The 126,283-nt window shown below is 63.0% G+C and overlaps 4 protein-coding genes across 5 annotated transcripts; 1 reads left to right on the top strand and 3 right to left on the bottom strand.

Moving 5' to 3' along the window:
* Positions 1–26,302: 26,302 nt before the first annotated feature.
* MYO1A (myosin IA) lies at positions 26,303–43,292 on the bottom strand. The gene is made up of 28 exons (XM_065419346.1): positions 43,170–43,292; positions 42,912–43,027; positions 41,665–41,759; positions 41,304–41,408; positions 40,743–40,789; positions 40,094–40,157; positions 39,441–39,539; positions 38,924–39,027; positions 37,963–38,110; positions 37,645–37,763; positions 37,134–37,220; positions 36,694–36,759; positions 36,336–36,440; positions 35,304–35,366; positions 34,528–34,728; positions 33,898–34,124; positions 33,108–33,308; positions 32,600–32,693; positions 31,939–32,088; positions 31,313–31,381; positions 30,680–30,766; positions 30,109–30,183; positions 29,245–29,379; positions 28,486–28,592; positions 28,138–28,270; positions 27,416–27,568; positions 26,894–27,021; positions 26,303–26,426 (listed from the first exon to the last, which is right to left on the bottom strand). Exons 1-28 carry the CDS (start codon positions 43,290–43,292, stop codon positions 26,303–26,305), a joined length of 3,225 nt encoding a protein of 1,074 aa, XP_065275418.1.
* An 11,094-nt stretch (positions 43,293–54,386) lies between these two features.
* On the bottom strand, positions 54,387–68,284 carry NEMP1 (nuclear envelope integral membrane protein 1). The gene is made up of 9 exons (XM_065419316.1): positions 68,155–68,284; positions 62,853–62,974; positions 59,766–59,985; positions 58,914–58,986; positions 58,330–58,423; positions 57,492–57,606; positions 56,824–57,049; positions 55,163–55,336; positions 54,387–54,573 (listed from the first exon to the last, which is right to left on the bottom strand). The coding sequence occupies exons 1-9, from the start codon at positions 68,282–68,284 to the stop codon at positions 54,387–54,389; spliced, it is 1,341 nt and encodes a 446-aa protein (XP_065275388.1).
* A 13,849-nt stretch (positions 68,285–82,133) lies between these two features.
* On the top strand, positions 82,134–85,926 carry NAB2 (NGFI-A binding protein 2). Of its 2 annotated transcripts, XM_065419314.1 has the most exons (6): positions 82,134–82,925; positions 83,301–83,434; positions 84,165–84,216; positions 84,623–84,755; positions 85,007–85,207; positions 85,832–85,926. In XM_065419314.1, the coding sequence occupies exons 1-6, from the start codon at positions 82,134–82,136 to the stop codon at positions 85,924–85,926; spliced, it is 1,407 nt and encodes a 468-aa protein (XP_065275386.1). The 2 variants fall into 2 exon arrangements, with proteins under 2 accessions (XP_065275386.1, XP_065275387.1); XM_065419315.1 differs by lacking the exon at positions 85,007–85,207.
* Positions 85,927–88,429: 2,503 nt separating this feature from the next.
* STAT6 (signal transducer and activator of transcription 6) lies at positions 88,430–111,554 on the bottom strand. The gene is made up of 22 exons (XM_065419272.1): positions 111,488–111,554; positions 101,471–101,609; positions 101,025–101,163; positions 99,269–99,352; positions 98,556–98,694; positions 97,229–97,290; positions 96,405–96,553; positions 95,848–95,979; positions 95,183–95,371; positions 94,978–95,065; positions 93,874–93,996; positions 93,399–93,491; positions 92,767–92,973; positions 92,581–92,675; positions 91,983–92,119; positions 91,612–91,758; positions 91,145–91,214; positions 90,649–90,783; positions 90,121–90,213; positions 89,167–89,259; positions 88,658–88,831; positions 88,430–88,565 (listed from the first exon to the last, which is right to left on the bottom strand). Exons 2-22 carry the CDS (start codon positions 101,584–101,586, stop codon positions 88,430–88,432), a joined length of 2,601 nt encoding a protein of 866 aa, XP_065275344.1. The 5' UTR covers positions 101,587–101,609; positions 111,488–111,554.
* Between the last annotated feature and the right edge of the window lie 14,729 nt (positions 111,555–126,283).

Raw genomic sequence — 126,283 nt, 5'->3', positions numbered from 1 at the left:
CGGGGCAAGGGCTGGCTCTCCTCCCCGGAATTTCGGACAGATCCGGGTTGGATTTTAAGCCGTTTTTGCCTGACAAGCCTGAACAATAAAGTCCCAACTTTGGAAGGGAAAAAAGCAAATGTCATTAAAGCGAAGGAACAGAACGTGCTGGGAATTTGGAGGAAAAGCCGGAGACTATCAGAGTCACTCAGTGACGCAGACCTATTTCTTTTCTTATTTCTTTTGAAATTATCTTTTCAACCCGGCGGAATCTCCGCCCTGGCACCGAGGCGGGGGAAAAACAGTGGATGCCGGAGAAAATTACCGCCAGCAATTCAGAGTGGGAAAATGCCTCTCCCGCTGATGTGATTTGTACAAGATCGGATTTGGTTTTGCTGATGAGATGCCAGTCACCACTTGTCTGTTGGCATCACCCGGCTGGGACTGATCTCGATTCTCCGGGCTCATCAGCTCACTGGAGCTGAATTTCCCCCCTGCCCCCCACCCCCTGCCAGCTAATCAAGTCTGTTAGCTGAAGTGCACATTGCATGTCACCCAGCAAAAGCCACCACGGGAAGGGGGGGAAAACCTTCACCCTTGGAAATCTCTCGGCCCTAATGAGACGCACTTACACAAGAAACTCGGAGCCAGAGAGTCAGGAAGGCAGCCCCCAATTTACCTCCTGCCAGCCTCTCCAGGGCCCCGCTGCGTTTTGCAAAGTTTGCTGGAGGTTGGCAGAGAGGAAAGCAGCCAGGAAGGAGTGTGAGGAAAAGGGGGCAGTTTGCCTTTATTTGGGGAGAGGAGACACATCATTAAACAGCGCTGAGATGTCACACACATATGCCCAGGCACGATAATGCCCATCCATCCGCTCGCCCGCGTCGTGCTTCTCCCGCCCGCTCACAGTCACACACACTCACAAGCCCGGATCCACTGACGCACACGCATGCAAACACACTCGCTCACATTCACACGCACTCACAAACCCGGATCCACTGACGCACACACGTGCAAACACACTTGCTCACAGTCACACGCACTCACAAACCCGATCAAACTCCCGGATCCACTGACTCACACGTGTGCAAACACACTTGCTCACAGTCACACGCACTCACAAACCCGATCAAACTCCCGGATCCACTGACTCACACGTGTGCAAACACACTTGCTCACAGTCACACGCACTCACAAACCCGATCAAACTCCCGGATCCACTGACTCACACGTGTGCAAACACACTTGCTCACAGTCACACGCACTCACAAACCCGATCAAACTCCCGGATCCACTGACGCACACGCATGCAAACACATTCGCTCACATTCACACGCACTCACAAACCCGGATCCACTGACTCACATGCATGCAAACACACTCGCTCACAGTCACACGCACTCACAAACCCGATCAAACTCACAGCGCCACTGACGCACATGCGTGCAAACACCTCACTCACATTCACACACACACTCACAAACCCGATCAAACTCACGGCTCCACTGACACACACGCGTGCAAACACAAACACACACTCACGCACAACAGCCGCAAAGCCCCTTCTCTTTTCACAGCAACTGAACGGTGGTGCTGAGATCCCCCGAAGGAACCAAGAACGCCCCCCAAGCCGAGCGGATCTTTTAACCTTTGCCCCTATTTTGAACCCTTTTCTAATCCCCCTCCCCCCTTGTTTCTTTTGCTCCCCAGATCAGACCAGTCTCAGCAGCTTTGCCAACTTTCTCCGTCTCATTTTTTCCCAAGCTTGGATTTGGCTTAAAATTAAAAAAACAAAGCAAAAAGCCAGCCAATCCCACCCAAAAGCCACCGGAATGCCAGCCACCCCGCGGCCCGCGCCCCAGGGACGGCCACGTACCTGCCCAGGCTCCTAGCTGGTGCCGGGGGGGGTGTCCCTCCGTGCAGCGCTGAGCGGTGGCTGCGTTCCCGGGCTGCTCTCAGACGCTGAGCAGCCTCCAGTCACCGTAATGAACAGTCCTGCGCTGCCGGCTCAGCTGGGTTTAATAGGGGCTGGGGCTAGGCCGGGGAGGGAGACGGAGAGCCACCAATGGGGGGACCCAGCGGGGGAGGGGTCTAGGTCGGCCCCCCCACATTACACCCACCCCCGCGTTACACACCCTGTCATCCGCGCGCACATTACACACACGCCAGTCATCCCCCAATACAACTGGCACACGCGCCAGCGGCCCCCCCCACGTTACACCCCTCCAGCATCTCCCTTGCACACAGATCCCCATTGCACACATACATGCACGCACGCACACACACCTTTGATGTGGTGTCCATTACCTGACGGGTTTACACTTTGGTTCAATGGCTCTCAGCCCCCCCCCCCGCCCCCCCACTATACAAATGGTTCCAGCCCCCGGCCGGTCACTGGTGTAGCTGCGAGGGGAGCGGATGCTGCGGGGTTTGAGGCAGCAGCTGGGCCCTTCCCGGATGGGGCTGACCCCCCGGGAGGAGAGAGAAAGGGCGGCTGTCAACACTCCTTTTGTCCCCCACTGCTGGGGGGGGGGGGAGACTCGGTTCGTTCCACAGACACAGAGGTGGGGGGAGTCCTCATATCTGACCCCCACCGGGAACGGGCAACGCCGGCCATGGGGCTGTGGGCCATCCACCCCCTTTTGGGCTCTGGGCGCTGCTCGACGGGAAGCTGCCGGCGTCTCTGCTCCCACCCCCGGCGTGCCGCTCTGTGCTGATCCCCACAAGCCCTGCCAAGAGCAGAGGCAAAGAGGGGCGGGGGGCAGGGCCAAGGGCAGCCCCTGCCGCTGTGCACTGCGGGCCCAGGCCGCAACTCAGAGCAGCCCCCAGGTTCGCCCCCGTGGTCAAGGTGTCTTGACGCCAACTGGCCCCACCCCGTGGGCTGCTCACCCCAGTCTCTGCTCCCCGAGCCTCTGCCAGGCGGGTCCACGGAGCCTCCTGACGCTGCCGCAGCCCCGGGCGCTCGGTCTGTCGGGGGCTGCAGGCTGCTGGGGCCCCGGCAGCTTGTGAGCGGAGTCGGGTGGGGCTGGAGGCCCGAGAGAGAATGAACAGAGCATCCACCTGGGTGTAGAGGCACTTCTCAGGGAGCGCCAAGGGGAAGGTCTGTTCTGGGACAAGCCAAGCCAGGGCTTCTCTTATCTCAACCCCTTGAGCCCCAGCCCCAAGACGGCGCTGGATAAGCACATGGGAAAGCAGCAACCGGAGCTGTTCCAAGCGGGAGATCCTCCAGTTAGCACAGGAATTGGGTAGGAGAGAGTCTCCTGCTGCCTCCGCCTGCACCCTTGGGGACAGCTGCATTGTCCACATGCCAAGAACAATGTTTTGGCAAGCATGGGTCTATCCCGCAAGGCCGCCGCCCTGAACCCCAAGCTCGTTATTCTCAAGGCAGGCCGTGGATGAAACTTTACGGCTGCGTGCCAGCTCCGGGAAAGAACTGCACCGCAACTAACCGCGCAGCATTTCTCCAGGATCTAACTGCCTATGTCTTCTGTTGGCGGCTACAACCGCCAGCTGGTGCGTCACACCTGTCGCACCAGCGTATTTCACAAGAGCCCGGTGTGGGAAGCTGCTCACGCCAACCCAAGCACAGGCACACAACGAGAATGGGGTTTCCCCTCCCCATTTTCCGCACTCCCAAGAGCGCTCTTCTCCCGTTCCCTTCTCCATGCCCTTTGCTGTTACACCCCACCCTGCCTGCAAATCCATCCACTGATTTCCAGAGATGGACCCGGCCCCATCTCCCTAGTGAACGGGACAAAGCTAACCCAGACCTTGAATATTATGGGCTGCTCTCTGCCCCCCAGATCCCAGGAGCCGAATGCAGCGCCCTCACTTCCATCCGAACAGAACGGAACGAAAGCCGAGTCTCCACCGAATTGAGGGTTTTGTCTTTTATTCCTGTTTTCCTAGCGGAGACAATTAAAACTCCCAGCCCTTGTAACCCAGCAACCGTAAGTGCCTTGGCGATGAAGCTCATGGTAAGTTTCTCTTTAGCAGCTGGAAGTTCCAAACACCGACATGACTTTCTCAGAGGAAGAGCCAAGGTTGACTTCCCAGGCTCCGGGAAAGGTGGGAGCAGGCGGCGAAAGAGAGAAATCGGGGGGGGGGGGGCTCAGAAGCACCCGGGGTCCAGAGACACACCGCAAAAACGTGGGACGTTCTTAATGTTCTGACTCCGGGGGGTTGAGGCCACAGCCCTGATGCTCAAGACACCTCGGTAGCGGCCCGGGGCCAGGCCTTAGACCAGGCTTTACGGCTTGGCAAGATCCATGGAGGCTGATCTTGTTTTGAGAGGTCGCCAGAGGGTCAGGGCGCCCGGGGAGGGGAGCAGCGGGATTTTAAGCCGCATTTTCAATGCCTCCTGCCCCTCCCTCTCCCAATTGCTTTTCTCGCCCCCTCCCCGGGGTCACAAGCCCCTGGCCGAGAGAGAGACGCTGCTTTAGCTAGGGAGAGAGATTAAAAAACTCAAGCCCTTTGGCTTAATCATACTACCCCTTCGGGGGTCTTTACAATCTGTTCTCTGCCTTTCGAGCCTGGGGGAATCGCGTTGTGCAGCCAGCCCAGCTGGCACCGGGGTGTAGCCACACCAGGCTCTGCCTGAGGCAGCCACGGGCAAAGGAACTCAAACCGGGAGCGGGGGCAGAGACGGGCTAGCAGGACAATCGGCCGGGGAACGGCGAGCGGCTCCTACCCGGGACTCGAGAGGCAGCCAGGGGAGCTGGCAAACTCCGGGTGCCCCACTGCCCGGTGTCCCCCCTTCACCTCCCAGCCCGTTTGTTTATTCCCCCTCACGATCGCGCCGCTTTTCCCACGCCCAGGCGTTGCCTTGGGCACGCTCCGGCAGGCCCTTGACTCGGGGTTAGCCGCCGGAGACCACGCCGGCGGCCAGGGGAACAATGGGACTCACGCACCGCGCTGGCGCTCGGCACGCGGCCGGGGCAGCATCTGCAGCCGCAGGATGTTAATTAAAGACGAGCGCGGCCAGAGGAGGCCTAGTTAATTAATATCAGCGTTCCCCCCCAACACACACGCACCCCTCCCCTAATGATCGCTCCGGAGAGCACCGCGGCCTTTATGGCTCCCCACCCATTGTTGTTTATGGCTTTCATTTGCGGTGGCCTGGCACGGCAACGCCGGCTGGCTGGGGCGTGAATGGCGCCAAGGCTGCCGCTCGGGGAGCCCTTGGGCAGCCCTTGGGCACTGCTGAGAGGCATTGAGCCGGGGGCACAAGCCAGGGCCCCGGAGTTGCTCTGTCCGGGCAGGTCAAGCGGCTGCATTGAAGCGAGGCCTTTAACGGCAAGGAGACGGGGAAATACAGACAGTGGGGTGTAGCGGTTAGAGCAGGGAGGCCTGGGACTCAGCATTTATGGGTCCTTCTCTCTGGTCTACCACTGACTCCGTGGGGGGGGGGGGGATCTCAATCGCCTCCCCTCCCCCTCTCCGGGCCTCAGTTTCCTCAGGTGCTGTAGACAATACTAACCGCCGGGCTGGGCGAGCGGCTATTCCGGAGGCGTTCTCAGCCCCTGCAGGAGGACAAAGGGGGACGAGGAGGATGTAGATGGGAATAGAACCCAGGCGTCCTGCCTCCACCCGCCCCCAGTGCCAGCCCCTGGACCCGTTCCCGCTGGCGCTCGGCCGTTCTCCCATTACGCTGCCCAGCGAGGAGGTTAACCTGATGCTCCGTGGGGGTTATCAGGTAACTGCCCTGCCCTCCCCCATGCTGAGGAATTTCATCCCCCCTACTCCCCCCACTCACCTTCTGTTTGCCTTCCCCCTCTCCCTCTCCTCCCCCAGCCTCACTCCAAGGGCTCAGGGGGGTTAGATGCTGCAGAGGCAGGAACCGGCTGGTTCCTGGATGGCAGGCTGGGGAGAGGCCATGGGACCCAGATTTCCAGCTGCGCCCGCATGTCCAAGCCCCTTGGAACGGGCCCCAGGGCAGAACGGCTTTGCAGGCTCGAGGAAGGGACTGTCGCGCAGCAATAACCCGAGAGACCAGGGGGACAACGCCCGGCTCTGCTCCACACTCCCTCGGTGCCTCAGTTTCCCCCTCTGCAAGATGGGCACACTCCCGCTGCCCTGCCTCACGCGGAGGATAAACAGGTAGCTCAATTGAGCGGGGCCCCCAGGGAGTTCCTGCAATCCATCTAGTGCTCAGAGCCGGCCGCCCCCAGCCCTTTGCAGCATGTTATTGACCCTGGCGGTGTCTGGGCCAGGCTGCGTATTTCTGCCTGCGTTAACCCGCTACGCCCGTGGCCCCCGAGAGCCCTACCCTTCTCCATGTCTGTAATGAGATCCCTGCGTCGGGCTGGCTACGGGTACTACACCCAGCTCCCTCCGTCTCTGCTGCCTGAGCTAGAGGGCCAGGATGTTCGGCATAGGGAAACTGAGGCACAAGGAGAGGCACCGACTTGGGTCCAGGTCCTGCTGGAGCTGGGAGGAGAACCCAGGAGTTCTGCCTCTAAACACCAACCAGAAGAGGGAGCTCCTGACCGAAAGGTGCCCCCTCTGCCCCCCCCCCCCCGGTGTGTGATTTGTGGGGGTGGGGGAAGGGGAGCTGAGCCGGACACTCTCCTAGAGGATCACACACTCGGAAGCCCTTGGGAATCCGGCACACGAGTCCCGCTGAGCGGAACCCGCGCCGGCGAATTATTCAGCTCTCCGGTGGCAGGGCAGCCCCACGGGGCACCTTCTCCCTGCAGGGTGCAGGCTGTGCCTGGGAGGGGGGGGATGTGTGTGTGCGGGGGGGGTGTGTGAATGTCGTTACACTGCCGAGAGCTTTGTTAGAGAGGGAGGGCTCTGCCCCAGGGGAGTGGGGGCACCCTCTGTGCCCCGTTGAGCTCAGCTCCTGGCCGGATGCCGGCAGGGGCCTGGGCATGGCCGGCTGGCAGCCAAGGGAACCGCGGCCCTTGTCCGTGCAGGAAGGGGGCGAGGGGACAGTCTGCCATGAATTACGGCCCTTGGGGGAGCCCTTGGTCAGCTGGGTTATTAAGGAGCTGAAGAGGATGGAGGCCCTTTTGCAATGCAGCTGGGGCATTAGAGGGACAGAGGGCGCTGGGGCAGCGGGGGGAGACCAGAGACGGGCAGCCCCCTCCCCGGAGAAGGGGCAGCGGCTATGGGAGAGGAGGATGAGGAAGGCTGGAGAGGAAGGCTTGGGATTGGGTTTCATGGGAATTTTAAAGATGTGGCAGCCTTAACCATGGGAATAGGTGCCTCCACACAGTCCACATGTGGACACGTCACACACACACACACACACACACACACACACACACACACAAATACCTGTGTCAATGCCACACATGTTCTCTCTCTTACAAACAGCACCGAGGTAATTGCCTCTACCTTTGCAAGCCCACCTGGGAGTTCTCCCTCACGCTGCCAAGAGAAGTTGTCAGCACCCGACGTTCAGACAGTGACAGGTGGGGACAGAAAGTCTCTCGCTGACTTTGACGAGCGCAGCACAAAGAGGGGAAGGAGAAAACGAAGACGAGGAAGGGAAAACGGGACAGGAGAGCCGCAGGGAGGGTGGGCGCGGACTCCACCCACACAGCGTGGCCGGGGGGGGGAGGTCTCCGTCCTAGCAGAAGAGGGTGCTCGGCAGCGAGGAACCCTGCAAGCAAGCACGGTGAGGCCTTTCCATCCCCAATGCTCAGCCCCGCCCATAGTTCATTGTGGGGCCTGGTGTTAAGGTCGCAAGATCACTGCACTGCGGCGTCGCTCCGTGGTAGGAGGCGCTACCAGCACGGACACCTTGGATGCCCCTGGGTACACCCTTTGCTTGCAGTGTTCTCTGCCGCTGCAACAAAGCTAGAGATTTTACATCCTCTGCTCCATCCTGTGCTGGATCCCAGAGCGCCGGTGCCGTCAGCGCACGCCTGGACAGCGGGACCCAATACCTACCGCCACTGCAAGGCGCCTGCGGGCTGGAAGAGAGCATTCTGGGTAGCAATATGCAAATGAGCATCCACACCATTCCCCCTCTTCCTTTGGAGAGGCGGAGCCTAAGGAGCCCCTTGTAGCTTCCCCCTCTTCGTTAGGTTTCACACCCAAGGCCTGTGCGGCAGATGGGTGGAAATGTAACACAAACGAGTCTGAACAGGAAGCCTCAGGTCCCTTCCCAGAGCCTCCACCCGGCTCCCGGCTCCGCGAGTGTCAGAGCGGCCGCCACGGACAATTACTCCTAATAAGCAGCACGCCAGAAAGAACTAGGTCAATTAGCTCCCTGAGCCCCGCCGTGGGAGTCCTTCAAAATCGACAGCTTCACGCACGCACTCTGCTCAGCCCCAGCCCCCGGGGCAGAATCCTGGAAGCGCTGAAAATGCCCCAGCCGGGGACTGAACCAGAAGAGAGAGCTTCGAAACCCTCTGCGGCTGGATGATGTCAGGCCACAGCGGCAGATGCCGGCAACTCCCCTTTCCTGGTAGTATTAGGGTAGCACCTAGAAGGCGTGAATTGCAAGCCAGGCCCCGGCACGCCGGGGGCTGTACTAACGCAGTCTCCCTGCCCTCAAGGAAGGATCAGCAGCTCCACTTTCCCCGCGGGGAACTGAGAGCCAGAGAGATCAAGGGATTTGCCCAAGGAGTCGGAATCAAACTCAGGTCTCCCAAATCCCAGGGCATGGCTCAACCTCCGTCCCATCTCTCCTCTCTGCTGCGATCAGCCCAGCGACCCAGCCCCTTCTCTCTCACAACCACTCTGCTCCTTGCGTGGCTTCCTCTCACCTGCGCGACCGTCCGGCCTCGCTCCCGATTTAGAGCCATGTAAGTGAGCAAAGATCCAGGGCCCGCAGCCGCCCGCCCGCCCACCCAGGCTCTGTTCTCCGCGGCGCAGCGTCAGCGACGTTACAACGAGGTGCGGGAGCGGCTCTTTAATCGCCAGCAAGTGGAAAAGAGGCAGAAGGAAGCCAGATGGCCCGAGAGGTAGAGAAATGACTTGGCTTGTGAACAGGGCCGGGTCATGCCCGGGTCACCAGCAGCTGGAGGGCACAATCCGTCGGGACCAGGGGGTATCAGAGAAGGCAACCCTCAACTGCAATCAGGAAACCAAGCAGGTGGAATTGCATGGCATTCTGCCCCCCCTCCCCCCCCACATAGCCACCTGTGCTCCCCACCCCTGGGTAAATGCAGCTTTAATCAGGCAAACCACCCTGTAGCAGCCCCCCGATGCGCTCAGCAGTGGGGCGGGAAGCCAAGCCCTCCAGCTGCAAAGCACTGGCCAAGAACCACGCCCATGCGTGGGAAGCGGTAACAGGCGGCTGTGGGACAAGGCTGCCCTGGGCCAGCACCTGAGCCCTTCACACTCATCAGTGGATTTAGCCTCAACGCCCCTGGGAAGTAGGGGCCTCCTTTACAGATGGGGAAACTGAGGCACAGAGCAATGAGTGATATGCCCCAGGTCACACAGGGAGCTGAACCTGCGTCTCCCAGTGCCCTATTCACTAGCCCCTCCTTCCTCACCTCGCTGCACGCAGACGGATCCAGGTCCCCCCCAGCGCTGCGGGCTGGAGACTGGGGCCTGGATTGGGCCAAGCACAAAGGGCGAGGTAGGGGGCAGATCACTGGTGCCTCTGTCCCCCTTCCCCCCTGCCTGCCCGGGGAGGGCGAGGTTCACTGCTCAGCCTTGACAGCGCCCCAACCTCGCCCTCCTCTCCTCCGGCAGGGAAGGAAGACAGCGTGTGGGAGGTTAAGATGTGCAGGGAGCCGGGAACATAAAAGCTGAAGTGGATTGAGACGAGGTCTATTAGCAGCTGAAGAAGGTTGTAATTCAGCAGAGACAGACGGGCTGTGACAGGAGGCACCTAGCAAAGGCACCGGGCCCTCTGGGGGCACCTGGTCCAGGCTCTGGTGGGAGCAGGGGAGGCAGAAATCCTTCCCGGGAAGTCAGTAAGGTCCGTCCCGTCCTGGACTCTGGAGTACAACGTGAGAAGCAGCAGTGCGGTCTAGTGGGAAGGGCAGGGGGGCGAGAGACTCGGGCCTTGCAAGATCCCAACCACGCTGGGGCTCGTCAACCAAGCTCCCTCTACGCCAGGGGTTTTCTCCAATCCCTTCCCGGCGGCCCAGCCCCGAGCTAGTCCCGGGCAACCACGCTCGCACCAGTCGAGACGCGCGCCCCGTCGTGCTTTGATTCATCTCTGCAGCAGAGCCCACAGCCAGCCCCGGCCTCCCTCAATGCAGGTCAAAGCGGAGCTTGTTTCCGCCGTTCGGACTCCACACCCCCAGGGGAGTGAGCGAAGCCCTCGTGCCCTGGTCTGGACGTAACACCAAGAGGGCGCGGGGTGCCGGACAGACCAGGGCCTGACTCCTCCGCTGCTCTGAGCCTAGTAGCTCCGTGGCCTTTGACGTTCACCAGCGGCCGCGGTGACCTAGAGCGCCCGGCAGAGGCGAAAGGAGCCGAGAGGTGGCTTGGTGAGCAGAGAAGGTTTAAGTCTTTTATCAGCTGGCGTTTGATCCTCTGCAGAGCTGCCTCTGCAAGCCGAAGTTTGCAGCTACGTTCTCTGCAGAGCTCAGGGATAGAAGCCGCCTAGGACGGTCTCTACAAGATTACACCCCCTCGGCTCAGTTCTCCAGGGTTTGGTCCAGCAATGTCCCGCTTAGCCCGTCACTGCCTGAGATTCGCCCGGAGATTTCCCCCCACACCCCCACCACCCCCTGGCCGCTTTTGCTTTCTCACCTGTTCTCGCCCGCTCCGATCTGGGGCTCATGACTTCCCGGTGACATTTCAGTGTGATGACTTGGCTCATCTCTCCTGGGGTTACGGCTGAGCAATAGGAAGGAGTCATCTGGCCACCCCCGGCCGGGCCTCACCTGGGCCCCCGGGGGCTCGCGGGGGGAAGCTGCGTCACATCAGCAACCTGGCTCAGAACAGGAGGTGCGACCTCAGGGGTGAAAGTGTCCTCAGAAGCGCATGCGCCACCTCCCCCCCCGGTCAATGTGGTTGGGGATCCCTATGGGGCCGTGGTAAGGGGGGCGCACACGTCCCTAGGGGCAACTCTGGGCATCTCAGCAATGGGCACCAGGCAGAGACGGGAGAGCTCCTGACTGCTGCAGGGAGTGGTGGCGGTGGAGAGCGTCTTGTTCCCGGGGGGGGGCGCCACATGGCTGGAGGGGGCCCCCTTTCAGGCAGGATGTTCAGCCAAAGCTCTGGCTGCCGGCGACAGCTCTTTGGCTCCCCTCCCTGGAGGCGTCGTCGGCCGAGACGGCAGCTGCCTCACCCAGTCTATTCACTCGGGCCCGTTCCACGCAGCAAGGCAGCGGGCAGCGTGGCCTAGCATATAGAGCACTGGGCTAGGACCTCTAGCCTAGCAGTTCTAGCCGCGACTCTGCCACTGGCCTGCTGGGTGACCTTTGGCAAGTCAGGTCCCCCCTGTGCCTCAGTTTCCCTATCCATAAAATGGGGCTAACGCTCCTTCCTTTGTGGAGGCCGACGGATGGAGGTTATCGTATTCCACGAGGCAGCTGGTGCCCGGCTTTAATAGACAGATACGACCCACCCAGTGCCCCCCCTGGACTCCGGCTGACATGAGCACTGCGGTAAAGAGGGTGCTGTGGAACGCCCTGCGCTACCCTAAGCCCTCGGCTTGCAGAGCCAGCAGCGTGTCCGCCCGGAAAGCCCGGGGCTCCTCTCAGAACCAGCCCGTCCCCTTGCCAGCAGCCGCCTGGGGGCCAGCGAGGCCGGGATCCTGGCTCTGCGAGGCAGCCAGGCAGGAGCGGCCTGGAAACGCGGCTGGGGGAAGCGTAATTTCCCCTCTCCCGCTTCCCCGGTGCCTGGGTGGCTGGGAGCAGACGTCCGCCCTGCTCCGGCACGAAGGGCGGATCGGCTCCCTCCAGATCTAGGCGGCTAGTGGGACGCCGGTTTCCCCAGCAAGGGTCCGCGGTGCTACCTCTCCCAGCAGGAGGCCGGCCTTGTTGCAGTGCTGGGCCGGGCAGATCTCACCTTGAGCCCCGTCCCGGCTAGCGACTCCCCGGGGGGACCTGCAGCAAGGCCCTTCGTGTCTCCAGGCCTCAGTTTCCTCCATCTGTAAAATAGGAACCGTACTGAGACCGGAAGCGTCTCTGGCGGGGTCTGTGCAGCGCCCGGCACAACGGAGCTCAGATCTCAGCTGTGACTTCGAGGGAATATCAAAGAAAGAGCAACAAACCCCGGCCTACGTTCTCTCCTGCCAGCTCCGCGGAGGAGCTCCCCAGCTCTGCCTCCTCTGGTTCTGATCATACCCCCTGTAACGATGCTGGTTCTGGTGGGACCCAACGGAGAGTGCCAATTCAGGACAAATCGCTCAGAGCAGGGCAGTTACAGCCCAAGGCTGGGGTTTTTCCACCTCTAAGGCACCAGACCAGCCAGACGGAGAGGACTTCGGTCTCACCCCACTGGCTAACCACAAGTCACCCAAGCAATTCCCTTAGACACTCCAGTTTCCCAGCATCACCACCAGCGCCACTCGTTATGGGGACAAATGGTTATGAAAACCAAGACCCCAGTAAAAGAAAAAGGTTCTCCTGATCCCAAAGGACCAAGCCCCAGACCAGGTCAATATACAGATCAGATCTTACCCACAAATCACGCTGTTGCCAATCCTTCAGAATCTAAAATCTAAAGGTTTATTCATAAAAGGAAAAAGATACAGGTGAGAGCAAGGATTGGTTAAATGGAATCAATTCCATACAGTAATGGCACAGTTCTTGGTTCAGGCTTGTAGCAGCGATAGAATAAACTGCAGGTTCAAATCAAGTCTCTGGAACATCCCCAGCTGGGATGGGTCCTCAGTCCTTTGTCCAGAGCTTCAGTGTAGCAAAGTCCCTCCAGGGGTCAGAAGCCGGAGAAGCTGCAGCAGCTTTTTATAGTCTCCTGCCATGTGGTCTCTGCTTTCTTTGTCCCAAAGACGAACTGTCCATCACAGGGCAAGTGTTCGGTCCACGGGCAGGTCCCTGCCCACCGTGCTGAGGCACAAGGCGTCTGTCCTCTCTCAGTGGGTCAGGTCAATAGCCCATGGGCCTTAATGGGCCATCACGCAGGCTAGGCAGAGCTGACACCAACTTGTCTGGGGTGTCTCCCAGAAGCAGAGCGTAAGTGTGAAATACAGACAGTACAGAGCCAATACTCATAACTTCAACTACAAAACTGATACACATGTACAGACAGCATAACCATAACCAGCAAACCCGAACCTCTCCAGAGACCCCTCACAAGCCAACCTTTCGACAAGATTTGCTGCAAATATATCACAGTGGTCGCAACAGTGATCTGTACAGTTACAGATTATGTCAAGACCGTCACACCCCCCGCTTGCGTCCCAGCAGCACGACTCACAGGGCGCCAACCCCAGGAGGTGCTACAGAGAAGACGGGGGGTCCCAGATCCGGCCAGCCGGCTATCGGGAGAATGAGCCAGGGCATGGTGGGACAAGCCCAGGCTCAGTCCGCGCTGCTCTTAGTTACGCTGCCGGGCCCGCTGTCCATTCGCACCCCCGGCTGGCTGGGGCCTGGCCGCCGGCCCCTTGGCATCGAACTCTGGCCAGATCGGAGCCGCTCCGGGGAGCTGGCGCAGCTGGCCGAGCGGGGAGAACCGATTAGCGAGCGAGCCAGTCCTGGCGGGGCCCTGCTGGTTGCCCCCGCCCGGGCAGGGAGCTACGGGCCCCTTTTAGCAGGAGGGACGTGTAGGGAGAGCTGAAAAGAGACATGTCAGCGGGGCGGCGAATGAATATTCCATGAGCAGCTGAGTTAAACTGCTAAAGAGAAATGAACTGGGGACAGGATGGGACGTGTATCTCGCCCCCCAATTTCTCTCTCCCGTGGGCTGTGTGCTTGCCCGGCGCATAATAAAATCCGGCCGTAAACCCAACGCAGACCTGAAGCCTGGCCCCCACCCCGGGGTTCATGTGTACCTGCACCCCGGCTCGCAAAGGACAAAGCGCTAATGCAAAGGGGGCGCACGCAGGGTCCGGCCCGGGGAAGGTCCTTCGAGGCCCACAGGGCACGGGCCGGTTTTGCAGAATTTCCTCCTTCGTTGCAAAAGAGAAAGTTCATTTCGGGCCCCTCCCAGGGCTGCTGAGTTTACAGCTGCCTCCAGGCATGTGAGCGACTGTGGTCAAAAAAGAACTAGATAACTTCATGGAGGATAGGTCCATCAGTGGCTAGTAGCCAGGCTGGGCAGGGATGGTGTCCCTAGCCTCTGTTTGCCAGATGCTGGGAATGGGCGACAGGGGATGGATCACTCGATAATTGCCCTGTCCTATTCACTCCCTCTGGGGCACGTGGCATTGGCCGCTGTCGGCAGACAGGACACTGGGCTGGGTGGACCAGTGGCCTGACCCAATATGGCCATTCTTAGGTGCCCAAAGCTTCCCGCTGAGTGATTAGGAACGGGTCTGAAAAGGGTCAGGATGAACCAGTTCAGTTACTACGTAAAGACCCTATTTAGCGCTTGCTCTTTGTGCAAACGGCCGGTTGAGCGCCGCAGGGGAGGGCGAAGGGAAACGGAGACCTACCGTTATCCCCCAGCCCAAGAACAAAAGTTGGATGCCAACATTTGATTCCCCGGAGCGCAGCAGAGCCTGGGGAGAGCTTCCCCGACTGAGAGCTGCAAACCCTTAATTACTGGGCCTCAAATTAATTGGGCTCGGTCCTCAACATCCCTCCCTCCAGCCCCCTGAGCTCCAAACCCGTCACGCAGCAGCAATTGCATCTGACAGTCTGAGCAGGTTTCAATTAGGTTGCGAGCAGCTCAGGGTGTCTGGCTGGCTGGGGAGGAGCCGTAATCAAAAGAGACGAAGGCGCGTTGCGAGCCGGGGAGATGGAAGAGCCATTTCCCGGCGCGGCGTTTATGGCTTTCGAGCCATTTCGCTCCTTTGTGAAAGAGTCACGCAGGGCGGGAGGCTTCGCGCTGTCTGCTCTTCACAAAGCTCTCGCCAGCCAGCAGTTAGCAAGCGGGAGTTGACTGGCGCAGCTGGCAGGGGAGGGAGCCGGGGGCCCCGGAGCTGGGTACGTGACTCACCAGAGCAGGCACTAAAATCCAAGCAGGGGAGATGGAGGGGCAGAGTCCCTGGGTGCTAGCGGGCGGGTGGGCGCCTGGCCGCCCAGCCACATGGCAAAGCTCAGCCCTGGGGACTGTCTGCAGCAGAGCACAGAGGTCACCGTCAGAGACGGGCCGCGGGTCTATAGCTGTCGGGAAACCGGGGCATGGGCCGTCAGGCCTAGTGGTTGGAGCGGGAGGCGGGTGACCAGACAGCAAGTGTGAAAAATCGGGATGGGGGTGGGAGGTAATAGGAGCCTATATAAGAAAAAGACCCCAAAATCGGGACTGTCCCTATAAAACCGGGACATCTGGTCACCCTAGCAGGAGTCAGAGGCCAGAGCCATGGGTCACAAGGGAGCAGGGCGGGGAACAAGGCTCTGAGCAGGTGTGCCGGAGAGCCGCTCTGCAGAGTCTTCCAGCCGGGCAGGCTGGGCGATCCGGCGGCTGTCGGGAGACAGGGGGGTTCGTTCCAGCCCTGCCCAAGGATCGAAGAAGCGGAAGGAAGCAGACTCCTGCAGAGAGGAGGCAGGGGGCCCCCCAGCCCGGGACACAGTCAATTAGCGCGTTAGCATCAACCAGAAGGAGCCAGAGTTAAATACCGAGAACTGGGTTCGCCTCCCCCTTTTTCTCCTTAATTAGTCCCATTACAGCTCCTGCCGGCAGCAAAGCCGCCGGGGCGTTGAAAGGGAGAAGAGATTTCTGCCTCCACATGGAAGGAACCGGAGCCCTCTTGCCGCTCACTGGGGCAGGGGCACAGCATGTTACACACACTAAACAACCCTCATTACTGGTACCCTGGAGAGGGGGCGGCTCCATTTCCATACAGGGAAACTGAGGCACTTTTTTTGTTTTTAATTATGCAGCTGGGTTGGAAGGGACCTCAGGAGGTATCTAGTCCAACCCCCTGCTCAAAGGAGGCCCAATCCTCAGATAGATTTTTGCCCCAGATCCCTAAATGGCCCCCTCAAGGATTGAACTCACAACTCTGGGTTTAGGAGGCCAATGCTCAAACCACGGAGCTATCCCTCCATTCAGCAATGCATTGCCGGCCACAACTCAGAGGAGAGCACCCCCTCTGTTCACCCAAGCAGCCCAGCACCCTCTAGCTCCACACTGGGGCAATGGGGTGCCCTCCTCTAGCACACCCCATCAGAGCACCTCACAGCGCTGGCTAATGGCGGATGTTGTGCCCCTTTTAGGAGATGGGCAAGTGGGGAGGCAGAGAAGCGACGGGGATCTGCCCAAGAATCAATGGGGGGCTGGGAATGGAACCCAGGAGTCCTGGCTTCTAATTGCCGGATCTAAACGGCTTCTTGAGACCGCCCCCAGGGTTCCAGCCCAGCACAGGGGAAGCTGCCCCCATAAACCTGGCCTGCAGCTTCATTTTTAAAAGGCCAATATTTGCAGAGGAGAAGATAAGGAGCTGGGGGAGGAGATGCAGGACAAGGAGAGGACCCGGACGCTGCCCAAGGCCAGCAGCTCTGCTGAATTCCTGGTGTTTGGGGGAATTCAGGCACCTGGACCTGGCAGGATGGCAGATTATCCCCATTTTACAGATGGGGAAACTGAGGCACAGAGGCACATTGACTTGACCAAGGACACGCAACGAATCTGTGGCAGAAGCAGAAAGGGAACCCACCTTCTGCAACACTCAGCTCTGTCTCCGTGGCCCGTTTGCTGCCTTCGCCGAGCCAGGGAGCCCAGTTAGCGCTGGACTGAGACCCAGCAAACTCATTCTGTGCAGGATACAACTAACAGCTTTGGAGCAGGACTCCAATTCAGCCCATGGCCCAAAGGCTCCGTTTCCCAGGGGACCCCCCCAGACCCCCATTCCTGCTTCTCCAAGTCCCACGCTGCAAGGCACGTGCTCCCAGCCAGCGTCTGGGCGTCACCTTGGCCCCGTTTTCAGCCACGTGCAGCGCCCTCCCACGGAGCTGCCTCTCTGGCACCGGGGGAAGGTGGATTTAATGTGTTACTAAAATAAGCACCAGGTTTGCAAAAATAGCTCCCTTTCCGGGAGTGTTTACAGACTGTCTGCTGCTGCAGCACCCCCCACCCCGCATGCTGTCTTGGAGATTAGTGCACTGGGGTGGAGGGGGAAGCAAGAGGAAGGGGGCAAGGAACCTCCAGCGTGGGCAGAAGGAAGCCAGCTACCCTGAGCTCTTGGGAGACGCTTTTCGCCATCACAATCCCTGGCGCGAGCTCATCCTACAGGGCTGTTCTATGACTCTACGCCCATCACCACAGCATCTGGGCACCTCCCCATCAGCCCTGTGCACGAACACAGAGCGGGGCAGAGCACGCCCCAGAGAGCTTCCAGTGAATCCATCCACCCCCGCATGAGGCAGGGAAGGATTGTGAGCACCGCTTTAGATGGGGAAACTGAGGCATGGAGCGATTCTGTGGGCAGATTCCCCCCCCAAGCATGCCGCTCCCATTTACGCACCAAGATTAAACAAAAGGGGGGAGGGATAGCTCAGTGGTTTGAGCATTGGCCTGCTAAACCCAGGGGTGTGAGTTCAATCCTTGAGGGGGCCACTTAGGGATCTGGGGCAAAATTAGTACTTGGTCCTGCTAGTGAAGGCAGGGGGCTGGACTCGATGACCTTTCAAGGTCCCTTCCAGTTCTAGGAGATAGGATATCTCCATTAATTTAAATATAATCCCACCTCTTGAGGCCTGGTGGATAAAGCATTGGATAAGGGAACTCACAAGACCTGGATTCAGTTCCTGGCTTCGTCACTGATCTGCTGGGCAAATCACCTCCCCACCTCCCCATGCCTCAGTTTCCCCATCTGTAGCCTGGGGAGAACGCTACCAACCTCCCTTGCCACGTGCTCTGAGAGCTGCTGACGACCGGCGCTAGACAAGAGCGAAGGCGATTAGCGTGCTGCCGACCCCAGGGGGTTCATGAGTCCAGCCTCCAAAAATGGAGGTTTTCTCTAAAAAGAAGTTTGAGGCTCTATTTAGGGGCCTTCTACCAACGGAGCATTCGGGGCTTGCGTTTGAGCTTTTCCCCGCAGCCACGGGAGCAGGAAATGGATAACGAAAGCGGAGTGTCTCGGGTAATAACAGGAGTCCAGGAGCTGGGTCTTTATCGTGAGAAAACCAGGAGAGAGGGTCTCACTGAAGAGGGGCTTTCAGCCCAGCTAGCTGGCAGGTGGCATGACACACAAGAGCTGGGGGGTCTTGACCAGACGGGGGGGGGGCGGGAAGCCTGGATGTGCCAACCGGGCACTAGTCCCCGGGAAACGAGAGGCACCGGAGTGGCAGGGGCGACACAGACGGGGTTGTTATAGCCATGGCGTTCGTAGGGGGATGGGAGGAATCGAGACAGCAGCCCCCACCGGCTGAGCGTCAGGCCTCCAGAATCAGCCCTGCTCTGGGGGATGCTGGTGTCCTGCACTGCGCCAATCCACAATGCCGCCCCGCTGGGATGCCCCGTGCTGTGGACAGCGCCTAGCGCAGCAGGGTCCTGGTCTGAGGTGACCCACCAGGCCCCTTGGTCGATGCTCTCAGCTAAAGTCAGGTTCCCCACCTCCCCGTGCCTCAGTTTCCCCATCTGTAGACTGGGGAGAATGCTACCGACCTCCCTTGCCAAGTGCTCTGAGATATTTTCGCCGCCCTCCGCCCTGGTGAGGCTGGGCAGGGCCCCCCCTTCACACCCTCCGTTCGCCCAGGATGCGTCTTTACCCCGTCGCTCACCTTCCAGCGGCCCGTAAAACCAATTGGGTGGGGCTCAGCCGAGCCGCCCCCTCTGCCGCTGTCGATGGCAGATCTCAGCTCCCCCCTCCCCCAGGGGCTTGGCTTGAAAGGGGAGACCCTCTCCCCAAGGGTGGGCCTTCTGGCTCCGGGGTAGAGGGACAATGCGGAGGGGGGAAAGCAAGGGTGCCCCCCCAAAATTCTGCACCTTTGCAAAGCCCCAGGGAGTTTCTTGCCTTCAGGGGCGCAGGGGAGTTGAAGAAGCCAGAGCTGGGAGGGAAGAGCTCAGTGACCGAGCCGCGCCGGCAGCCGGCTGCAATCTCCCAGAAATGGCTTTGGCACAAGAGCCGGCACTTCACTGGGGAAGCGCCAGCAATGCGGAGCCGAGATTGCTGCCGCGGGAAATGAGACAGAGAAGGGCCAGGAGGAGACGTCCTGGCCTCGTGTGACCCAGACCCCGGGGATGGCAGTGTGACGAAGTGGGACTGTTCTTAATGTTTCCTCTGAATACTGGGTGGATGCCTCAGTTTCCCCTGTGCATTTCTTAAGTCTCTAGGTGGTGGGGAAAGGCCAGTGTGCATAAATCACTGACACTCTGTCTCCCTGGCAACAAACGGCCAGGGCCCCTTCCCCCCCCCTGCAAGGAAATAGCTAAAGGTGAACAAAGGGATCAGGTGACCTCCTGGCCCGGGAAAGAGACAAAGCCCAGAGAAGGAGGGGCTGGAGGGGGTTTCAGAGTTGGAGCTAGCTGGGGACGAGGAGTGAGGGCAGACGTGGGTGTCTGGCTCTCTGAACCCCAGAATGGACCCGGCCGAGGGGTCCCGTTCGCCGCTGTACCTACAAGCTCTGTTTTAGACCGTGTTCCTGTCATCTAATAAACCTCTGTTTTACTGGCTGGCCGAGAGTCACGTCTGACTACGAAGTGGGGGTGCAGGACCCTCTGGTTTCCCCAGGACCCCGCCTGGGCGGACTCGCTGTGGGAAGCGCACGGAGGGGCATATGCTGAATGCTCCCAGGAGGTGAAGCCGTGTGAGCTTCTTGCCCTGAAGACCGTCTGCTCCGAGAGCGGAGGCTCCCCAGAGTCCTGACTGGCTTCGTGGGGAGCAGTTCCAGAGCATCGCCCGGGGACTCCGTGACAGGCAGCGACGCGGGGAGCCGGCTGCAGGACCCTGCCGGGCACAGTGGTGGGGAGCAGGGGTAAGGTGGGCAGTTCCAGTCCCTAACCAGCTGTCAATCATCTTCCACCAGCAACTGTTTGCAGGCATCAGGGCCCAGGCCAGCAGGTAGAGCGACGGGGTGGGGAGTGAGGCAGGCTGGTTAAGGCAGCGGATGCAGGACGGCTGGGTTCTAATCCTGACTCTGCCACGGGCACCCTGCACGACCCTGGCCAAATCACTTTCTGTCCTGCTGTGCTTTAGCCCTCAGGGATAGCCTGCGGAACTCATGGCCACAAGATAAATGAACCCAGAACCCCAAAGCTGGGATCCCCCAACCCCCGGCAAGACCTTTGCTATGGGGCAGCTAGAACAGTGTGTGTGTGGCGGGGGGGGATGCTTCCAGACTCAGACTGGGAGAACACATCTGGAGGGGGATTATGGGAACCTCAGAACCCCTTCCCCACTCCCAAGATTCCCGGGGGGCCATCCCATAATCCTTTGGGGTGGTTGACGGCAGAAGCCGTGTGCATGGGGACGGGAATGACCTTGGCGCATCCCTAGCCCGGGGCCTTTGCCACTAAGATGCACTGTGTTACTCGGAGGGGCCAGCAAAGAATTCATTAGCTCGCCTTAGCTGTTAGCAGCTCCTCATTAGCGGCTCCGGCCTTCGCGACACCTCCTGGGGGCGCTCTGGTGGTGCCGGAGCCGCTCAATCCGACCAGCCTGACACGTTTTCCTTTCACGGCTGCTGCCCGGCACCGGCTGGGAGCGGAAGACGCCCCCCCGTTCCCCCCGATCTTTTCACACCAGTGCGGGCAGCGGCTCTTGAGAATGCCAGAGGCGCTGGCACGTTCGCACCTTCCTGGCCTGCTGACATTTCGCCACACAGAGGCTGAGACAAATTATGATTTCCCCCGTCCCCCCCGCCCGCCACTGCTCACCCAGTAATTTGCTCTCCCGAGTAACGAGATTTCCCCCCCCGCCAGGTCACGGCAAGGGAATGACTCACCAGCCCTCTCCACTGGGGCTCTGGGTTCTGCCAGCGCTCGCTGGTGTCCATTGGAGCCTCACGGATCCCACGGCTGGCGCTCTTCTAACGGCGCATCCGAGCTCTTTCCAATGCGCGCAGGGACTCGCCCCAGTGGCCGGTTCTCTCTCAGCCGCTCCCCGGCTGGATCAAGAGGGATTCGAACCCACGCCCGCTCGCGGACAAACCACGGCTCCAGATTTTTCAGGAGCTGGCAGATTAATGTCCCGCTTTGGAGCAGGACCCGATGGCCCAGTCCCGGGGGATTTTGTGAGCGGTTTATTTACTGACAAGCTGTCCAGACGCCCCACTTCCTAGAACGGGGACGGCAACAGATTTGAGGCAGGCCCCTTCACACCGAGACTGGCCTGGGACCAGACACCCTGTCCCCAGAAGCGGCTGCCTGGCCTCAGTCTCTCTCCAGAGCCCGGCACACAGACTGACCACGTCCTGCTGGGACAATGGGCCGAGGGACCCCTTCCTGCAGAATTTCCCCGGCAGATCCGCGATTCACCCACCGGAGACCTCCTCATTGCAAGCCACTAGCTCCTCTGGGCATAACTCCCCACCACCACCACCATTGTATGGATGGGGAAACTGAGGCAGGGGGATTTGGGCGTGAGATTTCCCCTCCCCCCCGGTGCCCAGCTGAAGTTGAGGGGAACAGCGCAGTTAGAGAAGCCGCCCCCCTACAGGGGGACTTGTCCAAGGTCAGCGATGGAGCCAGGGCTAGAAACTCAGGTCTCCCGATGCCCTCTCTGGGCCCAGGGGTTTTTAGGGTACCCACAGTCCTGGCAGGGCCAGGCTGGCAGGGAACGGGGCCTGGTACACGAGCAGTAACAGCTTCCTGCCAGGCAGTGGGCCTAGAAGAGGAGGGAAAAGCCAAGCAGGACACGGGCAGCCCAGGAGGGGTTAACGTGGGTCTTTGCAGCCCCCCCAGCCCACGTGGGGCAGAGCTGGGTACCGCTGTCCTTTGAGCGATCATGCGACTGGCGCGTCCCAGCCGAGCGGTTCCCAACGTGCTATTAACCGAGACGCTGCGCACGCCCCCCTGCGCCAAACACAATAGACGTCCATCCCCCCCGCCCCCTGCCGAGGCCCAGCTGGGAGGCAGGGCCTGTCACTCAGGGTAAGGCTGCTCTGGGGTGGACGTGAACCCCCCCTCCACTGGTGCACCGGCCCCGCTCCCAGCATTGGGGGCCCAGGGGCCATAGGAAGCTGAGTGCAGACCCAGCCTACAGGGGAGGGGATAAACGGGGCTTCAAGCTGGCACAAGAGCAGGGACGGGAGAACGGAAGAATCACCCGAAAGAGCTTTTAACAGCCTGTTACAAAGCTCGCCGTCCCACAGCGCCCCCTGGCAGCGTGACCCAGTGTTGCAGTGCCCTGCCTCAGTTTCCCCACCACGTTCTTCAGCCTTCGCCCGTCATGGCGGTGAGCGGGGCCTCCCCCCCCACCCCCGCCATGTTCAAGCCTTCAGCCCCTTGATTTATCTCGTTAGACTGACCTCCCACTTGGTAAAGCAACCCCCCTCCTTTCATGTATATATACCTGCCCCTGGATTTTTCACTCCATGCATCCGATGAAGTGCGCTGTAGCCCACGAAAGCTTATGCCCAAATAAATGTGTTAGTCTCTAAGGTGCCACAAGGATCCTCGTTGTTTTCCCTAGGGAGGGGAGACCCTTCACCCCAGTCCCAAAACGTCCAAACATACGTGCCATAGACGTCACCCTTCCTTGGGGCCTGGCTCCCAGCCAAACCAGCGGGCCCGGCCACCGATCAGCCAGGCCAGGCTACCCACCTAGCTCTCCGGCTCCTTCATCAACACCTCCCCGTGCCTGTGTGCTTCGGCCTCCTGGCTTTAGCTAGCTCCGGGCCAGCCCCCAGGAACAGTCCCTCCACTCTCCTCTACAGCCAAGTCCCAGCTGCCCCCTCCCCCCTCCCTCCCCCCGCTTAAGTCCTGCACCTTGCACAGGTGTAGCAGGACGGGGCTAATTGGCCCTTAAAGGGCCAGGCTGTGGGGAAAATGCCACCGGCTCGCCGCCAAGCCCGGGTTCAGTGCCCAGGCTCTCGCTGGCGGAGGGAAGCCGGCGCCGCTCGAGGTCGTTTTCTTCGGGGGCCAGGCACATGGATTTCCAACGCGCCAGCTTGCCCGTGGGTGGCCGATCGCGCCAGGACGTCAGCGCAGCAAAATCCAGTGGCGCTGGAGGGTTTTTCCCCCGGTGTGTCCATCCCATGAGGAATTTCAACGTCGCCTTTCGACGGGGAACGAAACCATGTTGTGACGCAGGGGGCGGGGGGGGGGGGGGGGAGGGTTTGCAGAAGGGACGTTCTCTGCACTGACCTGCCCCTGGCACCCCACAAGTGTGTGGGGGGTCACGTTTCCCTCTTGAGTTGGGGTGGTACAGATTTGCCCTTGGCTCCCTGCTCCTCTCCCAAACGTGCCGGGGGAGAGGACGCGAAGGCAACAGAAGGGGCATGAGATCAGCCACCCCATCATCAGTTCTGCAGGGGACACCCCTCACGTATCCCGCTCCCCCCCAGCCTCAGCTGCCACACACACACATACAGCTCCGGCCTGATTGGGTGCCAGGGGCTGGCCAAGCCGGCTCCCCCGCCCTGTGGCGCAGGCGGAAGGGGGAAGCTGGCTCTAGGCAGGGCCCAACTGGGGGCAGTTCATGGTGGGAGCTGGGACCCTCGCTGGCACGTGAAGCTGGCCCCGGCAAATAGCTGCGCCCCACTGCCCAGCTCCCCCATTGGTTGGCCGCGCCGCAGTGGGCAGGTGCCTGCGCCAGGGCTCCAGCTGCTGGCCTGTAATTACAGAGCCTAATTGCACTGGCATTTGCGTCTGCACGGGGCTTTGGCTCCGGGGGCGCCGGGAGGGGAGGGGGCGCAGCTGTGCCAGAGCCGCGGGCAGAACTCCAGGTCCTGGCTTGGAAGCCAGGCGCTGGTGCCGCCCGCGAGCGCCCTGGGCCCCAGCACCCAGGCTCAGGAGAGGAGGCTGCTGCAGCGTCCCCTGCTGGTCAGTGAGGGCGTGCACGGCGCTCTGGCAACAACCTCGCACTGCTGCTGGGACATGACAGGTGGGCACGGGAGAGACCAGGTGCCTTCGTTAGCCCAGGGCCGGAGACCCCGACCACCTAGGGCAACGGGGACTTTGAGATGCCTCTACCCCCCAGATCCCCCACCCGTGGGAGGCAGCACCCCCCAATGCCCCCTCCTCCTTCCCAGCGCCGGGCAATGCAGCCCTGCCCCAGGGCCCAGGCGGCGGGGGAGACTACACCCAGAGCCACCCCCGGCTGTGGTCTGGACACAGGGCTCTTCAGACCAAGGTCTCGGGGCTGGAAGCTCTGGCGTGTGCCACCGGCAATGCCCATTACGCGGCTGGCACCCAGCCTGCCCCTGCACCCAGCGCAGCAGCCACTCTCTGTCGGCGCCTGGGTGCTGTGGTGACGGAGGGACCCCCCCAAGGGAGGGGAGCCTGGTGCTGTGGCCCCTGCATTCCCATGGGCCGGGGGTGGTCTCTCCTGGCAGGGCTGATGCTGGCACAGGGGGGGCGGAGATGGGGCCGTTCACCTCCCGGGAGAGGCAGGCAGAGAACCGAGGGAAGAGGAAGGATTGAGGGAGAAGCTGCCGCCCCCCGAGTCCCACGGCGCTCGGCCCTGCACTGCCCATAGGCTGGCGCTCGACGCGCCGGTGACTCAGCCCTGCCACGCTGGAGCCAGGACCCTCCCCGCGCCCGCCCTGAGAAACCCGCCATCGAATTATCTCCGCTGGTGGCTGCAGCCCCCCTGGCCCTCACAACCCATCCACACGCTGTCACCTAACTCGGCTTGACAGCCCGGCTGTCACCCTCAATGTGCTGGGACCGGCCAGAGCGGCCCCCGGCACCCCCAGCCCGCAACCCACGCGACCGACCATGGGCCTGGTTCTCTGGGGCTCCGGGCCTGAGGCCGGGCAGGGATATGGGGCAGGGGGAGGATCTGGGGGGACACCAGACACCTGGCTTCAAGTCCCAGCTCCACCTCTGCCCTGTGGCGAGACCGTGGCCACTTCCTGCCCCACTCTGTGCCTCGGTTTCCCCTCCCACCCCTTCCCTATGTAGCTCTCATGTGCTTTGAGACTAGGGCCCTGTACAGCGCCTGGCGTGGCATGACCCGGGTCTTCTGCACACTGCCGTAATAATCAGAGCTAGCAAACCCCTCGGATGCAGCCTTCCCCAAGGAGACGCCCCGCGCTCGACCTCCCCAGCTGGAAGGGGCCAGCTGCAGCTGGGGAAACCAAGCCCCTAGATAGTTTTGACAGGGACACACTGGCCATCACCGGATGATCACTCACCCTTTGGGGTCTTCTCTGCTGGTTGCAACGCCCAGGGGTGCCTGTGCCCCCCAGGCCCCACCCTTCAAAATCTTCCAGCACCGTGCAAAATTTCATTCCCCTCCCCCACGTGGTAGGATTATCATCCCTGGTGTGCAGAGGGGGAAACTGAGGCAGAGAGCGGATGAGATTTGATCAAAGAGTCTCAGTTCCCAAGTCTTCCCCCTCGGAACCACTAGACCCCCCCCTCCCCTCACTCCTCTCCTAGAATAGAACCCAGGAGTCCTGGCACCCAGCCCCCCCCACGCTAACCCAATAGACCCCTGCGCCCAGAGCCAGGAATGGAACCCAAGCTCCCGGCCCGATGAGCCCCCGGCTCCTAAGTGGGGTGTCTACGCCCCACGGCACGGCTTGAGATGGGCCGTGCCAACTGCTCCACCTGCTGGCTTGGAAAAAGAAAGCCGGGACGGCAGAGAAGAGGCAGCAGCCGGGATGGCCCCTCTGCTATTCCTGGAGCTGGTCCGGCCCCATCGCCGGCGTCTCTGCTCCTCAGCCGAGGCCGGTGGCGTCTGTGCCCCGTTACCCTGGTGTCTGATTAATGGGATCCCAGGGTTCCATCCCCCGCTCCACCACGAGCGTCCCGAGTGACCCGTGGGCTGTAAAACAGGGATATTTTCGGGAGCCCCTTGGGGACAGGCTGGTCTCCCCGGGGGTCTGAGCAGCACCTGGCACAGCGGGGCCCCGAGCTCGGGGGCTGGCGCGACAGTAACACACATAACGGCGACAGGCGGCAGAACCGGTCCGACTTGCTCGGATATTTAATGTTATTTGCACCGATCCCCACCCGAGAGCAGGGAGCCGGCCTCGAACGAAGACCACCCCCCCCCCCCCCCGGCACGGAAAGGGAAGGGCTCTCACCAGCCGGGCACGACCCCGGCCTCGGGCTGCCTGGGTTTGCCGAGAGACTGGCAGGGATCAGAGCGGAAGGAGAAAGGTCCGTGCCCCCAGCCGGGCGGGATTGCGCCCTGCCATGGGGCCTCGAGCGCCAGGCTCTCAGCTGCTAGCACGGCGGCTTCCCAGCCATCCCCGCCCCGTGGCACGGCAGACGTCCTGGCGCCTCAGTGGACCAGGACCTCCATCTTGTGGCTGCCTTTCTTTTTGCAGACGGGCGCCGCCCCGTTCTTCTCGGCCGTCTCCACGATCCGGATGGCGACGCTGCTCTTGCCGAACTGTGTGGAGAACCTGCACGGACCCCCGGGCGCTCTGAGATCAGCCCCGGTCCCTGGCGCGGCCCCACTCCTCCCTTCCCCCCAGGGATGCCCAACACGCTGCCCCCTGCTGGGGAAAAAGCCGGAGGTGCAAGCGGTGCTGGGCTGCCACAGCTGCCACTCAGAGCCCGGCCTGCCCAGGCCATTGCTAAACGCTCGCACGGTGGCCGGGACCCTGCTTGGGCCGGCAGCGGGATTCGAACCCCCATCGCGCTAGAAGGACAAGCCTCCAACCCACTGGAGCTAGAGGATTGGGTCCCTCAGCCAGCAGTGGTAACAGACTCTTATCCTCTTCCAGGCAAAAGCCACCAGAGGGCGACAGAGACCATCACACGCCTAGGTGACAGTCATGCCCATCAGCCCAATCAGAAGCCTCCTCTTCTCCCTCACACCCAGCTCAGGCTCCGCCCACCCACCCTTCTGGCCAATCCCTGCCCTTACTCATCAGCCACTTGGAGGTTGAGGGTCTTGGCAGTGGTCTCCAGCAGCGTCTGGTGGAGCTTGGTGATGAGCTCGATCAGGTGGTCGCTGACGAGGAGGAAGTCCCCCTTGGCGCCCACTGTGGAGGTCTAAGGGGGGGGAGCACACACAGGGACGGCCCCCCCACACTTCAGCTCGCTGCGGGGGCAGGCGGGGGGGTCTCCGGCCACCTCCCCACACCGCTGGCAGCCCCGGGCCAACGGGACGTGCTGCTCCCGACGCGGCACTGCAGCGAGGCCGGGACGGTGGCACCGACTGACACCCCGGGACTGACGCAGTAGGGGACCCACGTGGCGCGGAAGGATGATGAGTGACGCCCCCTGTCCGCCCACGAGCTATGGGAAGAGGGGTCACGCACAGCCTCCCCCCGCTGGAAAATCCTTTCCCAAGAGCTCGTGGGGGTCCCGGGCAGCCGCGGGCGCTGGCCCTTCGCCCACAGCACCCCTTGTGCCCCGTCGCCCCCCCGCCCCCTCCGGGCCGTACCTCACTGAGGTGCAAGACGAATAAGCCGTCGGAGAAGCGGGTGACCGAGACACTCCGGATGTCGCTCAGGCTGACCACGGTTTTGGGCTGGGCGGCCTTGGGGTCGGCCAGGATGATGTGATTCTTGGTGAGCAGGAAGAGCCGGGGAACCGTCTGCAAAGGAGCCGGCGGGAGGGTGAGGGCGGGTGGGGGCTGCCAGACACGTGGGGGGTCAGGCCGATACTCCCCTAACCTGCACCTCAGGTGCACTGCACGGCCCGTCGGGGCCCGATCCTGAGCAGCGTGGCCGAGAGGGGAGCGCCCGGGATGGGCACACAGGAGGCCTGGGCTCGGTTCCCAGCTCTGGCCGGGGTAACCTCGGGCAAGTCACTGCCCCGCTTAGAGCCTCCGCTTCCCCCCTATAAAAGGGGGACGACGAGACTGACCTCCTTTGGGGCGCGCTTGGAGATCTCTGGGTGAAACGCGCTAGCGAAGGGCGAGGATTTATTATCCCCACGCCCGGAGAGGGGGACGGGGAGCAGCCGGGCCTGGGGACACCGGGGCGACCCACAGAGCGGGTTGGGGGGCAGCAGAGAAGTGTGCCGGGGAGACCTCACTGCAGCCGGCCGGCGGAGAAGACAGCAGGAAGCCGGGGCTTGGGGCAAGCTCCCAGAAGAGACCAGGGGGAGGCTGGTTTCCCCCGCGGAGGCCCTTCGGCCCGGGGAGGGGAGGGGCCGCCCCACCTTGCCGTTGGCCCGGTTGACTTTTCGCACGGTGTCGGCCAGGACCAGTTTGCCCTCGGCCGCGGTGTGGAGCGCCCGGTACTTGGGGTTCTTCTGGAGACCCAGGTACTCGCCCTGGAACGACTGCTGGAGGCTGGAAGAGACCACGCGGGACCCATGAGCCGCCCGCCTGCCCTGCCTACCCCTCGCTTTAAATCACGAGCCGGAGTCCTGCTGCCCTGCCCCCACTCTGGGATTGGGAGCCCCCACTGGAGGACCGAATCCCCCCCTGGAGGACCAAGCCCCCCCACTGGAGGACTGAGCCCCCCCTCCACTGGAGGACTGAGCCCCGCCCCGCCCCATGCTAACCTCTTGGCATACAGGGTCTTCTTGTCTTTGAAGAGCTCGCTGGCACACAGCTTGTCCTGCAGGAGAGCTTTCCTCTGCGGAGTCAGCCGGTCGCGATACTTCTTACACTGCCAAGGGGAGGAGAAAGCCGGGTCAGGGCCAGAACCCAGATCCCGCCTGCAGAGAGGGCAAAGGGGGGGACTGCCCACCGGGACCCTAGGGGAGGTGAATAAGGGAGACGGCCATGGGGAATCACAGCGGGACGATCCCCGGCCAGGAGCAGAGACGGGCCGATGGGGCCGTTGTCATTTATTACGCGCTGGGCAGGTGCGCCAAGAAAACCCAGAGGGAGGCGGGGAGGGGCGTGGAACTACAGAGGTCGCGTCGCCTGCCACTAAAATGCAGCCACCTCTGGAATTGGGACGTGGCAGCTGACGGACAGCCACGCAGCCAGCGCCGGAGCGGGAGGGGGAAGTTGCTGAACGGGGCCTGGTCACCCAGCCCTGCCATGCAGCCATCTCTAGGGTGGGACACTTTAGCTGTTGGTACCAGCTACAGAGCAACACTGCAGAGGATTCCCTTCCCCGGCACTGCAATGCAGCCGCCTCTGGGGCGGACATGGCAGCTGATGAACAGCTGCCGAATCGTTCAGAGGGGAAGGTAAGAAAGGTGCAAGGAGGGAGCGGAGGGAGGCAGGATGTCGGAAGTTGGGGTTCAGACCCTCCCCCCTCTCCCCGCGGTGACAGCCAGGCCCGGGGTTTGGCCTCTCCTCCGACAAACCTTCCAGGGATAGAATATTTCCTTCAGTTCCTCGTTGGTGTTTGCCAGGAACTTGTAGGGGGCGGCGGGCCAGCTGCGATCCGTCACTACCAGGGGGGGAAGGTTCCTCCGCAGCCCCAGGAAAAACTTTTGCAGCTTTGGGCGACGGGGAGCAGAAAACACAGGGGGTGAAAATGCAGAACGTTCTAGACTGCAAACGACGAGGTTCTAGAGCGGGAATGGGTTAGAGTCCAACGCGGGGGCGAGAGCGCCCCAGAGGGCGAGCGCCGGCTCGAGATGTTTGAAAATGGTTCTGGAGTCTTACAAAACCCAGCGTGGACGTTTTAAAAACCCAACTGGGAAAGGCCCTGGGTCCCACTCCCACCCCCCGAGCCAGCCAGTCCCCATCCTAGGGCCGGATTCAAGCCAGCGCCCCCTAGAGGGGACAGGCCCCGTGTCCCATTCCCTGCCCCCCTGAGCCAGCCAGTCCCTGCCCTGGGGCTGGATGGGAGCCGGCGCCCCCTAGGGGGACAGCCCCCTGCCCCATTCCCTGCCCCCCTGAGCCAGCCAGTCCCTGCCCTGGGGCCAGATCGGAGCCAGCGCCCCCTAGAGGGGACAGCCCCCTGCCCCATTCCCTGCCCCCCTGAGCCAGCCAGTCCCTGCCCTGGGGCCAGATCGGAGCCAGCGCCCCCTAGAGGGGACAAGCCCCTGCCCCATTCCCCACCCCCTGAGCCAGCCAGTCCCACGCCTTGGGGCCGGATGGGAGCCGGCGCCCCCCTAGAGGGGACAGGGCCAATGTCCCAGTCCCTTAAGCGGTTCAGCGCCCGCTTTTGAAGATTTCCAGCCCGTTGTCCCTTCCCTCAGCCCTGGGCGGCCCCGACTCACCAGTCTCCTGTAGATGAAATTGGCCAGGGTGGCGGACGCCCCAGAGCGGAAATATTTCTTGTATTCCTTCCGCGTCTGCAAAGGGAGACGTCCCCGTGAGCAGCCCCGTGGTGGGCCGGGGCGAGAGACGGGCCAGGCGACGGGGGGGAATCTGCCTCTCTCCTGGCTAACCTCTCCTGGGCTCCGCGCTCCCTCCCCGGCTGCCCCAGACCATCCCCGGAGAGCCCCCGTCCCAGCCGGGGCCGGGCTCTGGAGCGGGGCAGGGAGCAGAGAAGACAAGCGGCCCCCAACCCCACAGGGGGCCAGGGCGGAAAGACAGGACAGGCCCGGGACAGCGCGAGAGAGGCAGGCGCAGACCAGCTGGCAGGGAAAGTGCCTGGCATTGGGCCCGGTATCGAGTCAAGGGCCGAGCACGCGTTAAACTGGGCACTGGGTGCCCGACGGCTCCCCGGCCGCGCCCCGAGCGGGGAGGTGAGGCCCGGCCGCGGGGTGGACGTGGGCAGAGGCTGCCCGGAGGCCACGGCCCAGAGGCCCCAGCGGGGCGCCGGGCCGGCGCCTGGGCTGCTGTTACCTTGTACCCTTTCCAGTAGGCAGAAATAGTGGCCGCGGCCTGGCTGCAGCGTCGCTGGTGCTTCAGCTCCCGCAGGAGCCTGCGAGACTGCGGAGAGGGAAGGGCGAGAGGTCAGAGCCCCGCCGGAGCCCTGAGGAGGAGGAGGAGGAGGAGGAAGGACAGACAGACGCGGAGAGACAGAGCGAGAGACTCCAAGGAGCCCGGCCCCGGGAGGAGCGACTCGGGTGGGGCACTGGCCAGGTCCTGTAGGGGGCGGTGTGCTCCGGCGAGGCCGTACCCCCCGGAATCACAGCCCCCCTGGGGTCAGTCCAATGCAGCCTGCCTCTTACCGGGGCTCTGGTACCAATCTGCCCCCTGCCCACCCCTCTCTCGGGCCCCTGCCCCCCATCCCAGGCACCCCAAGAGCGCCGAGCACCCACGTCCCACTCGGCCCGCGAAGATCCCCGGCGAACGTTTCCACCACGCAGGGCCAAACCTCGGTGCCTCCCTCACGCCGGCCAAACGCCCGCTGCCCACCGGGCCCCGGCGCCTTCCCGACGGCTCGTCCCCCACGAGCGCCTGCAGGCCCCGTGGGCTGGCGGCCCGGAGAGACGCTGGCTGGGGGGGGCTCTCCGGGAGGCACTGGCCCCTCACCTTCCATCCCCGGACCCAGGCCTGGATCAGCAACGCCGACCTCTTCATCTGCTCGAACCGCTTCTTTTGCTGCAGAGGGGAAAGTCCGGGTGTCAATGGGCGACGGCAGGCGGGGCGGGGAACTCGTGTGGCGCTGACTAGGTTGAGATGCCAGTGAGGGCCGGGCACGGCTCCCCGTGGCCGGGCTCTGGGGGCCCTGAAGACCTTTCCCCCGGGGCCCGTCCTGGTGGGTTTGCACCCCCCGCCCCCGAAGCAGCCCTGCGTCTGAACGGAGGGTTCAAGGGGCAGGACGGTCTAAGGCAGGGATCCCGGACGCCTGGGTCCTATTCTCGGCTCGGCCGCAGACTTTGGGTAAGGGGACGATCCTCCGTCCCTCATCCGCGCCGTGGGGCAGGGCCTGGCTTGCGTCCCTCCCTCCATGTCTGGGCGCAATGGGGCCCTGATCCGGGCCGGGTAACCCACCTAAGAAATTCCCCTCGGGAAGTGGCGTTCGCCTGAGCAAACTCCCGCCCGGGTCAGGGAGGGGCCCCGATCCAGAGCAGGTGGGAGGAGGGGAGAGCAGCCAAGCTAAGGGCCGCCCCCCGGGGCTGAGGGGAAGCGGGAGGAGATGGGGGGGGGGGAGTTACCGCCTGTCCCCGGAACCAGGCCGAGATGACGATCTGGCTCTTGCGCATCTGCTGGTAGTGAGTGCGGCACCTCCAGCCGCGGTAGGTGGCCTGGATCAGCGAGGCCAGATCAGCCACGCGCAGCCGGCGCCTGTCCTCCAGGTCGAAGAGCTGGGGGGGGGGGGGGCACCAGGAGGGTCAAAGCCAGGCAGGGGAGCCAGGACGCCCCCCCCCCCGAGCATGTTAACCCTTCAGGTGCCGCCTGCGGCAGGAGCACGCGGACACCCCCGCCATGGAAGGGGTCGGCAGGGACCTTTCCCTGGCGTCTGGTCTGAGCTCGGGGTCCTCCCCTCTCTCCAGCCCTGGACACCCCACGGCCCAGCCCCCAGGCCAGTGGCCCTCTCTCTCGGGACGCCGGCTGGAAAGGCCAGGGGGCAGCACTTGGCATTGGCAGCTGGACACGCCCCAGACCGGTGGATGCCCCCAAAGCAGAGGGGGGATCTAGCTAGAGGGAGGCTTGGGGGCACAGCCCCTCCCCCCTAGCGTCCCCCAGCAGGGGGGAACGTCCCCAGCTCGGGTTGTTCCACTGCCCCCTCCCCAACCAGGGGTCTTCCCATGCAACCCCCCCCCGTCTCGGATTAGCCCATTCCCCTCCCCCCGCCCCAGCCCCCCAGGGACTCACGGTGCGTGGGGTGCGGATGAAGATCTTGGTGTGCCCGTACGCCAGCTCCACCGGGGGGATGCACAGGTCGGTCAGCAGGGCCTGGACGCCGTCCCTGCACCAAACACCGGGCTCAGGTTCCTGTCCCCCACCCTCCCCCGGCAGCCGGCAGGAAACTCCCAGGGGGAAGCGCTGGGCCCCAGGAAGCCACCCCACTGCAGGAGCACAGGCAGGGGCGGGGCCGGCAGGGGGGGGCCCGGGCCAGGGTGGTGACCCACGAGAGGGGGGCAGCGCCATGGGGCTGAGCCGGTCGCTGCTACGCCCTCCCCCCCCGGGCACTGCCAGCGCCTCTGCTACCTCCCGCCCCCCAACACTCCCTGCGTGGGGCTGACACCTCCCCCCCCCAGCGCTCCCCTTCTCAGCATCCCCCCACGGGGGGCACATCCAGCTCCCCTCCCAGGCTGCCCCCCACCCAGCAGGGTGCTCCCAGCCCCCACAATCCCCCCCCCGTGCTCCTCGCCCCCCCTACCTGGCACCCCCCTTCCACTTGGGCCAGGTCTGCTTGCAGAGCATCTTGTAGCGCTCCAGGCATGGCTCGTAGCCCTGCCGGTAGGCGTAGCCGGCCCGCCGCACCCGCACGTTCTCCAGGAGCCCCAGGTACCGGACCTGCATCTGCACCAGCCCATCCGTGAACACGCCAGGCTCTTTGTTGTCGTTGGGTTTGATGCACCTGAGCCGGAGAGGGGAGGAGGTTAAAGACGGCTCCGCTGTGTGTCAAAGCCCCTGCAATGCTCACAGCCCAGGGAGATTCTCCCCTCATGCCAGTGCATGTCAAAGCCCCTCCACTGCTAACAGCCCAGGGAATTTCTCCCCTTGCTCCACTGTGTGTCAAAGCCCCATCACTGCTGAGAGCCAGGGAATTTCTCCCCTCTCTCTGCTGTGTGTCAGAGCCCCTACACTGCTCATAGCTGGGGCGTTTCTCCCCTCACTCCGCTGTGTGTCAGAGCCCCTACACAGCTGGGAGAGAGTCTCCCCTCGCTCTGCTCTGTGTCAAACCCCCTACACTGCTCATTGCTGGGGAGTTTCTCCCCTCGCTCCGCTGTGTGTCAGAGCCCCTTCGCAGCTGGGAGAGAGTCTCCACTCGCTCTGCTATGTGTCAAAGCCCCTACACTGCTCATAGCTGGGGAGTTTCTCCCCTCACTCCACTGTGTGTCAGAGCCCCTACACTGCTCACAGCCAGGGAGATTCTCCCATAGTGCCTGGGTTTGAGAGCGGCAGACGCTGAGCTCTAGCCCTGCTCCCACCCCGTCCCTGGCCACCTGATGTAGTTGGGGTTCTTGGAGTACAGGTTCTTCATGAGCGTGGCGATGGAGGCCTTGAACTGGGAGCCGGCGGTGGGGGGGCGCCGGAGGGAGGCTTTCTGGGGGTCCCCCTCGGGGAAGAGGGAGCGCAGCAGTTCGTGCCGAGCTTTCCACATGGCCTGCGAGAGGTCGCGGAACAGCAGGTCGTTGTTCTTCTCCACGAACCCCGTCACATTGTAGGTCACCTGCGGGGGGAGGGACCCAAAGCGTCACTGGCAGGGGCTCCCCTAACTCCCCAGGGCCGGGGGGGTGGAAGGGACCCTGAGGCAGAGAGTCCTGGCTCCCAGCCCGCTCGCGGCTTTCCTGCTCTAACCCCTAGACCCCACTCCCCTCCCAGATCCGGGATAGAACCCAGGAGTCCTGGCTCCCAGCCCCCTGCTCTAACCCCTAGACCCCACTCCCCTTCCAGAGCCAGGGACAGAACCCAGGAGTCCTGGCTCCCACCCCACCCCCCGCTCTAACCCCTAGACCCCACTCCCCTCCCAGAGCCAGGTGCTCCCTTGTCTAACCACTGGAGCCTACAAAGGCCGCCCCACGCGGGGCAGTCTGGGGCCCCCCAAGCCCAAGCAGTGCATGCTGGGAGCTCACCTTGCCGGCGTAGTGGTGGACGCGGAAGCAGGGGCCGGCCAGGCTGGCGTCCGTGACGTGCCGGGCGTTCTGCGTGGCTCTGCTCTCGTAGTGCTTGTGGCTGGCACAAACCTGGTTCAGCTTGGCCAGGAAGGTCTCCTCGGTCACCACCCCGGGGCGCAGGCATTCCTCGTCCAGCATGGCCAGGATCCCGGCCTTGCTCTGCGCAGAGCCGGCGGGTCACGGACCTGAGGCCAGCCCAGTCCGCAGCGCCCCGCATTCCCGACCCGCAGCCCCTGCTACCCCAGCCCTGGGCTCCCCACCCCCAGCTCTGCCGGTGCCCCTCACTCCCGACCCGCAGCCGCCTGCTAGCCCAGCCCTGGGCTCCCCCCAACTCTGCCGGTGCCCCTCACTCCCGACCTGCAGCCGCCTGCTAGCCCAGCCCTGGGCTCCCCACCCCCAGCTCGGCCGGTGCCCCTCACTCCCGACCCGCAGCCCCTGCTACCCCAGCCCTGGGTCCCCCCCCGCAGCTCCATGGTGCCCCACACTCCTGACCCGCAGCCCTCTGCTATTTCTTTCCTGTACAGAAAAGGCCAATTGTGGCAAACCAGCAAGGGCTGAGGAGGCGAAATGCCCCCTTGGCAGGGACTGGGCCTGGCCCCTGTTTAGGGCCGGTAAGCGGTGCCCATGCTTTGTCCTGGCTGGTCTGCCCAGGGGTGGGGAGCCCTCGCCCGCAGGCCCCCTCCCGCCAAGAGCTGGTCCCATCACCACCGGCCGTCGCTCAACCAGCCACTCACGTCCTCAATCAAGCTGCAGATGATGCTGTTGTCAAAAAAGTCCACTGGTGTCCACTGGATGCCCTGGGGAGGAGAGCAGCCGTTGGAGCCTGACCTGGCTGGCGGCGGCACCAGCTGGGAAGACCAGCAAAGGCCTGTCCAGCTGATGGGGACGGCCCGGGGCGCCGGTGGGATTTCAGTGGCATTCGGGGCCTGAACCCCGCTCACTTCCAGCCCAGCTCGATTTGGGAGGGGGGCTGGGCTGCACGGGCGGGGGCCTGGGATCCTCACACCAGAGGCGGGGGGGGGGGGGGGGGGAGCTGGAATCCGAGCCCCCGTCCCAGTCTGGAGAAAGTCGCTGGGTTCACTGGCCGGCGGCTGTGCTAAGCGTCTCCACAAACCCGCTGTCCGGAGAGCTGGCAAGGGGCAGAGCCGAGAGACGCCCGCGCGGGATTTTTAAGCACCCAGCAGGTGGATTTGACGCCGGGAACAGGAAGCAGGACAGGGCCGGTTCGAAGGGATCCCACGGGGTGGCCCTGGGCCAGGAACCGAACCGAACAAAGCAGCCGCCGCCGCGTCTGTCTGACCCATTGCTCTGGCCCCGTGACCGTGCTGAGCCACGCGGTCCCCACACACCCCACCGGCCGCGGTTCTCACTGGGGGATTCCAACCCCGCCCCCGGCTTCAGGGGGAACAGGACGTCCGGAGCCCCGGGGCTCGGCGCGTCTTTATTCCCAACCTTCCTGTTACGGTGCCGCCAAATCCGCCCGCGCGTGCCGGTGGCCGGGCTGCCGGCAGCTGCTGGGCGGGGTCGCTGGAGCAGCTTGTGGACTCCCGAACGGGGGGGGGGGGGGGACGTCATTCTCAACCCCCCCTTCCCGACAGCCCTGGCTAAAGGCCTGTCACTTCAGTGCCAAAGGTCGCCCGTCGGCCGCCCTCGCTGTGCCGTTCGCTGGGCTGCCATCGGAGCGCTACGCCAGGCAGGGGGGTGCCCGTATCGGCAGGGGAACGACAGGGCTTCCCGGAGCCCCCCCGGCCCAGGGCTCCCATTACCTCCCGCACGTATTCCTCCTGCTCCTCCTTCAGCGTCATCAGGATGAAGACCTGCTGCAGCTTCTCGTTGCAGTAGTTGATGACGAACTGTTCGAAGCTGTTGTTCTGGGCGGGAAGGAGAAGGCAGAAGGGCCCGTGGGACGAGGATTCGGGGCCACGTTCCCCCCCCCCCCCAACCTGGGGCTGCTGCTCTGGGCAGGAGGGTGCCGCACCCAGGAAGCCAGGAGCATGGCAAGGTTCCCACCCCTCCCCACAGCTCTGCCGGTGCCCCTCATTCCCGACCCGCAGCCCCTGCTATCCCCACTCTAGGCTCCCCAGGTGCCCGCTGCCCCGCGTGGGTGCCACACCCAGCACCAACCTGGAAAATCTCAAAGCCGTAAATGTCCAGAACTCCCATCACCTTCCTCCGCTCGCTTGAGTCCACCTGGGCAAACACGGGGGGCTTGTTACCCACGAACTCGCCACGTCCCGAAGGCCCAGCCTGGGCTCCACAGAGGGGGCAGGGGTCGCGGGGGGCGGGGGGGGCGCTGCCGTTGGATGGTTCGGCACAAGAGCTCCAGCAAAGCCCGGGGAGGGGGGCAGGGCGAAGGGCGAAGGGGTGAAGTTGGCGGATGGGGGGACGGGGAGGTGGAAGGGGGGGCACCGGGAGACAGCGGGGATGAGACCAGGGAGTCCGACAGCCACTGTCCACCTCCCCGCTAGCCGGGCTACACACAGCAGCTCCTGCGCCTTGGCCGGGGGGCTCCCGCGCCGAGGGGTTCGGGCCCCACCCGGGGCCGGTGTCTCCAGCACACCCACCTTGATGCTGGCATTGATGCGGTTCACCAGCCAGTTGAAGAGCCGGTTGTAGATGTTCTTCGCCAGGGCGTCCCGCCCGGAGCAGCCCTAGGACGGAGGCAAAGGGGCTGGAGGCTGGCGGCTGCACGGGGGTGGCTCAGAGGGACCCCGGGGCCGGGAACCACGCGTGTTGGGGGGAACCTGCTCCTGAGCTGGTGATTTCAGCCGCAAGCCGGGGTGGCTCACACAAGAGACCTCCCCCAGCCTCACGTCTCAGCGCCAGGCCCTGCCGGGCACCAGGGAGCTCCCGTGGCCGTGGGACTGACTCAGAAAAGCCCGAGCCTGGCACAGCCCTGGGAAGAGGGGGCCGGAGGCTGGGGGGCGAACGCGGCTCAGCCCCGCCCGGGGGGCGCTGGGAGGAGACCCGGGGGTACAGGGTTTGTGGGGGGGCTGACGGAGACGTCGGCACACGCTGGGGGCGGCCAAGGGAACGGGTCTGGCTCTGGGCCTCCCGCCCCGTCCCCCCGCTCACCTGGGCCACGCTCAGACCCGTCACCACCTTCTCCTTCTTGGCCTCCACGGTGCGGGAGCACAGGGCCTTCTCCAGGACGCTCTCCGGCAGGCCGATCAGCTCGCAGATCTCCCGCACGGCTGCACGGGGAGAGGCTGGTTAGCTCCCTGGGGAACAACGCCTGGGGGGGGCTGGGCTGCCGGGGCAGGAGGCGAGACCGTCACGGGACCAGGGAGGGGGTGGGTCACACCCAGGAGAGGGGGCCTCGGGAAGGGAAATGGGGGAGCCGCGCCTGGGCCGAGGGCAGGGGTCCCATCCCACTGCGGGTCCCCGCCTGACCTTGGGTGTCCTGGATGCTGCAGGACTCGATCCCGCTGGCCTGGAACTGGCTGCCCAGCTGTACGTTCCCCAGCTTGAGCACCACGGCGGCCACCTCCAGCAGCGCCTGCACCTCGGCCGGCGAGAAGCCGATGACCGTCATGGCGTCCTGCCAGGGAGACAGACCAGTGCAGAGTTTGGGGGATGTGACAAAGTGGGAATGTTCTTAATGTTGTCTCTGAAAACGGTGTGTGCCTCAGTTTCCCCTCTGTGCTACTCAAGTATCTCGGTGGTGTAGGATAAGGTGCGTCATCGCAGCGACCCCTAGAGAGCAGGTGTGACGGCCGACAGGCTGCCGAGAACGGTCGACACTCTGAAGGGTGGCAACTGATGGGCCCCCTCCTCTGCAAGGATCAGCCGGAGGTGCTGGTGCAGACCAGGTGACCTGCTGGCCCGGGAAAGAGACAAAGCGGGGGGGGAGGAGCGGAGGGGGGACAGCGGGGGGGACACTGTGGCTGGGCAGCTGGAAGGGGTCAGTCTCCTGGGTTGGGACTCAGGGGGAGGGCCGTGGGCTCTGGCTCCCCCCCCAGATGCACTTTGCTGAGCGTCCCTGGTGGGTGCTAACCAGCTCTGTCCTACGCTGGGTTCCCGGCGACGAACAACCCGCCTCTCACCCGCTGGCTGGGAGTCACTGCCGGCCGCGGGTGGGGGGCAGGGCCCTTGGGGGGGTGTCAGGCTCCCCCAGGGGAGCTCACGGGGTGACCGAGGGCAGACCCACGAGGCGCTGAAGCCGAGCCGGCTCCTTGTCCGGGGGCAGTGAGCCCCAAGGGGAGACCCTGCCCCAGAGTCCCGGCCGGCGGCATCCGGAGCGGGTGCCGAGCACCGGGCCTGTGACCGTGTGACCGGGGGGCAGTGTGGGGATTTCGGGGGCAGGGAGACAGACCGATTCACCCGCCCCCCACCCCCCACCTCGAGGCTGGACCTGAACAGCTCGGAAGTTGGCCGCGTCGTCCATGCCCGGCAGGCTGGGGTTCTCCCGGCCGAGGTATCCGTAGCGTCCGCAGTCCCGCTCCAGCTTCAGCTCCCCTGCGAGAGGGGACAGGCCGCGGCTGAGCCCGGAGCAGGCTCCCGCCTGGGTCCCCCCACCCGGCCCTGCCCGGGCTGCGGCTGCTGTGATGGGCCCCAAACCCCGTCCCCAGATTCCCAGCCAACGCAGCCCAAAAACCTCATCTCCCAGCCCAGCCTGGCCAACGCAGCCCAAACCCTGTGCCCGGCCCCCAGCCCAGTGGGGGCATTGCCCAAACCCCGTCCCCAGCCCAGCCCGGCCGACGCAGCCCAAAAACCTCATCCCCGGCCCCCAGCCCGGCCTGGTCGACGGAGGCCAAACCCCTTCCCCGTCCCCCAGCCCAGTGGGGGCACTGCCCAAACCCCGTCCCCCAGCCCGGCCCGGCCGATGCAGCCCAAACCCCATCCCCCAGCCCAGGGGGTCCCAGCCGTACTCAGGAGCTGGTCAGATCCCCCGGCCAGGAGCTGGTAGAAGATGTGGAAATTCCTCTCCCCTTTGACGTGTCTCACGACGCGGGATTTCTCCAGCAGGTCTGCAGAGGGGAGACACGGGGGATCCCCGGCTCAGCCTTAGGGTCACACACATCACCGCCGAGGGGAGCAGTGCCCGGGAGGCTGCTGGGGGGGGGAACTGGTGCCCCAGGGGTCGCCAGGGGGCAGTCTCTGTGCCCAGCGGGGGGCACTGGGCGTGGGTATGTCAGGGCCCCGGTTGGTGCTGGAGGGGGCGGGGAGCCGGATGCTCGGGGAGGGATGCTGGGCGGGGGTCCAGCCCCTATTGTTCCATTGTGTCGGGCTGGGAACGGATCTGTGGCCCTGCTCCCCGCGGGAAGCCGAAGCTCCAGCTAAGGGGTGGAAGCAGCTGGGAGCCTCGGCCATGTGCCGCCCCCGCCCCCCTCCGGAAAGGCCCCCCGGTCCCGCTCCGGTCTTAACCCAGTCCCTGCCAGGTCCTGGCACACGGCGCTGCCCCTGGCACACGCTGGAGGGCACGGTGCCCACACGCTCCTCTCTGGCTGGCCCCACACGGAGCCGCTGGCCCCGGGCCCAGCCCAGCCCCTGCCCGCGGGGAAGGGGGGCTCGGGGCACTTACAGTTGCTGATGACACCGCCCAGGGGCTGGCCCTTGAAGTCAAACTCCACGTCCATGTACTTGCCCTGGGAGAGACAGAGATGGACGAGTCAGGGGGCAGGGCAGGACGGGGGTCACGAGGGTGGGGGAGGGGGATGTTGGGGGGATGGGAATTGTGAGGGCGGGGGAGAGGGATGGGAATTGGGAGGGTGGGGGAGGGTGGCATTGGGGGGACATGAGTTACAGGGGAGGGGGACGTTTGGGGAGATGGGAGTCTTGGGGGAGGGGGAGGCTGGGGGGACATGAATCATGGGGGAGGGGGATAGGAGTCAGGAGGGCGGGGGAGGGGGACCCTGGGGGGACATGAGTCGAGGGGGGGACGAGAGTCGTGATGGTGGGGGAGGGGGACTCTGGGAGGCCAAGAGTCGCGGGGGAGGGGGACGGGAGTCGTGAGGGTGGGGGAGGGGGACTCTGGGGGGATGGGGATGGGAGTCGGGAGGGGGGGGGGGAGGATGCTGGGGGGGGGAGAGTCGTGAGGGTGGGGGAGGGAGATGCTGGGGGGACAGGAGTCGCGGGGGAGGGGGACGGGAGTCGGGAGGGCGGGGGAGGGAGATGCTGGGTGGACAAGAGTCCCGGGGGTATGCGGGGGGGCTGGAGGCAGAACCACTCACGAATCTGGAGGAGTTGTCGTTGCGGATGGTCTTGGCGTTACCGAAGGCTGCGACGAGAACGGGGCGGGGGGGAGAGAATCGTTATTTGTACCTTTCCTGGGATTCCCCCCCCACCCCGCCTGCTGTAGGGCAGCCCCTCTGGGGTGGAGCAGGTGTGGGGGACGTGGCCACGGGCAGAGCGCGGGGGGCTCCCTGCTGTGGGGTGTGGCCGGGGTTCGAGGCTGGTGTGGGGGGAGGGTCAGACGAGCTTGGGGGAGAGCCAGCCTGGGTCAGGTTCCCGGCGGGGGGGAACAGCTGGGAGCCCCGTGGCCTCTGACACCCCCCAGGCCAGGCTCCGGGGCACGAACCGGCCAGGCCCCGGCGGGGGGAACAGCTGGGAGCCCCGTGGCCTCTGACACCCCCAGGCCGGGCTCCGGGGCACGAACCGGCCAGGCCCTGGCGGGGGGGAACAGCTGGGAGCCCCGTGGCCTCTGACACCCCCCAGGCCGGGCTCTGGGGCACGAACCGGCCAGGCCCCGGCGGGGGAACTAGAGGTTCTTCTCAGGGCCGGGGGGTACCCACCTTCCAGCACCGGGTTGGACTGCAGCAGCTGCTCCTTCACCTGGTTCACCTCCTCACCCTTGCCACACACGGCCGCCACGTAAGACATCACCTGCTTGCTGGCCTCTGCGGGGACAAGCAACGGCCCGGCCGTTGGGGCCCGTCAGCCTCCTGGCTGCAGAGAACAGGGGGTGACTCCAGCAGGGACCCCCCCACGACCTCCCCTCATGCCCACCACCCCCCTGCAAGCGCCACCTCCGGCTGCCCGAAACCTGGGCCCTGCTCCCTGTGGGAATGACTCAGCTGACGACCCCGCAGGGTTCGCATGCCATCCCTAGCCCCCGCCCCCAGGCTCTGCCAGGGGCGGGCGTCCTCTCCTCACCCGTCTTGCCCGCGCCGCTCTCGCCCGTGATCAGGATGCACTGGTCCTTGTCACGGTCCCGCAGGGAGCGATAGGCATCGTCAGCGATCGCGTAGCTATAAGGGGGTGGTCGGGTGGGTGAAGGGAGAGGGGTTAGAAAGGGACAGATCCCGCTCCCCGGCCCCGGCCAGGGCTCCCCACTCCCCAGCCCAAGAGCCTGGCTGGAGGCCCGGCCTCAGGGGTCTCGGCTGGGCTAGCAGGGGGCTGCGAATCAGGAGTGAGGGGCACCATATCACACAATGTTTTTCCTATCCCCCCCCCCCCCCCCCAAGCAAACGCTCCTGCGAGCGGCGCTGAACCTGTCAGTGACTCTGAGCATGCACAGGTTTGACTCAATTATACATAAGCCCGTTGTGGACTCGTCGTCCACCCTGGGACAGGACAGGCCGGGAACCCTCCCTTGCCGCCAGCTCTGGGACCCGGCTTGAGACTCTGATACACTCCACGCCGGCCCCCACGGCTTGTAGGGCTTTCAGTCCCGGTCAACCTGCGGCCAGATCAGAGCCGGCGCCTCCTAGAGGGGACAGGCCCTGAGCCCCATTCCCCGCCCAACTGAGCCAGCCAGTCCCTGTCCTGCGGCCAGATCAGAGCCGGCGCCCCCTAGAGGGGACAGGCCCTGAGCCCCATTCCCCGCCCAACTGAGCCAGCCAGTCCCTGTCCTGCGGCCAGATCAGAGCCGGCGCCCCCTAGAGGGGACAGGCCCTGAGCCCCATTCCCCGCCCAACTGAGCCAGCCAGTCCCTGTCCTGCGGCCAGATCAGAGCCGGCGCCCCCTAGAGGGAAAGGCCCCGAGCCCCATTCCCCACCCCCTGAGCCAGCCAGTCCCTGTCCTGGGGCCAGATCAGAGCCGGCGCCCTCTAGAGGGAAAGGCCCCGAGCCCCATTCCCCACCCCCTGAGCCAGCCAGTCCCTGCCCTGGGGATGGATCAGAGCCGGCGCCCCCTAGAGGAGACAGGCCCCGAGCCCCATTCCCCGCCCCCCTGAGCCAGCCAGTCCCTGCCCTGGGGATGGATCAGAGCCGGCGCCCCCTAGAGGAGACAGGCCCCGAGCCCCATTCCCCGCCCCCCTGAGCCAGCCAGTCCCTGCCCTGGGGCCAGAGGGGAGCTGGCGCCCCCTAGAGGGAAAGGCCCCGAGCCCCATTCCCTGACTCCCGAGTTTGTCCCCACCCAGGGGGGCTCGCTCAGCGATGGCCCCCGCCCGGCCCACTCACATGTGCGGCTTGAGGGCGAAGAAGTTGCAGTTGCGGTAATTCTCCACCGTCTGCGGGGAGTAGATGGGCAGGGGCCGGTAGGGGTTCACGGAGATCACCACGTTCCCGATGTATGTCTGGGGAGGGAACGCGGAGGCCATGAGCGCGCGGGGGGGGAGAGCGAAGCGTGGGGGGGGGTCACAAGAGCTCCCTCTCCTAGGGCGGGGGGAGCCCCTGATCCGCCCCATTGCTCCCCCCTGTGCAGCCCCCGACACCTACGTAAATCTCCTGGTGCCGGAACCGCTCCTTGAGGTTCTGCAGCAGCGACTCCTCCGACAGGGGGTCCAGCAGCACCAGGTCCCCCACCCCGACGGTGTCCAGCAGGGACGGATTGGCTTCCATGGCCCCCGCGGGCAGTGGGGAGGCGGCAGCTGGAGGGGGAGACGAGCGGAGGGGAGAGCAGTGAGCGGAGGGGTCTTAGCCCTGCAAAGGGGGGGCGCAGTGCACCCCACGGATTGAGCAGGGGGACACGCCCCCACCCCCCACTTAAGGAACAGCCCCGGCTCACATCGTAGCTAGCGAGTGGCAGCCTCTGCCCCTGTCTGAATCCATCTGGGAGAGCCCAGGTCCCTGGGTCTGGTGGGTTAGAGCACTGGGGGGCTAGGAGCCAGGACTCCTGGGTTCTGTCCCTGGCTCTGGGAGCAGACAGGGATCTTGTGGTTAGAGTGGAGGACTGGGAGCCAGGACTCCTGGGTTCTATCCCTGGCTCCGGGAAGGGAGTGGGGTCTAGTGGTTAGAGCAGGGGGGGCTGGGAGCCAGGACTCCTGGGTTCTATCCCTGGCTCCGGGAAGGGAGTGGGGTCTAGTGGTTAGAGCACAGGGGGCAGCGACGACTGGTACTTGCTGATAGTTGGTGGGGGGGCACAATTTAAAGGTTTGTCCCCCTCCCCCCGGGAACAGCTTGAGTCACGCTCCTCCCAGGCACATCCCTCAGCAGCCCCTCCATGCAGCTCCCCAGCTCTGGGAGCTGCTGCCCAGGGAGGGGGCCCAGCTGGCAAACCCTGGTAGAAATCTGGGGAGGGGCATGTGACACCCCCCCCGTCCACACACAGACACACACACGTTGCCTCTGACGGGGGGCCTGGGAGCCAGGACTCCTGGGTTCTGTCCCTGGCTCTGGGAGGGGAGTGGGGTCTAGTGGTCAGAACAGTGGGGGGCTGGGAGCCAGGACTCCTGGGTTCTTCCCCTGGCTCTGGGAAGGGACAGGGACCTGGTGGGTTAGAGTAGGGTACGGAGGCCTGGGAGCCAGGACTCCTGGGTTCTTCCCCTGGCTCTGGGAAGGGACGGGGGCCTGGTGGGTTAGAGTAGGGGACGGAGGCCTGGGAGCCAGGACTCCTGGGTTCTTCCCCTGGCTCTGGGAAGGGACGGGGGCCTGGTGGGTTAGAGTAGGGGACGGAGGCCTGGGAGCCAGGACTCCTGGGTTCTTCCCCTGGCTCTGGGAAGGGACGGGGGCCTGGTGGGTTAGAGTAGGGGACGGAGGCCTGGGAGCCAGGACTCCTGGGTTCTTCCCCTGGCTCTGGGAAGGGACGGGGGCCTGGTGGGTTAGAGTAGGGGACGGAGGCCTGGGAGCCAGGACTCCTGGGTTCTTCCCCTGGCTCTGGGAAGGGACGGGGGCCTGGTGGGTTAGAGTAGGGTACGGAGGCCTGGGAGCCAGGACTCCTGGGTTCTTCCCCTGGCTCTGGGAAGGGACGGGGGCCTGGTGGGTTAGAGTAGGGTACGGAGGCCTGGGAGCCAGGACTCCTGGGTTCTTCCCCTGGCTCTGGGAAGGGACGGGGGCCTGGTGGGTTAGAGTAGGGTACGGAGGCCTGGGAGCCAGGACTCCTGGGTTCTTCCCCTGGCTCTGGGAAGGGACGGGGGCCTGGTGGGTTAGAGTAGGGGACGGAGGCCTGGGAGCCAGGACTCCTGGGTTCTTCCCCTGGCTCTGGGAAGGGACGGGGGCCTGGTGGGTTAGAGTAGGGGACGGAGGCCTGGGAGCCAGGACTCCTGGGTTCTTCCCCTGGCTCTGGGAAGGGACGGGGGCCTGGTGGGTTAGAGTAGGGGACGGAGGCCTGGGAGCCAGGACTCCTGGGTTCTTCCCCTGGCTCTGGGAAGGGACGGGGGCCTGGTGGGTTAGAGTAGGGGACGGAGGCCTGGGAGCCAGGACTCCTGGGTTCTTCCCCTGGCTCTGGGAAGGGACGGGGGCCTGGTGGGTTAGAGTAGGGGACGGAGGCCTGGGAGCCAGGACTCCTGGGTTCTTCCCCTGGCTCTGGGAAGGGACGGGGGCCTGGTGGGTTAGAGTAGGGGACGGAGGCCTGGGAGCCAGGACTCCTGGGTTCTTCCCCTGGCTCTGGGAAGGGACGGGGGCCTGGTGGGTTAGAGTAGGGGACGGAGGCCTGGGAGCCAGGACTCCTGGGTTCTTCCCCTGGCTCTGGGAAGGGACGGGGGCCTGGTGGGTTAGAGTAGGGTACGGAGGCCTGGGAGCCAGGACTCCTGGGTTCTTCCCCTGGCTCTGGGAAGGGACGGGGGCCTGGTGGGTTAGAGTAGGGTACGGAGGCCTGGGAGCCAGGACTCCTGGGTTCTTCCCCTGGCTCTGGGAAGGGACGGGGGCCTGGTGGGTTAGAGTAGGGGACGGAGGCCTGGGAGCCAGGACTCCTGGGTTCTTCCCCTGGCTCTGGGAAGGGACGGGGGCCTGGTGGGTTAGAGTAGGGGACGGAGGCCTGGGAGCCAGGACTCCTGGGTTCTTCCCCTGGCTCTGGGAAGGGACGGGGGCCTGGTGGGTTAGAGTAGGGGACGGAGGCCTGGGAGCCAGGACTCCTGGGTTCTTCCCCTGGCTCTGGGAAGGGACGGGGGCCTGGTGGGTTAGAGTAGGGGACGGAGGCCTGGGAGCCAGGACTCCTGGGTTCTTCCCCTGGCTCTGGGAAGGGACGGGGGCCTGGTGGGTTAGAGTAGGGGACGGAGGCCTGGGAGCCAGGACTCCTGGGTTCTTCCCCTGGCTCTGGGAAGGGACGGGGGCCTGGTGGGTTAGAGTAGGGTACGGAGGCCTGGGAGCCAGGACTCCTGGGTTCTTCCCCTGGCTCTGGGAAGGGACGGGGGCCTGGTGGGTTAGAGTAGGGTACGGAGGCCTGGGAGCCAGGACTCCTGGGTTCTTCCCCTGGCTCTGGGAAGGGACGGGGGCCTGGTGGGTTAGAGTAGGGTACGGAGGCCTGGGAGCTAGGCTGCCTAGATCCTAGTCCCACTCGGCCGCTGCAGCTGACAGCAGAAGGGAGTCTTGTATTTTTGTAGCCGGCTCGTTCTCGGCTGGGCAGCCTGGGGCCCCTTCGCCAGCAGCAGGGCTGCCCCGGCCCGTCGGCAGCGGGTGCTGGCAGGAAGGGACCCCGCGAACTCCAGGCCTCTTGCTAAGCTGCCTCCGGGGGCTCCTAGGGCAGCAGCCGTGTGAGGGTCTGGGCGGCACCAGACCCCCCCCCCCCCAACCCAGCACAGACAGACCTAAAGGGGAGGGTGGAGGGCCCAGTGGTTAGACCAGGGGTGTGCCCAGAACTGGGTATGTGATGTAGCATTTTGAGCAAGGGCCTGGGAGTCAGGACACCTGGGTTCCCTGCTTGGCATGGGGAGGGGAGTGGGTCAAGCAGGGGATTAGGATGCAGGACACCTGGGTTCTGTGTGTCATTCCCCCCCCCCCCCTTGGTGCCCCACAGTCCCCTGCTGCTGATTGTGCAGCAGCCGGATGTGGAACTGTTTTGTTGAGCGTGAGAAGACGAGCTGGGATCTCAGGGGGTTACAGGGCTGGGGACCCCAGTGCCAGGCCCCGAAGGAAAAGCCCCAGCAACAGGCGACCGGTGGGTGCAGGGGCAAACCCCAAGGGCTCAGAAACAAGCAAGGTCCCCATGGAAGGGCAAGATCCCGCCCCAGCAGGTGGGCCCAGTGCCGGAGGGGTTAACGCCGGAGCCCCGGGGAGGCTGCCAGGAAAGGAGTGAGTCAGGCCAGGAAGCCGGCTGGAGCAGGATGCCAGCTGGGGAGAGGAGGAACCGGCTGGGCCATCTCCTGGCTTGCAGGGCCCCCCCGCTGGCTTTTCCCTTGCTGCTTCCCTGAGGGCCGGGGGGGGGGGGGGGGCTCCCAGTGCAGATCGGGCCCTGTTCTCCCCGCCACTCCAGTGCCCCCCTGCCCAGCTCTGCAGCTTGCTCCCTGCCCCACCTAGCCCTCCAAAGCAACCCCACAGGAGCCGCTTGCCCGGGGCATCTGGCTGTAAGGGGAGGGGCAGGTTTGGGGTGCCCCACAGCTGCCAGCACCCGCTGCTTCAGGCCAGGGGGACAAAGTCAGCCCCACAAGCACCTGGGCCTGCTCCTGAACAGAACCCAGGTGTCCGGATTCCTCCACCCCCTGCCTGGGCCAGGTCATGGCATAGTCACTGAGCGAGGGGAGATTCCTCCCTTCGGAAGGGAAGCCCCAGCCCCCCTCGGCCAGCGCTGGCTGGTCCCAGCTCATGGGAGACTATCTAAGGCTTCGCTCGCGCCCCCCCCCCCCCCCAGCCGCACTCCCCAGCCCTGCTAGCCCTTCTCCGGGCCCAGCGCTGCGGACGCTCGGGGCCCGGGCTGCAGGGTGTTCCAGAGAGCCCAGGGCCAGCGTGCTGAGGGCCCAGCGCCCCTGCTTGGGGGGGGAGGGGGGCTACAGGGTGCTTTGCTCCCAGCCGGGCACCCAAGCTCTCGCCAGCCACATGGGCTCGGCCCTGAACCCCGCTGGCCCAGCCGGGCCCCATGGGGCAAAGTGTCAAAGAGGCAACCGAGCAGCCCCCGGTCTCTGCCTCCACAACGCCCCCCCACCCCCAACGCCCAGAGCCTCCAGGGGAAGTTAGGAGCCTAGATGGTTTTGAGGGTCAGGGCCCACAGCCAGTCCCGCGAGGCGGGCTCCACCCCAGCAGGGCCGCAGCCGGATCCCTGCTTTGACCAGGGGGCAAACGCAGCCCTGGGGGCCAGAGCGGAGGTCAGGAGCGACGGCAAATATTAGCAGCAGGATCCTGGCGCAGCTCTGTGCCCGGGCGCTCGCCCCGTGCCACTGGGCTCCACCTGATGTCCCCGGTCCTGCAGCAGCAGCTGTTACAGCTCCCTCCTCACCTGCGCCTATTTTAAACCCTTCCTGCCTTTTATAGAGGTGGGTTTTTTTTTTTTTTTTATACAAGCCGACCTTCACCTTCGATTTACAGCCTCCCCCCCGGACTCTGCCCCGGAGCCATAAACCGCAGCGGCTCTTATCGGGCTGCTGGAGAAAGTTCATCTCGGCCCCCAGCGAGCAGAGAAAGCGGGTTCGAAGCAGGGGAGATGGGGGGCCAGGGGGGCGTTTCCCAGGCCTGCGTGTGTTTGGGGGAGGCAGCGGAAGGGGGGGGCTCAGAAGCCAGACCTGTCTTCCCTTTGTCTGTGTTTTTACGCTCAGCCGAGGGGGTTAGGAGGAAGTTCGATCTCAATGCAAATAAACAAGAACAGCCGCCGCTTTGTCCCAGAGCAGGACCCCTCTCCCATCACGCTGGGGTCCCCCCGTGCCCCCCATTAGGACAGAATGGGGCACAATACCTCAGCACCACAACACCATCAGCCTCACGCCTCTGCCCCCCACCACCCCCTGGCTCCCACAGCAGAGCTGCGCCTACCCAGCTGCAGGCCCCCCCTCCGTGTTTCCCCAGGAAGCCTGGGGAGGAAAAGAAGGTTAATTGCCTCCCTTGGAAGCTGTGGCCAGCAAGGGCAGGGTGGTTTCCTCCAGCCCGGGGGAGGCCAGTGGCTCTTTTAGGGATGCAGAGAGGACACCCTCCCAGAAGCGCCCCTCCGGCTGGAAGGCTGGTGCTTTGCTACCCGGCAGGATGCCAAGAAGGCTGGCAGAGGGGTGGGAAAGTGACGGAGCTGATGGGCAAAGCCAGCCGGAGCTGTACTCACCTCCCTGATGACACCGCGCTGCTGGCACCTCCGCGAGTCGGGCTGGTTCTGCGGGTTGCTTGGCAGAACAAAGCCAGCCGTGCCACCCAGCCCAGCCCTGGCTCAGAGGGAGCTGTCCATGGTTTGCGGCGCTCCGAGGCAGGGCCACCCTTCCTCCACCCCCTCGCAGCCCTCACCCCACCCACTTCCTCCCCCAGGCTGCGGGGCGGGGCAGCCTCTGGCAGAGCTGGACTCTCCTGTTCTTTATTAGGTGCATTACGGTAGCACCCCCGCCAAATTCACTGCCCCAGCGCGCAAGGCGCTGTACAAATGCACAGTGAGAGACAGCCCCTGCCGCAAAGAGCTCGCAGCCTGACTAGACCAAGGCAAGGCGAGTCTTCCCGTTTCCCAGCTGGGGAAACCGAGGCACGTTTCACAACTGGGAAACCGAGCCACATTTCACAACTGGGGAAACTGAGGCAGAGTCAGTGACTTGGTCAAGGTCCCCCACGGAGGCAATGGCAGAGCTAGGAATCGAAGCCAGATCTCCCCCTGCTCCCAGCCCTGTGCCCAACCCCCCATGCTACCCACCTGCTGCGTCTCCACCCAGCCTCCAGCACTGCCCCCCACCCCGTAATGCGGCAGGTGTGCATGTGGCTTGTCCCCCCAGCCTGGGCACGCTCCAGAGAACAGCCACTGGGGGTGGGCCCCACGGAAAGACGCCCCGTGCATCACAGAAGTGGAGGGCTGGGAGGGTGCCACAAAAGGCCAGCGAGTCCGCCCGCCCGTGCTGAGGCAGGATTCAGTGTACCCAGGCCAGCAGAACAGCTGCACGGGGCAGGAGGTGCTGGGCTAGCCCCAGAAGGGGCGCTGGACCCATTTCACCGCCGAGCTGGCCTGGTAATTTTGCCGCCACCCTCCAGCGCCAGCCAGCAGCGTGTACGATGAACGCAGCTGGAGGCTCACGCAGCGAGATCAGAGCGGGCGCCTTGCGCCGCCCCAGGCAGAGCTCCATGGCAGCACGGGCATGGCAACGGGTAGAGAGCATGAGACACACCAGGGCGTTCAGGGCCCAGCCACCGCCCCAGCCATAAACCCCGAGAGATGCCACCAGGTCAGCCCCTCCTTAGCGCCCCGGTGAGCCGAGCCGGTTTTACGAGCCCTGCTTTACAGCTGGGGAAACGGGGCCAAAAACCCGGTGTGGAACCCGGCCAAGGTCACCAGGGGAACCAGCCCCAGGAGAAGCCAGTCGATCCCGGGTGATTGCTCTGCTGAGTGGCTAATTTGACGTCAGTCAATACAAGAGGGGTTTGGTTGGGCTGGCAAGACGCGCTGGTTGCCAGGAGCCCACTGCAAGGCTGTGCTAGGAGACAAACCCAGGGGAGACCGCACCAGGGAGGAAAAGGCTAATGGCCCAGCCTGCCTCGGTTCAGCAGCCCAGAGTCCGAGCACCGGGACGCTACCTTGCAGCCCTAAAGCCCCGGAGATTTAGAGCAGGGAGCGTTGCCCAGAACGTTCCAGTGCAGTAACGGAGCGTTGCTCCGGAGCTCCCCAGAGCAGGGTGCAGCGCGGGGGCCGGGCGAGTACAAGGTACATGGTGTGACTGATCACGCAGGAGTGCCTAAGGCTGGCCCCAGACCAGCTCCCCCTGCTCTTTCTGACCCCTGCTCCTTCCCTGGCAGGGGCCCCCGAAACCAGTATTTAACCACGTACGCTAAACCGGCGGTGCGGATCTCGCGCGGAGCAGGGACCCGGAGCCAGCTTCACAGCCCTGACGAACAGCTTGGGGGGGGCTCGAAAGTCCGGACAGGAGGGGAAAATCACTTCACCCGTGTTGAGCAGCACCTGGGACTCTGCGTGGGAGCCAGGACAGCTCACCTTTGTTCTGCCAGCACCTCTTAACCCCACTCTGGAGCCCTCCTTCCTCCAGCCCCCGGCTGCCCCCCAACAGCTGGGCCACTGCCCCCACCCTTCCCCACTATTCCAACTCTAGTTCCCCAGCTGTGACCCACAGTGGGTGTAGAACCCTGGCAACCAGAGCATTAACCCAGGGGGCCCCGACTGCCTCAGGCAGGCTAGGACAGCCGGGGGCAGTTAGGGGACAGAAGGAAGCAGTTGTGCTATAGCCCAACAGACGACAGCTTTGTCCAGCCTCCCCGCTGCTTCGAGCCGAACCGCCGTTTTCACATCCCTGTTCCACACACACACAGTCAGCTACAAAAACAAACTTTATTAAAAATCTGAACCTGCATTAACAACAGCGAGAAAAATAAACTCTGGGCGGCAGGGCCGCTTGCGTCGGATAACACTGAGAGCGGGAAAGACGACGGGCACAGCACCAAAAAAATATTTAAAATTAAACTGGGAATTACCCGCCGCGGCTCTAACCTCCGGCAGCGCCGCGGCTTATAGGCAGTGCCAAGAGCGACGATCGCATTGCACAGACAGATGCCCCCCCAGCCCGATTATTTTGCAGCTGCGCCCGGCACACCAATGAACGACGAAAGCCAGCTGCTCCGACATTACTCCATGGGGAGCGAGCGGGATCGGGGCCCTGCGGGGAGCACTTTCCCCAGAGAAGCCACTCAAGGGCAGTTATTGCTCAGACAGTTGCATAGAGAACGAGGAGCAGCGCCCCACATTTGTGCTTAAGGCCTGTCACCCAGGCCGCGCCGGCCAGGCCCACACGCCTCCCGGGACGGAGGAAGAGGCTGGGACAGAGTTTGCTCCGAATTCAGAGCTAGAAGTGGTGGACGGGACGGGCCATCCGCAGCCTACATCACCTACGGCAGGCGAGCAGCCAGCCATGCCCACTCCCGCCAGCGCCACAGGCTCCAAAGGGTTACCTGAGCCCTGGGGCCCTTTGCCCGTCGCTCCTGTACGCAGCCAGTTCCACCCCGGCCTGGGCCCGGCCATTTTCGCTCTGGCTCACGCCCAGACACTTTGCATAGTCACAAGCCCCGCACGGGGCCATTGTCACGAAATGAACCACATCAGCTGAGACAGGACAGCTCTGCCCGGCGGCTTCACACCTCGGCTGCTTTCTGCACCAGCTCAGTGCTAAGGCACACGCAGCCTTTCGGGGTTCAGTGGGGATGTTGGGGGCCAGCTGGAGGTGACTTAAAGGGGCCTGATTTGCAAAAAAAAAGTCTGGGAGTCTGACTCCTTTGAGGGTGGCAGGTTTGACCCCCCCCCATGCTCATCACTAGTTGCTTTGACCATTTAGCTCAGCCCTGGTTTAGTGGGGTCTCTCCCCCAGGCCCTCGAGCGCATCACTGCGAGAGACGACAGACCTGGGGCCGGGAGCTCGTTTCGCGACGTTGACCCAGAGACGGGTCAAAGGGAGAACTCTGCGGCGGGGTGTGTGTGTGTGTGTGTGTGTGTGTGTGTGTGTGTGTGTGTGTGTGTGTGTGTGTGTGTGTGTGTGTGTGTGTGTGTGTTCAAAGCCGCGATCCTGGGGAGACTTTCAGAAGCGCCCAATAGACTTAGGAGCACGAGCCCTGTTGGAATCAATGGTTGGGTAACGTCAGAATCCCACCCTTAGCCCCACAGCTCCCATTAACTGCAAGGGGCTACGCAGCCTGGAAAGCGGCAGGCAGGATCTCCAGCGTTAGCACGGGTAGCTCCCTGCCCCCTCGGGTCAGAACTATCTGTTCCATCCACCCGAGGGCTCGGCTGCAGCCCCTCGCCTGCCGCCACGTTCGCCCCCCACAGCCAGATCTGGAGAGAGTGGTGCTAATCCCCGTAGCCAGCCTCTCCCTCTGCTCCCTGCTCCCCAGGACTGAGGTCCCAGTGCAGCCAAGCACCCCTGGGCCTCCTGCCCCCACAGAGCTCAGGCTCCCCCCTGCACGCAGGAAACGCGGGCTAGCAGCCGGCAGGGCAGTGCTCCAGCACCCCGGCTCAGGGGACGGGACTCCTTCAGGGAGCAGCAAAGATGGAAGCAGCGCAGGCAGGTGGAGGGCTGGGGATGCGCCAGGCCACCCAGCCGCTTGTTGACAGGTTAGAGGGGACGCGGAGCCGAACCGGAGGCTGTGGGGGACACGGACACCTCGCCGTGCACCGCATTAGCACGGGACTCCCTAGGCAGAGAAGCTGTAACGGCCGGGCCTAGAACAGGGGCTTAGGGAGCCCCGCGAATGATGCTGACGGGGTAGACGGGGCAGCCGCTCGGGCACTACGCAGTTAAAGGGCTGTGGAGCACTGTGGACGTAAGGAAATGAACCACAGGCAAAGCAGGTGAGCAGGAAGCATTCAGACACACAAATCCTGAAGCTGGGTTTTCTCCCCGTCCACAGGGAGACGCTCAAGGGTGCTGGGCCTAAGAGGCCGCGCGGAGGCCTCTGGTCTCTTTGGTGTTAGGAAGCCGTTCCTGCCCCGCCCCCCCCAACCCATTACTGATGGGGGGGAGCTGGCAGCATTTCCTAGCAGGGGAACAGGAAGTCAGCTGCCCGGCACGCACGTGTCAGTGCAGCAGGTCCAAAGTTCTCCTCTTGTGCAAACAAACCCGGCTCCCAGTGGGAGGAGGAAGAGATCAAGTTGCTGTGCCCACGGGCAGCCCTCTTCCCCCCCCCCCCCCCCCCCACGCCTGCCTGCAAACGGGCTAACGCCCCAGCTCTCAGAGCAGCCAGGCGCAGCCCGCCGACAGCCAGCAGGGGGCAGCAGTCCAGGAGCCGTGGGCGGGGGCCAGTGGGAAGTGGGCTCTGGAAAGTGGGGTTCTTTTTCCTGCTGGGGGCAGGATGCCCAGAGAAAAGGGGCTGGGCTAGCTGGGCTCAGCTCAGCACCCGAGGGAGGGGACCCCTGCGCCCCAGGAAAGCCACCCTGCTACGGGCAGCGGGCCGAGCGCTCTTGCAGGCACTGGGCGTGGCAGCTGCTCTTCTGCCATCACCTGGGGGCTGCCCGCCTCCCACGCAGCTGAGCCCCAGGGGAGCGGGAGAATGAAATTGTCTCTGGGGCTGGACAAGGCCCAGAGCGCTGCCAGCAGGAGGAGACGGGGGCAATTCACCAGTACGACAGTACCCGTGCCCTACAGACAGGCCTGTGCAGAACCCTCCTGCCCCACAGAGCCCCTGCCCGTGTTCAGGACAGCCGGGGGGAGGGGACGGGGGAGGGGCTTTCCCAGTCCAACAGACAAGCAGCCCCTATTCCTCTCGGCCCCCACAGAGCTGGGGGAAGCTCCAATGGCAGGTTGCAAAGCGACGTGTGGATTCCCCAGAAGGGAAGTGCGCCCAGAACACCTCTTCCCCGCCCCACACATCCTTCGGCTGCGGAAAGCCGGGAAGGGGACAAGTGCTGTGCAGCCGGGAGAGGGACCCGATCTGGTGCCAGCCGAGGGCAAAGCGCTGCCAGGTCAGATGGGTGGAGTTCAATCCCCTGACTGCCCGTGTCACTGGCTCCAGCAGGAGGCGCTGCCAGCCTGGCTGGCTCTGGTGCACTCGCACGGACAGACTGGGCTTTACACACACACACGTGCGCTCACGGGGGCGCTCGGAGAGCAGCGATTGTACCCCACGCCGGCAGGGCGCTGCCGCAGCTCCACCGCCAAATCCGTCCGCACGGCTCCCTCACTCGAAGCCCAGGTGGTTCCGGGACACGGAGAAGTCTGCGCGACCCTCCCCTTCAAAGGAGTCGTCTTCGTCTTCCTCAAAGAGCTGGTCCTCCACAAACAAGCCCCCCAGGCTGTACTCCTGCTCGTGGACGGAGACCTCGTTCGGGGTGAGGTGGGAGGCGCCGCCCACAAAGTCGGCAAACCTGGAAATTAACGAGGATGGGGAGCAATTAACTTCCACTGTGGGAAGACGGGATACTGGGCTAGAGGGACCATTGGCCTGACCCAGTGTGGCCATTATGTCCCTTAAAGGTCCCAGACACCATTAAGCCTCAACGCCCACAGGGGAAATATTAACCCCATGGGGAAACTGAGGCACGGGGTGGGGGAGCGATCAGCCTGAGGTCACACAGAGCTGGGACTAGAACTGGCGAGTCCTGCCTTGCTGTCCCAACCGCCAGCCCAGCCCACTAGGGTCGCTTAGGCATGAGGCCAGGCCAGCGTAAGGAGCCAACCACCCCGCCTCAGGGCTGATGAAAGGCTCAGCTGCTCCGGGCCCTGCTAACACATGCCTGAACGATGCCAGCCGGTGACAGCAGTGTCAGGATGTAGACTGAGTTTTTACAGCCCTGGCAGGTATGCTTCAGGCTGCCCTGCTGGAGGAGTACAGATTGCCACAGCGAGAGCGCAGCCCGCCCTGCCCCACGGCCACGCCAGGCACTCCCCTGGACGTGTGCAGAGCCATGTCCCACCAGCAGGGGGCGCCGTAAGGGGGCTGCCGGGGCGTTTTACCTCTTCGGAGACTGGATGCGGGAAACCACAGTCCAGGCGGAGAACTCTGGGCTGCTACAGTAGCCGCGCAGCTCTTCCAGGGCCCTGCGCGTCTCCACCTCCCCCTGGAGCCGGTACTCCTCCTCGGTCAGCAGGCGAGGGGGGCTTGGCTTCGCTGTGGCTTTCTGCACCTTCCTGCCAGCACAGCAGCGGCGTTAGCAGCGGTTCCCCGCCTCGAGGCGCCGCTCAGTCCTACGGAGAGCTGCTGGAGCCTCTACCGGGCCAGGCGCCCCCCAGCCCTGAGTAGCTAGGAGCCGGACGCAGAAGTTACTGGCTGGAATCCGCTGGCCTGGCCTACAGGCGCCGAATGGATCCACACAGCTATCTGCCCACCTGTTTAACTCTGCCGAGCCCAGTTTGGGAGCCGGCTTCCCCACCGGCACCAGAGGGGGAGAGCTGGTCACCGCTCCCACAAGAGGGGTGACCCCATCCTGCCCCAGAATACAGAGACACCCCCAGACAGCAGCGAGGACACAGGGGAAAATTCAGTTCTTAAAGACCAGCCTCCATCACCAAGCAGGTGTTGGTGCCACACAGTGGCCAGGTTGGGTATGACCCCATAAAGCAGGGGTTGGCAACCTTTCGGAAGTGGGGTGCCGAGTCTTCATTTATTCACCCTAAGTTAAGCTTTTGTGTGCCAGTCATACATGTCAACGTTTTTAGAAGGTCTCTCTCTCTCTAAGTCTATAACATATAACTAAACCATTGTTGTCTGTAAAGTAAATAAGGTTTTTAAAATGTTTAAGAAGCTTCATTTAAAATTAAATTAAAATGCAGAGCCCCCCCGACCGGTGGCCAGGACCCGGGCAGTGTGAGTGCCACTGAAAATCAGCTCGCGTGCCGCCTTTGGTACGCATGCCATAGGTTGCCTACCCCTGCCATAAAGTCTTACCCTGCTCCTCACCCTTGGGAGCAGAGCCAGGCCCACGCTGGGCCAGGGCCGGCTCCAGGCACCGGTGAAGGAAGCAGGTGCTTGGGACGGCCAATACAAAGGGGCGGCACGCCGTCCGGTATCGGGGCGGCACCTCCGGGTCTTCGGCAGGAATTCAGCGGCGGGTCCCTCAGTCCCTCTCTTCCTCTTTGAGCTGCCGCTGAAGTGCCGCCGAAGAGGAAGAGAGGGAGTGAAGGACCCGCTGCCGAATTACTGCCGATTATGAAGCGGCGCAATTGAGCTGCCGCCAAAGTGCCGCCAATCGGCTTTTTTTTTTTGTGCCGCTTGGGGCAGTGGCAAAGTTGGAGCCGGCCCTGCGCCGGGCACATCAGAAAATCCTGCCCTTGGCCAGAGACCCCTCCGGTAAAGGCGAACGATGAACGTCCAAGCACGAGCGACTGGCCCCCGGGCTCAGGTTTCATGCAGCCGATCCCTCCCTCCCCACGGCTCTGGCTTGGGAACTCCCTTCTTAGCCAAACGCACCCGGGGCCCCGCATCCCCTACTGTCATTCAGCCACTCCACGGCATGCATGCTTTGCGCGGCTGTGCTGTTAACAGAGCCAGTCGGCTCCTTGGCCAGGGCCAGACTCCTTCTGCGTGAGCGTTCGTCGCCGCCTCCCCGCCCCGCCGGCAGTGGCCGACCTAGATCCCGTGGCCAGCGCAGCCGGCGCGCCCGGAGCTGTGGAATCACCTGTAGGTGGCGCAGAGCCACTGGACGGGGTACTCCAGGTTCTTGGTGCAGACGGCAATGGCGATCAGCGCCAGGGCGATGGGCCGGATTTGGATGCCCAAGTACATGAGCAGCAGGCCCAGAAGCTGCAGGCTCCACGTCAGCAGGTTGATGTTGCGTTCGTTCTCCAGCGGGCCGTACCGGTAGCACACGGCGAAGCTGGCGAAGCCCACCAGCAGCATGTAGCCTGGGAGAGGGCGGAGAGAGCAGGCAAGAGGGAATTCAACGGAGGCCGCTATGAACAGGACGGACGCCCGGCACCGCCACCTCCTTTTGGGCCCAGGGTCCCTCACAGACTCATCAGCAAGTTCACGGCCAGGCCCCCCGTGAAATCAGCCAGGAATTCCACGCCTGCCCCGTAGAACGAGGACTGCACAGAGCAGGTAGGGCGGGAAGCATCCTGATCGTTGGTGCAGCCCATGCAGCATGCACCACGTAACCGCTCCTTCCCGTGCCCCCGCCCCCCTCCTCCCACCACCCTTTCCTGGAAGCTGCCGCCGGCAGCTGACCAACAGCCCCGTTTGTAGCTGCGTAGAAGGGAGACGGGCGTGGAAGTCCCAGCCTCTCCCACGCCACCGTCATACAACCAGGCGAACCTGCCTTTGCATTAGGCGCCGAGAGGCACTCACCCAGGAGATATTGCCAGTAGGACTTGCAGATCTCTTGTAAGTTTCTGAAGACCAGCTGGATGAGGTAGAGGGAGAAGGACCAGCCTCCCACTAGGATGAAGTAGATGGGACTTTTCTAGGGCAGATGGAAAGATGTGAGAACAAGACAGGTGCTTCCACGTGCGTGCTAGAGCCGAACTGCCGCTGTTTGACGTTCACCCCAGGGAAAGACTGACTGCTAGACAGGTCCTATGTCAAGGGGCAGCGCAGCCTAGCGGGGCAGGTACCGGACCTGGGTTCTGTTCCCAGGTCTGCCACGTGACCTGGAGCAGGTGGCTCTACTCCTCGGCCTCTCTTTCCCCTCCCACCCCTTGCCTAGTTCGGCTGCAGACGCTGCCTGTCACTCACTGTGCAGAGGCAAGGGGGCCCTGATCTCAGCTGGGTGCTACCCTACGTGAGCCAGACCATGGGGGTGTTCTTCTGATCCGTCCCCTCCACGGACAGCCACCAGCTCTCCCGACACCCAGACCACCTCCACGCTGGGGTGGCACGTTTTTAGCACCAGCACGAGCCGCTGCATAGCTGTTACCAGCTGTGTGAGCTGCAGCCCAGCAAGACGCTTGAACCACCGTCTACCTTGCTCAGAGCAGGGGTTAGACACCGGAACCGCCCTACCCCAGCATTCCTGCCTCTGGCACCTGGGCACTGAAAGGCTCTTTCGCGTTTCCCCCCAGCACAGCCCGGACCGGAGAGCCGCAGGGTACGGGAGTTCGTAACCACATTCCCAAGTTATAGCCCTTCGGCGTGGTCAGTTCCGGCTCCGTAGCGCCCGATTCCCAGCCCGGAACCGCAGCCTCACCTTGGGCATCACCTTGGCCATCACGTAGATGAGGATCAGCAGCGAGGCCAGCATCCCGATGCTTATCCCAGCTGAGTAGTGGAAGAGCTGACTCCTGCGGAGATCACGCAGGGCGGGTGAGCTCGAGAGACGTCCGTCCGCCCGCCCGGACACAGCGCGAACAGAGCTTCAGGCCGACACCCCCCGGCCAGCAGGACGCCAACGCGCCGGCCGCCTCGGGAGCGTTAAAAGGGAGCTCTGGTAAGAGGGGCCTGCACAAAGCCAAGCTCCGCGGAGCGACAGGCCTGAGCCAAGGCGAGCTACACTGCTGGGACACCAGGCCACAGCCTGCGAGCTGGTAGGCGGCCACCCAGCTGTGGATGTTAGCAGCCCTTGGTTTACATAGCTATTGAGGGACAGGGGCAAGGCTGGGGCGGGCACCGCTCCGAGATGCCCTGCTGCACCTGGGCACAGCAGCGCAAGTCAACAGCGGCATCCCTCAGGTCGCGTTTCCGCCGTGTGGCCCAGACCATTAACACAGAGACTGGGGGGGGGTCGAGCGCATAGGACGGCAGTGGTCTGGTCTTCCAGCACGGGTGACTCACCTGCTCAGTAAATCCCCGGAGAAAAACAGGAGCAGGCCCAGGAAGGAAACCAGGCAGAGCTTGGGGTCAAACCCTAAAAGAGACCAGACGGTATCAGAGAAGCCCCCAACCTGGTTACTTGGTGCTGAGCCCACGTGACAACATGGCCCGGGCCCAGCAGTCCGCGGGGAGCGGCTGGGACATACCCAGCACGACGGACAGAGGCAGACCCCCGAGCTGGATATGCCTGGACGTGGGGCAAATGGATCCTGTCTCCGTATAAACGGCCCCAAGGCCCAGACGCTGCTATAAAGCTGGTGAATCTCAGGCCAAGGAGTCTAACACGGCGTTGCTGTGGATGGCACCAAAGTGCCCTGGGGCTGGAGGAAACGGATGGATGCACCCTGCTTCTCTTCCAGAGGCGTATACAGCCCATGTTGGGTGAGCGCTGGTCTCCCCCTTCCCCCCCCCCCCCCAAGCAAAGAAGGAACCGTAGACCTCGGGCTGACATGTGCTGTAACGTCCTCTAACAGATACCTGGTACCGCCAGGAGCCCGTTCTAGGCCCGAAGCAGCTGGACCAAGCTCCCAGCAGAGTTAGGTGCCACCACCTGTCCTCACCACCTTCTCCTCAGATCTCCTCCGTTTCCCCCATCCGCCCAAAGGGCAGTTTCAAGGGGCTCACCCCAAGACCCCCATGGGAGACTAGCTGGGTTCTTCTAAACGACGTGGCATCCAGCGAAGCCCAGGCGGGCAGTAGCCAGGCAAACCTAACCCCGCACTGCTGGATGGAGCAGGCGTAGCACATCCTGAGCGAAGCCACAGGAGGCCCACGAAGCCCCGAGGGGGCAGCCCGACCCCCAGGATGGCTTACACCGGAGGAGGACGACGCTGTAGTTGGTCTCTGACTCCGGCAACTCTACTTTCAGGCAGGTTTTCTCGCTGTAGAGATCCACGGGGATGTAGGTGTCGTTCAGCTTCTCTTTGAAGAAGGAGAAGACGAAGTTCCACATGTTGAATTCCTCCAGCTCTCTCAGCTTCTCCTCGTTTTCCACCTGGGTGACACGGATCATCTTGTTGCTGACGACTCGGATCTGCAGACGGGAGAGGAGAGGGACTCGCACACCCACGCTGCACCGCAGGGGTGGACACAACAGGGTCTTCCACTAAGCCAGCGCGCGATGGAGACAAAACTAGATGGGGGATCGGAGCTGTGCAGCTAACGGCTAAATATTTATTGCTTAGCACTTTGTGAAGGGCTTCACATACGGCAGCTCGCAGTCCATGGGGCAGGTTCATTCCCTTCCCTGATCTGTGGTCTCAGGACAACGAACTCACTGCTAATCTGGTGGGAGTGCCAGAAGAGGTGGTCTTGGAAACGCTATTGGAGATACAGGGTAACATTTCCAAACTCACCAAAGTGACAATCAACAATTCACTTAGATGAGTTTGGAAGTGTACCTACAGCTAGTTTACCGAAGCAGTTCGACCAGCGGCTCTCAACCTTTCCGGACGACTGTCCCCCTTTCAGGATCTGTCTTGTGCACCCCAAGTTTCACCTGATTTCAAAACGACTTGCATACAAACTCAGACATAAAAAGACAAGTGTGACACAGCCACACTGTTAGTGAAAAACTGCTTCCTTTCTCATTTTCACCATGTACACCTCTACCCAGATATAACGCTGTCCTCGGGAGCCAAAAAATCTTACCGCGTTATAGGTGAAACCGCGTTTATTGAACTTGCTTTCATCTGCTGGAGTGCGCATGCCCCCCACCTCCCCCGAGTGCTGCTTTACCGCGTTATATCCGAATTAGTGTTATATCGGGGTAGAGGTGTAATTACAAAAATCAATCAATTGGAATATAAATATTGTACTGACATTTCAGCGTACAGTAAACAGAGCAGTATAATCATGTCATTGCATGTACGAAATTTTGGTTTGTACTGACTTTGCTAGTGCTTTTTAGGAGCCTGTTGTAAAAGGAGGCAAATCTCTAGACCAGGTGCCGTACCCCTTGGAAGAGGTCTGCGTACCCCCAGGAGTACACATACCCCTGGTTGAGAACCACTGAGTTAGAAAAACCACTGGCCAAAGAGTCAAGCCAGTTTGTAGGTCCGTGCAAGGGCTCGGAGAAATACAGCTGCTTCTCACTCTGCAGAGAAAACGTACATCGCAGTTGCCAGGAACTGACTTCTCAAGAAGTATATCCACATCCTGCATCTGGATGCCTACAATCACCTTCATGTCTAAGCTGCAGACTCTCTCTCAATGTCTCCTTTTCTCATCAGCAAGAAACCTGGCCATGAGCATCTAGAAATGTGAGTTACGAAAGAGCTGGTCTCAGTTAGAGACATTTTCAGGGGACTAGTTGAAGGATGAGGGAGGATTTCAAGGCACAGGACCAGCAGCGAGAAAGTCTAGCGTGTTCCTACCTTTGCCGCTTGCTTCCTGCATGCACTTGCAAGTCACTTCCCCTCCCCTTGCCTCAGTTTCCCCATCTGTAACTGGGGGGTAATGCTCCCAGCCGGGGTCTGAACTGAAGCATTCTTGTTAAAATTGCTGAGTCTCTCAGACAGAAGGAGCTTAAGCGCTGATTGTACAAACTTCCCTCAATGGGCTTGTTTTATTCATTCCCTGACCCGCTCGCCAGGCAGTTTCGCCTTTGATAGCCTTATGGAATAAATTACAAACCCACGGTTCTCAGATGCGATTCCTTCCCCCCACCTCCGGCCGGAAGAGGCTGATGTCAAGAACAGCGCCACGGATCTCAGACCAAGAAACCGTGACATGAAGCGTCCTGACAGACACTTGCCACTTCTGCAAACGTTAGACGCCGCCTCAGGGCAGCCGCTGTGAGAAACTAGGATAGCGTCTGCCCGCTGTGGCGGGGGAGATCAGGGTGACAAGAGGTGTCAGGGGGAGGAACAGCCCTGCATTGATGTCTGACGAAGCCTCGGGTATGAACGCCAACCCTTTGAGAGCCCCCCCCCCCCCCATGCCAGCCGCCAACCAGCAGTTCCTCTCGTTTTCCCTACCCTGAGTCGTCCCCGGGGCTCCTTTGCCTTCAAGTTCCTTTGCCTGACAAGCAGCAGGGGGACACTATTTTGCACCTACGTTCGACACTGCTGGAAACAGGTGCCTTACTGACAGCAGTGTCCCCTTTAGCCAGCGACTTGGCGAGCTTCCCCACCAGAAAACACTCGCCCGCAGCAGGCGTGCTCCCTGGTTTCCAGCTGACACCCAGAGAGCTTAAGTGACTTGCTCAAGGCCACACGAGTGAGCGGCAGGGCCGGGGGGAAGAGAACCTTGAACTCCTGACGCTCAGTCCATTGTTCTAACCACTACACGACACTTCCTCCCAACGCTGGGAATAGAACCCAGGAGTCCTGCAACCAAGCCTGCTGGCTCTGACCGCTACAATGCATTCCTAGGACAACTGTGGTCGTCCTTTGGCCTTACTGTGCTCCCACCTGCCTGTACAGCCCCTAGCACATTCTGGCTGCTAACCTCACATAAACCACAGGACGAGAAGGGCAAGGCACAAAGGCTAGGAACACAGGAGCACTCAGACACAGGGAGGGGTCCAAGCAAGAAATTTCTATCCCAGGGACCTGCCCTTACCTTGTTGCTACCGCGCACGCCCCAAGGAGAGGAGATAAAGAGACAAGGGGGTTTGGTCTAGGGTGACCAGACAGCAAGTGTAAAAAATCGGGACAGGAGGTGGGGAGTAATAGGTGACTATATAAGAAAAAGCCCCAAATATCGGGACTGTCCCTATAAAATCGGGACATCTGGTCACCCTAGTTTGGTCTGAGAGGTTCTTTCGCTGGTTCAAGAAAACCCAACAAAGCCTCTTTCATTCGGACTCTCGGCTTGAATGCAAATGATGGGGGCGGGGCGGCAGTGAGACGCAGACCTGGCTTTGCGGCAGCAGGCAAAGCGGGCGCCGGTTCCTACCTGCATCCGGGTCCAGATGTCGTGCCATTTCGGGGTCTCCGCGTTGGTGTAGCAGAACTGCCGCGGGGCCGTCGCATTGCGCACCTGCCCTTCTTCAAGTCGGATCACCGTCTGCTTGGCACCTTCATTAGACAGGGGAGAGGGACAAGAAAGGATTTAGTAACAAACCAGACCCAATGCATCTATTCCCATCTGTGTCTGGAAGCGAGCCCCACACAGGATGCGAGGCAAGTCTGTCCTGTGTCCGGCACCAAGACACAGGGGGAAAGTTCTTTCATTTCATTTAAAAGAACTGTGTGTGTGTTTTGATAATCAATTCAATCAATCAATTTCACGGGGCCCCTGCCCCAACCTTCGGTGCACCCTGACGAGGGAAGCTGGAGGTTTTGGCATTTATAACGGGTGGCCCCTGGGGAAGAGGTCTGAGATCAGGAGATGGGCACTTAAGCTGGGTGTTTGGGCTCAAAGTTCCTGAGCTACAGTTTCCGGCTGCCTGCAGACTCAGGAAGCCATCCCAGCAGCACTTCACACTCAGCTCACGTTGCTACAGGTTTTCTTCACACCCACCAGGGACAGAAACAACCGTGGGTGGCTTGTTTTTAAGGGGAGACTTTGAACCTAGAGAACATTCCCGCAAGCAACAGGTGGATGCCATGGCAGCCCCAGGACTCACGGGACTCTGGCAGCGATTCTGTTTAAACCTTTCCCCCGAGACTAGGGATCAGGCACTCGGTCATACCACCAGCACCAAACAAGCTGTCCTGGGAAGGCCGAGGTCAAGGGAAACACCAGGCAGGGACTTCCTAAAACATGAGCTTGATTCCACTGACTTCTATGCAATTTCTCCTGATTTACCCCAACCCGACAGGAGGATCAGGGCCAATGCACATCCCACATAGACCTCATAAGAACGGCCATACTGGGCCAGATCCGTGGTCCACTTAACCCTGTATCCTGCCTCCCAGGGGCCATCTGAACAGGGTTGGGATTTGGGAGTAACCCCACATTTTCCCCCAGTAGCTCTGAGCCTGGTGTTCTTTGGCCCTCCACTTGTGTGGGAAGCAGCTCTGCGAGACACAGCCCTGGGGGAATTTATTCAGCAACCACATCGGTGAGAAATTCACAGAGCTTAAGGTCAGAAGGGACCAATGGGGCATCTCTTGCCTAACACAAGCCCCCCCATATTAGTTCCTGCTTCAGGTCCAATGTCTGTGGCTGAAGGAGAACATGGGGGGGAGGGGGAGGAATCCTCCATTTACGCCAGTACTGAGTCCTATAACTTGTGAGGTGAACTAAGGATCATTTTCACTCAGCTGGGGGAAGGAAACACTCATCAACTTCAGCTTCGCTCCTGGATCAAGGCCAGATTTAGCTTTACAGTCAACTACAGCCTTAGACCATGCCTCAGTTTACCTTCTCTGTCATAATACAGCACCACTATAGGCAGAGGATGGCGGTAGAAAGGGGAAGCCTACTGGAGTTCTGATCAGCTAAGAGGGCAGCCATTATTTTGGTCACTATTCGTAGCTTTGGTCACTTTAAAGATATTCCATTGAACTCCTCCCGTTTTATAACCGGCTCGGCATCTGTAAGTGCCTTTGCAAGGAGATAGTCCTCTCCTCTAGCCTTCTTAGGAGAAAGCCTGGGGTTTGGCTTTTATCGATGCATGCATGTGTTGTGGAGAGGCTCCCGAGAGTCTATTCTCAACAGGCGCACGTATCTCCCACGGAGATGGCTCAGGCGTATAGATTCACTGCAGAGAGTGGGTGTTTGAGTAATGCTGTGTGACTTTAAACTATTTACCAACGTGCTCAAGTTCATAGAAGAGTGTTATTCCCCATGAGGGGAGACATTAGACGGAGTAAAAAAGAAACATTAAGCTACCTCCAACTTTAGTAGGGAAAGAACGTGACTTACATTAAAAATCGCTGTGCTACAGTCGCTAAGTTGTGTGACCAGACAGCGTGTGCTGCTCACAAGGATTAGTGGGTATTTGTTAACCCTTTGTGCTAGGTATAGCTCTGTTCACACTGAACAAGGCACCTTTTACACAGCCCAATTTTTAGCAGAGGAACCGTACGGGCCTAGCCGGAGGGCAGTCACGATAGTACATTCCTAGGGGTTAATAACAATACCACGCTCGTCTAGAATACTTTTCATCCATAGATCTCAAAGCACTTTACAAAAGAGGCAAGTCTCACCCCCCTTTTATAGATGGGGAAACTGAGGCACAGAGCAGGGCCGTGACTTGCCCGAGGTCACCCAGAAGGCCAGGTCTCCAAGGCCCAGTCAATGCCCTACCCACTATTTCACACCGTCTCCTGAGCGACATTTTTGGCGTTTCCAATCAGATACCCAACGCCCGGGGTGGCCAACCTGTGGCTCCGGAGCCACATGCGGCTCTTCAGACGTTAATACGCGGCTCCTTGTATAGGCGCCGACTCTGGGGCTGGAGCTACAGGCGCCAACTTTCCAATGTGCCGGGGGGGGGGGGGGGGGTGCTCACTGCTCAATGCCTGGCCCTGCCCCCATTCCACCCCTTCCCGCCCCCTCCCCTGAGCCTGCCGTGCCCTCGCTCCGCTCCCCCGGAGCCTCCTGCACCCCACGAAACAGCTGATCGGGAGGTGCAGGCGCTGATCGGCGGGGCTGCCGGTGGGCGGGAGGCGCTGGGGGCTGGAGCTGGGGAGCTGCTGACGTATTACTGTGGCTCTTTGGCAACGTCCATTGGTAAACTCTGGCTCCTTCTCAGGCTCAGGGTGGCGACCCCTGCCCTAGGCCCTTCTCCACCAAGGCAGACAGACTGGCGAGCCCGCTAACCCCAGGACAGAACTCACTGCCATTCAATCCACGCTCTGTTCCCCAGGGAAACTGAGTCACACGAATGGAAACACACACTCCCACAGAAGCTAACAGCACCTTCGGCGCGTCTTCAGGCACTGAGAGGTGCAAACGTAGCCACAAAGTGAGATTCTCACAAGAAGGAATCGGCACTCTGGTTATAACTCACAGTTCAAAGAGCGCAGCCCAGAAGCAGAGATTTCAATGCACAAATTAACACGCTTTTGAGCTACTCCCCGCCCCCCCCCCCACACCGTCCCAAACTTATCGGTTAACACAAAACACAATCAATTTAACTTTTCCTTTCCCCCAGCTTTGAAGTGGAAATTCTGGAGTCTTCTAAACAGATCAAAAGACTTGGCTTGTTTTCCTGTCGCTTCGGCTTCCTCCCTGAAATGCTGGTTTGTCCTTTATGCTAAGCCAGGGGTGCTCAGACTTTTGTACTGGTGACCCCCCCTTTCACATAGCAAGCCACTGAGTGTGACCCCCCCCCATACATTAAAAACATATTTAACACTATTATAAATGTTGGAGGCAAAGCGGGGTTTGGGATAGAGGCTGGCAGCTTGCGACCCCCTCAGGGGTCCCAACCCCCAGTTTGAGAACCCCTGAGCTAAGCCATACAGGAAATTCCTACGTCCGGTGTAGGAAGCACAAACAGAAAAACACCCTCCTCCGCAAGTAGTTTTGCCATCTCTGACACTTCCATGAGGCGGGTGCCTCGAGGGCCTAAGGTTGAGGCCCCATTTTATAGCTGCCGAACCGGGGCATCGAAAGATCAAGTGACTTAAGAGGAAGTCTGGGGCAGAGCCGGGAGCTGAACCCACCAGCCCATGCTTCTTCCAACCTCTGCCCACCCTGTGCAGAGACGAATCAGTCAGTTCGTATGGAGAGGGGACGCAGCCAGCTAGACAGGATTATCGGATACTTGCATAATGGTGGCACCCCAAGGGGACCTGGTCGGGATTATGGTTTGATTGCACCCATGTGGGGAGGCCCCCTGCCTCCTCACCAGCACCAACATGCCCCCCATCCTCTGCCAACATCCTCTTCTACCCTGCGTCATTCCCATCCCCCGAGTCCCTGCAATGAGGAGCTCACAAGATTCACTTGGAATCGAGGCATTTGAAAAGGTGCATCATAAGGCACTTCAGGCGATTCCCCAGACTGTGCTATGATCCTGCCAGCACCCCACCCAGCCCCAGGCCGCCCCCCAGCACCCTCGTGCCCTGTCTCAACCCCCAACCCTACACCGCCTGCCCTGCCAACCTCCCACCCCAACTCCCTGGGGGTTCACAGTCTCACTGATTTGGGTCCACCGCCCATAAGTCTCTCCCTCCCCCCCACAAGTCACTGCTCGTGAGCCCCAAAGAACAGCCTGGGTGGGGAGGGGGGGCAGCGAGTGCTAGGATTTGGGGAGGGGGGCGAAGGTGGCAATTTAACACAGCAGCAGGCTGATGAGATTACAAGGAGCCCCCAGGGTGGGTGACAGAAGGGGGCAGGGTGATGGGGATTTACCTGCCGCTGCCCCGCACAGGGGCAGCCAGTGGAGTGTGGGGGGGGTGTCAGACAAATCACAGTTCCCCATGGACCTATAGTCAGCACCCTCCCTGCTCGCCAACACCCCACTCCGGGTGCCCTCAGGAAAGCCCCCCCCCCCACCTGCTCCACTTCCAGCTCCCCAGTACGTGCCACTCCCACTCCCTGACTCTGGGCCTCCCCCTGGGTTCCCATCCATCCCCCCAGTACCTGCCTCCCCGCCCTTCCTCACGCTCCAAGTCCCAGCCCCCCAGATCCCTGCCCCCAACCGGCTCCCAGCCCCCCAGTGCCTGCCTCCCCTCCCTTCCCCGCGCTCCAAGTCCCAGCCCCCCAGGTCCCTGCCCCCAACTGGTTCCCAGCCCCCCAGTGCCTGCACCCCCCACACCCCCAGGTCCCTGCCCCTCATCTCTGCCCCACCCCAGTACCTGCCCCCGCCCGGGTCTCAGCCCCCCAGTACCTGCCTCCCCTCCCTTCCCCGCGCTCCAAGTCCCAGCCCCCCAGGTCTCGGCCCCCGCCTGACTCCCAGCCCCCCAGTGCCTGCACCCCCCACACCCCCAGGTCCCTGCCCCTCATCTCTGCCCCACCCCAGTACCTGCCCCCGCCCGGGTCCCGGCCCCCCAGTACCTGCCTCGCGCGCCAAGTCCCAGCCCCCCAGGTCCCTGCCCCCAACCGGCTCCCAGCCCCCCAGTGCCTGCCTCCCCTCCCTTCCCCGCGCTCCAAGTCCCAGCCCCCCAGGTCCCTGCCCCCAACTGGCTCCCAGCCCCCCAGTGCCTGCACCCCCCACACCCCCAGGTCCCTGCCCCTCATCTCTGCCCCACCCCAGTACCTGCCCCCGCCCGGGTCCCGGCCCCCCAGTACCTGCCTCGCGCGCCAAGTCCCAGCCCCCCAGGTCCCTGCCCCCAACCGGCTCCCAGCCCCCCAGTACCTTCTGCGCCGGCGCCCGCGCCCCCCACCAGCAGCACCAGCACCAGGGTCCCCAGAAGCCGCCGCCGCCCCGGGGCTGGTTTCATCCCTCCCGCCATGGCCGCGCCGCGCACTTCCGCCCGCGCCGTCATCAGCCCGCCCTAGCAACCAGGGGGACGGGCGGGCCGCGGGCCTATGGGCACCTGGGTCTAGAGTGACGTAAATTCCCGCGCCCTAGCAACCGCGCTGGCCGACAGGCCTCCTCAGCCTATCAGAGAGCGGTGCAGGTCTCGGCCACGCCTAGTCACTCTGACTGACAAGCTAGACAGCCTATCATAGGACCGCTCAGCCCCATAGTAACCCTTACACCGGCCCTCGGCAACGGACCAGTCCCATGGTAACTCTTAGACCCTCCCCCTAGCAACTACGATGACTGACAGTTTCCCCAGTATATCAAAATTCAATACAGCCCACACACTAGCAACCGGGATGATTGACAGGCCTCTCCACCTATCACGAGACCCCTTTGCCCCATAGCAACGTTTGACTCATGGCTGTACCAACCAATGGTAGCGTCCCTCGGGGGGGGGGGGTAATTATTGTAGGGCCCTTTGTGGGGGGAGGGGCTGGGTTGTTATTGTAGGGTCCCTTGTGGGGGGAGGAGTTGGGGCTGGGTTGTTATTGTAGGGTCCCTCTGGGGGGAGGGGCTGGGTTGTTATTGTAGGGACTCTTGCATCAACCATCTCTGACCACAACGCCCCCTTTTCCAAGTCCTCCATCTCCTGCCTGTGCTTCACTGCACTGGGGGCAAGCGACTCTCCCCCCCCCCCGCCTCAGAGCCCTGCCCCTCCCTGTGCACCCTGCTCTGCCAGCGGCCCCAGCCTTGTCCACCTGCCCGCTGCTCACACAACCCTCCCCGTGCCATCTCCCAGGCTGCCCCAGGGGCACGGAGCGCCCGCCTTGAAACCGCCCCTCTGCGCCGCTACAAGCCCCGCCCCGGGCTGTGACGCCTGCCAGAAATCAGCCAGCCGGTGCTGGCACAAGTGGGCTCTTCCTCCAAATCTTTGTGAGTCGATATATATAGCGTGACAATTGCAGCTATTAATACAGCCATTGCATCCGATTGAATGCCCCCCTTCCTCCCATGCACCCCACACAGCCCACCTGGCTCCGGCAGCCCCCGACCTGGCAAGCCCACGCCTGCCTAGCTCCCTGCACGGGAGTACACGTGTCAGTAGGATCAGGGCCTAAGCTAATCAGCACAGGCACTGTGGACAGGACACCTGAGTTCTATTCCTGTGACCTTGGGCATGTCCTTTCCCCCCTCTGTGCCTCGGTTTCCCCCCTTTTCCTGGTCTCTTAATGTCTGTCTTCCTCTGTGCTCAGACAGTGCCTAACCTACTAGGGCTCTGTCCCTGATTGAGGCCTCTGGACACTGCAGACGGCTGCCAAATAATAAATCAGCCCAGTAGATCAAAGTGGGGGCCAACTTGTTCCCAGTCCCGCTCCCTTTTGCTCCGGATCACGGTTCTCTCCCGGCCTTTAACGGAGTCCCAGAGGCCAGGAGCTTCTCTGACAATATCCCCAGCTCGCCACGCTGCGTGTGGGTGGGCGGATGTGACGCTTTAAAGGAGCTGAACAGAGAGCCTCCGGCTGCATTCGCCCCCAGCTGCAAACTCCACTGAGGTCATCGGACTTAGACCGAGGGGGTGGGCTGGGCTTAGGCCCCTTCAGTGCAGCAAAGGGGGCCCCTGAAAAGCAGCGAGGAAGCCGGCGTCTCTATACCCCCAAAGCGGGGCAGCCGGCTAGATTTCCAGCCTGAGCTGCGAAGTCCCCTGCGTCCAGGAGGCTCCTGCTTTCTGCAAAAGGGACTTTAAAAAAGGAAAGTTAATCTGGGTTCAGAAGGATCATTTCTAGCACGGCAGCGACTCAGTTCCTCGCTTTCAATGGGGAAATACAGATGATTTGGGCTAAAATATAGAACCTGAGTCACTGGATTTTGTGGCTTTTCCAGTTTTCTGGCTGTGGGAGCTTTTGTTCTGCTCTCAGCCCGGCGGTATCTCAAGCCAGGTTCTGATTAGACACAGCTGCTGGGTAGAACAAGGTGCAACAGTGTGCCCCAAACTAAGAGAAGGGGGAGCAGTGGAACCCGGGGCTGCAGGACGGCAACTGATGGAGGCAGGGGCCCCGGTGGAGAAATGCAGGGTGGGGATTTTAGTCCGGGGAGCTATCAGGCCTAGTGGTTAGATAGCATCAGGCAGGCTGCTGGGATGGACTGATGATTTGACAAATCCTGAATTTGCCCCATCCCCAAATCTCATTCCAATTGTAGTGAATGAATTAAAGTCCCAGCTGGTTTCACAGTCCCCTGTTATGGTCATAACGGGGTGACCCCACGCCATCCGCCGGAGGTGACAGAGTCGAACCGACTGGCTGACGCGCCGGGGTTCGGGCCAGCCCATGCCAGGGGCCGTGCCCTCCTGCTGTGCCCTGCCTCCCTGCCCGATGGGCTCGTGACGCGCCAGGGCTTGGAAAAACACAGGGCCCGCCAGCAAACAGCAGCCGGCACGGCCATGAATCATCCTGTCCCTGCAGCCTCCCCCAGCCCATGCTGCTGCAGGCAGCGTCAATCCGGGGCTGCCGTCGTGAAGCCCAGTGCCGCCTGGCATGGGGCCCTAGGGTTTGTGACCCGCCGTAACAAGGGCCGGGCAGTGCTGAATTTTTGCCAGGCCTGAGCCCCGGCACCGCCAGGCGTGGCTGTTCAAAGCCCCCACACCTGTGCTCGAAGCCACTCGCTGCATCAGTTATGGATTGAAACCAGGGCTGGCTCTAACTTTTTTGCCGCCCCAGGCAAAAAAAAAAAGAGCGCCGCCCCGCCGTAACACCGCCCCCAAGCGCCGCCTAAACCCCTGCCTCCCCCCGAGCGCCGCGCCGCGCCGCCAAAACCCCTGCCCCCACCGCGCCGGGTCGGGTCGGGCTGGGCCGGGCCGCCGAAACCCCCGCCTCCCCGAGCGCCGCGCCGCCAAAACCCCTGCCCCCACCGCGCCGGGTCGGGTCGGGCTGGGCCGGGCCGCCAAACCCCCCGCCTCCCCGAGCGCCGCGCCGCCAAAACCCCTGCCCCCACCGCGCCGGGTCGGGCCGGGTCGGGTCGGGCCAGGCCGGGCCACCGAAACCCCTGCCCCCCCGAGCGCTGCGCCACCCCACCCAAACTCCCCCCCAGTGCCGTGCTGCCCCGCCCAAACCCCGAGTGCCGCACCGCGCCGCGCCAACCCCCCCCAGCGCCGCGCTGCCGAAGCCCCCGCCTGCCCCCGAGCGCCGCACCACCAAAACCCCTGCCCCCACCGCGCCGGGTCGAGCCGGGACGCCGAAACCCCTGCCCCCCCTGAGCGCCGCGCCGCCACCCCCAAAGTCCCCCCCGCAGTGCCACGCTGCCCCGCCCAAACCCTGAGTGCCGCACCGCGCCGCGCCGCCGAAGCCCCCGCCCCCCCATGCCGCACTGCTGAAACAAAACCAACCAAACAAAAAACCCCGAGCGCCCCCCGCCACCCCAAGATTGGCCGCCCCTTCCAAGGTGCCGCCCCAAGCACGTGCTTGGTCAGCTGGTGCCTGGAGCCAGCCCTGATTGAAGCCCCAGCACTTCTTTCACTGATGCAATTCACAACCCTTTTCCCTGCCTGCAATTTAACCCCAGGGGCTTTTTGCGGAGGGTAATTCCCCTAGGTAAAGGTGGGAGGTGAGGATCGCACGTCTCTCCCTCCCACTCTCTGCTCCGTTTGTCGCTACAGTTTGGGCTCTGTGCTCTGTTACTCAGCGTCCCCTGCCAGGGGAGGAGGGCTGAGCAGGGGCTGTGGGGGTTTGAAATTAGCGAGGGGGCCCTGCCGAGCCCTCGCAGGGGCGTCTCCACAAGAACTGTGTGTCTGAGCATGGAGCAGATTGGTATTATTTCTGGCCACACCCATTCAACATCAGGGAGAGACAGTCAGTGCCCCGAAGCGCTTACCACTGAGAAAGGATGGGAGTGGAAACTGAGTCACGGAGGTGGGGGGAAGGTCACCCAGCCGGTCTGTGGCAGAGCAAGGAACAGAAGCCAGGTCTTGTGAGTCTGAGGCCAGCGGCCTGGCCGTTAGATCAGAGGCATTCTGTTTATTGGCCTTTATTTTATTCTGAACCGGGATGTAATTATCAATACAGTCATTAAACTCTCCTATTTCATCCCCCCAAAGCCCACACAGCCCTCCCAATAAACTCCCATCTTTTGTCCCAGAATCGCTGAATCTGCCGGTGACTTATACGGGGATCCCTCCCTCAGCGCTAGGATGCAGCCACCTCTGGAGTGCGACATGGCAGCTGTTTGTCAGGGGACCCCTCGCCCAGGGCTGAAATGCAGCTGCCTCTAAAGGCGGGAGGCAGCAGCTGGCTGAGGGTGAACATGTGGCAGGCAGCGGTAATGGCAGGGGAAGGTGGGTTAATGCAAATTGGGCCCCGGGGGGCGGGAGTTTAACCAGAAGCATGGGCAGGTCAGGGGGGGTCACAGACTCTCCCCTTGTCCCCCTTTTTCTCATGTTCCATTTGGAAGGCTGGGGAGGGAGGCGGGGGGCCACATACAAGGGAAGTGGGGGAGCAGAGGGGGAGGGAAAGGGAGTGGGGCTGAAGGGAGGGGGTGCAGGGAAGGAAGCGGGGGGAGGGGAAGGAAGAGGGGGAGGAGAGCCCCCCTGTGGCTCCGGCAGGGGCGCAGGCAGATTCTTGGCGATCCTGATGTTCCCAGCCCCCGCCCAGCACTTTCATGCCAAGTATTTTCTCGCTCGGGGACCTGGCAGGGCCGTGCCCACGCGCTGCCCACGGTGCCTGGCTCTCCCTGGGCACAAGGCTGGGCCTTGGCCTGCTCCCTGCGCTGGCCGGGAGTTCGGCCCCCCCGGCGTAGCAGGCTGGGAGGGTGGAGGGGCTGCTGCCTCTCCTGGGGGGTGAGTCCTCCCTGCTCACCCGCCCCCCTTCCACGCCAGCTCCCGCGCCCAGCATGAACCCCGCTGGCCTGAGCCATGCGGGGGGCAGAGTCCAGGGGTCTCGCTGGCCCCCAGCCAGGCTGCTCCCATCATCCCACTGGGGGGCTCGCGGCCCAGGAAACTCGCCTGCCAGGAATAGAACCCAGGAGTCCTGGTTCTGACTCCTGGGTTCCACCCCCGGCTGCGGGAGGGGCGTGTGGCCCAGTGGTCGGAGCAGGGCTGGGGGCTGCAGGGGGGAGCCGCCGCTCCCGGGCTGCAGAGGCCGCTGGTCACCCCCCCGGCCCCGCCCCGCCCAGCTGGGCCCGGCCCGTGGGCGGCTGGTGCCGGGCTCGAGGAGCCAGCTCCGGCCGCGTGGGCGGGGGATGTGCGTCAGCGAGGGGGCGAGCAGCACGTGGGAACGGGCCAGTGAATTCCAGCCCGGCCGGCCCCGAATAGCTCCCGGAGCGGGGAGGGGGCCAGGGCCAGGCCTCGAGGGACCCTGATCCCCACATCCCGCTGGGGCCCCCGCTCTCCCAACCCTCTGGGGGGCTAGAGCCCCCATCCCTTAGGGGGATAGAACTCCACATCCCTGTGGGGACCCCAATCCCATAGGGGGGCTAGAGCCCACATCCCTCTTGGGCCCAATCCCACATCCTGCTGAGGCCCCTGATCCCCCAGGGACCGATCCCACATCCCTCTGGGGGCCCCGATCCCCCATTCCACTGGGGGGCTACAGCCCCCATCCCTGAGGGGGATAGAACCCCAGATCCCTGTGGGGACCCCAATCCCACAGGGGGGGCTAGAGCCCCCCATCCCTCTGGGGCCCCCGATCCCCCATCCTTTTGAGGCCCCCAATCCCACATCCCTCTGTGGCCCCCGATCCCCCATCCCTCTGGGGCCCAAACCCACATCCCTCTAGGGCCTGACCCACATCCCACTGGGGGGCTAGAGCCCCCATCCCTCTGAGGCCTCTGGTCCTCCAGGGGCCTGATCCCCGACCCCTCTGGGGCCTGATCCCACATCCCCGTGGATCTCCCAAACCCCCATCCCCAGGGAGGACTAGCACCCTCAGCCCTGCGCAGCTGCCCTGACCCCCACAGCCCGGGGAAGGGGGATAGAGATGGGCTGGATTCACATGGGGGGACTAGATCCCCACCCCGATCTCTTCAGCCCTCCGGGGGCCACCCTGATCCCCACATCCTCACAAGGGCCTGGAGCAGCTCTGGGAGGGGCTGGGATCTAGCGGGTTAGGGCAGGAGGGACTCCTGGGTTTTATCCCCAGGGCTGCCATTGACTGGTCCTGTGCCCATGAGGGGGAAGGAGGTCCCCGTGCCTCAGTTTCCCTCTCCGTAACAAGGACAGTAATGACAACGCAGCTCGGGGGAGGGGGCTGTGAGGATTCACGAGCCTTTGCAAACTGCGGGGGACCGTTATTAAAGATGAGGGGGGCGAAGCCACATGGGGCATCGTCTCGTCTGACTTCTTGAGTCAGCCCTGGCCTCTGCCCAACTGCACGGTCCTCATGGGAGAGCTGTGACTCCCCCCACCCCAAGACTAGGGTGGGGTCTGCCCCACAGAACAACTGCTGCTCAGGACTGAGGGGCACCGGCAGAGCCGGGGGGGAGCCCAGGGCTGGGCTAGCAGGGGGCTGCGGGTCGGGAGTGAGGGGCACCGGCAGGGCTGGGGGGGTGGGGAGCCCAGGGCTGGGCTAGCAGGGGGCTGCGGGTCGGGAGTGAGGGGCACCGGCAGAGCCGGGGGGAGCCCAGGGCTGGGCTAGCAGGGGGCTGTGGGGTGCCGCGGTGAGTTCCCCCCTTAGTCCATACATGTCCCTGTGCACACGTGTCGCACCCAAACCCTCCAGGGCCCTCCCCATCAAACCCCCCCCCCCCCCCAGCACCAGACCAGCCTGTGCTCGGCAGGGCCCTGGGGAGCTGGGACCAGTAGGAGCTGCTGCTCCTGAGGCCTGACGGGGAGTGGGTGGATTTGGGCGCCCGCCAGGCAGTCCCGGCCCTGCCATCTCGCTGAGCCACCAGCCTGCGCCGGGGACCTGAGCGGGGCTATAAATAGCTGCTGGAGCCCGGCTGAATGAGCTGCGTGGGCGCTGCGGAGCAAGGGGGCAGGAGGAGGCTGGGGGGATGGGCAGGGGGTGTGGGAGAGGGGGGATGGGCAGGGGTGGGGGGCTGCCTGGGGGGGCAGGGAGCAGGAGCGGGGGGCTGGCTGAGGGGGCAGGGAGCAGAGGCTTCCCCCCTCACAGCAGCAGGGAGGGGAGAAAAAGGCCACAGGGCATCTGCTCATCAGCCCCCCCAGTGCCCGTCCCTGCTCCCCACGTTGCCCCCAGCTCAGCCCTGCCCGGCAGCCTCACACAAGCTCCCTGCAGCCCCTGGCCCCCGCCTGCAACAACGGGCCGGCGCTCGCAGACTCCCCTACGATAACAACCCAGCTCCAGGTGGGCGACGCGACGTATCTGGGGAAGAAAGAAGCTTAAATCCCAGAGGAGAGCGGGGGGGTGGGGACCCCAAGGGGTTAACCGTGAATGAGGGGCCAGATCGTCAGCTGCTGTGAAGTGATGTAGCTTCAACATCACCAACTCCAATGGAGCAGCCTAGGTCCACGCCAGCCGGGGATCCGGCCCCACTGACTCCGATGGAGCTACGGCCCATTCACGCCAGCCGGGGATCCGGCCCCACTGACCCCGATGCAGCTACGGCCCATTCACGCCAGCCGGGGATCCGGCCCCATTGACCCCGATGGAGCTACGGCCCATTCACGCCAGCCGGGGATCCGGCCCCACTGACCCCGATGGAGCTACGGCCCATTCACGCCAGCCGGGGATCCGGCCCCACTGACCCCGATGGAGCTACGGCCCATTCACGCCAGCCGGGGATCCGGCCCCACTGACCCCGATGAAGCTACGGCCCATTCACGCCAGCCGGGGATCCGGCCCCACTGACCCCGATGCAGCTACGGCCCATTCACGGCAGCCGGGGATCCGGCCCCACTGACCCCGATGCAGCTACGGCCCATTCACGGCAGCCGGGGATCCGGCCCCACTGACCCCGATGCAGCTACGGCCCATTCACGGCAGCCGGGGATCCGGCCCCACTGACCCCGATGCAGCTACGGCCCATTCACGGCAGCCGGGGATCCGGCCCCACTGACCCCGATGCAGCTACGGCCCATTCACGGCAGCCGGGGATCCGGCCCCACTGACCCCGATGGAGCTACTGCCCATTCACAGCAGCCGGGGATCCGGCCCCACTGACCCCGATGGAGCTACGGCCCATTCACGGCAGCCGGGGATCCGGCCCCACTGACCCCGATGGAGCTACGGCCCATTCACGGCAGCCGGGGATCCGGCCCCACTGACCCCGATGCAGCTACGGCCCATTCACGGCAGCCGGGGATCCGGCCCCACTGACCCCGATGCAGCTACTGCCCATTCACGGCAGCCGGGGATCCGGCCCCACTGACCCCGATGGAGCTACGGCCCATTCACGGCAGCCGGGGATCCGGCCCCACTGACCCCGATGGAGCTACGGCCCATTCACGGCAGCCGGGGATCCGGCCCCACTGACCCCGATGCAGCTACGGCCCATTCACGGCAGCCGGGGATCCGGCCCCACTGACCCCGATGCAGCTACGGCCCATTCACGGCAGCCGGGGATCCGGCCCCACTGACCCCGATGCAGCTATGGCCCATTCACGGCAGCCGGGGATCCGGCCCCACTGACCCCGATGCAGCTACGGCCCATTCACGGCAGCCGGGGATCCGGCCCCACTGACCCCGATGGAGCTACGGCCCATTCACGGCAGCCGGGGATCCGGCCCCACTGACCCCGATGGAGCTACGGCCCATTCACGGCAGCCGGGGATCCGGCCCCACTGACCCCGATGGAGCTACGGCCCATTCACGGCAGCCGAGGATCCGGCCCCACTGACCCCGATGCAGCTACGGCCCATTCACGGCAGCCGGGGATCCGGCCCCACTGACCCCGATGGAGCTACGGCCCATTCACGGCAGCCGGGGATCCGGCCCCACTGACCCCGATGGAGCTACGGCCCATTCACGGCAGCCGAGGATCCGGCCCCACTGACCCCGATGCAGCTACGGCCCATTCACGGCAGCCGGGGATCCGGCCCCACTGACCCCGATGGAGCTACGGCCCATTCACGGCAGCCGGGGATCCGGCCCCACTGACCCCGATGGAGCTACGGCCCATTCACGCCAGCTGTGGGGGCTTTGCACCAGTGCTGACGGCTGGTATGAACAGCAGGGTCCTGGGGAATCGGGCCCTGAGCTGCCATTCTCAGGCAGCTGCTTCCCATTTTCCATTCACACTTCAACGTCTAGCCACCAGCGGCGGCACCGGAAAGAGCTCAGCTCGAGTCTGCAGAGAGGCACCAGCCACTCAGCTCCGGAAGGTGTTGATTCTGAAACCTAATGATGGTCATTAAACATCCTCAGTCCTAGCTGGTGCCTAGATGCTACCAAGACTGGCCCTGGTAGTAATGCCCAGAAAGTGACCGATTTCACTGCTACACTGGGGCTGGGGCTTCCCCCATTTCCTCATCCCCCTCCCCCGCTGAGGGGCTGCACTGGACATTCAGCTGCTGTGTCCATCCTGGGCCTCGCTGCACGTGCGGTTCCCAGGGCCAGCATAACCCTATCAATGCCGAGATGAGGAGGAGGCGGCGGCTCAGGGTTACTATAACAACCAGGGATGCACTCTATATGCATCCGAAGAAGTGGGTTGTAGCCCACGAAAGCTTATGCTCTAATAAATTTGTTAGTCTCTAAGGTGCCACAAGTACTCCTGTTATTTTTGCGGATACAGACTAACACGGCTGCTACTCTGAAACCAGGGATGCACGTGACCCGAAGCTTCCACTCGGCACCAGTCCTGTCCCCCAGTCGCCTTCCTCCCCACACGAGCCCTCCGAAGCGAGGGCAGCCGGGAAGGGATGAGGGCCTCACACCCCTCTCTGCTGCGCCAGCACCGTACAGAGGTCTTAAAATAGGCACAAACGGTTGCCTGAGGGCCCCCCCCGCCCCGCCCCGGCACAGGGGCCTCTCCGGCCTGCAGAAAGCTGGCATAAGGGTTCTGGGGGGCAGGCCAGAGCACAGTGCATTATGGGTATTCTCTGCATCCTAGGGGCGTGGGCAGAGGAGCGTAAGGGAGAGCAGCCTCGGGGACCCAGAATGTGGGAGCCCGGATGGTCTAAAATCCCCCCTCCCCATGTGCAGGGACGGAGCCATCGGGGTCTTAATTCTCTGCTCCTGCGCAAACCACCGGGGGCAGGGGGAGACCCTTCCTGGGCCCCATGCTAGGCCGCCACCTCCAACCTCCCCCTCTCAGCCCCTCATCACATCTCCGGACATGCCCCCAGCTGTGGGGCTCACCTCCCACCCCCACAAGGCAGAGAGAAGGAGGGGGCAGAGACAACCCACGCTGTGACCTCTGCTAACAAGATGAATCACGGCTCCCTCTGCCCCGGCAAAGGCCCGAGCCCACGCGGTGCCCGTGGGCGGGATTGAGCGCCCGGCTGGGTCCCCCCTCCCCCCTGCAGCGGGTCCAAACCCAGGGCCTTCCGCACGAAAGGAGCTAGCAGAGTTGGCGGGCAGCGGCAGTATAAGGCTGTTATCCTCCCAGTCAGGGCAGCTGCTACAGGGGGCCACGGCACCCAGTGAGATGCATGGGGGGGGGGACTCTGGCAATGGCCCCCCAGCCATTGGGGGGTTCTCTTCACCGAGGGAGTGGGAAATGGGGGGTGCTCGTCCCCACTGCGTACCAGGCTCGAACTAGGAGTACGGGAGGTTAGAATCGCCTGGGGCCCAAGATGGGCCCCCCGGGGAACCAGCACCTGCTTCCGGCCCCTTGGCAGGGGCTGGTCAGACACTGCCCCAGGGCTCCCGCCCAGCCACAGCGAGGGGTAGGGGAGGGCGCCGTGACCCACACGCCCTGGGCGGAGAAAACACGGGAGAAGCGCAGTGCTCCCCTCCCCCCGGGGGATGCTCCTTGTCCCCCTGGGGGTGGTGCCCCAGATCTCTGGGTCTGCCCCCCTGCTCTCCCCCGTGTCCTGCCCTGCCTGTGGCCCCCTTCCCCGGGGACCCCCCCCTTGCGCTTCCTCTGGACCCTCTAGGGATGCCCCCGTGCCCCCCTGCCCCTTGGGCTCCCTGCATCCCCCAGCCCTGGGGACCCCTGCGCCCTGCCCAGCCTGTGCCCTCTTCCCCCCCGGGCCCCCCACACCCTCTGCCTCCCTCCCCCTGGGGACCCCTGCGCCCTTCCCAGCCTGTGCCCTCTTCCCCCCCGGGCCCCTCACACCCTCCGCCTCCCTCCCCACGCCCTAGGGACCCCTGCGCCCTGCCCAGCCTGCGCCCATTTTTCCCCCCGGGCCCCCCACACCCTGCGCCCCCCTCCCCGGACCGCTCTCGGGGGCCGGCGGGGCGGAGGGAGGCGCCGCTGGAACCCGCCCCCGGAGCCTCCCACGCGCCGCGCAGCGCAGCCGGGCGCTGCTATTTCTCTGTAAATCCGGTGTGGGCGGCGCGCAGAGCGCAGCGGCGGAGGCAGCGAGCGGCCAGCGCCGAGCGGGGCAGCGGCGGCGCGATCCAGCCGGCCCGGGGCAGTGGGGACCCCGGAGAGCCCCCGGCCCGGCCCCCCCCGCCGCCGTGCGTGCCCGGGCGGGGCGAGCGAGGCGCCGGGGAGTTGGGAGCGACAGCGGCGGGGCGCGGCTCCAGCCAGGCCAGTAAGCGAGGGGGGGCGGAGGGAACTGGCACGGAAGGGAGAGCTGGGGGGGCAGACGGCTGCATGGGGGCGGCTGGCACAGCAGGGAGCGCTGGGGGTGGGGAGCTGGCATGGGGGAGCTGGGGGGCAGGCGGCTGGCACAGCAGGGAGCGCTGGGGGCTGGCATGGGGGAGCTGGGGGGCAGGCGGATGGCACAGCAGGGAGAGCTGGGGGGTTGGGGCTGGCATGGGGAGCTGGCACAGCAGGGAGAGCTGGGAGTGGAGGGCAGGCGGCTGGCACAGCAGGGAGAACTGGGGGGCTGGTGTGGGGGAGCAGGGGGGGCAGGTGGCTGGCATGGCAGGAAGAACTGGGGGGTGTGGGGGTGCGCTGGAGGGGCTGGTGTGGGCATTGCTGGGGGCAGGGGCTGGCATGATGGGGAGCTGGGCAGGTGGGGGGCTGGTGCAGCAGGAGGAGTTGAGGGACAGGGGCTGGCATGGGGCAGTTGCCTGGGGGCAGGCGGCGTTTGGGGGAGGGAGTCCAGGCTGGTGGGGGGAGCTGGGACTGGTCCTGGGGGGGGGAAGCCTGGGGCAGGAGGCGCTTGGGGGAGGGAGTCTGGGCTGGTGGTGGGGGAGCTGGGGCTGGTCCTGGCGGGGGAAGCCTGGGGCAGGAGGCGCTTGGGGGAGGGAGTCTGGGCTGGTGGGGGGGGACGGGGGAGGGAGCCTGGGGCAGGAGGTACACAGGATGGCATTGGGGGTCTGGGTTTCCCTGACATTGGACCATGAAGGTCTCCCGGAATCCGGGAGGTCGTGGGGGCTGTTGCCCCCCCCATGGCCTGGTGCTGGGGATCCCCGCCCCCCGCATTGGCACATCCCTGCCATACAGCCCCAGCGCCGTAGCGGTTGCGATGCCGGGGCAGCACCCCGGCTATGTGGGGCATTGCCCCCTGGGAGGGGGCAGAGGCTGGGTGCGGGGGATGTATCCCAGGCAACCCCCCCCATGGGCAGTGGGGCGACCCTTCCAGCCTTGTGCCCACCTGTCTGGGGGCTGCCGCTGCCCCTGGGGTCCTTCTCTTGGCTGAAGGAGAGAGACCCTCCAGATTGCATCGGAGTGGGACTGGCTGGGGGGCGGGGGAGATCCTGCTGATCGGGGTCCCCAAGCCAGTTGCCAACCGCTCTGGCTCCAGGGGGTGCTGGCACTGGAGCTGCGTAGGTGCCGGATTGAGAGGAGTCGAGCTATGCTCACAGGGCCTGTGTGCCTGGGGGGGGGCACTGTGCTGACCCGTAGAGGAGGCCCCAAAGCACCCCCATTGCCCTGAATCCACGGACATCTCCCCGGAGCCCGCAGGAAACACCAACGCGCGTCTCAGGCTCCCGGTAGCATGTGCAAAAGCAGGATTCTCTGTGAGGGTACCGGGCACTGCCACTTAATGGGGGCTGGGCTACACAGGCGGACTGTAAAGGAGGTGCTGGGTGCAGTGCAGGGGGGTTGGTGGGGTTCAGTGCAGAATGCAGTGGGGTGGGGTTCCAGCCATGCAGTGCGGGGAGGTTGGGGTGCTGGGTGCAGTGCGGTGAGGTTGGTGGGTTGCAGTTTGGGGAGGTTGGTGGGGTACAGTGCAGAATCCAGTGCGTGGGTTCACAGCCATGCAGTGCGGGGAGGTTGGGGTGCTGGGTGCAGTGCGGGGAGGTTTGTGGAGTGCAGTGAAGAATGCAGTGGGGGGTGTCACGGACTCACAGACTGTGCCCACTCTTGGCCCCGTGCGGTCCGTGGGGGGGTGCCCCTTTCAGTGAGACAGCCCTTCTTGGGGGTCCACTCTCTCCCGGGGTCATCTCGTTAAACCAGTAACACCCAGAGAAACTGAGTCCCACCCCCTCTGCATGCAAACCATTGAAACCCCACTGAAAACAAGAAAACAAACAAGAAAATCCCCCACTTCGTCACAGGGGTTGCAGCCATGCAGTGCGGGGAGGTTGGGGTGCTGGGTGCAGTGCAGTGAGGTTGGTGGGGTGCAGTTTGGGGAGGTTGGTGGGATGCAGTGCAGAATGCAGTGGGGTGGGTTGCAGCCATGCAGTGTCGGGAGGTTAGGGTGCTGGGTGCAGTGCAGTGAGGTTGGTACAGTGCCCCAGGCTCTTACCACACACCAGCCGGTGGCCTTCCCTCTCCCGAGGGCTGGGTCGGGGACCCCGACTCCCCCGGCTGTCGAGCTCTGGGTGGCGGCTGGGTCTCCATTCATCTCCCCCCCCCCCCCATGCCCTGCCCTGGCACTGACGCCCCTTCTTCCCCCCACAGGCCTGCCCCTCGCCATGGCCCTGCCCCGCACCCTGGGCGAGCTGCAGCTGTACCGCGTGCTGCAGCGGGCCAACCTGCTGTCCTACTACGAGACCTTCATCCAGCAGGGCGGGGACGACGTGCAGCAGCTGTGCGAGGCGGGCGAGGAGGAGTTCCTGGAGATCATGGCGCTGGTCGGCATGGCCACCAAGCCCCTGCACGTCCGGCGCCTCCAAAAGGCCTTGCGGGAGTGGGCAGCCAACCCCGGCCTCTTCAGCCAGCCCATGGCCTCCCTGCCCGTCAGCAGCATCCCCCTCTTCAAGATCTCCGAGACCGGCGGGCGCAAGTCGCTCAGCAACGGGCACGCCAGTCCCAGCGAGGCCCCGGGCAAGGGGGGCAGCGGACTGGCCACGCCGCCCGCCCGCAGCCCCTCGGAGCCGGGGGAGAAGCTCTCCCCCCTGCCGGCCCCCCAGTGGCCAGGGCGGAGCACCCCGGAGTCGGAGGGGGGCGGCACGGAGGAGGATGGGGGGCCGCCCCCCTTCTCGCCGGGGGTGGGCGGGGAGCCGGCCCCGGAGCAGCTGGACCCGGAGCTGGCGCGGACGGTGGCGGAGAGCGTTGAGCGGCTTCTGCAGACCTGCCCGCGGGGGGGCGAACCGGAGCTGCGTGCCCTCATGAAGCTCAACAAGAAGCTGGCCAAGGCGGTCGGGCACATCTTCCAGCTGGATGACGGGGACCGGCGCAAGGAGGAGGAGATCCGGCGGCACAGCGCCATCTACGGGCGGGGCGAGGCCCGGCGCCGCGACGGCAAGCCGCTCACGCTGCACGAGGTGAGCCGCGAGGGGGTGCGGGGGCGATGGCCGTGGGCAGCACATGCCACCGGGGTGGGGGGCTTGGCAGCAAGGGGGCCACAGGAGAGCCCTCGCCCAGACCCCCCCGCCAATGCAGCCACTTCTGGGGTGGGATGGCTCGGGAAGGGGAATCCTGTATCCGACTGCAACAGTCCATGGATGGTGGTGAGGGCGGGGGGGGCTGGGAGCCAGGACGCCTGGATTCTATTCCTGACCTCTTGCCGTCCCTCCTCTATCTTGCCTTTGGCCCATCCATCCCTGGTTCCTGTCTCTCTGCCCCTCCCCATGGTGTCAAGGCTCCTGGGGTCTCTTCCCCCCCCCCCCCCCGCTAACGGCCTACGTCTCGCCCCCCAGCTGACCATCAACGAGGCGGCAGCGCAGTTCTGCCTGCGCGACCACACGCTGCTGCTGCGCCGGGTGGAGCTCTTCTCCCTGTCGCGCCAGGTGGCCCGGGAAAGCACCTACCTGTCCTCGCTCAAGGGAGCCAGGTGAGCTGGGCCCCTCCCTCGCTGCGGGGACCCCCGGAGACGCCCCTCGCGCCCTCTCCCGTGCGGCCCCTTGGCCCTGGTGTTGCTCAGGGTATGGGGGAGCAGAGCATGGGGTGGGGGCTGCAGTGGGGTGCAGAGGAGTGGGGTGGGGCACGGGAGGGGGGAGAGCAGTGGGGTGAGGGGCACAGGGGGCATCAGGCTGTGGGGAGGCTGCTGCAGACTCCTGCTCTTCCCCCCCCCCCCCCGCCCCAGCCTCTATCTGCCCCCAGTGCCCAGAGGCGCCGCCCTGCCCACTCCCTCTTGTGGGGGCCTCCTCTTCCTCCCCTCCACATGGGGGATTTCTCATCCTCCCCCCGCCCCTGCCGAGCCAGCCGCCCACCTACCCTGCAGCCCAGCCCCCGAGTTCCTCTTTTGCTTTGGATATTTTCCATCTGAGCCACGGCTTCCCAGGGAGGGCAACATCAGGGGTGCCCGGGGGGGGGGGGGGGGGAAGGTGCCGGATTGCAACCCCCTCCTCCCCCTGGATTAGCCGGGGCTGGTCCCCCCCCCCCTCCCCCCCGGGTGCGATGGGTGGCTGAGCCGGAGGAGTCCCGGCAGACCCGTCGGCTCCGGTATCCCCCCGCCCCAGGCTGCGGGGTCTCTGCCTGCCCCTCGAGCCGAGGTCTGAACCCTCCTGCCCCGGCAGCGCCTCCCGGCCCCTGACGCTGTTTGTCCTGTCGCTTCCGCGCAGGTCGCATCCGGACGAGAGCGGAGCCGTGCAGCCCAAGAAGCTGAAGCAGGAGGTGGGTGCCGGACGGGCGGGTGCCCCAGGGGTGCCGCTGGGCTGCGTGTGGCTGAGCGCCAGGCAGGGGGAGACAGCTGGCTTTGGGGGTGCTGGAGCAGCGGGCGAGGGAGAGGAGCTGGCACTGGGGGAGGGGGAGTGTCTCCCTCCTCAGCCAGGGTCTGCCCCAGGCTCTGAGCTGCCTGCTGGGGGATTCCCAGCCCACGTCCCCAGTAGCCGAGGCGCTCGGTGCATTGCCCTCAGGAGAGCGTGGCCTGCGCCCCGTGCCCACGTGGGATGGGCCCGGCTCACCCCCATCCCGGCTACCTGGGCCTGCAGACCAGGTGGGGCTGCCTGAGCTTGGTGCCTCCATCCGTCCAGCTGGGCACCCCCTCTCCCCCCACTCTAACCAGCCGCTCACCCCGCAGGTGGGTGAGCAGAGCCGCCCCGAGCCCCTGCAGCTGCCGGGGGGGTCGGAGTCCTACGCCCCCCCGTACAGAGCCAGCCTGGAGGAGGACGCGGCCAGCCTGTCGGGAGAGAGCCTGGACGGGCACCTGCAGGGTGAGTGGGGAGCAGGGCTGGGGGGGGCTTTGTACTGATTAACCCCGTCAGCACCGCAGGGCCCTCGCCCAGATCCAGGGCAGGACACAGACGCCCCTTGTGCTACTGGGCGGGGGGGGCGGGGTGCCCATGCATCAACCCCCCATAGCTGCTATAGGGAGGCAGAGACTGCAGCCCCTGGCACCTATCTGACCCCCCCCCCCGCTCCCCCCACTGACACGCACTCTCTCTCTCTCTCTCTTTCTCTGCAGCCGTCGGCTCCTGCCCCCGCCTCACGCCACCCCCCAGCGCCGCCCCTGACCTGCCCCTCAGCCTCCCCCCCCACGGGCTCTGGAGTCGCCACATCCTGCAGCAGACGCTGATGGACGAGGGGCTGCGCCTGGCCAGGCTGGTGTCCCACGAGCGCGTCGGGCGCCTCAGCCCCTGCCTACGGGGCAAGTCCCCAGGCCCAGGTGAGCTGCCCCCGGGATGGGATAGCGGGGGTGGGGCAGGCGCCTTAGGGTGGTACCTGGCTGGGGGGGAGGGGTTATACCCACATGGGCTGTTCCCTGCACCCAGCTCAGGACTATGTGCTTGGGGCTGAGAGCTGGGGGTGGGGAGCCCAGGGCTGGGCTAGCAGGGGGCTGCGGGTCGGGAGTGAGGGGCACCGGCAGAGCTGGGGGTGGGGGAAGCCCAGGGCTGGGCTAGCAGGGGCTGCAGGTCGGGAGTGAGGGGCACCGGCAGAGCTGGGGGTGGGGAGCCCAGGGCTGGGCTAGCAGGGGCTGCGGGTCGGGAGTGAGGGGCACCGGTGGAGCTGGGGGGCCCAGGCCCAGCTCTGTGATTTGCTCTTAGTCTCACCGGTTACTGAATGGAAAAAAGAAACAATTGTGGAAATCCCCCCCCCCCCCGCCCAGACAGGAGAGGAAGGAAGTGGGGGCGGGGGTGGCGGGGGCGGCTGACGTCCTGGGAACCCCATTGAAACCCGCGGGGGTGGGGGGAGGGTGTTTCCTCCGGGGGGGGGGTGTGATGCTGGGAGCTCCGGCGCGAGGGGACGGGGCCCCCAGGCTGACACTGACCCTGGCCCTGTCTCCCCGCAGAGTTCGAGGACGGGCTGGCAGAGGGGGGCCCCCCGGCCCCGGCTGAGTCCCGCCGCAGCAGCGTCAAGGTGGAGCAGGAGACCAGCCGGCAGTGAGCCGCAGATGCCCCCCTGGTTGGGGTGGGGGCCCACGGCAGCTCCCCCCCCTCCACTAACCAAGCAATAACCACAGGCCTGGGGCAGGTGGGCCCCCCCATGATCTCTCCTGGTGCCGGAGCACCCCCCCCCCGTCTGCTCCCCAGAGAGCCGGGCCTGGGGGCCCGATGCCCGTGGGCACTGGGAGGTTGGGCAGAGCCGCAGCAGATATCTGGCCGTGCCCAGGGCGAAGGGACGGGCCAGCGGGGAGGGCACAGCGCGGTTAATGGAACCAGCTGGTCACGTTCCGACTGCCACCAGCCCCAGACATCGCCCCCCTGCAGCCCCCCCCCCCCCAAACCCACCCCAGCCCCCTGCACTCGCAGCTGGGGTGATGTGAATTGTAACTCTTCAGTTCCAGGGGGTGTTAAGGGGGGGTGACATTCATCCGCCCCCCCCGAGAGGCAGGGAGAAGAAAGGAACTGGGGGGGACCCCAGGAAGAGGGAAGGGCTCTGGCAGGCAAAGCACAAGAATGGGGGGGTTGAAAGGGCCTGGGGGGGCTGAAGGGGCCACCAGGGGGTGATCGTAGGGGGCGAGGAGGAGGATTCTGAGTTCGGAGGGTCTGGCCCAGCCTCTCCCAGTAGCCGTGGTGGGCAGAGGCTGCGGGCAGGGAGGTCCGGGGGGGGGGGGACACCCTCCCCAAAATTCCCCCTTCCACCACTGCCCCCCACTCCCCGTCTACCCCCCCCAAATTCACTGGCCCAGCAGTGCGATCGTCCTGGTCTGCAAGCCCCCCATCCCTGCTCCCGCCCTTGCCCAGCCGACCCCACCTGCTGGGCTGGGGGGGGGGGGGAGGTGGCACGTGCTGTCCTTTGGGCATCAGCCCCCCCCCCCCCCGCCCCCATAACACACCCAGGCACCGGCTGTATCCCCACCCCAGGGGCTCTGGGGCCGGCTGTTTGCACACAGCGCAGGGTACAGGGCAGACAATCTACCCCCCAGCATGGGGGGCATTAGGACGGGGGGAGGGGGGGAAGAGAGATTTAAAGGGACAATCAGGGTACCCCCATGTCACCACCGCAGGGGGGGCAGAACAGATTAAAAAGCCACCTGGCTGGTGGGGGGGCACCAGGGAAAAGATGGGGGGGGCCCCCCCTCAGAACCAGTGTCACTGCCCTCAGCATATTCCACAGGAGGCTGTTCCCCTCCTCCTCACTTGCTGGGGAGGGTCCAGGCTGCACTGTGGAGCCCCTGCTGGTGACGCCCCCCCCCCCAGTTCCCGGCAGCGCTGGTTCGAGACCCGTTCACGCTCCTGTAGGCCGCCGGCTTAGAGCATTAGCGACTTTTCCTTTGCAACGTGTACAGTAGATTATTTATTTTGTTATTTTGTAATAAAACTTTATTTTATGGCTTAATCTCCTCCCCGCTCCCCAGCTGCAAGGTGGGGTCGATGGGACGGGATGGGAGTGGGCGGCAGAGCATAGGGGGCAATAGAGGAGGGGCAGCAGCAAAGGTGGTGGGCAGAGTGGGCTAGCAGGGGGCTGCGGGTCGGGAGTGAGAGGCACTGGCCTCCCTGTGGGTGGGGAAACTGAGGCAGAATCTCTTTCTGTAGCGTTTAGTAGCAAAGCCCCATGCAGGCAGTGTGGATCGACTCTGCCTCTGTCCCTCTTCGAGGGGGCGGGGGGGCTGACCCAGCTACCCCTTGCCCCCTTATGGGGCACATGGGGCAGGCCAGCATCCAGCTCTGCTTCAGGCCGGCCCTTGGGCAGGGCCTGTGACTTGAGAGGGAGGAGGGGCAGGCCCCCAGCTGTGGGGCAGGGAAGGATAGTGGCTAAGGCTGGAGGGGAGGCGAGGTACAGGTCCTTTAAACCAGCCCCTTCCCTCGAGGCGAGGTACAGGTCTTTTAAACCAGCCCCTTCCCTCGTGACTCGTCCCAGCCCACACAAGAGCCTTTCCACTGCCCACCCCTGCTCCTCCAGCAGGGCCTTGGGTCTAGCCCCCCCTGTCCCAGCTCTGGGGAAAGAGGGTAGGGGGCATCTGCTGCGTGTGTCTCCTCCCCCCCCCCCCCCCGCTGTCCTGCCTGGGCCCCACAACACACACCCCAGGCTGAAATCCAGGCTGCCCAGACCCCCTCCTCCAATGGGTGGTGTGTCTCTTCCCCCCCCCCGCCCCCTGCAGCAGCCCAGCTGGGGGGGGGCAAAGGGGGGCTGCCCCTGCTGCCGTGGTTGCCAGCCCCAGGATGGGGGCGGGGGGAGGTCAGCGTGTTCCATGTTCCAGCGTGTTTGTACATGGCTAACACAAGGCAATGAAGGGGGGGGGGGACACTGATGGCCCCCCATGTGCCACACCGCTCCCCCCCCCCGCACACCTAGCCAAGCCCCCAAGCGCGGCTCAGTCCCAGGCTGAAGTCCAGCTGGGGCAGGCCCCGAAGGCCCCAGCCGAGACCCCCCAGCCCCTCGCCACGTCTCTCCTGGATGGGCGTCGCTCTCCAAAGTGTCCAGCGGGGGCCCCCCCGCCGCGAGGTCACCAGCTGGGGTTGGCCATGGGGTCGCCGTAGCTGCAGGGCTGGGTGGGGGCCTGGAGCCCCTCCTCCATCTGTGCCTCGTACAAGAGCTGGGTGATCTCGTCCTCCGAGGGCAAGTCCATGTTGTTGCCCAGGCTGGCCGGGGAGAAAAGAGGAGGCGGGTTGGGAAGGGGGCCACGGCCCAGCCCCCCGGCCGTCCCCCTCCCTGCCCCTCCGGGGGCACTTACCTCGCCGCCAGCAGCTGGGGAGGGGCCGGCAGGGGGGTCCCAAAGGGCGAGCCGTGGCTGGCGGGCGAGAAGGGGGCGATTTCCGGCATCTCCTCGTCCATGGGGTTGGGAGGCAGGTCCTCCAGGACAAGGGCCATGGGGTCCCCTGGCAAGTACCTGTAGGACAGCAAATTCCTGCCGGGCACGGAGCAGCGGGTGAGAGGGAGCCGGGGGAGAAATGGGCACCAGCTCCCACCCTAGCCCCAGGGCGGGGACTGTCTGGCTTGGGGGCAGGGACTGGGACACGGGCCTGTCCCCTCTAGGGGGCGCCAGCTCCCACCCTAGCCCCAGAGCGGGGACGGGCTGGGTTGGGGAGGGAAGGGAACGGGACAGGGGCCTTTCCCCTCCAGGGGGCACCAGCTCCCAGATGGTCCAGGGCGGGGGACTGGCTGGGTCGGGGGCAGGGAATAGGGCATATCCCCTCTAGGGGCTGGCAGTGGCTGGGCAGAGGCAGGGGCTGGTTGGCTTACGGTGACAGGGACTGGCAGCCGAAGACGACGTTGGGGCCGAGGGGCAGCGGGGTGGTCGTGGTGCTCACGGGCGCCGGGAGGAGCGTCGGGGGGCTGCAGCAGGGACAAAAACCAGGAGTTTTTAAAGGGGCTATGGGAGGCGGGGAAGGCGAGATTAATCCCTTGCTCTCCGGGGACCGGGAGACACCACTGCCTCCTCAGCAAGTGCCCCTAGAGTGAAAGCCTGCCTGGGGCATCAGGCCCTCCCTGGTGCAAGCTGGCCTGGCTGGCTCGGGGTGGGGCACGGGTCCTTTCCCCTCTAGTGGGCACCGGCTCCCATCTGGCCCCAGGGCAGGGATTGGCTGGCTCGGGGCTGGGGAATGGGGCCTTCGATCCGGCCCCAGGGCTGGGTCTGGGGGCAGGGCAGGGCACTAGGATTCGGGGCTTTTCCCCTTTAGCGGGCACCGGCTCCCATCAGACCCCAGGGCAGAGATTGGCTGGCTCAGGGCGGGGGGGGGGGGGGGGGGGCGGGGAACAGGGCACGGGGCCTTTCCCCTCTAGCGGGCACCGGCTCCCATCTGGCCCCAGGGCAGGGATTGGCTGGCTCGGGGCTGGGGAATGGGGCCTTCGATCCAGCCCCAGGGCTGGGTCTGGGGGCAGGGCAGGGCACTAGGATTCGGGGCTTTTCCCCCTCTAAGAGGCTTGAGTGGCTGGAGGAGCATCAAGCTGTCGGAGCGGGTGCATTGGCCTACGGGCAGCAGCTGCCCCGCTCCCTGGTTTCTCTCGTACGTTGCACACGGAGTCTGTTGTCCCTACAGGGAGACGAAGAGCCGGGCTGGTCCCGCCACCATCCACCGCCCAGGCCCCATGCAGCCCAAATCGGCACCGGCCCCCCTCTCCCCTGAGCAGCCCTGCCCGCAGCATGAGGAGCGCCCACTGCACCCCAGAGCCTGGTGCGAGCGGCACTGCACCTACCTGTGGAAAGGGGAGGCACTGGGGATGCTCATGTTGCCCTCCTCCGGGGCGTGGAACTGGGACAGGACCATCTGGGCAGGGAACGGGGAAGAGCTGGCAGCAAACACAGATGCACACGGCCTTAGTTAGCGCTGGGTCAGACTCTCAGGCCGCTCCGGCAACAACCCCCAGCGTAAAGGGCGTGGCTGGAGCACACAGCATTATGGGTATTCTCCACATGCCAGGGTCCAAGAGCGTAAGCTAGAGCAGCCCGGGGGCTGCTCTAATTGCCCCAGGGAGCGACACAGCAGCAGGGGGCACAGGCTGAACCGCAGCTTCTGGGGCTGGATGCCGCAGGGCACCGGCCTCTCCCCCGTGGCAATCTGGGTTTAACGCCTGGCTTGGGTCCCCGCTTGGCACAAGCTGGGCTGGCTTCACCCAACCCCTGTGGGCACAGAACGGCAGCCCGACCTGCTGGCCCCTGCTCCGGGGGCTGACGTATCGACCGGGCGCTTATTGAAAGCAGCAGAGGGGGAGCTGGGGTCTTACCACATGTCGGGCGCCAGCACCTGGCACAGGTTGTCCATGGGCTGCTCGGGGGGTGGCCCTGGCAAGGTGTACATGTTCGCCGGGCCGGGGGGTAGGCCGACTTGGGGAGACTCCTGAGGGGGCAGCTTCTGATCCCTGCAGAGACACAGCGCCACCGTTCATGGGAGCGGCACGACGGGGGGCAGAGAGATGGGCATCGAGGGGGGCTGTCAGGGCATCGGGGGCACAGGCATGGACTTGTACTTGTCCTGGTGGGTGCTCCACCCTGGCTCCGCCCCTTCCCCCATGGCCCCACCCTCACTCCGCCTCTTCCCCCCCCCCTCTCCCAAGGCCCTCCCACACCCCCGCCGCGAGCATCTCCCACCACTGGCCAAACAGCTGACGGGCGGTTGGCCCCGGCGGGCGGCCGGCCCTGGGCCCCGGGGAACAGTTGTGGCACACAGCCTGGGGCAGGGCTTCCCTCACCCCCCCCCCCACACACCCCTCCCCAACCTACCTTTCACTTTCCACCGTCATCTTGATGGCGGTGGAGACGTAGCCTCTGCCGTCCTTCCCCATCTGCTCCTCTGCAGGAGGAAACAGCTGGTGAACCCCCCGGGAGCCAAACCCAGGGAAGTGGGGGGGGGGGGGACGGGCTGTGACTGCAGCTGCTCCAAGGTGGCGAGGGGTCCATGTTGGGGCAGGGCCAGGCGACCCCCTCTGCCCATCCCATCACTTGTGGACTTTACCTTCCAGGGCCTGGCCGCAGCTGCCCCGATCCTGCCTGCGGGACGCCCAGCCAACGGGGCCCGGGGCCAATCTGCTGTGGCAACACCCCCGTCACCCTCTCCAGGGCATGTTGCCCAGCCCTGGAGTTGAGCTTGCCCCTTTTGGGGCAGCACAGAACCACCCCCCTGCCCCATCCCACAAGGAGGCTTTGGGGGCGCATGGGGGGGTGTCCCCGGGGCCCCCCCAGACACTCACTGTTGTAGTGGCTGCCGAAGGCCTGGTCCTTGGGTTTGTCGGGATAGAGGTTGCGGAGCTGGGCCAGGTCTCGGATGCGGTCGCCCAGGGAGCGGATGTGCAGGTCCTTGGCGGAGAAGGGCTGGATGTTCTCCACCTGGAAGGAGCCTGGGGGGGGGGGGGGGGGCACAGCGCGGCAGCTCAGCGTGGGCGGGGGGATCCCAGTGCTCCGGCCCCCTTACCCCTGCCCCGGGGTTCAGCTCTCCTGCCCCCTGCTGGCTGGGGCCGAGTGCTGTGCTCTGCAGCGCCCAGAGAGAACCCTGCTCCTTCCCCCCCGCCCCGTCCAGCGAGCCCCTAGCCGGGGGGCAGGGCAGGGGGCGCCCCCCTCCTACCGTCCTTGCCGCGGATGACGTGGGCGATGGTGATGCCGCCGATCTCCGAGTCGCTGAAGCGGAGCAGGAAGGTCCCGTCGGGCTTCTGGCCCAGCAGCTTGCTGACGTACTGTTTGCTGATGAAGCCGATGATGAGCCTGGGGGGGGACACGACAGGGATGGACAGACAGACGGATCAGAGAGCAAGCTGTAGCCGCTCCTCTCTCTGGCCTCCCTCCCGCTCATTTCACTGGGCAAGGGAAACGTGTGACCTTTTTTAGGATGGGGTGGGGAGGACTGGGTCTCAGGACTCCTGGGTTCTATCCCTAGCTCCGGGAGGGTTTGAGTGGTTAGAGCAGGGGGTCTGGGAGTCAGGACGCCTGGGTTCTATCCTTAGCTCTGGGAGGGTAATGGGGTCGAGTGGTTAGAGCAGAGGGGCTGGGAGTCAGGACACCTCGGTTCTATCCCCAGCTCTGGGAGGAGAGCGGGGTCTATTGGTTAACGCGTGGGGGCTGGGAGCAGGACGCCTGGGTTCTGTCCCTGGGTCTGCCACTCTTGAGGTGAACCCCTACGCGCCCCCCCCCTTCAGTCTTTACCAGGCCGAGCCTGAGGCACCCACCTGTCCGACCAGTAGCTTTTGAGGCACCTCTTGGTGAGGTCGAGGACCCCGTCAAACCACTGCCAGAAGGTGAATCCCCGGCCAGGCAGGATCTCCTGTGAGCAGCCGGAGAGAGGGGGTAAGGCTGGGTCCCCAAGGGCAGAGCCTGCCCCCCACAGCCTGCCCTGGCCGCCCCCCGCCCCTCACCTTGTTGAACTGGGCCCAGGAGACGCTGCGGTTGTGGAAGTCCTCGGGGCTGGCGCTGCTGTTGTTGAAGATTTTCTGGGCCAGGAAGAAGTAATGCTCCGGCAGCAGCCCCTTGCTGGTCTGCACCTCCGCCATGAACCGCAGGTTGAGGGTCTCGCACATCTTCTCCCATGGCACCCGCTCGGCCACCACGAATGGGACCCGCTCCTGCCCCAGGGCACGGAGGGAGGGTCAGGCACCAGCCCCAGCCCCCTGCCCCACCGGGAGCCGGGCCGCTGGGGTTCCGTGTTCTCGGGGTGGCGGCATCTGGGCGCCGACCGGCCCAGGCCCCGCCAGCGAGTTCGGAGTTAAACTCTCCTCCTCGTTCGTTCATTAGTGGGGAGCAGCCAGGCCAAGATCAGCGAGTGAACCCAGGAGTCCTGGTTCCCAGCCCCCCTGCTTTACCCACTAGACCCCACTCCCCTCCCAAAGCCAGGGATAGAACCCAGGAGTCCTGGCTCCTTGTCCCCTCTGCTCTAACGACCGGAGCCCGCTCCCTTCCCAGCTCTGGGTAAAGAACCCAGGAGTCCCAGCTCCCAGCCCCCCCTGCTCTAACCTCTAGCAGCCCCCCTCCCCCCCCCAGCCGCACTCACAAGCTCAGAGAAGGCGTTGTCCCACAGCACGGTAGCCTTGGCGTTGTTGTCTTGGTTCCCGTGCACAATGACCACGATCGGCAGAGACAGGGCCTGGAGGGGGGAGCACGGAGTGCCAGCCCGTCACTGGGGGCGGGGGATAGAACCCCTGTGCCCACCCCCGCCCTGGCATCGGGCCGGGCGACGGCCCAGCAGGCGCACACACCGACACCGGGGTAGGCACGGGTCCCAGGCGGGGGCTGGAGGGTTCAGCGGCGCCCCCCAGTGGTGAGACCAGGCAGCGCCGGCTGGGAGCGAGAGCCCCGGGGTCGGTCTGTGTCCAGCAGCCTCAGAAGAACGGGCCCCCGATGCAAATGGACCCAGGCGTCCTGGTGGGGACCCCCCAGTTCTGCTCCCTCCCCTACGCCAGCCGCCAGGGTCCAGGGGCAGGACAGGGAGTCAGGAGCCGCCCTCCCCCGTAGCACCAGCCCCGTACCTGCAGGTGGAAGGGCAGGTGGCCGGGACCCAAGGTGACATCGGTGCTGAAGAGCACGGCGCATTTCTCCTCCGTCACCGACTCGGAGCCCTTGCGTTCGCAGCGCTTGATCTTCTTCAGCAGCTGCCGGGACAGAGAGAGAGTCACCCCAAGGCCTGCAGCGACAGGGTCCCCCGAGCAAGGGGCGCAAGCACCTTCACTTCACATTGCCAGAGCTCCCAGCTCCCAGCTCTGCCAATGCCCCTCACTCCCGACCCGCAGCCCCCTGCTAGCCCAGCCCTGGGCTCCCCACAGCTCGGCCGGTGCCCCTCACTCCCAACCCGCAGCCCCTGCTAGCCCAGCCCTGGGCTCCCCACCCCCAGCTCTGCCAGTGCCCCTCACTCCCAACCTGCAGCCCCTGCTAGCCCAGCCCTGGGCTCCCCACCCCCAGCTCTGCCAGTGCCCCTCACTCCCAACCTGCAGCCCCTGCTAGCCCAGCCCTGGGCTCCCCCCCAGCTCGGCCGGTGCCCCTCACTCCCAACCCGCAGCCCCTGCTAGCCCAGCCCTGGGCTCCCCCCCAGCTCGGCCGGTGCCCCTCACTCCCAACCCGAAGCCCCTGCTAGCCCAGCCCTGGGCTCCCCCCCAGCTCTGCCGGTGCCCCTCACTCCCAACCCGAAGCCCCTGCTAGCCCAGCCCTGGGCTCCCCACCCCCAGCTCTGCCAGTGCCCCTCACTCCCAACCTGCAGCCCCTGCTAGCCCAGCCCTGGGCTCCCCACCCCCAGCTCTGCCAGTGCCCCTCACTCCCAACCTGCAGCCCCCTGCTAGCCCAGCCCTGGGCTCCCCCACCAAGCTCTGCCGGTGCCCCTCACTCCCGACCCGCAGCCCCCTGCTAGCCCAGTCCTGGGCTCCCCCACCAAGCTCTGCCGGTGCCCCTCACTCCCAACCCGAAGCCCCCTGCTAGCCCAGTCCTGGGCTCCCCCACCAAGCTCTGCCGGTGCCCCTCACTCCCGACCCGCAGCCCCCTGCTACTTCTCCCTACCCCCAAACTGCCCTTGTTGACTCTTGGGCCCAAGCACCGGGTTGTCGCCAACGGGGGGGCGAAGGGGGCATCCCAGCCGGACTCACCATGTTCTTGAAGGTGGCGCAGGACGTGGCGCTGGTGGAGTTGATCTCCAGGGCGACTGTATTGTGCACAATCTCCCCAGTGCTTTCGCTGCAACGGGGAGAGGGAGGGCGGTCAGCGAGGAGTTAACGGCCCCCGGGGTGGGGATATCTTACAGCAGGGGGGAGCGTCCATTCCCCCACCACCACCCCTGCAGGACCGTCTCACCTGAGCGGGGTGCCATAGCCGCCAAGCGCCAGCTCCCGGGCCTGCTTCTCCGTCACCATGTCGGCTTTGACCACGTAGGGCTTCGCCGAGTCCTGGAGCAGCCGGGCGCCCAGCAGGAAACGTACACTGGCCTGGAACTTGGTCTGGGTCTTCAGCACCTGTGGGGGCTGCTTCTCCACCAGGAAGGAGCTGGGGGCGGGCAGGGATGGGGTCAAGGGCTGCCTGTGGCTTGGCCAGAAGTAGCCACCGACGGCGGTTCCCAGCATCCCGGCCCCAGAGCAGGGTCCCCAAACGGCTGAGATGTTAACCCCGCCCTGGCCCAAAACGTCCCAGCCTCCCAGACCCACCCTGTTCTGCTCCGAGCCCCCCGCCCCCACCACAGCCAGATTAGAGCACAGGCCTGGGGCCACGTTCGCCCTTCTGGCAGAAGAGGCAACAAGACTGGCTGGTCAGCGCAGGGAGCTGGGACCCAGGACGCCTGGGTTCTATCTCCAGCTCTGGGAAGGGGGGTGGTTAGAGTAGGGGGGCTGGGAGCCAGGACTCCTGGGTTCGATTCCCGGTTCTGGGAGGGAAGTGGGATCTAGTGGTTAGAGCAGGGGAAGCCATCAAGTCCATCCCCCCGGCGTGCTACTGCCCTCCCTGGCCAGGGCCCTGCTCTGCGGTACCTTTCAACCAGGGCACTCAGCACCGAGTTGAGCCGCTCCAGAAGCCGGGAAAGCAGGTCGGAGCCCAGCTCCCCACCGACGGCCACCACCTGCTGCTGCAGCTGGAAATAAATGTCCACCAGATTCTCGCACCTGCCGAAAAAGCAGCCGGGCAGGGGACACGTCTGAGCCGACGAGGACGGCCCAGCTATGGTCCCCGAGCTGGGGCCGGAGGCCAGTCTGTGCCGACGGATCCCACCCTGTCTCAGGAGCGCCACCTAGTGCCCAACAGACCAGGGGCCCTGGGAGAAAGGCGGCAGCTGATCTCTCTGCATCTCAGCTTGACACCCCCCCCCCGTACCACCAGTCCAGCCAGGAGCCCTTCCTACCCTCGGGCGGGAAGGAGAGGGGCTCGGATCCCAGTGGGGCCGCCAGCAACGGAGACCATGGATAGCACAGGCACTGGGAGAAGGAGGGGATCTGAGCCCCCTCTGGAGCCCCTGAGGAGTGGGGAGAAACGCCTCTGCCACGCCCCAGGCTGGGACGCTCCGCCCTCCCTGACACACCCTGGGGCTCACCTCTTCTGGAGTGGAGCCAGGTTCTCCTCGAAGACAGCCCCGTTCCCCGCCAGCTGCTGCTGCCGCTTCCAGATGTGCAGCCTCTTCAGCACCTGCAGCTTGGCGCCTTCCAGCTCCTTCACGGCCTCCAGGATGAGAGCGGGCAGATCCTGGGGTGAGGCAAGACGGGCGGCTTGGCGGGGGGGAGGCGACGAGCCAGCTGGACGGGGCCCGGTGCGGTACCTGGCGCCCCCTGCCTTGGAGCGACGCGTGGGCCTGCCCCCCACTGCAGCCGAGCCCGGCGGGATGAAACGGGCCAGGGACGGAGCCGCTGACACCAAGCCACCTTGGCCCCCTGCCCCACACGCACATCCTGGGGAGAAGGAGGGCAAGGTGCCCTGGCCGGCCCCCATCCCTGCCCTCCCCACCAGGCCTCAGCGGAGGGGCCTGCACTAGCGAGGATATGGCAGGCTGCAGTGTCACCCCCCTCCCGCCCCCCCCCCGCATCCACTCACACACCAGCTGACTGTGCAATGCAGTTTCCGGGCGCCTTTGCATCACTGCAGCAGGACACCAGCTGCTCTTTGCTGACAGCTTCCCAAGGCTGCAACTGATCACGTGTAACCTAAGCCCTACACACATCCGCCCCCCACACCTCCCCCCCCCACACACACACGCCCCTCGACCCACGCCTTGCGTCTCCCTTGGGAAAGCCAGAGGCTTTGCATCCCCCCTCTCTACAAGCGACCGGATCTGCGCTCACCGGTCGGTCCGGCTACCCCAGCATCAGCCCCCCCACCCCATCTCCAGCCTTGTCATTCCCCACACCAGCCTCCGTTACTCACGTTCCCCTGGAGTTTCCCGTCTGTCTTCAGCTGGGACTCCTGCAGCTTTGTCTGCCGGCAGGCTGCGGGAGGGGGAGTTGTAAAGCCCTGGTTAATATCCGAGCCCAGAAAAACAAAGTGCCAGGGGGCTGCTCGGCGGGGTTTCCGGGGGCCCGATCCAGAGGGCAGAGGAGTCGGGCGCAGCTCTCAGCAACCGGACTTGGCTCAAGCTGCAGCGGATCATGCTGTCTGCTCAGGACGGTTCCTGGGTTCAGTCCCCAGCCCCGGCCCCGCGATTCGTTAGCTGGGGAGAGAACCCCGGAAACGGGAGACGAGCGGGACGCCAGGAAGATACTGAGCAGCCGGAGGGGAGAGATGGGGGGGCAGCGGGTGCTGATCGGGGGGAGGTTAAACGATCCCGCAGCCACATCTCCCACACGGGGCCGTGATTGTCAGGAATCACGTGGGGGACAGGGGGGCTCGGCCCTGCAGAGGGCCAGGCAAAGGGACAGGAGAGAAGCCGGCTCCCAGCTCTGAGCGGGGAGGAGGGGACGTGTCTGGGGTCGGGACACGGAGCGGAGCGGGACTGAAGGGAGACAGAGAGAAAATGGAGCTGAGGGACCAGAAACCCCCCCTGAAGGAAGAGCTGGGAGGCCACATGCCTAGCAGGGAGGCCGAGCTGGGCTGGGGGCCAGGGGCCAGGCTGGGGGCACATTTAGAACCAGGCAGCGTGGAGGGAACAAATCCAGCCCGGGCCCAGATGGCTCTGGCGGGGCCTGTCCAGCCGTTGCCATGGCGATTGCATAATTAGCCTGGTCACTGGGGTTTGTGTCAGGTCAGAGCTGGGGAGACACGTCCCAGTGCACCGCCCCCAACTCCACCCCCTCTGCACACCTCTAGCCCCGCCCACCCTCTGTCGTCCAATCCCCTTCCAGCCCCCGCAACTCCACCCCCTCTTCACTCCTTCAGCCCCTCTCCCCCTCCAATCCCCTTCCAACCCCTCTCAACTCCGCCCCCTCTTCACTCCTCCAGCCCCTCCCACCCTCTCCCCCTCCAATCCCCTTCCAGCCCCCGCAACTCCGCCCCCTCTTCACTCCTTCAGCCCCTCCCACCCTCTCCCCCTCCAATCCCCTTCCAACCCCTCTCAACTCCGCCTCCTCTTCACTCCTCCAGCCCCTCCCACCCTCTCCCCCTCCAATCCCCTTCCAGCCCCTCTCAGCTCCGCCCCCTCGTCACTGCTTCAGTCCCTCCCACCCTCTCCCCCTCCAATCCCCTCCCAGCCCCTCTCAACTCCACCCCCTCTTCACTCCTCCAGCCCCTCCCACAGCCTCCCCTCGCCCCCTCTCACCTCTGGTCCCGTCTCCCATCTGCTTCCACCGTTCCTGGAGCACCTGGATCTCCCCGACTCGGTGCTGGAGCCTCTGCAGGTCCAGCCCGAACTTCAGCTCCTCCTGCCTACGGTGGAAGCTGAGCGGCAGCTGGCGATCCTAGGGGAACGGCAAAGGGGGTGGGGGTGAAACGTGAGCCGAATCTCCCCCCCCCCCCCCACTAGCCCCACTGTGGCGGGACGACCTCCCCATCCCCGCAGGGAACCGGGTCCCCCACCGGGATCCTGCGGCTTTTTAAGTTCTGATGCTTTGGCGTCAGGTGTTTCCCTGGGACGGCCTCATTTACCCAGAGGTGAGCGATCATCCCGCAAACCACGTGGCCCGAGCCGCTGCTGGCTGTCCCGTGGCTGCGAGACCCACGTGGGACCAGCAAGGAGACCACAAGGCCCTATGTAATCCAAGCGGCATCTACCTAGCCGTGCCCCCGCAGTCCCCTGGGAAATCACCTTGCACAGATCCCTACGCCCGCCAACTGATAACGGGCCAACGGGGCTGACCGGCACATGATGCACCCTCCGTCTAGGGCCCAAATCCTCCCCAGCCCACGCACAGGCCGACGGACACCATCCGCCGCCCAGCTGCAGAGGGGCTGGGCAAAGCTACAGGCTGGGATGGAGGACAAGGTGCCGTCGCTTAGCCTGGGTGTGCGCACGTGCAGGCATGAGTCACTGACCCGTTTGAGCAAGGCAGCTCTCTCGCCCTCCAGAATTCCTTTCACGATTGCCACCAGCCTCAGCGGGTCTCTCCGATACGCGTTCTGGAACGGCGGGGTGGGGACATGGTTAACATTAATAGCAGGAGAATTCCCACACTCCCCCTGTCTCCGGCACCCTGCGTCCTCAGTCGCATTTGTGCAAATTGGTGCAAAACAGCACCTGCTCGTGGGCGCGAGTGAAAAATTCCGTGGCTGCGGGTCTAACCGCAGCTAGGCGCCCACAGGTCTTTGTCTCCCCCAGTAGCTCATCCACAGAGGGGCTGATAAGGCCACTATAGATACCCGTGTTTCAAACGGCAGAGGCTCAGGGTTTGACCTCTGTAGGTTCAAATTCGGCTGTCGGCCCAAGTGGGGTTGGTTACAGGGTTGGGTGAGAAATGGTTTTCCCATCTCACAGGAGGTTTGAGGTTTCAGAGTTTTTCCTCTGAAAATTCAAAATCTTGAACATTTTTGCCAATCAATAATCCAGAAAAAAAAAAACCCCAACCCTGGAGTGGCTCAGTCGGAAAGTTTAATTTCAACAGCTTGAAAATGTTTTGTTTTGATTTTGACTTTTTAAATGGAGACATTTATTTTGTTAATATAAAATAACTAAAATGGCGAAAGCAAAAAACTTGTTTCGAATCGCGGGGGGGGGGGGGGAGGAATCAAAACGGAAAAGTCTGTTGTAAATGTTCCAAGACTGGCCACCTGGCAGCTGTGATTTTAAGCTACTGAAGACTCTGGTATTAGCACTGAAGTACTCCAGGCACGTAACATAAGATAGAGCTAATATTTCAAAATATATCTTCAGGAAAACCCCGATCCTTTACGGAAAGCCCTGCGTCCATGTACTGCTCATGGCCCAGTCAGGGCTTAAATTTGTTCCAGGGAAAAGGATAGTTTGATCCAAGATTTAATTCCCTCTTTGTATTTAATAGAACTCAATGATTTTTTTTGGTGGGGAAATTTCAAAGATTCTTTTTTTTTTTTTTAATTTCCTAGGAGAAAAAAAAAAAGATGTCATTTGATCGATGAAAAACCAAAAACTTTCCAAGTTTTCAGTAAAAACAAAACAAAACACACTTTGGTTTTTGAGAGCCAACCCCCCTCCCCCCAACATTTTAAATAAAAACTAAACCAAAAATCCCACAAATTTTTAATCAAAAAAAATTGGCAGTCATTAAAAAAAAAACCCAAAACCAAGAGTGTCACCGAAAATGCAAATTTTCTGAAAAACATTTGCTTGGCCCCAAAAAAAGTCATTGGGGGGAGGGGATAATATTGGCTGTAATATTTGATGCTGCAGTGGGAGGCGCTGTTGAGCGTGAATGTTAAATGGTGTCCGGGACCAAAGCCATGGGGTTGGCTGGGGGGTTATAAACCAAAATAAATATCGATCCCCTGAGCAGATGTGGCCAGAGTCCCTTTGCCCATACATGTGCCCTGGAGAGGACAAGTTCAGGTCCTTGGCTGGGGGACCTGTCCTGCTGGGAGCTGAGCTGAGCCCCTGTAGACTCATTGCATGTAGAACAGGGAGGCCCATGCAATAGCTATCAGAGGAGAACAGCTGTTGGCAGCTGATGCTCCAAGCGGGATTCAAACCGGCAACTCAGGCATTCCTGGCTCCCTTTGCCATGTAACACACTCCCAGCCATGGCTCGGTGACCCCCCCCCATGCTGTTTCCATAGCAATACCCTGACCCCCCATTCACACACACCCTCCAGGCCATACCTCCAGGTTACTAATGTGCTGGAGGACCTGACACTGCTGCCCGTTGCCACCGGCAAGGCTGCGGAGCTTTTCCACCATGGCGGAGAGCAGCGCGCCGGCCGCGCTGGTGCAGAAGGAGTCGGCGCCGGTGATGAACTCCCTGGCGGCGGAGGAAAGAGAAAGGGAGGGAGAAATGAACGAGTGCAAACATCCCGGCCTCCCCTGGCCAGGCCAACTGGAAGAACCCAACCTTGACTGGGATGTCTCACGACTTCGGGGCCCAACTCGGGATTTTCTGAGGGGGAGACGCTGCTCCGCTCCTCCAGGAGGAAGGAACCACTCGGATTCCTCCTGCCGTGAGCTTCCGCAGACAAGCTGGGAGGCCCAGGCGAGGCCGGGCAGCGGGGCATTCGTCATAGGGAGCGAGGCGGGTCCTGAGCGGCGCGGGACGGGCGTTCTGCACTCACCACGGCTGGTTTTCCAGCCAGTCGGCCAGCAGGCTGCGCAGGTTGCGTGGGAACTCCCCGAAGAGGCCGCTGAAGTGCTCCGGAGGCATGTGCGAGACGAGGCTCCACAGAGACATCTTGGAGCCGTCCGCCTACGGGGCTAAAAATAGACAGGAGAGGGCGGCGTGAGCCGGGCCTCCAGCTATCCAGGGTTAACCCCTCAAGACTTCCCGGCAAACGACCCGAGTCCCTGGCTTCTCCCTCAGGGACCCCTGGGAAGAGCAGCGTGGCCGAGTGGAGAGAGAGAGAACCCTGAACTAGGCCTCAGGAAACACGGGCTCTATTTCCAGCTCTGCTGCCGACCTCCTGAGTGGCCTTGGGCAAGTCACTTCCCCTCTCCATGCCTCAGTTTTGCCCCGTCTGTGAATTGGGGGATAGTGCTACTGACCTCCTTTGCAAAGTGCTTCGAAGAGAAGAGCTCAGCATCGCTATTATGTGCCGGGGCCAGCGACAAATTATAAAGAAAGAATGGGTGACCCGGTTAGACCCTGGTTCAATTCCCTGCTCCGCCGCTGCGTGACCTTGGGGAAGTCATGAGCCTCGGTTTCCCCATCTCTACAACAGGGAGAATAGCACTGCCTCACAGGGGAGATTGTGGGGATAAATACCTCAAAGGTTGGTGCTCAGATATTACAGTAATGGGGGTGGGGCAGAGAAGTACCTAAGAAAGGTCTAGATAGATCAGAGGGAGTCAGGGCATGTGGGGCTGGCAGCACATCTGTCCCATCTAGCCCTGCTTAGCTGTCACTGGGACCACCCTATCGGCTCAAGGGCCGGACAATCATTTCCAAAGCCTGTTACCCCCTGCCCACCCACCTCCCTTGCACCAGTCCTCCCTTATCTCCCCCAGCGTGGGAGCATCTGGCCCCTGGGGAGTGCCCCCTCCCCCCGCCGCCCACCATCCCGGCAACACTTAACGAGGTGGTGGGATTCACTGGCACGAGATTTCTTGGAACCCAAGAACGCACGACTGTTTATAGAACAAGAGCTGTAATGGGAAGAGTTGTGGCCGGGCTATAAATCCTCATGCTCCAGGACAAACGCCACCCTCTAACTTTTGGAGGTCAGGAAGAAACTTCCCCCAGAGACAGGTTATTCTATATCTGCTTCCTGCAGAGGTTTCTTCACCTCCTAAAGCCTCAGGTCCTGGCCTGTGGTGGAGACAGACAGATCAAGGATCCGGACCAGTCTTGCATTCCTTGTGTCCCCTTATTCCTCCCAGGGTCCAGTAGTGGGGCCAGTTCTGCTGTAGGTTCCCAGCAGGCAAATCCCACCGGGGGTCCTGCAGCAGGACACTCCGTTTGCAAACAACAGACAGACATTTCAGGCCAGATCCTCAGTTGGTGTATATCAGCCTCACCACCCCTCGGTTTCCATACACCTGCTCCGGTTTGCACCAGCTCCCAATCTGGCCCTGTTATTTCTTCCCCTCAGGACAGATCTTTTGCACGTCGCTGCTCGGACGGGAGGCAGTGAGTGGAAACCCTGGCCGGATTTTGCTCCCTCTGGGATCCAAGCCGAGGAGCGGATCTGGGCTCGGGCTGCGTGCGAGAGCGAGCAGCCAGGGGCCCGGGGGATGGCGACCGAGGGCCCCGACTAGCGGCTGTTACCAAACAATAACAGAGGCAAAGTACGAGAAGAGGCGGAGTCTGCAAAGACCTCGAGGAGGCCACGGGCAAGGCCAGGAAACCAGACCAGGATTACAACATTAAGCAGCATCTTGGAGGAAACAAACAAAACCCGCCAGGCTTGCCTGCTTTGGGGAAGTAGCTTTGCGCGGCTGACGGGGGACGCTGGCAAAAACCCAGGCCCTTTTTCTCCCTTTGCTGCTCGCGCCGTCGCCTACGCTCCTGCCGAGCAGATGGAAAAGGCTTCTGATCTGCTAGCGTGTGCCACCCACTTTGCACGCCTTCGGCCGGGGGCGGAGGGGTGGGGAGAATCCTTTGGCGGAGAAGCCACTCAGGGAAGAAGCAAAGCCCTTCAATCTCACCTGTCTCCTCCGGGCCTCAGCCCTCGGCGGAAAGCTGGCAATGCCACTGCCCCGGCGTGAGCTGGGCCCGGGGATTCCCGGAACGGGTTAATTTTTGACTAAGGGATTCTGACCCGAATGCAAGATTGTCAGATAACTCCAATCTCCCAATGCCGCAAGGGCTCAGCCCACAGGAATGGAGCCAGCGCCCGCTGGTAAATACCCTCGGGTTCGCCCCAGCGATCTCCTCCCGCTTTGCAAAGCTCGGTTCAACACAGATGCTGCGCCGTGGGCCTGGCAGTGGAGGATAGCCACCGTGCAGTGCGCTCCGGCCGTGCCCCCCCGCCATCTACCTCCCATCACGTGGGCCCTGGGGCAGAGAATAAGCTGTAACCCAATCTGCGCCAGCCATGCCAGCTCTGCCTTGTACACGGGGGGTGGCTGGGAGCAGGAGAGCGGGACGTGGCACAGAGCCCTTATCTCAGCACTACGCCGAGGAAACTTCCAGCACTGGCGGATGGGGGGTTTTTCAGATGGCCCTGCCTGTCTGGAATGGCACCGAGGGAGACTCCGAGGGCACAGTGCTCACATACCGTGGGGATGCGCAAGAACCTAAACAGAACCAAAAGGGGAAAGAAGATGGGTAGCTTGCTCCCCAGCCCCCTGAGAAAGAGCCAGTCCCCCTCCATTTAAAGCTGACATAGAATCATAGACTAGCAGGGTTGGAAGAGACCTCAGGAGGTATCTAGTCCGACCCCTGCTCAAAGCAGGACCAATCCCAACGAAATCATCCCAGCCAGGGCTTTGTCAAGCCGGGCCTTAAAAACCTCCAAGGATGGAGATTCCACCATCTCCCTAGGGAACCCATTCCAGTGCTTCACCACCCTCCTAGTGAAATAGTGTTTCCTAATATCCAACCTAGACCTCCCCCACTGCAACTTGAGACCATTGCTCCTTGTTCTGTCATCTGCCACCACTGAGAACAGCCGAGCTCCATCCTCTTTGGAGCCCCCCCTCAGGTAGTTGAAAGCAGCTATCAAATCCCCCCTCATTCTTCTCTTCTGGAGACTAAATAACCCCAGTTCCCTCAGCCTCTCCTCATAAGTCATGTGCTCCAGCCCCCTAATCATTTTTGTTGCCCTCCGCTGGACTCTCTCCAATTTTTCCACATCCTTCCTGTAGCATGGGGCCCAAAACTGGACACAGTACTCCAGATGAGGCTTCAGCAATGCCAAATAGAGGGGAATGATCAGGTCCCTCGATCTGCTGGCAATGCCCCTACTTATACAGCCCAAAATGCTATTAGCCTTCTTGGCAACAAGGAAATACTGTTGACTCATATCCAGCTTCTCGTCCACTGTGACCCCTAGGTCCTTTTCTGCAGAACTGCTGCCTAGCCACTCGGTCCCTCGTCTGTAGCAATACATGGGATTCTTCCATCCTACGTGCAGGACTCTGCACTTGTCCTTGCTGAACCTCATCAGATTTCTTTTGGCCCAACCCTCTAATTTGTCTAGGTCCCTCTGTATCCTATCTCTACCCTCCAGCGTATCTACCACTCCTCCCAGTTTAGTGTCATCTGCAAACTTGCTGAGGGTACAGTCCACGCCATCCTCCAGATCATTAATTAAGATATTGAACAAAACCGGCCCCAGGACCGACCCTTGGGGAACGCCGCTTGATACCAGCTGCCAACTAGACATGGAGCCATTGATCACTACCCATTGAGCCCGACGATCTAGCCAGCTTTCTATCCATCTTATAATCCATTCACCCAGCCCATATTTCTTGAATTTGCTGGCAAGAATACTGTGGGAGACTGTTATCAAAAGCTTTGCTAAAGTCAAGGAATAACACATCCACTGCTTTCCCCTCATCCACAGAGCCAGTTATCTCGTCATAGAAGGCAATTAAGTTAGTCAGGCATGACTTGCCCTTGGTGAATCCATGCTGACTGTTCCTGATCACTTTCCTCTCCTCTAAGTGCTTCAAAATTGATTCCTTGAGGACCTGCTCCATGATTTTTCCAGGGACTGAGGTGAGGCTGACTGGCCTGTAGTTCCCCGGATCCTCCTCCTTTCCTTTTTTAAAGATGGGCACTACATTAGCCTTTTTCCAGTTATCCAGGACCTCCCCCGATCGCCACGAGTTTTCAAAGATAATGGCCAATGGCTCTGCAATCACATCCGCCAACTCCTTTAGCACCCTGGGATGCAGCGCATCCGGCCCCATGGACTTGTGCTCGTCCAGCTTTTCTAAATAGTCCTGAACCACTTCTTTCTCCACAGAGGGCTGGTCACCTCCTCCCCATACTGTGCTGCCCAGTGCAGCAGTCTGGGAGCTGACCTTGTTCGTGAAGACAGAGGCAAAAAAGCATTGAGTACATTAGATTTTTCCACATCCTCTGTCACTAGGTTGCCTCCCCCCTTCAGTAAGGGGCCCACACTTTCCTTGACCTTCTTCTTGTTGCTGACATACCTGTAGAAACCCTTCTTGTTACTTTTAAAATCCCTTGCTAGCTGCAACTCCAAGTGTGATTTGGCCTTCCTGATTTCACTCCTGCACGCCTGAGCAATATTTTTATACTCCTCCCTGGGCATTTGTCCAATCTTCCACTTCTTGTAAGCCTCTTTTTTGTGTCAGCAAGGATTTCACTGTTAAGCCAAGCTGGTCGCCTGCCACATTTACTGTTCTTTCTACACATCGGGATGGTTTGTTCCTGCAACCTCAATAAGGCTTCTTTAAAATACAGCCGGCTCTCCTGGACTCCTTTCCCCCTCGTGTTATTCATGTGTATGCACAGGGCTGGGTTACTTCATAGTCTAGACCCCAGAGTCCCGGGGAGGTCAGCACTTCAGCATTCTGTTTCTGACTCTCATGTGGGCAAAGAAAAGCTAGAGAACAGGACCCGAGTGGAACCCATCCCTACCTGAGTTTGCAGAGAGCCTGAAACAATAGCTCCCCACCATGCTTAGCTTGACTCTAAAAGCCACGGCCACACCAATGAAAGGTGCGGCTATGGTGCAGGGGCAGGACTGCAGTGTCCCCTCCGAGTGGGTTGTATCTAGGACCCAGACAGCCTCAATTCAGCAGCGTGTGAATTCTGTCCCCTGACGACTGTCCCCGTTGAGGAGTTATTATTCCACTCCTCACATGGTAACCACCATTCTCCACTGCGATCTCTGGTCCTGTACAGAACAGCCAGCATTCAGTGTCGACCGAGTCCAAACCGTGGCCCCTTTCCCAACCCCCCTAAGGAGAGCTCCCGGGAAACAACATCCCCTGGGGTTTGTGTCTCTCAGGGATGCTCAGGAACGTTTGCAGCTGGGCGGGTGCTAACCTCCACGCCTGGGCAGGAGGAAGGAGGGGATGCATCACAGGCCAAATCAACCACGCAGTCACCAGTGGGAGGGGACATTGGACTTGTGCGTGCCCATCACCGGGGTCTCTCATGAAATCACGCACCCTGCCTGGCACTGCACCAACCCCGGGCGGCTGCTACTCAGTGTTTTAAGCCCCCTGCCCCCTGACGTGCTGGCGAGCCTCAGCAGCCCTGCCCTCTAGTGTCCGGGACCACCTAGCAGATAAGAGACCTACTACTAGCTGCAGGCAGGGGGAGCACTCCCTTAGCTCCGGCTGGGGATGTGCGGTTCCAATCCTGCGCCAGCTGAAATTTGGCCAGCCGCGCCCGTCTCCCCGCAGCGCCCTGGGACTAGCTCGTGCTGCTTTCAGAGATCAGCCATCCACGAAGCCGTGTGCGTCTGCAGCGGCCGGCGCGCGTGCGGCGCCTTCCTGCTGCTTTCCCGGCTCCCGCTCCCTGCCCCCTGGGGGGCGTGCGGCCGCTGCTCATCACGTTCCGGTCAGCCCGTTGCGGACTCAGCTGCTTGTTACCCGTTTCGATGGACCGGCGACCCGCGCGGCTGGCGGCGATGGCCTCGTGGTTTGGGGGCGCCTCGGGAGGAACAGCCAGGGCAGGAATCTCCCCCCACCGGGTTCCTCCGCGGGGCAATCGGTTTCGCTTCCCTTTCTGGTGACTGGCAGTTGCTGAAGAGGCCATTTTAATCTCCTCCGCGGCAGGAGGATGGGGGGGCCATTCCCTGAGCCCCCCAGTGAAGGGTGCAAAGGGGGGAAACAGCCCATTTGGGAAGGAGAGAGGCCTCCGCGGGCTTTCTACTTAGTCATAGGGCAGTGGGAAGCCAAGGCTGCGTCCCAGCACTGGAGGCTGCAGTAACAGCTGCCAGCAGTTACTCATGAGACGCTCTGACATTTCCTGACAACACGAGGCACAAACCCACCCACCCTCCGGTTCCACGGACCCCTCCCCGCCAATCAATCTTTGGGCCGGAAGGCACCTGCGCTGCAGGGACGGGTGGGGGGGAGGGCTGCTGCACGCCAGCTGGGCCCTTCCCCTCCCACAACGCTCCTTGGAACAGCACATGACTCCGAGTCCCCCGCACGCCCACAGTTCCTGGCACGGCGAGGCAGCTCGCCGCTCGGGATCGGGGGTGGTGGGGTGAGCCAGGGGCCAGCTCCGTGCACAGGCCCCCCACCCCGTTTGGCTCCCGGAATAGTACGCACCCGGCAGGCAGAACTTTCTTATTTTTTTTCCTTGGAAGGGAGAAGCCAGCGGAAATTTCAGGGGAGCCGCTCGCAGAGGAAGGAACTCCCAGTGAGTAAAGCCCAGGAGACCTGGGATCTAGTCCTGGCTCCACCACCAGCGTCCCATCACTGCCCTTCTCCGCGCCTCAGTTTCCTTCTCAGCGCTGCGGGGAGAGGGACGATTCAGGCCCCACGAGGCTCAGATTTCAGGGTGATAAGAGCCGTGCGAAAGTTGCCAAGCCAACCTCTCTCTCACAGCCTGGCAGATCCCCGCCCTTGCACGGCGTGAAGCAGACGGGAAGCCACAGATTGCAGCGAAAGAGCCACAGACGGCAGTTCATATGGCAGTGAAAGCCCTGCTGATTCAGAAAGAGAGAGACTGGGGCTTCCCCACGTGACCCCACTCGGGCCTGACGCTCGGCAAAGAGTCCAGCGCTTGCCTTTAGCCCACACGAGGATCAGGGCAGTTTGTAATCGTAGACTCACCGGTGACTTTGGGAGAGATCGGTGCTCTCAGCGCCAGACAGTGCACTGGCTGTGGTTTTGAAAACACCCCGGCAAGCCTGCGGAACTCACTGCCACATGATTTCATCACACCTGGCAGAATTTCTAACAAACATCTGACATGATGAATAATGGGAACATCCCCAGCACACATCAGACCATCTAGATAAGGGCTATGAACTCCCTGGCCAGGGGGGAGGAAGGAGCAGCCCCAAGGGACAGGCTATTCCATCGCTGCACAGGGGCTGGAGAGGAGGGACCAAGGGAGGCAGTGAGCCAGAAAACTGGCACGGTACCAGGGGGAGCTGAAGCCCAGAGTACAGGGTGGAGCTGGGATACCTGAGAGGATATAACAGAAGCCCCCCAAAGATCCTCCTCCCTGAATTTTACAACCCACGTGCATTTTGGTAGGAGCTGTGGCTGCCCACATTCGTGTGGGGAGCGCATGAGAGCAGGGGGCATAGTGTGGCACTGCCAGGGAAGCTGGTCCCCATTTTGCCCCCCCCCCCGGCCCTGGGAGGATGCCACACCCCCTGCGGCGTGCGCTCCCACCCTCGTGTGGGAGAGTTCACGTTGCCAGGCTCCTCCCCCGTCAGCTGATCCCCTTCGCCACCTTGGGTACGGCAGCTTGACCCGTTAAACTCCCTGGCTAGCGGGATTCCCGTGTGCCAGGAAAAGCAGAGTTTCCCTCCCACGCCACCCAGCCGCCGGGAAAGGACTGCAGTGCCGGAGCCTCTCATCGCCCGCTTCTCTCCTCCAGCTCTCCCAGGCCAGGCCTAGGGTGACCCACGACTTCCCCAGCCCTGCCAGCTTCTTCCCACCCCTGCTAGATCCTGCTCCAGCTGATCTGACCTGGCCTTGGATGGCGACACGACCAAGCATCACCCTCACTTGGCTCCCTCTTTGGCCCCCCGCAACCATCCCATTTGCCTTTCCCCCGGTGCCCTGCCCAGCCACATTCCCCTCGCTCCGCACCGCCGGGCTCAGAGCCAGTCGCCCAGAGAATTTCAACCTAGCCTCCATCAGCTTCGCTTGACCAGCCCGAAGCTCCCCCTGGCTCGTGAGGGAGCAGGAAGGATGGGGCACTGACTTGCCTCACAGGGAGGGCGTGCGAGACTATATTAAAGACCGGGAGGCAGAGATACCGTAACGGGGCCATGGAAAAGTGCCATACAGTTCACCGGCCCTCAGCCGTTCCTGCAGGGCGCCTGCCAGCGGGGGGCTGTCTCTTTCAGGAAGCGACACCCAGGACCACAGAGAGGGACGGAGAAGAAGAGGGGCGAATACGCAGAGGAGCCTAGAGCAGAGATGAACTCAACTTCGGCCAGACTTTATGGGATCCGAAGCCTTTTTCCCCTCTCCGCTTTCTACCCCTGCCTGGCCTTCCTCTTTTTTTTAGCCACAAGAACCAACTGGAGGGTGGCAGCACCCACACCAATTTCCTGTTCACTTCCTCCTCTGCAGCATTCCTAAATAACTCTCCCCCTGGGCTTGAGAGGCCCGGTTTCCCCCTATAGACACCGTGCTGGTTTGGGTCCCGGCTTGTCCCCATGCCGCAGCAGTTCTGCCCCCAGCTTCCCCCTGCGATTGCTCTCGAAAGCTGCAGGCGCTGGTTTTTCTGGTTAGGAGACTCAGACCTGCAAAGCACCAGACACATAGAGCTTGGGGGCAGGCGGGGGATGGACCACATCTAGCTCCTTCCCAGCGGAGTGGGCCTACGTCGCAGATCTTCATCGCACCACACCCGCGTCGGCCAAAGAACAGCAGGAGCTGGGCAGCCCCGTGAGCTGGGGACGGGACGGGACGGGACGGTTCCTCCCAGCAGACTCTGTTCCCGACGCTCGCGTTTATGGGCTTTCCCGGAGTGGTAAAAAGGGAGCTCTTTTATAGCCTGGCTCCCTTTCCCAGCATGCACCGCTGGCCGGCCTACAACATCCATGGTCCCCCTGGACTCCAAGTCCCAGAATCCCTTGTTTCCAGGGTCGGAGCTGGACAATGACTTCCCTTAAAGGGCTAGACACACAGACACCCCCGCCCCCTCCTGCGGGGGAAGCTCTTGAGATTCACAGCAGCGGGTGTAGCCCAGCAGGGACTTTACCCAGCTGCACCCACATGATCGCAAAAGAAACACCCAAGGGGCTGAGCGCTCCAGAGAGACGCTTCCAGCTGGGACGTGCTCCTGGGTGGTTCAGCCTCACCCCCATCCTCCCCCCAGAGCTGGGGATAGGACCCAGGAGTCCTGGCTCCCAGCCTCACCCCACCCTTTCCTAGCCTGCTAGACCCCACCCCAGAGTGGGGGTTAGAACCCAGGCGTCCTGGCTCCCAGCCCCGCCACTCTAACCCAGTAGCCTCCCCGAGCAGGGGATAGAACCCAGGCATCCTGGCTCCCAGCCCCCTGTCCCAACCACTAGACCCCACTCCCTCTAAACTCAGCAGCAGTGCCCCAGCCCGGGCTGGGGGGAAGTCCAGCCCAATCTCATCGCCTGCTGGAGTGGGTAACGTTTGTAAATAAAACAGCACCTCCAGGGCTCGGGGCCCCCCTCCCTCGCTGTCCGTCCCTCCGCAAGCCGCCTGCTTGGCACAGAGCCTAGGGCAGCTGCGAGCTTCCTCAACAGGCTGCAGATTTTAAACGTAGCTTTCGCCACTCGCAGAGCAGCGGCCTGACCAGGCAGCCAGAGGGCGTGACCCTCATTCCCGTGCAGGCCTCGAGCCCGCTCCTCGGACGCATGGTCCTGCCGGCCACGCCAGGAGATCGGATCCCCTTCCTCACCCTCACGCTCGCCCCCGGCTGGAGAGGCCAGCTGGTCCCGGGATCCGGGCCTGTCGCTATCCCTAGACGGGCCGGCTCCCAGCCCTCGGCCCCATCCCCATTCCGGGGGGTGTCGTTCGTCCAGCCTCCCCATTACCTTGTGCCGAGCCTCGTACGTCGCTGCCAGGGGGACGTGTCTGTTTAATCCATCCTGCCCCGGAGGGGGTGGGAGCTGGCGGGTCGGGGCCAGGGCTTCTCCGCCCCCCTGCCCGCTGCCCGGTTTGGGTTTGCAGTTGGGTTTCCGGCTTCGCAGGGTTTGTTGGGGAGCCAGGTGGCGATTGGTGCGGGGAGAGGCTCAGACAGGCTGACATCAGAGGCTCCAAACTGTAACTGAAAGTAACGAAAGGCAGGAAGAGGGAGGAGGCCTGCGGAGGGGGGCGGGGGCGGATCGTACTGTGCCCCGCTTGCAGCTCCTGAGTTTGGCCGGAGTCCTGCCCACAGCCCATCCCTGCCCCTCCAGGCCTCTCCCCGCACACGCTGCCCCTGCCGCGCCCCCACCAGGCCCCCTCGGCAGGTCGAGGACAAGGCAGAACGGCTGGACGCAGGCCTGGCCTGAGCTGGACGGTGGCCTTCCCTTGGCCTCCCAGGTCTGCCAGCGCATCTCTGCCCTGACCTGCAGCCCCTGCTACCCCAGCCCTGGGCTCCCCCAAGCTCTGCCGGTGACCCTCACTCCTGACCCGCAGCCCCTGCTAGCCCAGCCCTGGGCTCCTCCCCACAGCCCTGCCGGTGCCCCTCACTCCCGACCCGCAGCCCCCTGCTACCCCAGCCCTGGGCTCCCACCTCAGCCCTGCCAGTGCCCCTCACTCCCGACCTACAGCCCCCTGCTACCCCAGCCCTGGGCTCCTGCCTCACCCCACAGCTCTGGTGATGCCCGGCACTACCCCCCAGCCCCCTCCTGCTATTTGGGTCCTGAGCCGTTGGTGCCCCTTTAATCCCGATCCCCAGACGTTCCCCGTCTCTCTCGTCCTCTCCTCTATCACCACAGAGAGCCCGATCACTGTCCTTGTCCTGCCACCTCCCCTCCCCTCGCACTGAAGCTGCTCCTGAATCCTGAACCCTGGACAACCTTCCTCCCCCCCCTCCCCCCCAGCCCTGCTTCCCAGACACTACACGCTCCAGCTCAGGCAAGGGAACGCCCTGAGGAAAGTTTTGTTCATTTTCTCGCAGCAGCCAAGGAGGTGGCTGGGTGCCAAGGGGCGCAGCCCGCAGGAATGCTGGCGAGCAGTTGCAATCCGATCTGATCTCTTGGCTCCGGTCCAGTCCAACAGCCAGGGGCGGCCCCCCCTGCCAGCGGGGGGGGGGGGGGGATATGCTCACCCACCTCTCCCTGGGCTTCTTTGAGAAATCAAACCACTGCCTCAAACCAATCTGCTCCCTCCCCACCTGCCTGCCCGGTCCCGTCCCCCAGCAGCACTTGGATCACGCATCCACCAGGTCTGGTTCTCACTGCCGCTCCCACTGGGCAGGTCCGTGAGCCCCTGAGAACGTGCCCCGATGGCTGGAATGATCGCTCAGCTGAAGTCCCCGGTTCACCCCCAGGTCTGCCCGTGGTCAGGCAGGCCAGACCCGCCGGTGCGGGCGGTTAGGGGGTTAACTCGTCGGGCCATCAGAGCGCCGCATTGGCAGCCTGGCCTGTGTTTGCTGCTGCGCGATGCCCAGGCTGGCTGGGTCCCAGTCAGCGCTCCCACCGCTGACGGGAAACTGACCATTCTGCTGGACTGGAATGAAGGGGGAGCACTCGGGGGGAGGATGCTGGGCTCCAGGGGGGTTGGAGACGCGGCATCAAGGCTTAAATGACCAGAGAGCCTCCCCCTCCCTCCTTCTGGGTATGCCTTGTGACCCGTCACACGCAGACACACGCATGTGCACAAAGACACGCAGACCCACAAGTGTACATGCACACAGACCTGCACACACAAACATGCACACAGACACATGGGTGCACCCATGCCCACAAATAGCCATCCATGTACATACACGCAGACACACGTATGCACCCAAGCACACGTGTAGCTATACATGTACAGACACATACATGCACATATACATCCATGCACACATGTAGCCATACACAGGGCCGGATTAACCTTTTGTGGGCCCAGCGCCAAACATATTTTGGGGTCCCTATAGGGACAATGGAGCATGGCGGGGGGGGTCGGTCCCCGGAGTGAGGGGCTGGCCAGGGGCAATGGCATGGTGTGACGAAGTGGGGGATTTTCTTGTTTTTTCTTGTTTTCGGTGGGGTTTCAATGGTTTGCATGCGGAGGGGGTGGGACTCAGTTTCTCTGGGTGTTACTGGTTTAACGAGGTGAGGGGAGAGGGAGTTTGTTGGTACACAGGACCGGAGAGGGGACTTGGGACCCCGGCCAATGGCCTGGAGGATGGAGACCCCAGCGACCGGTGACCTGACGACCCGGTGACCCGGAGGCCCAGCTCAGGAGTTGCAGCTGGTTCTGGCCAGTGGGCGGACAATGGGCTGCAGAGTGAGGACCCAGTGACCTAACCAGCCGGTTCCAGCCAGAGGACAGAAGAGGGGAGAGGAGGCCCCGGTTTACGACCCTGTTTACCTGGAGAGAAGACAATGGACAGAGGCGGGGCCTGGGGCCCGGGATCTTCGAGGCCCAGCTGGGAAGCAGGGGGGCTCGGGGCTGGAGAAGGGGGAGCAGGCAGAGCCCACCTGGTTGCAGAGAGACTGGGATGTGCTGGGCCGAGGGAGGCCAGGCCTGAGGCCCTGAGAGTTTCCTGTGCTGTGTTCAACTCTCAATAAACCCTCCTGTGTCACGGTGGCTGAGAGTCGCTCCGGTCTAGAGAACAGGGTTGCATCAACCCCCTCGGGGCTGGAGGCCCCGGGGGTCCAGAGCGAGTGGACTCCCTGAGGGGGCCCACGGCAGAGATAGACGTGCTGAGGCTCAGAGAGGTGCGGCTCCAGGAGGTGGAGGGGCTTAACCCCGAGAGAGAGTGGACCCCCGAGAAGGGCTGTCTCACTGAAAGGGGCACCCCCCACGGACCGCACGGGGCCAAGAGTGGGCACGATCTGTGCGTCCGTGACACATGGCAGGGGCGGCCGCGCTCTGCCCAGCCCCGTACGAGGGCACTATTTACAAACCGGCAGGTGCCAGACGCCCTGTGCTGCCAGCATGCCCCATGCCGCGCCACACGTCCTCCCCGCCCAACACCTGAACACCCCCCACCCCCGATTCCCTATGGCCAGAGCCCCCCCAGACGCACTGTGCCCAGCGCCCCCGCCAGATCCTGCCAAAAATGCACAGCGCCCTGCACACCACCACCCCTGCCCAGCGCCCCCCCGCCCACAGCCCCACCACAACTGCCCAGCACCCCACACAGAACCCCCACACCCTAGTGCCCCAACACACACAGAGATCTTCCCCGCCCCCTCACAACGCACCCCTCCCCCCCAGGTCCTCCAGAAACCCACTCCCCCACGGCATGCCGCCCGGTCACACTCACCGGCCCTCTGGGGGGGTGACTGTGTCTGCCGGGCGGAGCTGGCAGTGCAGCCGGGGCTGGGCCCAGTAGCCAGAGGTGCGCTGGGGTCGGGCCAGGAGGCAGGAGCCGGAGGGTGAGGCCAGGAGGTGGAGAGGAGCCCTTGGCTGGCTGGTGGGCAGGCCGAGAGGAGCAAGTGGTGGGCGGGGGGGAGCCAGTGGGGTCTCGGGGCACAGTGCAAGCGGAGCAGGACAGGGCCCATTCTGATCATGGGCCCGGCTCCATGGCGCCACTAGCGCCATTGTAAACCCGGCACTGGCCATACACAAACATACACATGTACACACCCATGCGCACACGCTCAGCCATACATGTACATACACGCAGACACATCCCCAGACGTGTACACACACACACACACACACACACACACACACACACACACACACAGAGGGTGCATACTCACCCCCACAAGCACAGACATGAACTTACCCAACACCTTGAGGCTGGGGCGCATCCGTCTACATTATACGTTGCACCAGTCTCACCACAATCATTTGTAAAATCGGTCTGAGTTCAGTCGGGGCCAGCTCCCATGTGGACAAAATCAGCTCAAACCGGGTCTGTCCTGGGAGAGCCCGTGGCCGGCCAGCCTTGTTAGATGATCAGGTGCAGCTGAGAAGCAGAGGCTGGGTTTTCTGTCAAGGGCTGCGAGGGGCCAGGTGGAAGGTGGCTGCAGGTAGGAGAAGGATAGTTCCCGTGACTAGCCCAGGCATGGAGCGAAAGGCAGCTGGGTCCTCGCAGCCTGCTTTAATTGTGAGGTTTGTGTTCCTTGGCGAGTTTTGTTGGCATTCATACAATGGTGCCCTGGCAGAAGAGCTGGGAAGACCCTGGGCATCGCAGGGAGTTCTTCGTGGGCTGGGGAGCCAGGCCAGCACCTCACAGCTGACTTCTGGAGGCGTCGCTGATTTCAACTCTCTGCAACCAGGCCTGAGTTCTTGGTTTCGTGTCTCTACAGCAACTAGTGCAACGGCTCGGCCTGGCTCCTTGATTGAGGATTCCTGGCACTGCAAAGACTGTCTGATGGGGTAGCCTGGAGGATGAACCTGCTTGCCTGCATATCTATAGCTCTCTTTCCTTATAGTTGAAGTATTTGGTTTATTGTAACGGGTTTAGAGATTTGGCTGTAACGCGAGGGACCTACAGGCCAGATCCTGTATGCTGAGCTAAGGCAGAGTTCGTATCTTTATGTCTGGGATCTTTCACTGAGATAGCAAAGTCAACACACACACACCCATGTCAGAGACCTTTCACCTAGCTAGCTAGATAATGGTAGAATGGCATAGGGAGGTTCCAAGTCTGTACCCTCAAATGTAACAGGTGCACCCCCAAAGAAAGAACCAAAAGACCCAGGAGGGTTCAGGCACCTGTGCCCTATAAACGAGGCGACTCACCTTGCTAGGGAGACTGTACTTGTTTTTCTTAAACTTTCTAAGTTCCAAAGGGACTGGCTAAGTTGGGTTCCCTAAACTTTCGGTCTTAGTCTTGTTTCTTAGATTTTAAGATTAAGTTAGTTAAGTAAACTCTTAGCTCCAGCTTCTAAGCTCTGCACTGTCACTCAAGAATTAAGGAACCTGAACCGCCAGAGGCGAGGCTGGGCCTGTGTCTCTCACCACCAGGTTATCAAGGAAGGGTGTGTGACTATGTTAATCAAAGCTTTGAAGCATAGAATACCATCTGTATCTTTTAAACAGCAGTAATACAATTGTAACTTTGTTACTCGGATTATTTGACCATTTAATTCCTGTTTCATTTATCTTAATAAAAAGTCTTTAAGGCTTTATCTGTCTCAGTGGGAGCTTCCTGTCATACCCCCGAGGGTCCTTTGTAAATTCTGTGGAGCCTGATTCAGGACAAGAACCTTATTATCTTCTGATCAAGCAGATTGGCGAGCCTAAAACCCACTATCCAAATTCATATTATTAACCTCCTAAATCAGGCAACAATGGTAGGGGTCGCCAGGTGGTGTCGTTACCAAAGTCTTTTTTTCATATCGTGTGAGCAAGTGTTCAGTCTTTGGGAGAAATGGCGCGGGGGGGGGGGGGAGGTTGACTGTCAGTTTTGTGAGGTGGTCTCTTTTTGAGGGAGCTGTTGCAAGCAGCAGGAGAGTTTGCCTTGTGTCTTAATATCTCTAGCTAGAGTTAATTAATGGGGTAGAGATTTCCCCCCCCCCTGAGAACCAGGCAGTGGTGTTTGGACTGAGATATAGGTGATTGCCTCTATGCTGTTCACGACCACTTCCGTCCCACCACTGGTGTCTAGTTTGTAAATGCACAAGCTTACGTAAAACACACCTAGAGTCTGCATCACTGTTTTCTTTTCCTCCTGTGTGTAACTGACCCACAGGCCTGGGCTCAGCACAGGAGTAACAGATAATCAGTTATTAGTGACTAACTGGTAATAAGTGGGCACTTGGAAACGGAATAGTGGACTTAAGGTGTAATTTCTGAGGAAGGACAAGAATGAAATAGATTTCCCACGTCCACAGGGGCGCGACTGAGTCCAGGACAGCTGTTTGAGGTGTTGCTGTACCGGAATTGCTCCCAGAATATGAGGAAGACAAGGTGGTAGATAAGAACGGCCAGACTGGGTCAGACCAAAGGTCCATCTCACGCAGAATCCTGTCTTCCAACAGTGGCCAATGCCAGGTGCCCCAGAGGGAATGAACAGAACAGGGAATCATCAAGTGATCCATCCCCTGTCGCCCATTCCTATCTGCTGGCAAACAGAGGCCAGGGACACCATCCCTGCCCATCCTGGCTAATAGACATTGCTGGACCTATCCTCTAGGAGCTTATCTAGTTCTTTTTTGATCCCTGTTATAGTCTTGGCCTTCACAACATCCTCTGGCAAGGAGTTCCACAGGTTGACTGGGCATTGTGTGAAGAAATACTTCCTTGTATTTGTTTTAAACCTGCTGCCTATTCATTTCATTTGGTGAACGTTAGTTCATGTGTTACGAGAAGGAGTAAATAACACTTCCTTATTTACTTTCTCCACACCAGTCATGATTTTATAGATCTCTATCATACCCCCCTTAGTCGTCTCTTTTCCAAGCTGAAAAGTCCTATTATGGAAGCCGTTCCATACCCCTAATGATTTGTATTGCCCTTTTCTGAACCTTTTCCAAGTCCAATATTGGTAGAGGCAATATTTGTTATTGGATCAGTTTCTGTTGGCAAAAGAGACACGCTTTCACGCTCCACAGAGCCCTGTCTCCAGGCAAGCTGGCACGGCATGGATTATGCAATGATCCACCTGTGGGCTGGTTTCCCCAGGCCCCACCCATCTTCCCTGCGACTCCCTGAAGTTTGGAGCCAGTTGATTTCAGCTCCTCTCCCCAGCTGGCCAGGGTAACGTGCCCTGGACATCCACCAGGCATGATGGAATGGTGTCCCGCAAATGACGTGCCAGGCTGTTTATCCTGCTGGTCGGCCACATGCCAGCCCAGGCTCCCGTCTGGCTGGCCAAGGGCAGTGCCAGAGACCGGTCGGCACAAACACGTCGGAGAGCTGCGTGCAGGACGAGCGAGGGGCTGAGAGATGAGGCGGAGTCCATCGCAGGCATCCAGCGCCTCTGCTCCATTCCAAGGGACTACGCCTGGTTCACGCAGGATCCAGCCCAGAATACGTCATGCCAAGCGGGCGGGAAGGGTCAGGGTGTAGGGGTGCTTTGGCTTCGCTGTGGCTTTCAATGGGAGATGCTGTAAAGAGGGTGCCATCCCCCACCCGCCCCCAGTGGGAAGGGGTCAGCACAAGGCCTATGCTGTATTTGTACAGCTCCTAGCACCAGGGGGGTCTGTGCCCCGGAGTGGGGTGCACCGCTGGATGGAGCATAGCAGGGCTTCTTGGCCATTCCCAAGTTGCGCCCCCATTTGCCAAGCAGGGCACCCCCAGAACCCCTCAGTATAACTCTACATCCCATCTCCCCGCTACAGAGCTTACAGTCTTTATTTGTGTGAGGGCTTATGCGGCCTGAGCCCCGGCACCTCCGGGCTTGGCAGTTCGTAGCCCCAGTGCTTCCGGGCCTGGCAGTTCGTAGCCCCGGCACCTCCGGGCCTGGCAGTTCAGAGCCCCGGCACCTCTGGGCCTGGCAGTTCAGAGCCCGGCACCTCTGGGCCTGGCAGTTCAGAGCCCCGGCACCTCCGGGCCTGGCGGTTCAGAGCCCCGGCACCTCCGGGCCTGGCGGTTCAGAGCCCCAGCACCTCCGGGCCTTGCAGTTCGTAGCCTCGGCGCCTCCGGGCCTGGCAGTTCAGAGCCCTGGCGCCTCCAGGCCTGGTGGTTCAGAACCCCGGCGCCTCTGGGCCTGGTGGTTCAGAGCCCGGCACCTCCAGGCCTGGCCGTTCAGAGCCCTAGCGCCTCCGGGCCTGGTGGTTCAGAGCCCGGCACCTCCGGGCCTGGCAGTTTGTAGCCCTGGCGCCTCTGGGCCTGGCGGTTCAGAGCCCCAGCGCCTCCGGGCCTGGCGGTTCGCAGCCCCAGCACCTCCGGGCCGGGCAATTCAGAGCCCCGGCACCTCCGGGCCTGGCAGTTCGTAGCCCCGGCACCTCCGGGCCTGGCGGTTCGTAGCCCCGGCACCTCCGGGCCTGGCGGTTCGTAGCCCCGGCACCTCCGGGCCTGGCGGTTCAGAGCCCCGGCGCCTCCGGGCCTGGCGGTTCAGAGCCTGGCGCCTCCGGGCCTGGCGGTTCAGAGCCCGGCGCCTCCGGGCCTGGTGGTTCAGAGCCCGGCACCTCTGGGCCTGGTGGTTCAGAGCCCGGCACCTCTGGGCTTGCCGCGTCAGTTATGAGTGTAAAACAATTGCTTAAGCCCGGGCACCTAACGTCTTGTCCCCCAGCACCTCTTTCATTACAAATGAAGCGCCGCCCGGCCCCCTGTAGTACAGAACCTTTGCATCGAGTACAAGGCACCCCAAAGACACTGAATTCAGTGAGGTTCTTCAAGGACGTTGCAGGAAGTTGCCACATCTATCAGAGCCGCTTTCCTGTCACTGACAGTGGCTAGCGCCACATACTGTGTAAGAACCCCAAAATGGGAGAGATTGGGTAATCCCCCCCCCCCCCAGGAAGATCTTGCTCGACTTCCCAATAGTTCAACTATCTATCCAATGCACTTATGCAGGCCGTCTGAGCCCCTCCCCATCCGACCCAAAGCTCTGTTAGCGCAACCAACTGCTGAGCGGAGCCTTCAAGCTCCAGTAACTCATCCTTCCTGCTTTGGAAGTCCCCGGTTCAATCCCAGGCTGGCAGCCGAGAAGTTAGTGTTAATTATTCCAACACTGGATATCCTTGCTGTCCTCATCAATGACGCTTTGAATCTAGCCTGTGGTCTCAGCTTTGACAATGTCCTGTGGCGGTGAGTTCCTCAGGCTACTTGCGTGAAAAAAGCAGGCGGTTTGGAATTTGCTAACTTGCCATTTATCTGCCTGCCCCCTTGGGCATGGGAATGTCCAGATGCAATCAGACCAAGGGGCCATGAGCCCGATATCCCGTCTCTGTGTCCAAGTCCTAGAAGCCCCGGTCTCGGGCCTGAACTCTACGGTGCCAGGCAAACACAGATTTCTGCCCCGAGGAGCTTCCAATCTAGACAGACGCAGGGAGGCAGGGGAGTACAAGCAAACAACGAGACAGCACTGAGCAGTGTGAGTGGCAGGAATCACCACACACCAACAGCCGTCACTGTTGCCACATATTTTTTCAACTCTCCTAGCAAAGGACGGAGCTGCAGGGGTAGTTGAAGCTGGCTACGGAGGGGGCTTTGCGACAGTTTAAGGGGAGCTCCTCCCACACCTGTGGGGTCTCACAGAAGCTGGCAAAGGAAGATTAAGGTATAAATTCCCTTCAGCCCGGCTAACCCCCATTTTGGGCTTGGAGAAACAGCCTGAGCTGCTCCCGGCTGTGTCCCCATGGCAGGCGGACAACTCTCGCAGATGCTTCCTGGGTAGCCCCCATCCCATCCCCACTCTCTTCTAGGCCAGGGTCCGGTCTCCGGTAATGGCTCCCTTTGATCGCTCTCTTCCCAGCCTGGGTGAAACCGCGTCCCGCGGGGCTATACTCCGGGCCTGGTGCGTGTCCGGGTGGGGATGCTCTCTGGTTTTACCGCCCCTGACGACCCCTTTGGCTTTAACTCCACAGCAAGTCACCCACCCTGAACAGACCACCGGGGGCATGCCCCGTGCTTATGAAAACACAAGTCACAGATCTCCCAGTTCTGCACAGGTGCCGAGATGAGAACCTAGGTAGCCCAGTGCCAGTTCCCAGGGCCGTGTCCTTCACGCCCATGTCAAGTGCCTCCGTTTGTATTTGCCAGGCAACGGGGGTGGCGTAGGCAGCCGGGGGGTGGGAAATTACACCCACACGGGCTGCACCAGCAGCCTTGTTAAAAACACCACTCGACCAGGCCTGGGCTCAGCTCTATGCTGACATCTAGTGGGTTTATTCCAAACCTCGAATCATTAAGGCCCTACCAAGTCCACTCCCCCAGCCTCCCTGTTTCATGGGTGGGAGGTTTAGGAATGTGAATACAATGCCCTCCCTTAAGGCATGGAGTGTCCCCCCCTCCATGCACTCTGCTGAGCTCTTAATTCGGGGGGGGGGGGGGAGGAGAGGAGAATTGTCCCCACCCACTTCTAAACAGAGGTCAAATAATAAACCCAAATCCCTGCTTTGCAACCCCCCCTAAATGAAGTTCTCGGCGCTGGAAACTTTTGCCGCTACAGCAATGTCCGGCGCGGGAAGGGGGGAGTTTTTTGCAACCGTCCTGTCCCGACAAAAGCCCAAACGCAGCTGCAATGACGCCAGCAGAAAGGCGCGTTTGCCGCTATCGTTGATTTCGTTCAATGTAAAAGATCCTGGCAAAACCCAAGTCTCTTTACGCCAGTGCGAACGGCGTGTCCGGCAGGAGGGGTTGCTGTGATTGCCACGCTTGGCCAACAGAGCTAATGGAGACCTGGCGTCGGCCGCGGTTCCATCTGCCAGGGTAGTTCATAGAATATCATAGAATCAGAGACTAGCAGGGTGGGAAGGGACCTCAGGAGGTATCTAGTCCAACCCCCTGCTCACAGCAGGACCAACCCCAACTAAACCATCCCAGCCAGGGCTTTGTCAAGCCGGGCCTTAAAAACCTCTAAGGATGGAGATTCCACCACCTCCCTAGGGAACCCATTCAGGGTTGCAAAGCGAAAGCCACGTCCCACTTCCTCCTCCAAAGGCGAACAGCTCTTGAAACCTTCTCGCTATCCATCTCGATGCCACCAGGGGGGGCTTGTGCACCGCCAGCTCCAGCAACCTCGCCTCTACTGGGGAGGAAAATCTCGGGGCTCCCCTTGGACCGGCCCAGCCCTGCAAGCCCATGCCAGGTCCCCGGTCTCTGCGTTTGTGCCTCCTTCTTAGAGCTGCCCCCGAGGGGTCCCGGCTCCCTGGCCTTGGGCCCCTCTTGTGGCTGCTTGAAAACAGACCCAGGCCGGAGCAGAGCTGCGTAGATGGGGGGTGCCCCCCAGCCACCCACACGCTGCAGCAGGGGAGTGTGGCTGTGGAGGAGATGCAGCCCCAAAACGCAGCATGCACCTGCAGCTCTCTGTATGGGCAGGTGCCCCCTGCACTCCCCAGCGACTCTACGGCAACTCCGAGACACGCTGGCTTGTGTCTTAGAGGGACGGGGCTTCCTGCTGGTCCAATGGAGAGCCGGAAATGGGAGGCTGTGGGGCAGGAGCACTGGCAGAGCTGGGGGTGGGGAGCCCAGGGGTGGGCTAGCAGGGGGCTGTGAGTTGGGAGTTAGGGGCATTGGCAGAGCTGGGGCGGGAGGGAAGAGCCCATGGCTAAGCCGTGCCTCAGTTTCCCCACCATCCCCTTGTCTATTTGTGGAGTGCCGGTACAATGGGGCCCTGATGTCAGTTGGATACTCTAGAACAGAGATGGGCAAACTCCGTCCCGCAGGCCATATCCAGCCCACGGGACCCTCCTGCCTGGCCCCGGAGTTCCTGCTCCGGGAGGCTAGCCCCCGGCCCCTCCCCTGCTGTTCCCCGTCCCCTGCAGCCTCAGCTCGCTCCAGCGCAATGCTCTGGGCAGTGGGGCTGCGAGCTCCAGAGCCTGGCCTGACCCGGTGCTCTGCACTGCGCGGTGGCGTGACTGGCTCCAGCCAGGCGGTGCGGCTGCCTGTCCTGGTGCTCTGGGCGGCGCGGCTGTAGCGCCGCCAGCCACCGGTGCTCCAGGCAAGGCAGTAAGGGGGCAGGGAGCGGGGGGGTTGGATAGAGGGCAGGGGAGTTCCGGGTGGTGGTCAGAGGGCGGGGGTGTGGATAGGGGTCAGGGCGGTCAGAGGGCGGGGAACATGGGAGCAGGGGTTCCGGGGGGGCAGTGAGGAAGGAGGTAGGGGGTTGGATGGGACGGCAGGGGGCAGTCGGGCAGGGGTTCCGGGGGCGGTCAGGGAGAAGGGGTGGTTGGATGGGGCAGAGGTCCCCGGTGGCAGTCAGGAATGAGAGGAGAGGTTGGATGGGGTGGCGGGGGGCAGTCAGGGGTGGGGGATCTGGGGCCGGTCAGGGGACAGGGAGGGGTGGATGGGGCAGGGGTCCTGGGGGGACTGTCAGGGGCGAGAAGCAGGGGGGGTCGGATAGGGGGTGGCGGCCGGGCCACGCCTGGCTGTTTGGGGAGGCACAGCCTCCCCTTCCCGGCCCTCCATACAATTTTGGAAACCCGATGTGGCCCTCGGGCCAAAAAGTTTGCCCGCCCCTGCTCTAGATGCTGCTAGTTCCAGAGGGCAGCGCCCCCTACGGGCCAGGGCTCCTCTGCACAGCCTTCGTCTTGGCCTCCGCCCTTTCCCGAAGCAGGACGGGGGGCGGTTTGCGGCCGCCTCGGGAAGCAATTTCAGACAGGCCAACCCCGCTGAAAACGTAATCCGTTAAACAACTGTCTCCTGGCCCCCCGCCCCCGGGGCCAGCTGTGAGTCCACCCCCTGGCACTTGGGATGGTGTCCAAGTGGCCCAGCCATTCCTCCCCAGCGGTTCCCTCCGGGGTGGCACTTGGTGGGGGTGGGAAGTGGGGGGGTGAACGGCTGGGCCTTTCTGCAATTCTCCACATTCCTGTCATTGCTCTTCGCAGCCGGGGCTGCCGCGTTTTGCAGCAGTTCATCGCTCGGGGCCTTTATGAGAAGCAGATGTGGCCCGCGGTGCCGCCCTTCCCCCCTGCAGCGCCTTCTCCAGCATCCACCCCCCCCACCCCGTAGTCACCTCCCCCTTAGTCTGCGGGGTGCCCCCTGCTCCAGCCCCGACCTGCCTGGCTTCCCCCCACACCCAGCAGGACCAAGCAGGTCCTCTCCCATTGACAGCTTGGGAGTGTCGCCCCCTTGCCAAATCTCCAGTTGGAATCGAACACGGGGGGTTAGCGTGTGACCGGCCAGGGGCAGCGGGGGGGCAGCGATGGGCCAGGGTCTCTGGCTGTGCCCGCCTCACCCCCCCATGCCCAGCGAGCCAGGAGGCAGGTCCCTCCTGGAAGGAACGCTGCACCGGCAGCCGCTGGGGTTTGAAGTGGGCTGGATGCCAGAGACCGGCCCAGGATGGCTCCTACCGGCCCAGCCCAACGGGGGGCGACACAGACCAGCTCTGGGTGGCTCTGAGTGCCCTGGCCCAAGTGGGGCGACTCAGAGACTGGGCTCCTCCCAGCCCAAGTGGAGGGGGGCGACTCTGGCAACGGCTCACCAGCCCGTTCGTGTCCCGGGAGGCGGGTGCAGCCGCTGCTCCGTCTGCCCGGCTGGCACAGCGGGCCTGATTTGGCTCAGCAGAGCACGCGGGGAGCCGAGGTTTCCAGCCCACCCTCTGCAGGCTGGGTTCAAAGCTGGGGGTCAGCCCTGGCCCGCCGCAGCCCCTATGCTGGGTACACACGGGCCCCTTTCTTCTCTGCCCCCATGTCTCCCTCTGTGGCTTAACCCCAGGGAAACGGTCCTGAGCCATGTGCCAGGCTGGGCTCTGGGGCTGGAGGGGGAATGGGGCTGGGAGCGAGGGGCTGCCAGGCACGTGACCACGTGCAGAGGAGGGCGGGGGGGGGGGGGGCGCTCACAGAGAGACTTCAGCTGTGATTCTCAGTCCCTCTCACGGGCCCCCCCATGCCATTCCAGCAGCCTAAGGGGGCCTTAAAGCAGGTGGAAACAGCTCCCTAAAAATCCCCCCAAGCAGGATCTGCCCCCGCCCCCCAGCATGGAGCTGGCATAAGGGCTCTGCGTCAGCCCTGCTCCGGTCCTAGGGTCAGGTTGAGGGCGCAGCGTGTAAGGTAGAGCAGCCCCGAGGTGGCTCTAACGAGGAGAGCTTGAAGGTGGCGAATGGGAGGGGAAGTGGGGCTGGGTGACGGGGAGTGGTGTGCGCTCCCCGAACTGGGCTGAATGCTGCCCCCTAGTGGTGGGAGCCTACACAAAGCTCTTTGCACCCCTCGAGGCAGCAGCGTCTGGTGCAGCAGTGAAATCAGTGGGAGGTTTGGCCACACCAGGCCCAGCCCCTAAGCCCCCTCCTCCACCCCTCGCCTGAGCTACATGCCCCCAAGCGAGCTGCATTAAATACCATCTTAAAGGGAAGGCGTGGAATTATCACCTGAGGGGCCCGCAGTTGCAGGGACAATAAAGGCGAGATGTCAGGTCACGGGCCCTGTGGAGAGACAAATGAAGCCGCCTCCAGAGGGGGAAGAAATTGCTGCTGCTGGCAGATAAAGCCACAGGGCTGGACCGATCGAACGCGCAGGCCGGAGGGAGACGTCTGGGAGGATGAGTGAGGGGAGGAGCGCCTTGAATAGATCCTGGGAGAGCTGGACCATTGTAAGAGGCAGGAAGAATCCAACACTATCGCCCCCCTCCCCCGTTTAGATCTTTAAGAAAGCAGCGACGGAGGAGCCAGGAACTGACAGGCAGGTGGGTCTGAGCTCAGGCAAGGGGCGATTATAAGGGATCAGCTGGTGAAACAACAGAGGATGCGGGATGTGATCGGACCTGGGAATCAGGGCTTTCATCTTTCCAAGGTTCAATCGCATCTGCGGGAAGAAAGAGAAACATTCCAGGGGCGTCTTCTGACCAGATAACGCAAGGGAGGGGGCGGAGGCGAATTCAGATCACAGAGGTGGGGGAGGGTTCAGAAAAGAACCGGAGCGTTTTAGGGCCTGTGATCAGCCTCGGGAGTTCTTTGAGCTCAGAGCGGGGTAATCTCATGCTTCAGGACACCCGGGCCGCAGGGGTCAGGAAGGAGATTTTTCCCCTCTGTGTGCATTGGGGATGAAATTCACCCCAGTGCAGAGGGATCAAGCATAACCCTTGGCTGAGACCCTCTGCAGAGGGGTGGACTGCACAGGAAGATAGGAAGCGCCAGACCGGATCAGACTTGAGTCTCATCTAGCCCAGTATCCCGTCTCTGACAGCGGGCAACACCA

This window comes from Emys orbicularis, chromosome 19, assembly GCF_028017835.1.
Source record: "Emys orbicularis isolate rEmyOrb1 chromosome 19, rEmyOrb1.hap1, whole genome shotgun sequence".
Classification (NCBI taxonomy): domain Eukaryota; kingdom Metazoa; phylum Chordata; order Testudines; family Emydidae; genus Emys; species Emys orbicularis.
The sequence above is the reverse complement of the archived record's forward strand: the minus strand, read 5'-3'. Positions and strand labels throughout refer to the sequence as shown.

Bases quoted from the DNA above. Each gene is read 5' to 3' on its own strand.
- MYO1A (XM_065419346.1), bottom strand. From the start codon at position 43,292: ATGGAAGCCAATCCGTCCCTGCTGGACACCGTCGGGGTGGGGGACCTG. The intron at 40,158-40,742 runs GTGAGTGGTTCT...TGTCTCTCCCAG, and splicing joins ACGACAACTCCTCCAGATTC to GGCAAGTACATGGACGTGGA. The intron at 38,111-38,923 runs GTCCAGCCTCGA...TCTCCCTGGCAG, and splicing joins CCAACTTCCGAGCTGTTCAG to GACGCCATGACGGTCATCGG.
- NEMP1 (XM_065419316.1), bottom strand. From the start codon at position 68,284: ATGACGGCGCGGGCGGAAGTGCGCGGCGCGGCCATGGCGGGAGGGATG. The intron at 62,975-68,154 runs GTACTGGGGGGC...TGTCTAATGAAG, and splicing joins CGCGGGCGCCGGCGCAGAAG to GTGCCAAGCAGACGGTGATC. The intron at 59,986-62,852 runs GTAGGAACCGGC...TCCCGTCTGCAG, and splicing joins ACATCTGGACCCGGATGCAG to ATCCGAGTCGTCAGCAACAA.
- NAB2 (XM_065419314.1), top strand. From the start codon at position 82,134: ATGGCCCTGCCCCGCACCCTGGGCGAGCTGCAGCTGTACCGCGTGCTG. The intron at 83,435-84,164 runs GTGAGCTGGGCC...GCTTCCGCGCAG, and splicing joins TCCTCGCTCAAGGGAGCCAG to GTCGCATCCGGACGAGAGCG. The intron at 84,756-85,006 runs GTGAGTGGGGAG...CTTTCTCTGCAG, and splicing joins CCTGGACGGGCACCTGCAGG to CCGTCGGCTCCTGCCCCCGC.
- STAT6 (XM_065419272.1), bottom strand. From the start codon at position 101,586: ATGTCTCTGTGGAGCCTCGTCTCGCACATGCCTCCGGAGCACTTCAGC. The intron at 98,695-99,268 runs GTCAGTGACTCA...CCGTTCCCCTAG, and splicing joins GAGCTGCCTTGCTCAAACGG to GATCGCCAGCTGCCGCTCAG. The intron at 90,784-91,144 runs GTAGGTTGGGGA...GTGTCTCTGCAG, and splicing joins ATGACGGTGGAAAGTGAAAG to GGATCAGAAGCTGCCCCCTC.